General features: G+C 50.1%; 4 protein-coding genes across 17 annotated transcripts; 2 read left to right on the forward strand and 2 right to left on the reverse strand.

Moving 5' to 3' along the window:
* Positions 1-22,587: 22,587 nt before the first annotated feature.
* Positions 22,588-29,839, forward strand: LOC119111975 (ES1 protein homolog, mitochondrial). 4 transcript variants are annotated; one of them, XM_037235886.1, is made up of 5 exons: positions 22,588-22,646; positions 24,143-24,265; positions 25,627-25,767; positions 26,373-26,518; positions 27,786-29,838. In XM_037235886.1, the coding sequence occupies exons 2-5, from the start codon at positions 24,161-24,163 to the stop codon at positions 28,153-28,155; spliced, it is 762 nt and encodes a 253-aa protein (XP_037091781.1). In that variant the 5' UTR covers positions 22,588-22,646; positions 24,143-24,160; the 3' UTR covers positions 28,156-29,838. The 4 variants fall into 4 exon arrangements, with proteins under 4 accessions (XP_037091781.1, XP_037091780.1, XP_037091778.1 ...); XM_037235885.1 differs by lacking the exon at positions 22,588-22,646 and adding an exon at positions 22,684-22,717; XM_037235883.1 differs by lacking the exon at positions 22,588-22,646 and adding an exon at positions 22,735-23,153 and having other exon boundaries at positions 27,786-29,839.
* Positions 29,840-52,317: 22,478 nt separating this feature from the next.
* On the reverse strand, positions 52,318-53,351 carry mRpL16 (mitochondrial ribosomal protein L16). Its single transcript, XM_037237625.1, has one exon. It carries the CDS (start codon positions 53,156-53,158, stop codon positions 52,415-52,417), a length of 744 nt encoding a protein of 247 aa, XP_037093520.1. The 5' UTR covers positions 53,159-53,351; the 3' UTR covers positions 52,318-52,414.
* Positions 53,352-53,579: 228 nt separating this feature from the next.
* LOC119113262 (ATPase ASNA1 homolog) lies at positions 53,580-68,638 on the forward strand. Of its 9 annotated transcripts, none has more exons than XM_037237615.1 (8): positions 53,580-53,713; positions 55,536-55,673; positions 57,609-57,756; positions 58,393-58,544; positions 59,370-59,520; positions 63,831-63,938; positions 64,829-65,029; positions 67,988-68,638. In XM_037237615.1, the coding sequence occupies exons 2-8, from the start codon at positions 55,561-55,563 to the stop codon at positions 68,105-68,107; spliced, it is 993 nt and encodes a 330-aa protein (XP_037093510.1). In that variant the 5' UTR covers positions 53,580-53,713; positions 55,536-55,560; the 3' UTR covers positions 68,108-68,638. The 9 variants fall into 9 exon arrangements, with proteins under 9 accessions (XP_037093510.1, XP_037093514.1, XP_037093516.1 ...); XM_037237619.1 differs by having other exon boundaries at positions 57,668-57,756; XM_037237621.1 differs by lacking the exon at positions 53,580-53,713 and adding an exon at positions 53,914-53,935 and having other exon boundaries at positions 57,668-57,756.
* On the reverse strand, positions 68,178-100,323 carry LOC119113261 (peroxidase). Of its 3 annotated transcripts, none has more exons than XM_037237612.1 (14): positions 100,246-100,323; positions 95,361-95,454; positions 92,265-92,420; positions 76,554-76,614; positions 76,022-76,243; positions 75,052-75,437; positions 74,459-74,573; positions 73,191-73,666; positions 72,372-72,519; positions 71,220-71,366; positions 70,654-70,840; positions 69,832-70,030; positions 69,263-69,368; positions 68,178-68,939 (listed from the first exon to the last, which is right to left on the reverse strand). In XM_037237612.1, the coding sequence occupies exons 1-14, from the start codon at positions 100,261-100,263 to the stop codon at positions 68,864-68,866; spliced, it is 2,391 nt and encodes a 796-aa protein (XP_037093507.1). In that variant the 5' UTR covers positions 100,264-100,323; the 3' UTR covers positions 68,178-68,863. The 3 variants fall into 3 exon arrangements, with proteins under 3 accessions (XP_037093507.1, XP_037093506.1, XP_037093509.1); XM_037237611.1 differs by having other exon boundaries at positions 95,034-95,454; XM_037237614.1 differs by lacking the exon at positions 92,265-92,420.
* Between the last annotated feature and the right edge of the window lie 29,942 nt (positions 100,324-130,265).

A 130,265-nucleotide genomic window follows, 5' to 3' on the forward strand; every position in this document is an offset into this window, starting at 1 on the left:
CTCTCTCTCTCTCTCTCTCTCTCTCTCTCTGGGTCCGTCGAGAGACGTGGTTTGATGAGGTGCGCTTGGCACGAACGTTTCAGACGAGCCACTTAAATAAAGGAAGGTGTAGTTAGACCGGCAGAGTGGGCGACAGAAACGAGACGTTGCAAAATCCCAAAATTGTATACTGTTGGCGTGCTTTCGTGGCAAGCCATACATCCGTCTTTGTCTCGCACCTCCAGCTCAATTAGGGGTCATACAGACGCTATCTCTTAAAGACGTTACGTTTAAGACAGAGTTACCATGGGAGAAGGGAAGAGGTTGCCAAGGATCACTGTGCGCGATAGTGGGGGAGGGATGGCTGAAAACGGCCGCAAATGAGTAACGTAAGTTGTGGACGGCCCGGAAACACATAAAAACCATCTGACCCGGAGAACACACCGTGGCCAACCTGGATGAATGGGCAAGAGTGTGGTGCTGGACGATAGCGCCGTCGTCTGTGGGGCGGCTGTCAGACCGACTGGGGACAGGATGCGAGACGGCGTACCGGTGGTCATAAATCTATCAAAGCGAACCGGCTGGGCGGCGTATCTGTGACAATTAACCCTGCCACCGGCTAAGGTCGGCAGCGAGGAATGGGCTAACTTGCGGTGTAGCGCACGAGCTGGGGAGCTGTTGGGAATCCATAGGTTTGGCGGATGAAGGGTGTCTGATGATTGCATTGCAACGCTGACTGTTAACAGAGGCTGGTCACGCATCAGCTCGCAAATGGAAACAATGTGTCGACGGGTGGGTTTGGGGCAGACGCGAACTGGAGTTAACATGCGTCGAACAAAATAGGTTGAGTTTGCGAAACTTTTAGGTATACATACTTAAATCCTCGCCCGCCATATTGGGTGCTTCGGTCTTTCTAATGGGTGCATTCTCTTGGGTTTGCGGGGGCTCCAGCGTTTGTAATGGGGCCAAGGGTGGATCATTTCGGGCCTCCTGTCGACCAACAGGGCGTGATGTTGACTGTCCTGGGCCTCTTACAGGTCAGATGTTTTCTCCTACGTGCCTTAACCCTCGCCCTGGTACGAGGGGATCATACAGCCCCCCTAAGGTCTTTGAGGATGCCTCTCCGGCACGTTGAGCGACTGCGTCCAAGTTTTCAGTAACCTGTGAGGCATCCATTTGTATGTCGTAACACCAAAATCGTGTTCCTAGCTTTCTGGTTTCGGAGCAGTGGTGGTCTGGGGCCGAACAACTGCACGGCGATATACGGCCGACGCGTGCGACGGGCAGCAACCAACGATGCCGTGGAACGCGCGCGGCGGACCGACATTGTCGCATTGACGTAGCGATATGCCATAACGGTATGCTCAAAACACAAAAATACACCATTGTACTCAAAATGGCACAAGAAACACGTCTGTCAAAGGTTTGTGGCGCCGCAAAGAACTTCATGTATGTATATTGCTGCAAAGCTGAAAAGGTGTAATTCTCTGGAAAGTACGACCTTGGACCTGTCATTATGGGCTCAATTGTTGAACTAACAGCTTAGAAACTAGTACCAGTCGCGAGATGCCATTGACATCAAACCAATTATGTTTTCTGCCAATTCTGATTGCAAACGCTAGGGAATTCGCACACCTCGCCCATCAGTCCGCGCTAGAATGAATCAGGGCGAGGATTACGGGCCATTCTTTTGATTTGATGAAAATCCATACAAGATTCGAGAACAATGTGAACACGCGCATGGTCCGCCGATGACGTCAGTAACAATTCTCTCGTATTAGGCCCACTTGCCGAGGGTATATTTTCAGCATAGTCGCTCCAGTACCCGGGTCGGAATTGCTAGCAGAACACATTTTACACATGCCAGTTCAAGACCCTGAACAAACCGGCTGTCCGAAGAAGCGTTAGCCGTGTAAAATCTTCCGTGTCAGGAATGCATGGAAGCAACCGCGGTACCAGCAGCTCTCTATTGTTTGTTTGTATTATCATTGTAATCTAAATTAGCAATTATACGCTTTCACGTTAACAAGGGCTGGATGCCACAATTACAGCGGAGCGGAAGATGACCTGCTGTTAAGGAACCATCCTGGCCGATTGTTGTTATTGGTGGTAACCCATGGTGATGTTTGAGGCTCAGCCCTGGTAGAATTTAGTCCGGTGGCATTTCAAAGCATCTGAATCCCCTCGCCAGATCAGATGGGGTGGGTGATAGCCTTCCTGTTTACGTTTGCTCTCCCCAACCCTCCGCTGCGCCAGGCGGGGGAGCTGCACAGGCCGCCGCGCCCGGAACGGTCGCGTCGGTTACCGTGCGTTGGCCAAACGATATGAACAGCATGACTGCCCGCATGCACCAGGAACCTTTTTGAGGTCAAAGTTTTGTTTGTTGCCCGGTCAGCTCCTGTCGAATTGAAGCACTAAGACCTAACATTCGCCTTTTTTCTCAATTGCAGACTGATTCACAACAAATTTTGGGGAAACGCGGCCATTGGTTCTTTAAAGATTGATCAATTTTGCTACCCTAGATATTTGATGTGATGTCTAGCAATCGTGCGAGAAGATAAACACGTCTTATGTGTTCATGATGCAGTTGAGCACCAAACGTTTGAGAAGATAAACACATTGTGTGTTTATATTCGTACCACTACATCTCGACATATTTCCATTATATCTCAGCCTGTAGTACTTCAATTTGATTCGGTATCTGTTGTTTTTTCTTTGATATCAAATGAGTTGGGAATAAAAATTCCGGAGATTAGAACTTAAATAATGGTGTCGTTTCATAGACAGCACACCAAGCAAAAGTAAAAAGTTTAATAATAACACTTTTCAGTTTTTTAAAGGAAAAGTTTCGGAGCTATGCAAATCGCGCTACCAGATTCGTGTGTTGGGTTGTGTTTTATGTCAGAGCCAACGACTGCTACATTGGCGAGACGCACTGATAAAAATCACTTTATGAGTCGTAGTTCCAAAGACCTAACATCGGTTTTGCTTTTGGAAGCCTAATTTTCTGTGATCGCTCGCTGAATTTTGGAGCTAATACAAAATTTGACCATGGTTGTAACGGTCGGTGCAAGTTGTTTATTCCCTGAAATAATTTTCCTGAAATACGCGACTAAAAAATCTCATACGTCGCAGTCCCATGGACTTATTTAGATGTTAAAAACTTCAGATGAAGTATTTTGAATACGTGTTCCTATAATAGACCGGTTGGTTTTAAAAACATTTCAAGCTTCCAAGAGTATAGAAAGGAAAACGAAAAAGGGATTTCCTTTCGTAATGTGACAATTTTGTCCAACTTTGACTGCGTTCATTTTCGCGCATGAATGTCTAAAATTGGCCTGTTTGTGGTACCCTGCTCATTCTACCCAAGCTAGTTTGAAACGTCGACGTGCCAATTGATTTTCACAACCGATTTCCTTCGGGCCGTCAAAATTTGTGGCAAATAATTTACAAGTGGAAATCAACGCATTTTTAAAGCTGCATGGTACAATTTGATATCAAATAAAAAGGTATTATTAAGCTCATAACTCGGCTCCCTTACAAGATGGAATGACGCAAATGCTTTCTATTCAAAGGACGATACAAAGCGCTATCTTTTGTAGGAAACATGACTAGAAGTGTTTGATGACTTGCTTTATAATATTCAAGCAACATATTAACACGTTAAACATATCTCCAAGAGCTCTGACTAATGTCAAAATGCGGAATCTATCACACCAAAGAATGTGAGTGTATTTTCGTGCTTTACGTCTTGTCACACAATGTCATGTCCACGACATGGTGAGTAAATTTCCAGAAATATTACTCTGATCGTCTAATTCGGTCTCCAGCCAACACTGAGATAAAATTTGTTGCTTGGTCCGTGGGTCAATTTCCGATTCATTTTTCGGAGATAGATTGCGCAAGAAACGGCACATAATTCCACACTGAACGTGCATAAGTGACCGGGGTCGTAAAATATTTTGTTTTAAATAACCGCTAGCGATAACTATATTGTACGTGAATGTTTTGTTTTGTGGGCACTGTCGATGTCTGATTTTGGGAACTAACACAAGGGTGGTGACTTTATCTCTGTCGGCGGTGAATTTATTCTCGCCCGGAAAGTCGATGCGGTAGATTCTTCCTCAATTCCAAATGTCCCTTCGTGTTACTTTCCGTTAAGCTATGGTCGTGAAATTTACCAAGGTACCAGTTCGATCCATTGTGATTACAAGGTTTAGGGGACGGAAATCAGTAAGACGATTTGATGTCTTATCTCCGTTCATGCGTATATAAGTTACTGTCGGTACGTAGTGATGAACCTTAATTTAAGTTGGTGCGGGAAGAATGCTGGTCAACGGGTCTTCCCGTGGTAAAACATAGATAATGCGAGACGTCAAAAGGAGTCTGGAAATTTTAAAATTTTGAAATAATTCAGTTTTGGATCGAGCAACAGCCAAAAGCTGACTTTTGTGTAGCGCTGTTGGAAAACGTTTCCTTCGTGTTTTACATACGTATCAAAGCCAAGAGGCTTATAACCGGCGCTCCGATACGCACATTATTGGTTGCAATGTACTCGGCCCAGTGTAACGAGGGCGGCGTTTCATGTTGTCATAATATTGGAGGCGGGTGACCGATCCTTGATAATTACAAGCGCCAGACATGCACTGTGATCTAATTTCGGGAAGCTGGAACACCGCAGGGTGATAAAGTTGGCTTGTCTTGAACAATAATCTTATAGGTCTACATACAGGCGCAGACAGGGAGGGGTGGCAGAAGGCATAAAGGGCACGTGACCCCTTCGGTTCCTCGGGATCCAGAGGTTTCCTCGGGATTGACAATCAATAGCCCGATTACAGGGCTCGAAAGGCCGAAGGGCTGGCCGGAGATCTCCAGTCCGAAGGACCGGAGCCCTCTGATGTCAATCAAAAGGTCTCTGGCGGTGAAAGGGGCCCATCTGAGAAAAGACTTACACTTCGGTCAAGATCACCACCAATCGGCCCTTTGTCGGACTAAGGCCCCTTTTCCAAGTATGGACAAGGTGCCCACGAATGCCATTCAGAGGACCTCGCAAGTCGCATTGGTCGGGGTCCTCTTGTCGGACGTGATGTCCTCTGATCACAGTGCATCCATAAAAGGAAATTTTGTGCTGCTCGAGCCGGCCAGAGACCCATTTTGTACCCCTCACAGCCCACCACAGGCCTTCTCCGTTGGTTCGGACCCTCTGAAAACGACAGAAGATTGATAGCAGTGAAAGGGTGCATAATGAGCCAACGAGACAGTTTAAGGGCTCCGATTCTCACAAGAGGCCTCAGTAACAACTGGGATCCCTCCCCTCCCCCCCCCCCCCCCGCTTCTACTAGTGGCTCGTTGAGTGGAACTGGGTCCCCTGTGCAAATTATTTGATCCTCTGCGCCCGTATGTGATCTTGTTTGTATCAGTGAGAGCCACCGTGTCGATCCGGCTGCAGCTGCCCCCGGTGAGAAGACAGCCTGCGTCGGGGAGGGGACCGGCATACAATACATTTCCCGAGGGCCTCGGAATGGATCAAGGGGCCCCGATTCCCACGTCGCGAGATGGCAGCTAGTGAATACCTTGCGCTGGGATGGAAAGGTTCTTTAGCCACTGACCGGAAAATGTAATACCCCTCCCCTGGTGTCCTACCATCTACTAGTGTCGTGCAGTGTGCTATGCATTAGTATATCTACAATCCTAGTGTACTACCCACGTCCCCCTCCGTCCCGCATATCCGAGGGTCTCTTAACACGCGCCCGGGTGGCCGGCTAGATACCCTTTGCTCGGGTGGGGGGGGGGAGGGGGTCAATTTGACCCTCCTGAGATCTCGGGAACTAAGAAAGCTAGAGACACTAAATTTATGGGGTGTGTTGACCGTGAACTTACTTAGGTTAGGGTTTCAGGTTCCTAGGTTATGGCCTTCGAGTAAAAAAAATCAAAGTCAAGGTTCAGGCTGATCTCCAAAGTCCCCCCCCCCAAAAAAACGCAGATAACCGTTTCTAAGCAAAAGGTCACATTCTCATTTAGGGTTAGTGCCCGTATTTGATCTTTTTAAGGTCAAGATGACTAAACTCATACAAGATTGCTTTGAGTTTTGCATTTGACTAAGCGACAAAGATTACGCTAGGCGGTATGCTCCTAAAACAAAATGTTGACTTAAGTCATTTTAGGTCAATGACCTATTCCGACCTCTAAGAAGTTCATGGTAGATGTAGAATGCGGTTCTTGCTATCAATAAACTCGAAATGAGCAGCAGACTATCCCATACAGCAAACCCTGGAGTAATAAAACAGGTTGGTTTTGACCTTGGTGTGACCCTTATACCTGACCGTAGGTCAATGTAATTTGCTCATTCAACTGTTGTGTTGCCTATGAAAGCATCTCAGATATGTATGGTTTCGTCTAACACTCCGTTGTTGGACCAGGCTGAAGGAATCCCTAGAAATTGCCTTCGCTGAAACCAATACCTGACATTGACCTGCCATAGGTCAGCGACCTTACAAGGTAAATCTAAATGTTTTATGTCAAACGATTCGCTGTTCAATTGTCTACAGCCATGCAAAATTTGGCGCGGCTACGCCGCGCCATTCGGAAACCATTCTGGAAAACCTTCGGGGGGGGGGGTCAGTTTGACCCCCCACCCGGGCGCGTGTTAAGTTTGTAAAATATATTGATGTCTTCTAGGAGCGCGAACACCGGCGGAAGCAGATTATATGATGAGGGAAATTAGGTGAATTCCGCCAAACCTTTGGGGATTTTCATCAGGAGCCTTTATTGCGCTGTGTCCTCCCTTTTCAACTTACCCAGGCTCTCCTCTATAGCACATCATTCTCCAACGCTTCTCTTGTTCTCCTACTCTTCCTAAGAGCATTCCTTCCTCTTTATAGTTTCACGCAGCCCCAAACTCCGTAGTGCTCTCTCAAATTTCCCGAAAACTCCACATCTGTTTCCATTGTGAAGTTTTCGATGTCACCTCCTTTCAGAAATAACGTAGATACACATCAAAGCGCAATGCACCATGCGTCACAGCATTTATTAGTAACTCAATGGTTCACATAGAATGTCGCATAGTCCATGCCTGCAACGCAGTACACTTAAACGACCACACACAAGTTGCATTTCTGAGCTGACTGTGCACGGTCCACCACATTTTTTTGAACAGGAAACATGCCAACAAACTTGACTTGGCGGAGGAGATCGCCATGCCATGCTAAAGCTCCCAGCATCGCACCTGAGACAAATAGGCGGTTTCATAACATATCTGATGCTCTGTGACGCTTTTTGATGCACAGCATCGGAGCCAGCACCATCACAATGACTTGGTTACAGAGCATCAACGCTGGATACCCAGTGGTGTGCACCAGTTTAAGATCAATTAGTTTTTCGAAGGAGGCGGCACCTGCTACATGTTGTCCCGTTTTGCGTGTGAGCAGCCCGAACCAGACTTTGGAATTTGCAGACCGTAAGAATTCTAAGATTTGTCAAGAAGTGATGTGACGGTGTTTAAGCAGCCATTAATTGTGATACCACGAAGGTGACGATGACGCGCTGAAGACGGTGGAGCTACGTCGGAGCTGGTGACATGGCGCTGTTACTGACGACACCGCGCCGGATCTGTGTGCACGACGACAGAGCCGGCCACCACGGAGCCCGTGAACGGAGGAGCCCGTGCACTTGAAAAACATTCAAATGCATATGAAATTCTGTGAGTGAAAACAGGGACCGTAACAGAACGGCACGCTCGGCAGACAAAGCCATGGTAAACTTGAATTCACTTTTAGCTGAACCTGGGAAATTACTTCCACTGTCCACACCACGAATCATTTCACACCTCCAGATGATTTATAAACGGATGGATTAGCCCGTCCATGACATACGTTGGAAAATCTTTTGATAACCCGCATTTTTTCACTTTGCGCGCCTTGACAATATTGGGCTTTAAAAAAATGTTGCAGCTTATACCGTTGTGACAAACACAAGATTCTCGAACATGGTCTGTCTTGTCCTCCAGCCAGGCCGTTCACACCACACGAAGCTCACCAACCTTAGGTTACCATTAGACGTCACATGAGGCGAAATTCGCGTTGAGATAAAACGCCTCGGTACACCCGTTTGAGATAAATAGGGCGGAAAATAGAAGCAATAAATACCTCAAACATACTCGTCCAAATCCATAACACGTGACCTGAGAAGCGGAACAATTGCATTAGATGAACTGAACTGACCAGGCATGACCGTAGCCTGAACTGCTATGACCTTTCCTAGACTGAACTGACATGAACTTAGCCTGAATTGACATGACTTCACAATTCAGTACCGAAAAAGCATAATAAAAGATTACAGAATGTAGTTCCTAATTTCATGGCATGATCCTAAAGAACAAGGATACGTTTGTTCGTTTCACCTGGTTACGCAAGTCTGCGGTCAATATTGCTGGTATGCTTGTTCTGATATTGGTTTGCAAATACCAGTTTCAGTTTATATGAAGTCACTGAAGATTTCAACCATTTTTAAGGTAATCTGCACTGTCTGTAACACCGTCAAGCATGTCATATATGTCACATCAGTACCTGGGTGCAGTTGCACGGGATAACCACTGTTTGAATTTTTCAATTAGACGATTTGATTCTTAGATATCAAACACACGGCGTAGTGTTGGCACCGGAACGTTAGGGGCTCCGTATTTCCGACATAAATTTCAAACGAACCACCTGGTATGACCGCACTTTTTCCTAGTGTGCGTTTCAGACCATGTGACATTTTTTTATAGTTAAAACACAAATTAATGAAGCGTCCTTTTCACTCATCACGCTAGTGACAACGCTGAAAAATCGATTGTAGGTAAAGGTCACCGTCATGCATGCTCTGACGTCAGATACATAGCAGGGACGTTCTCCTGACGCAAAAGCTAGATACCGGAAGCAACGGGACGGGATGGGACAAGCGAAACCGCAGAGCACACGGTAGTGCATGACAGATGGCACTGTAGGACAGAAGACTTGGGCGGGGGGGGGGGGGAGGCGCAAAAATCCGAGGATTGAGTACAGAGGACAGAAAGCGGAGGACAGTGGACAAGACGGCCAGAATGAAACACAGAAAGCAGATAAACACAAAACCCGCCCGCCCTGGCCAGCGCACACTTATATGTTCTGTTCAAGAAAAAACAGGACAGGACAGGACAGGACAGGACAAGACAGAACAGGACAGGAAAGACCCGGACATGACAGGCTCGGCGTTGTGGGAGTTTTTCACCTGCACCCAATGATGGGGTCTCCCCGAAAGATGTTGGAAATAAGCAGGCTATGGCCACGGTAGACACGGCGTCGGAGCCATATGCATATAATTAGAACGCCTAGCTGCCTCCTCTTATATAAAGAACTAAAATTGCTTAGACAATACAGAGGATGGTGTCATATGGGTTCGGAAAGCTTTACCAGAGGAGTAAAAATAGTGAACATCGCCAGATGTGACCTGTGATGTCGTTTTCGTCACTTGGCTTTTACAGCGCACTCAGATGCTGAGGCTATGTGGCGTCGCCTGCCTCCCATCCTGGCAGGAAGGGTGGACATCGCGAATAATCAAACCCCGTACCTCTGGTTTCCTAGACGCGCAGCCTACACTATCGGTACCCATGCGATATGGCATGCCAGATCAAAACGGGGAAGGCTGTTGTTGCATTACCCACCCAGCGATATTAGGAAACTTTCATAGCTTCAACACTATTAAATGTCACAAAGGAACACGTTCAAAAAGCAGATCTGTTCACAAAAACCCTAGTTCGACCTAGATTGACCTTAGGTGAACACAAGTGACAAAAGAAACCAGAACGACATCAATGCGCAACAGTGATGTTGATATGCGATTCAAGGATCAAAGGTCATCGCCATCGTCACTAGCTCGACATCCCCACCAGGACATAAACACTGCCATCTGGTTTGTTGGCTATTCATCCCCTCAAAAAATACAGTTTACATTGGTGGCCGAAGGTACTACCAGTTAAGACTGGAAGGATAATCTGACCAAGGACCTCTCATCTGCGTTAACATAGGCAAAACCGACCCTTCGTCTGTTTGAAACCCGGTAGTCCAAACCTGGAGATTTCAAATCGAGGTGCAATTGTGTGAATGAAGTGCGTTTCTGAGACAAATGGTCGCAGTGGTGCAGCTACCGTGCAGATGATAGCTGGAGAGCATCATGGCTTGTGCGGAGATCGTGGCCGGATAAATATGTGAAAAGATGGACCCCGTCAGATTATTCACCAAGCGGCATCGAATGGTAATTTTTCTGTTAGTAAATGTGTCGTGCCTATCAGTCTCACAAGCTCGGAGCATACAGTTGCCTGCAAACTTTGATTTTGGTTTTGGGCATTTTTCCGGCATTTGCTCTGACCCAAGGCTACCATCTTCTGGACAGGATAGACCATCGGTGGAACTTATCTGCAAACAAACTTTTTTATAAGTTGGGGCACTTATTGTGACCTCTGACCTGACACAAGGACATTACCTTCTGGACAGAATGGCTATCGACTATGGCGCATCAATTGGTACAGGCCTCGTGCCGATCGGTCGTAAACGCTCGGAACATGGGGGCGTCTACAAACAATATTGGAGACATCAAACGTTTTTTTGATGACGTTTGACCTGACCAACTGTCACCATGTTTAGAAAAGGAGAGGATTCCAACCATGGTGCATCAACAAGTAAAAGTTTTGTACTGATTTGTTCCAGACGACTGGACCATAGGAATGTTTTTCAGGTCAATTTTTCCACTTTTTGCATTATTGGTAACCTTTGACCTATCCCAGGGTCACCATGTCCTGAAAACGACAATCCTATCGACCAAGCGGCATCAAATTGTAAAGGTTCTGTAATGACCGGTGCCATGGATTCGGAGGATGGGTTGTGAACAGGTTTTGGCGGCTGTTTCCTCTCTCTCGTTCTTGGAGACTCACGCAAACAACTGGGTGCACTAACCGCAACAAGCTAGGAGTGAACACACACACACACACACCACACAACACACACACACACACACACACAGAGAGCAGAGAGAAGAGAGAGAGAGAGAAGAGAGAAGAGAGAGAGAGAGAGAGAGAGAGGGAGCGCGCGCGCGCCGCGCGCGCGCGCGCGCGCGCGCGCGCGGCGCGCCGCGCGCGCGGCGCCTGCGCGCGCGCGCGCGCGCGCGCGCTCTCTCCTCCTCTCCTCCTTCTCTCTCTCTCTCTCTCTCTCTCTTCTCTCGCTCTTCTCTTCTCTATCTCCTCTCTCTCATCTCTCGCTCTCTCTTCTCGTCTTCTCTCTCTATCTATCTTTCTATCTCATCTATATATCTATTCGATTACCTCTATTATCTAAGATCTATATCTATATCTATCTATATATACTAGAGATATATATATATATCTATATATACCTATATCTATCTAGATATAATAGATATATAGATAATATATCTATATCTATATCTATATCTATATCTATATCTATATCTATATCTATATATATCTATATCTATATCTATATATATATATATATATATATGATTATATATATGACTCTACTGAATTCTAGTTGAAATTTCACAGATGATACACCACACATTTTAAATGCAATCGCCATGACAAAATAATGGCAGTTTGACTGACATGTTTACCATAACTAGGTAACCATGTACTAAAATGCAAGATTTCACACATATATGAACATGCTAGCCAGAACTGCACTCAACTCAAGCTGGATTGGGGATCTGCTTGTGAGTCAATCATCTTGGGTTAAGTTATAGGCTGTGTCTGTTCATTTGGAAAAATGCTAGCTTGGGTTATGACTTGAGTCATGTTTGTCAAACATTTCGTGAGCTGAGTCATGAGCTAATTATCTCCCACAAAGTTGTATCAGTGAGTCATATGGCTGAAGTCAAATTGGCAGCACAAGGAAATATGGTGCACCATAGGCAAATTCACATACCATTTCAGTGTCAAAATTAACAGTGCTGCATAAGTTATAAAACCTTTTTCCAGCATCAGCACAGAATTATTATCACAACTTCTAAACAGAAAAGCCCATGTCAGTCATATTGAAGTTTGCCAAATCTCAGCCAGAAACCGGAGGATAGATATGTCGGTTTTTTTAATTTGGTACCTGCACGGCCGCCGGAGGGAAGAGCTACGCTGGCTGCGGGGTTTCGAGTACTGTCGTGCTGGGGAAATGCTGTGAGGCATCAGCTGACATTGTGACGTCACTGAAAACGGTTTTGCATCGATCGGGATCGGGGTTCTTTTGGGTCGGCTGAAGGCCACAAGGCTTTTGCTAGTGATATGATGTCAGTGTTATTCGGCTGGGTATGTGACGTCACTGTTCGTGAGTTTTTAAGGCTCTTTTGGGTCCACTAAATGCCGTGAGGCATCAGCTGGCGATGTGTCGTCACCGGTATTCGATTAAACATCAGACGCGACCTGCCTCGTTCCATCTTTACTTTTCGTGCCTGTCTGCTGCAAGCATTTGCGTGCCGCATAAAGGTTTGACCGAATCACCTCTCATACGGCCTCCTTTGGACCGACGAAAGGTCACACGGCATTAACTGACGATGTGACGTCACTGGTATTCGAATAAACTTTAGGCGCGACAGGCCATGTTCCACCGTTACATTTGGTACCTGTCCATTGCAAGCATTGCCGTGCTGAAGGAAGGCTCTGCCGAGTTACCTGAGTGTGTAACGTCACTGACCATTAATTTGTATACTCTTGTGAACCCACTTTAGGCCACAAGACATCAGCTGACGATATGATGCCACAGGGTTTCGACTAGACGTCACGCGCAACAGGCCATGCTCCATCTTTACTTTTCGTACCTGTCTACTGCAAGCATTCGAGTGCTACGTCAACGCGATGCTGAATCATCTCAGTGCGTGACGTCACTGGTCATGAGTTTATACTGGCTCACTTGGGCCGCCCAAAGCCACAAAGCATCATATCCCGTAGAGTATCACGGGAAGATATCACATCACTGGTATTTGGCTTAACATTAAGCGCAACAGGTCATGTTCCATGTTTACCTTTCGTACCTCTCTCTTGGAGGTATTGGCGTGCTGAATGAAGGCTCTGTCAAATCTCCTGAGTGTGTTACGTCACTGGTCAGGGGCTTTTTACGGGATATTTTGTACCCCTTATACGGTATAATGTATCAGCTAACGATATGACGTCACTGGTATTCGAGTTAACATCACGCGCAACAGGTCATGTTCTATCTTTGTCTTTCGTACCTGTCTACCGCAGCACTCGCGTGCTATACCAACGCGACGCCGAATCATCTCAGTGTGGTATGTCACTGGTCATGAGTTTGTACGGATTATCTTGGGCCGCCCAATATCACAAAACATCATATCCCGTGAGGCACCACGGGATGATATGACGTCACTGGTATTCGACTTTACATCAGGCGCAACGGGCCATGTTCCATCTTTACCTTTCGTACCTGTCTATCACAAGCATTGTCGTGCTGAATGAAGGCTCTGCTGAGTCTCCTGAGTGTGTAACGTCACTGGTCGAGTTTTTACAGGCTCATTTCAAGCCCCTATACGGTATAATGCATCAGCTGACGATATGACGTCACTGGTGTCTGACTTAACATAGGCGCAACAGGCCATGTTTTATCTTTACCTTTCGTACCTGTCTATTACAAGTATTCGTCAGGTGATGCTAGATGCCCTTCATTCAGCCCGAGTAAACCCGTGTAAACTCATAACCAGGTGCATCGCACGCCCAGGCGATTGGGCAGAGCCTTTATGTGGCGCGAATGCTTGCAGTAGATAGGTGCGAAAGGTACAAATGAAACATGGCTTATTGCACCTGATGCTTAATTGAAAACCAGTGATGTCATATCGCTATCTGATGCCTAATGGCCTTAGGTCGGCCCAAAAAGGCCCGTAAAAACTTATGACCAGTGACGTCACACATTCAGTGGATTACCAGTGACGACATACCGTTGGCTGATGCCTTTTGGCTTTCACTCAGCCAAAAAAAAACCTGTAAAAACTCATGACCACACACTCAGGTCATCCGGCAGAGCCAGCATTCAGCTCGCCAATTGTTTAACAGGCGGGAAAGGCAACGATGGAACATGACCTGCTGCGCCTAATGTTAAGTCGAACACCAGTGACGTAATATCGTCAGCTGTTGTATTATGCCATATAGGGGTTGAAAAAGCCGATAAAAACTCTTAACCAGTGACGTTACACACTCAGGAAATTCGACAGTCTTCATTCAGCACGCTAATGCTTGTAAAAGACAGGTAGGAAAGGTAAAGATGTTACATGGAATGTTGTGCTTGATGTTGAGTGGAATAGCAGTGACGCCATACCATCCCGCGATGCTTCACGGGATATGATGCTTTGTCACATTGGGCGGTCCAAGTGCACCTGTATAAACTCATGACCGGTGACGTCACACACTCAGATGGTTCAGCATCGCCTTGATATAGCACGCGAATGCCTGCAGTAGATAGGTACGAAAGGTAAAGACAAAGCATGGGCGGTTGCGCATGATGTCTAGTCGAAAACCAACGACGTCGTATGGTCAGTTGATGTGGTATGGCCTGTAGTGGGTTTGAAACAGTCCATAAAAATTAATGGTAAGTGACGTTACGTAATGCGATAGGTAATTCGGCAGAGCCTTTACTACATTTATCATTATTTATCATCAGCCTTTACTACATTTATATCATCTACATTACACACTTAGGTAATTCGGCAGAGCATTCTTTCAGCATGCAAATGCTTGCAATGGCCAGGTACCAAAGGTAAAGGTGGAGCATGGCCTGTCGCGCCCGAGGTTTATTCGGATACCAGTGACGTCACACCGTAAGTTAATGCTGTATGACCTTCTGTCGGCCCAAAAGATGCCGTAAAATCGCATGACCATTGACATCACACACAGTTGAATGCCAGTGACGTCACATCGTTAGCTTATGCTTTATGGCCTTCAGTTGGCCCCCCCAAAAATCCATAAAAACTCATGACCAGTGACGTCACACATACACAGGTCATTCGGCAGAGCCTCCCTTCAACACGCCAATGCTTGCAGAAGACAGGTACGAAAGGTAGAGATGGGACAAGGGCTGTTGCGCCTGATGTTTAATGATTACCGGTGACGACATATCGTCAGGTGATGCCTTACGGCGAACATTTGACCCGAAAGAGCCCTAAAACGTCACGACCAGTGACGTCACATACCCTGTCGAATACCAGTGACATCATGTCGCCAGCAAATGCCTTATGGTCTTCTGTCGGCCCTAAAGAACCCTAGCCAACGCAAAACCATTTTCAGTGACGTCACAATGTCAGCTGATGCCTCGCAGCATCTCACCAGCGCGACAGTACACGAACCCTGCAGCCAGCGTAGCTCTTCCCCCGGTCGGCCGTACAGGTACCAAAGTAAAAAAAAGCTGATATACGCAGATGTACATGTATATATTTGCAGGTATATACATATATATATATATATATATATGCTTCATAAATAAATGTATATACATATATACATTTATTTATGACGCATACATATGCATACAAACGAGCCAGAGCTTGGCATTTGATTCTGCAATCTGCGTGAGTTAGGCATCAAGAGCTCCAATGTAAATATAGTTTGAACTTAGTCAAATGAAAAATGGAACAGCTGAGCTGAGCAGTCACGAGCTGAGTCAGATTCCACAATCTGTGAGCCAGTCCGGAGTTGGTTCAAGACATTCGAGTCAAACCCAAGTCTGATGATAATCACATCTCGATATTAGTATCCCATTCCTTGCACTACTCGGATGACCGTGGCTTTCCAATGCCCTGTATTCCAGGATATATCATGATCATACTCAGCCGGTAGGTAACACTCTTCTGTAAATTACGCGCGAGAGCTTCCCCAGGCACGCTTCCCAACCACTTCCACCATCCCCCCACTGACCACCAACCGACCGACCTCGCCGCGCTCTGTGAGCAACTCACATTCAAATGGGAATTTATATCCCAAAGTGGTGAAGGTTTTCTACTCCCAGCGAAAGAAAAGAAATTCACGACGTCCGCCTCCACACAGCCTGATTTCCTCTGGTCACCCTTGGGTTACCGAGCAGCTCCGTTTAGTATCTATACATCCCCGCAGGGGCACCGGCTTCGGTCGGTGAAGGGGACTAGCGCCCCCTCGGGTCCCAGCTCCGGTAACGGGTGGACAGCGCAAGCTGTTCCTCTCAGGGCGTAGCGACCCTGGCGGTACGTGAGCTCCTGCTCCCTGTCCCGCCCGCTCCTTCCACTTTACCCGCACTCCCGCATCCGGCCCTATCACCACTCCTCATCCTCGTTTTATCGGGGTCGCCGTGCCCGGGTTGATCGGATCCTGGTGGCTGAGGGGCGCGTCGTGCGGGTCAGTCACGGCGCGTCCCAACACTCCACTTTGGCCAGAATATCCGGGGGCGTGGGGGGCCCGTGGGGCCCCACACGGGTCTAGCGGCTTGTTGCTCGCGTTGCGGTTAGGTGCTCCTTGCGGGTCTCCGCTCGGGGCGCCTGGCCGCGCGCAGCGGCTTAAGGGGTCAAGGTGCGGCGGCGCTGAACCATGGTCAGGACGGGGAGGGGTCTCCCCGGTTACACCTGGCCGTGCGGAAGGCGTCGTCCGCCCCGTATAGCACCGAGGTAGCCCTGGCGGCACCACCACCAACTGGTGAGTGGGCCATCCCCCAGTTGGGCTCCGAGGTGGGTGGGGAGCCCCGGTGCCGAAAGAAAAACCCTTTCTGCATGGCATCTTCTACCTCAAAAAACACCCGTCCTCCGAAAGGGGGTCGGACCACGATAACCCAAGGATGCAGAAAAGACTGCTATCCCCGGACCACGGATCCTCGTCTTCCACAGTGAAGAAGTTAGGTTGGCGTCCCTCTCACCGTTTCAGAGAAGAAATGGCTGCGACAAATTTGGAAAAATTATAAGATGTGACAAGCTCCGGGATGGAAAAATAGAAGTTGAATTTGCTAGTGATCTGGAGGCGAATCGGGCTATGCAAGCAATTGAATTTTCGTACAGTGTTCGGGATGGGGCCGGTAAATTGGAAAAAACAGTGTCAATGTCAGCGACACCACACAACACCAAAAATTCGGCCAGGGGCGTGGTGAACTGTTTTGATCTACGTGACGTTGACGAGGAAGAGATCGTGGAGGAGCTCTCGGAGTTTGGAGTGACCGCCGTTCAACGGATCCTCGTCAGAAGGGGAGGAGAGTTGGTGCCCACCAACAACCTCATACTCACGTTCAGTCGCCCTGACTTGCCGTCCGAGATACGTGTGGGATACGCACGCGTCAAGGTGCGCCTCTTCATCCCGAACCCCATGCGATGTTTCAACTGCCAGCGATTTGGTCATACCAAACAGTGCTGCCGCAACAAGCCTGCCTGTGGGAAATGCGCTTCCTCCGAACACGCAGTGGAACTTTGCGACTCAGAGAGAGTGCATTGTGTGAATTGTGACAAGGACCAGGCTCCGCACGCGACTTACGACCGCACGTGCCCAGCGTACGTGAAGGAAAAAGAAATTATATCCATTAAAACCACACGCAACATCTCTTTTCGCGAGGCCAGAACATTGTACGAGGAGAGCCACCCAAGAACATCGTACGCCGAAAAAGCTAAGACCTCCAACGCACGTCTAACCTCCACTGATCAAATGACCGCTGCTCAGTTTGTAGCGCTCCTGAAGTCGTTTGGTCTCTCGGTTGTGTCGACGAACCAGGCGCTGGACTCAAATCTGGCAGCCCTGGCTCCCCCTCCCTCGCTGGAGCGGTCGAAGGAGACCGTGCTGACAACCTCTTCGCCCCCTGGCCGGTCGGCACCCTCCGCGTTGCCGACTCCCACGGCACCGCCGTCTCCTGCCGGAGAGGAGGGTTGGACGGTGGTCCGGCGTGGCCGTGGCCCGCGGGCTCCACCGGCCTCCACATCGGTTTCCTCGCCACCTTCGTCCGCCTCCGCTTCTTGTGCTCCGCTGCCTTCGTCACCTCCGACACCATCAGCGAACACGTGTGGGCTGGCGATAGAAACGTTGGAGCGGCACGAGGCGGACAGGCGCGCCCGTGATGCCAAGCGGGCGCGCCTGGCCGAACAAGAACGGGCAAAGGCGGCGAACCGTACGTCTGGGGTGGGTAAGGAGTCCATCCCTCGCAGCGGTGCTCCATCGCCCAGAAAACCAGTTGAGCCTCCCGCTGGTCCTCAGACGTCTGGCAGGGCCCCATCCATGGGTCCTCCCCCTCCACCACCCAGGATTGGGCACGCTGGCACAAAGCGCCCCCCGGCCGGTCCTCCGTCTCCATCCGACGGAGGAAGCCCAAGGATTCGGCCCAGAGTGGAGCACCGCTCTGCGGAATCGAGCCGTACCTCCCAGACCGAGGTGTCCGGTCCTGCAACGGGCGCAGCCCAGTTCTTTTGAACCGTGTCGCGTCTTAAAGTGTGACTTTGACCCCCTTTTAGTGCACCCCATTGCAGGCTTGCTGACTGTGATATTCTGCGCGCTGTGCTGGTGAGCCAGGTGTGTAATGGCTACCCTCACCTCTTAGCTTTGTGACAAGTATCTTACAGTGGAACTGCAGGGGCGTGAGAACTAGTGTACACGATCTCAGAGTCATTCTGAATGAGCGCTGTCCCGCCATCGCCTGCCTGCAGGGGACCAAACTGGCACCTGGCTCTCATTTTAGTATCCCGAGCTACACCGTAATGCGTCGGGATACGCCAGCTGATCCAATTGCACATGGCGGAGTTCTTTTGGCTGTGCACCACAGTGTCTTTGTCCAGCGCGTCGTCTTACACTCTGACCTGCAAGCTGTTGCAGCTAAGATACTTTTCGGGCGTCGTGCAATAACCGTCTGCTCGCTGTACTTACCTCCTGGTATTCCATTTCCGACGGCAGAAATGAAATTTCTGGTGACCGAGCTTCCCCCGCCTCTTCGATTGCTGGGTGACTTTAATGCTCACCACACATCTTGGGGCTGCGCCCAGACCAACACCCGCGGCAGGCATTGCGAAATTTTTTTACGTGATGAATCACTCTGTCTTTTAAACACCGGGACCCGAACTCACATGACGCTGCCGTCAGGCCAGACATCGGCGCTGGACTTGAGTCTTTCAAGCCCCCAACTGGCGGTACACCTGACATGGTCCGTTGACAACGACTCCTTTGGCAGCGATCATTACCCCATCTGGCTGCGCTACCAGAACGGAGCAGCTCTCGGTTCCAGGCCACAACGGTGGAATCTTAAAAAGGCTGACTGGGATGAATTTCAGGCACGGGTGGAAACCAGGTTGGCTTCGGTTTGGGCGGATGTGCCTGCATCGATAGAAGAACTCACCTCCACAATCTTACGATCGGCACAAGAAAGCATTCCACGTACATCTGGTGTCCCACGTCGTCCCCCTGTTCCGTGGTGGATGGACCAGTGCCGCGATGCTATACGTGCGCGTAAAAAAAGCCCTGCGAGACTTCGATCGACACAGCACTACGGACAACTTAATCGCTTTTCGACGAGCTCGGGCGGCAGCCCGACGTACTGTCTTGGAAGCCAAGCGTACGTCTTGGCGTTTATATGTGGGCCAGCTAAATTGCCAAACGCCGACTTCGGTGGTTTGGGCGCGGGTGAAGCGTTTAGCAGGCCAACAGTCCTCAGTGCCGCACACCGTACCTCATATGAATGGCCAGGACATACTGGACCCCTCTAAGGTGGCGAACGAAATGGCTCGTGCGTTCGCGGAGCGTTGTGGGCGGACAACTGCCGCTCCTGATTTCATACGCCATCGTGCTCGTTGCGAAGCAGCCCAGATAAACTTTCATACAGCCGAAGAGTTTTCATATAACAAACCTTTCACAATGTTTGAACTGATGTCTGCCATTAGCTCTCTGCGCAGCGTGGCGGAAGGCCCGGATTTAATTCATAATGATATGCTCCGGCGACTTCCACCAACACCGACACAAGCTATGTTGGTGGCATTCAACCAGTTGTGGGAGACGGGGGAGTTCCCCACTTCTTGGCGGGAGTCGCTTATAGTTCCGTTGCTGAAACCTGGCAAGAATGGGAAGAATCCATCTGACTACCGTCCAATTGCGCTGACCTCGTGTATGTGCAAACTCCTGGAGCGGATGGTTCAGACACGATTGTCTTGGTTTTTAGAAAGCAACAATATCTTCTCGAACGAACAGTGTGGTTGCAGGAAAAACCGTAGCACCGTTGATCATCTTTTAGCCTTGGACTCAACTGTGCGCATGTCTTTTAGGGAAAGGCGACATGTTGGAGCTGTGTTCTTCGATATTGAAAGGGCTTACGACACCACCTGGCGATATGGCATCTTACGGAAGCTGTTCCAGTATGGCATACGCGGAGCTATGCTTACCTTTCTTGCGAACTTTCTTGCTGACCGTTTCTTCCGCGTCCGTGTCGGTTCCGTATGCTCGAAAAGATACACACAAGAGAACGGCATACCCCAGGGCAGTGTACTAAATGTTGCGTTGTTTGCCGTCATGATAAATGATGTTGGGGACAGTCTTCCCCAGGCGATTGGTCGCTCGCTTTTTGTTGATGACCTCGCCATCTGGTGCAGCTCTGCCACAGCAGCGTCCATGTCGCGTCAGTTGCAGTTGGCTGTGGCTCGCTTGGAAAGATGGAGCATGCTCAACGGGTTACGGTTTTCCACCTCGAAGACAGTTTCCGTACACTTTTGTCGACGCCGGCGTCAGTGTCCCGACATGGTGCTTAAGCTTTATGGACAGTCGATCCCCTGCAATACGGCGGCACGGTTTTATGGATTACATTTTGATAAGCGTTTGACCTACAGGGAGCATCTTACCACTCTGCGTGACAAGTGTTTTAAGGCACTGAACATACTGAAATGTGTGGCACGAACATCGTACGGAGCAGATCGGAAAACACTTTTGTTGTTACACCGTTCACTGATACGCTCCAAGCTACACTATGCGTGTGTTGTACATGATGGCGCCTCTGAGTCCGTAAAACGCATCTTGAATGCGGTCCATCATGCTGCGTTGAGAATCATTACTGGTGCATTTCGTACGTCTCCGACAGCCAGCTTGCTTGTGGAAGCCAACGAACCTTCGCTGGCTACCCGAAGACAGTTGTTGGGAATGCGGTACGCTTGTAAGCTCGCGCAATTCCCGAACCACCCAACACATGACGCCGTGTTCTCACACCATACATCCCATGTTTTTCAGTCCGGACAAGCAACACGTGTGGCGCCTTTCTGTGTGCGTGTTCGTAACGTTCTTCATGAAAGCGGCTTAAGTTTTCGGGGTGTGGCACGCCCACGTAGCCTGCCGACCGCTCCGTGGGTGATGGTATCGCCAACTGTCGACGTCTCATTGTCAGAGGTTCGGAAGCAAAATATGATTCCGTACTTTGCCAGATCAACAGCTCTGTAGCATATCGAAACATATCAGGGGTTCACAATTACGTATACAGACGGCTCGAAAACGGATACGGGTGTTGGTTCCGCTTTTGTGTGTGGTCCCGATACGCGATCATTTACACTGCCAGTCCATGCGTCCGTGTATACTGCAGAGCTTGCGGCCATCACTAAGGCGCTTTGTTTTATAGAGGTGGGCGAAGACAGTCTGCACGCGATTTTATCGGATTCCCTAAGTGCTCTTTCGGCATTAAGGTGTTTTAATCCGGTAAATCCCCTTATACAGGATATCTTACTGCGTCTCGACTCTCTGTACCGGGCTGGCAAGACCGTAGTACTTTGCTGGATCCCGAGCCACGTTGGCATTGCGGGAAATGAGCTGGCTGACTCCGCCGCAAAGCGTGCTACTCGTCGTCCCTGTCGCAGAGTGTTTCCGATACCCGCTACAGACCTGTGCTCGGCCATCTCTGCCTTTTTGCGCGAGGAATGGCAGAGCGCATGGGATGTGATGGGCACTAGCAAACTGAAGAGCATTAAACCGATTGTTCAGGAATGGCAGTCACCCTATCGAAAGTCCAGACGGGAGGAAGTAACCCTGAGTCGCTTGCGGATCGGCCATACTTATGCTACACATCGACACTTACTATGTCACGACGAACTACCACGATGTCGCCACTGCAACACCACGCTCACAGTGGAACATGTGCTCGTATGCTGCCCCACACTACGCGTCGAGCGTCTGAGGTACTTTGGCCCGGCGGCGCCGTCCCTGGCGCTCTCCGATTTACTATGTGACAGGTCACCATATATCGAACATACCCTCAGGTTTGTATCGCATGTTAAGTTCTGCACTTTATATACGCCTGCCTGAATAGTTTATACCGCGTGTAGGAAGTTTTTAGGCTGCCAAAAATTTCGTATCAATGACGCGTTCCTGATACAACTCAGCCGTTTATATTTCTGAATAATACATATTTTCTAGTCATTTCATAGTCACACTCCGACGCTAGTCATTCGGCTGTTATGGGCGCAAAATGACCGCAGTAGTCGGCGCGCCCTAAAACTCCAATCAACAACAGTATCCATACATACTTACACCGTCACTTTTAGGACAACTCAGTACTAAATACCGTTTCCCCTCTTAGCAAGAAATGCACTAAATATTCTCGAGGATGTATTGGGAATGGGCTACCATTTAGTCATCAAGAAAGGGGCTAAGTACTTTCCGAGATTGATGCACCGAGTCAAACACTGCGCAGGTGAGACAAACTCTGAAATAAGGCATCTCGAGAAAAGCCTACGAAGTGCGCCGGCGTTGGATTAAGTCGGTGTGGGTAAGCCCGTAGTTCGTGCATTATGAGCACCATGAGTGTCGTCCTTGTGTCACACCTGTTCGTTTGTCAAGTCTTTTTTAATTGCGTCTTACATGGATCGTTGCTGAATTTCTCGAATTCGGACGAGGAATCAGGAACGAACGAGTGCTGGGACTTGGCAGATAAAATTTTGGAACTGTGTTATTGAGGACATTTTGTCATACTTGAACGTTCAACATCAGAAAACTTCGGTTGATCATAGCTGACAGACATTCTGATAATAGTCTTGCTATTTAAGTTGCCAATTAGCTCTTGAAATGTCTAAATTTTCAAAACAACACTCCTCCCATACAAATCAAAATGGAGATGACAAAGGCATTTAAAGTTTGGCATCGCAATCACAAGTTCATACTCTTTCAAGGGAGCATGTGGTTTGGGACAAAAACAAAGAAGGTCAGATGGCAGTAGGCCAACCCTGGCCAAGGTGGCCATGCCGCATTTTGTGGTGTACAGCAAGCTTTGCTTAGCAAGTACTGTACACCCAAAGCCACTTGTGTGTGCCATGTTGTATGGATTTTTCAAGAAAAATTGTATGACCATGACTTTTTAGCATGCATAATGGTATTTAACCTCTTAATTTCTAAATGGCATGAATCCACAAGTGACTCCAGCATGTTTAACACTTCTGTTATGTGCACAAGTCTACTTGAGTCCAAAATGCATTAAATATTATCTGTAATATATGCATATTTGGATCTGCATGTATGTGAACTCAGGTTTTGGAAGTGGAATGTGTGGAATGAATGGTTTCAGCTTTATACTTTCTGGTGATGGGGAAAATGACTGCTGCTGCTCAAGTACCTAAATGATGGCTTTTGTAGTTGCAGCAATGTTTAAGGTTCAGCATCATTATGATCATCTACTTGCAGCTGATCAACTCCAACATACAATGTTGTTCATGTTCCAGTGACTATCTTTGTTGTTAAGTGCACATCAGGTTTCCAGGGTTTTCCATTTTTCAGTTACCTCATTCTTGGCTCCCAGCAGTCCAAAGCCAATCAAGAAGTCCTTTGTCAGTGTTTGTGATCAAACTTGTTTTGAATGCTAACATGTTGATTTTGTTTAATTGGTTTGCATGTATATTTATTTTATTTGGTTTGTTTGTTATGTTAATCACTGTGTTATCTGAAAACAACTGTTTTAAGTCATTGTTCTACTTTTTGGGATTCACCTTTGGTCAATGGCCACAGCCTCTGAATTCCTGCTGTTGATTGGAAGCATTTTTAACAATGAAGATCCTTGTGCATAGTCAGTGGGAAGGCAAACTTGCATGCTCTCTGAATTAGGCAGGTAGCAAAATGTGATGCACTTAGGCAACTGGGGTTTTGACGAACATTTCTAGGTCAAAAAGTATGAATTTTTTAGAGTGTCCTGTGCTGCAGAGACTACTGGCAGCAGGCATGGCTCTGCGGCTTGCCTCGGCCGTTCTTGCTCGCCGATCGGCAGGGCATGGCGTGCGCCTATTCTGCGTCTCCTCGCAGAAGGCTGCTCCCACCATCGCTATGGTATGTCACCCTATGGTTCATGCCTATGTTGCATTGCGTCACGCTCCAGTCTCAGTTGGATGTTTCACCTCCAGGTTCAGAAAACCTTTTTTGCCATGGCAGAATGTCATCACAGTGATTATCTTTTCATCAGCCATTACAGGTCTGCACCTTATTAATGCATCCTGTAAAACATGACCGTAGCATACTTTTCTAAGCTGTCATGCAAGTTCATGAGCCTTCAAATGTTTTCTTGACAGTATCCATTCATCACATTTTTGTCATATGAAGTGAATTAAAATTCAAATGCACTGCCTTATGTTCATGGATGGACTTATTGTAAGGAATCATTATGGAGATGACACAGAGATAGTGTTCACCAGTATATTGGTATGTCTATGCATATTGCAACAATACCACCAATGGATCCATGACGACGTGTTATGGCATCACTTTTAAGTACACATCAACACCAATTCATTTATGTATGTCATTATTGGGCGAGCTGGCAGACTTGTCATGCACGTGTGATGTGGAACTTTCTCACCTACCCTTTGATATTGTCAGAAGCATTCTAGTGTGCATCAAATGTGTTATACATGCCAGAGGAGGTTCACTCATTTTGAGAGGGCGCACCCGGCTCACCGCGAGGCTGGATGATGTATGTTTTGCAGTGAGTGATGATGCCCATCTCGTAGTGCTCATCAGATTTACAAAAATTGTCACCTACCATAATGACTTACAAAGTGTGCCATGCAAAGGAATTATATATGAATGATCATGCATGCAAAACAAATATGATAGAATGAATGACGTAAGCAAAAAAATGAGACGCGACGAATTGCGCATGCAAAGCTGTGCATGTAGGAAATTTTGCACTTCTGAGGTTCTGCAGATGAAGGTGTAGGAAAGAAACCCTTATAAATGGGGAAATGCAATACAACGGTCTGTTCTTCATAGGCGCCTACCGCCGCCAGTAGAATGCGTGTCATATATAAGTCCGCAGGTCGTTACCCTCCAGGCCCCTGTCGTTACGCGTCTGGAAATAGCCTGTCGATATGTGTTGCTATGCCGGTGCACTGTTGCGATGTGTTGAATGTTGCAACGAGCTCTCTCGTTGCACTGTTCCACTCCCCTTTTGTGTCTGGAGTGGGATGCCACCATTTCTGATTCAGTTACATGTTTTAAGGAAACGTTGGCTGTGATTTAGTCAAATTAAGTGGGGCGTCGCGGAGGAAATGGTGCGCCACTCCGTTAGCTTAGCACAGGCCACTCTGCGCCGACGTTGTGTGGCACGATTTGTGCGATAGTAATTGTCCGAGGGTGGTCATGTCCCTTGTGCGTGCGCGGACCGAGACCGACCGTCCGGCTGTTGGCCACAGGTGCTGGCAGGCAGCGGAGTGTATGACGGCTCCGAGGTGCACGAGGCCTCGGCCTGCCTGGTCCACTTGTCCAGAGCTGGTGCCACCGTCCACTGCTATGCGCCCGACATCAAGCAGATGCACGTCATCGACCACACTAAGGTAATTAGTAAACGGTCTGGAGAATGCAGGACCTGCTGAACCTGGCTGTAAAGGCCAAAGCTGTTCAGTTTTGGGGGACGGTCATTCTTCAGCTTGATTGTGGTTACAGCAGAGCCACGCGCAGTGCAGTGTAGCTACAAGAACTACCATTGCTAGTTCACGTTTTTATTTGCCCCTAACTTGCGTTTTATATTGCGTGCTGGTGATCTTGGCGGTAACAAATTGAATTGTGCGTGCTGTCTCGTTGACCAGCTATTTTGGTGTGCACTCGCGTGGTTCTTCAAGGAGCTAGCACGGTCTTGATGTGGTGGTGCACTGAAGATACACGATACAGGCACACATAAGTGGCCATTCACCTTCCTTGCCCCCCCCCCCCTCACAAAATAAATCAGGCAACTGCGCAATTTTGGCGGCACAATTTCACAAATTCAGCACAGTGCACAATTTTGGCATAATTGCACAAAGACAGCGGATACGGCTGGTGCATAGTGATCGGGTATTGTCTTAAAGTGTAGTCGTATTCGAGTTGGCGAGTAGAGCAGCGATGTCTGACAATGTCTTACCACAATATTACTGCCGTGGACACGATTGTGCGTGCGCCTCAGGGGGAGCCGGCAGAGGGCGAGTCCCGCGGGGTGCTGCAGGAGTCGGCCCGGATCGCCCGGGGGCAGATCCAGAACCTCAGCGAGCTGGACGTCAGCAAGGCGGACGCAGTCGTCGTCCCCGGCGGATTCGGCGCCGCCAAAAACCTGTAATTATGTTCAAACTGGTCGTGGCGTGAATCATATTACTTTGTTGACAGCAGGCCTTGAATTATATGAAAGCAGAAAACAAATTACAATTTTGAGTGTTATTCCCAGCTCATTCAGTATGTTTCTGTAGAATCTCAAGGTCATTGCGGTTTGTCATTGAATGTCATTGAATGGAGTGTTCATGGATATTGTGTTCTTGCGCTGATAGGAAGTCACCCAACCGACCGAGAAATGGGATTCACTAAATGCATGTGAAGCTGGCGCGCACAATGTCAGTTCGTTTGGAAGGGAATACTTTAAAGAAACACGTCGCGATGGCCTGTGTTCTGTAAACCCTTCATGACTACAACCAGATGTGTGCTTAGATTCCAAGAGTGGATCCAGGTCCCCTTAGATTTCCATGTTTATAGGATCCTGGGGTCTAATTCGGGCTCCAGGCACATGTCTGCCCACAATCCCTGCGTAAGATATGTGCCAAGATAGGCAAAAGCACGGATAATTGAACTTGGCATCAGATCATTGCCTACACAATTTCACTAATGAGTTATTAGCACGCTGTGATCTTTAGAAACTAAGAGATTTCGTCCATCCGCCGACTACGACGATGTTGGCGTTTGCTGCGTGCCGCCGAGGCTTCCGTGGCGTCAGTGTCCCTCACTAGGGATTCCGTCTGCCGCTGATGCTTCCGTGGCGTCAGTGCCACTCACTGGGGATTCCGTCATTTCCGTCATGCTTAAGCGCGGGAGGGATCCTCGAGACATGCTGTTGGCAAGCCGCGGCGGAAGAGCCACGCAGCGAGTGTTGTATTGGAGTTGCCGTTTTTAAGAGGCTGAGCACGCCTATGGCAGGCTGTGAGGAAGGCGAGGACGAAATGCATGCCTTTGATAAGTTAATTTGTACATGCGGGTAACATACACGCGCGGTAGCCGCTGAACTGTAGGCTTACGATATTGGAATAGCGCCGGCACTGTTTGAAGCTGGAGTGCGCCTGGTCCGGTCGGGACACATCATTATGAAATGGCAGACGACGTCGACAAGGACCTCACCTTTCCGCGAATGCGAAACGTGGCGATGAATTAGGGACATCATTGCAGCGAAACCGGGCAGTTAGAACACCCCACAATCGGTTAAAAACGCAATTAAAGAAAAAACACGACATTGCCTGTCCGTAATTACCAAGTGCGCCGTTCTCCGAATGTGCGTTTAGTGTGCGCCGTACATTGCGACCACCTCCACTGACCTCGCACCGTCATCCGCTGTCCGCAGTTCGTCGTTCGGCACGGAGGGCGCCGCGATGACAGTGCTCCCCGAGATGGAGCGCGTGCTGCGTGAGTTCCACGCGGCTGGCCGGCCGCTGGCGCTGTGCTGCATCGCGCCGGTGCTAGCGGCGCGCCTGTTGCCGGGGGCGCGGCTCACACTGGGCGGACGCGGCCAGCAGTGGCCGTACGCGGGCGCGCTGGACGTGGCCGCCGGCTGGGGCGCCGCCGTCCAGGAGTGCGGCGTCGGCGAGGCGTGCGTCGACGCCGACAACCGGCTGGTTACCACGCCCGCCTTCATGTACGACACTCGCCAGTTCCACCTGGTCTTCGACGGCGTAGGCAAGATGATCGATGAGCTGATGAAGATGCTAAATTAGAGCTGGATGGGGTGGCCAGGGGGGGCGGCCGCGGTGCGGGAGGTCGAGCGCGCTGGCGACAGGCGGGAAGACACTTTGACGCCGTGTTGCGCGGCCGCGGCGCTGTTCAGAGCTGTGTCACTGCGGCCGTGTCCCCCGGGTGACTGCCAGAACCGTGATCATCGGTGCAGTGCCGACGTGCTGCCGTCATAGATGGGCTCATCGAGTTTTATGATTTGGCTACTATTGTGCTCTACCTGGCTGTGTGTGTGTGTGTGCGTGTGTGTGTGTGTGTGTGTGTGTGTGTGTGTGTGTGTGTGTGTGTGTGTGTGTGTGTGTGTGTGCGTGCGTGCGTGCGTGCGTGCGTGCGTGCGTGTGTGTGTGTGTTTGTAAATACTTGGTTTACGGATACATAAAAATGCAATACACCTGGGATGTGGGGACATTTTGGTTTGTGGGCACATGCTGTGTTCCCTCAAACTGGTTGAAAAAAAGATCGTACTGGAGGTTCCTTTTGCCACGTTAGCTCGAGCGCCGGTCGATAAGTTTTACGGGCACGCGATTTTTATGTGCCCACATCCCACCACTATTACCTTTGGAGTATGCATACTCGAAGTATGGTAGTGGGCGGAGCCAATTGTGGCTGGCAAGTTTGTGGGTGTTGAAGGTACCCACATACCAGGAGTGACACATAAACGCAAATATTCATCAGCTGAGTGTATACTGATGTTAAACAGCGGAAAATCCACGTAGCGAATTGGTTTGTGTAACAGATTTAATTCAAAAGCAACGTCAGGGTTCGTGGTTCGGGCCTATGGCAGGGCGATACCCTTGATGATATCGGGCCCATGATCCGTCCATTGTTCTGGACTATGCTGACATTCTTGTGAACGTGGATGACCGTATTAAACACTGCGATGTCTAGATATATAGTAATATGAGGCCCATGCCTTTTCTGTAACCCTCATCATTTCGTAGCCCCTGATAACGCCTAGCCCGTAATTATCATGCCTCCGACCGTGTCGAAGGCCCCTGACCGTGACACATCTTGGCATTTGGAGTCCCCGACTTCAGCAAGTCCCTGGCCTTGGCGATGTCAATGTTGGGGGCCTATGACCGTTTCTGGGCCCCGTCCATATAGCCCCTGACACTGCTAATGTGGTGGCCGTGAGGGTCAATGTTGGGCCATTGGCCATGTCGAACCTCTGACTGCGTCAGGCGGCGCAGTGACAGTGATGACCAGTGTCGGTGTCGGAGCCCAGATCGTGTTGGGCCGCTGAACACGTCTTCCCGGTAGAATCGGACCCTTCGTCATGTCGCAACCCTGATTATGGTGGAGGTCTATGGCTGTGACAGGGTTCTTGGCCGTGCTAGGTCCTGACCGTTACGGGGCATGACTGTGTGAGAACTCCTGGCCTTGCTGACCTCTCAACGTGGCGGGGCTCCTGACCGTTAACACTTAAACCTTTTCAGAGCCCCTGTCCACGTTGGGCACGTGGATGTATCAGGCCCGCTAAGTGTATAGAGCCTCTGAACGTGCCTGGGCTTCTGCCTGAGCCATGGCACTGACAACGGTGGTCTGGGTCGAGCCCTGTAGCAGTATCGAGGCTCCTGATAATGTTGGGCCGATGGCTACTTCAGTCCCTGATGGCGCTGGGCAGTAGCAGTTTCACAATCCTTGGCCGTATCTGGCTTTTTAGGCTGCAAGGCATTTGCCATGTCGGGTGTGTTTCGTCTCCTATATCATGGCAGTCACTACCCGCACTTGCCATCCTCGGCTCGCGGAAGTTTCCGGATATGGCGCGGAAGACGAATGTGCCAACAATGACAGTCTGTTGCATGAGAACTCGATACAGCGTTAGATGGCGGGAAGGCAACAATAGGTAATCGCGCAGGTGTCTTTAAATCCATATCAAGGCCGGGCAGTCTGCAAGAAGATGTCGAGGCGTCGGCAACCGCACTGTCTGCACAGCACAGCTGCTTTTGAAGGCAGTGCTGCCGACGTCAGTGTGACAGTGATCGTGCGAGTTAACAGTGGCAGGGGAAGTATATACATCAAGCGTTCCAGAAATCATACAGACGAGGGTAAGATGTCTTTTGCTTTTGCGATGTGCTTGAAGTCCGTGGGAGTTCCATGGGACGGACAATCGTTGTAGTGCAGTTGTGCTTCCAGTTCGAAATCGAATTTTGATATTTATACTATGACCTTGTCTGGATACAAATATGTGTTTAACGTTGCCCGCAAAACGATGGCATTTCAGCAAGTTGGCATTTTTGGCGTGATGTCTTGCCTGGTAAGGATGTGGTGCATGCCGTCCTTGAAGGAAACATTAAGATTTTTAGCTGACGAACCACTGTGATCGTCGGTACGAAGCTATCTTCTTCATTATTCATCCCAAAGATAACCATTTTTGGTAGATTAACTGTATTTCGTAAGTGTATATGGCCTTAACGAGGTAGGGTATGAGAACGCCTTTGGCATTGCTTTTTGTCACAACCAGATGATACTGTTTCTGAATGGGCAATCCGGCGGGCTTTTTTTGCCTTAAAAGGTTTCGTGGATATAAATGCAACTAAGAAAGCTAAAGACACTAAATTTACAGGGTGTGCTGACCAGCACGTGAACTCACTTAGGTAAAATTTTCAGGCTCCTGGATCATGACCTTCGGGTCAAAAAAGGTCAAATAATGTCAAGTTTCAGGTTGGTCTCCAGAGTGCCTCAGAACCTAGCTAACCGTTTTTAAGCAAGAGGTCACATTTTCATTTAAGGTCAGTGACCTTTTTTGACCTTTTGATGGTAAAGGTGACTAAAATCATACAAAATTGCTTTGAGTTTTGTATTTGACTAAGCGACAAATATTACGCTAGGTAGTATGTTCGTAAAACAAAATGTTGACCCGTGTCATTTTAGATCATTGGCCTATTCTGACCTCTAAGAAGTCTATGGGAGATGTATAATGCGGTTCCTGCTATCAATAAACTCGAAATGAGCAACAGAAACTATCCCATAAAGCGAGCCCTAGAGTAACAAAACAGGTTGGTTTTGACCTTGGTGTGACCTTCATACCTGACCGTCGGTCAATGTGATTTGCTCAATCAACTGTTGTGTGTTCTAAGACAACATGTCAGAGATGTACGCCTTCGTCTAACATTCCGTTGTTGGATCAGATTGAGGGATTCTCTAGAAATTGGCTTGGCTGAAACCATGGACTGACTGATCTGCCATAGGTCAGTGACTTTACAAGGTACATCTAATTTTTTATGCCGAACGATCCGCTATTCAATTGTCTGCATCTTTGCAAAATTTGGCGCGGCGTGGCCGCGGCATCCGGAAACCACTCTGGAAAAACCTTCGGAGGGTCAATTTGACCCCCACCCGAACGCGTGTTAAGGGAACGTTCCGCATTGCGTGTTCGCACATGCATACTCCTCGTGATATTCCAGCATATTACGAGGCTCCGGGCGAAGAGATAGCCAAAAAAAGCCGGAAACAGCACTTACAAAAACTAACAACCTGCTGGCATGGTGTGTGCCGCAGACCACATTGAGACGAGTTTACGTCCAAGCTGTCTGCTGGGTCTGTTTACATGACCAAATTCAAGGAGATTGACTCACAACGGAACAGCCAGGTTGCAGCAAGAATGTGTGAACTAACATTGTTTCCACAACATTTTTTCTATTTAAAATGTTACATCACACACAGGGCATCCAATCAAGCTCTTACAACCTAGCACCGATGGCTCAGGTCTCCGTATGGTGGAGAGTGCGAGGAGTTTTATGCTAAGGAAATAAAATGAACAGATCAGGCGTCAAGCGATTGCATGAACTAAATTGCCGGCGCGCTTAGATTCACAACGGTGCGCTGGACTTTCTAGACCGACGGAACTAAGAAAATTTGCCAACATTTTGATCTCGGTTCTACAGGGACATTGACTGACATTCCATAGTGCACCCGACAAAGCTACATCGATTGCTGAGATAATGCCTTCCGTATGGCAGAAAGTGAGGACAGTTGTGTGCTGAGGCAGTAAACAGAAGAAATTGGGTGTCAAACGATTGTAGTTATGGTACATTGGACTCTTTCTTGAATGATCGAACTGAGAACCTTGGCCAAAATTCAGATCTGGGTCCTACAGAAAGATTTAACGTATTGAACGTACAGAGCAGTACTGAGGGCCTGGTGAATGTAGATTGAAGATTGAAGTAGGTCAAGAATTGTATCAACATGGCCAACCCATGCTGGTCTTGCAAACGCTGGGCATTTGATCAGAGCTGATTCGTAATACAAACAATGTAACTTAGTTTTGACATATACGCTCCCAAAGCTTAGCAACGAAAACTTCTAAGCCCGGCGTTGCAGCCCACCATGCTGCTCGGCGTCGGCCCGGTGGGCAAAACAAAGAGGTGGCCAATGGGCGGGCGAAAATTTGGTGGTTCAAGTGGAAAGGCCTAAAATTGTTAAAACGATACGCCACCGTTTACGGTAAGGGTTTATTTTGAAATATTTTCGGAAGTACCATTTCACGACGCTGATTCTCGTGCGCATGGCCCCCGTCCCCTGGTGTTGCTTGAATTGGCCAAGCACCGTTCCGTTATACCAAGACCAACCCCGACCGATGCTGTTCTCCAGAGATTGCGAGCGGTCAGGCTCAAAACTTTTTGGAGTATTTTGTTTCCCTAGTCGATTCTTGAAAAGGGTGAACGTTCTTAGGCAAACAACACTTGTCCTGGGAACGGGCCCTTTGAGTAGAACACTTGGTAGCACATTGGTACTTGGTAGCACACTCGTTCCCGATCAAAGCCTAAGGGGCCCTTCCATCCTAGTGCAGGGCGCCTTCATGCTGTCATTCTGGTGACACGGTGGGGTCCCCTGGTCGATTCGGAGGCCCTTAGAAGGATACGTCATATCATAATGGTGCCCTCCCTGACTCCGATGGCCCACTGACCCGCCCGGTTGCCTCGGAGCGAGACAGGAGCCCTCACTGTCGCAACAAGATCACCTATCGCGGTAGGAGGTCCAATAATTGGCACATAGACTACAGTTCGACTTAAAGGGCACATGGCTGCATTTTGGTTGTAGGGCCCACCATTTGGTGTTAGGGCCCTGACAGACACAGGACCATTCAGCTGTCCTAATGGGAGTTCTCATCATAACAAGTGAATTGTCATCTGCCCTTCCATTTACAGTTCATGTCACGGCCCTACGGGCTTGAATCCTTTGTGAGATCTTTTTCCAGCTCTTCTGTCTATCGTGCCCTGCGACCGGGCTCTTGATCAACAATTTTGGTGACCCCCCAGGATCCTTTTCGGGCCTCATCGAACACTGCCCTCCGCTGATTTGGGCCCCTCGCTAACATAGGACTCTATGTTATGAACTATGGCCCCTGACGAACACACGGGCCCCGGGCGGTGTAAATCGTTGGGCCCCGGCTTTGCCGCAGCGTGGAAAATGGGTCCTCAGGTCCTATATACCCCTTATCGATTCAGCAGATCAGAATGGCTCTCGAGTACTTCCTACGGCCGGCCTTTCAGATCCTCAAATCGGGCCCCTAATCGTCATTCCCGAGGAAACCTAGGCGGAAGGTGGCTTGTGCTCATTGTGCTCCACCTGCGCCATATTTTGAGAGCCGGTAAAAGCGGCAAAACTCGTCATGGTAAACAGGGTGCACAAACTTTACGTCTCGTGGGCCTAATAATCTATGTCATTTTTTATCTTAAGCACCGCTAACTGGTCAGACATTGCAGTGGGTCCCTGTGCATTCACCGTCAGCTTCAGCCGTGACGACCAACTTTGGGCGCTAGGCGTGTTGTGCATGGTGGTGCACCGCTGGAATCAACGTATAGTCCATCTTTGTACGTAATACCAGGAGCATGTCGCCAGCTTTCGCCATGTCGACATTTTTCGCGATGTTCGCTACTACGCCTTCACTTATTTCCCAACATTTACTTTCGTCAGTTGTTTTCCCGGCGCTCACATTCGTTCAGTATGTGGCTATTTAACGCATACAAATTCGCGTTCATTCAGGTTTTCAAAACTTTTGTTTCCGTAAACCATAACCAGCTACGTGAATACCTATGCTGACCGTTTTCCAAGTCACGCCTTCGTTCAGCAACTTTTAACCCGCGATGTGCGCATGGATCTAAATACAGTGTGTTCTTGTTTGCAGGGATGCTCTCAAGCATGTGGCCCGACGTTGAAAGGAGACTGGTCCTGCAGTGTTAAAGATCCTAAAGTGAATCATCCGCTGAAAAATTTGCTGGGGCTAGTGCAATCTGCACTCATTGCCGGATGTGATATCGGCTCGGGGCGGACCATTCGTCACTAACGGTGATCACAGTTGACCATGCTATCTTTTACTATACCATTGGCAAAACTCTATAGAGCGTAGGATATTCTCGCAGTGACTCGTCTGTGGATCGAAGACAAGGTGAACATTTATGAGGAAACCATAGCATTCGCCCTAAAACTGCAACCGTGATAAATGAGCCCTGTCAAACGAGACGGGCGTGATGTGCATTCAACGATTCTGTACGTGCCCCACATGCTAAGAAGTAGAATACAAATATTTGTTTTAATGTATCGTTTTTATGTTGTGCAGAGGTGGATTGGGTTGATTTTGGCGCGCAGGGGTTTTTCGTCTATGGATTAACGAAAAGGTGAAAATTCATGAAGAACCCATAGCACTCGCCCGGAACCGTACCTGTGATAAATGAGCCCTCAGTCAAACAAGACGTCATGACTGTGCGTTCAACGATTCTGTACGTGCACCATATACTGAGATGCAAAGTACAAACCTTGTTTTTGCAAGGTTGCGTTGTTGACATTTCCAATAATGCACAAATTTTCATGCAAATTTGCAACCGAACGGTTTGTTCCTGTTACGCAAAACGCGACCCAGATGATGGTCAAATGATTGGTTTGTGTGTCATTGGGATTTAACGACGCACTCAGCTGCTGAGGCTATATGGCGTCGCCTGTCTCTCAACCTGGCAGGAAGGGCGGGCACCGCGGGGAATCGAACCCCATACCTCTGGTTTCCCAGACGCGCAGTGGTTAACGCAGACGCGTTAACCACTACACGACCGGCACCCTCAAATGATTGGTTTCCCCACTCAATTATTAGCCCGTGATCATTTGCATGTTTCGGTTGTTTTACCTTTGCTTGATACACTTGGGTCCGTATCATATTATCCAAAGTACAGAATGTCCAAAGGTACAGAATGTCCACAGTACAGAATGTCCACAGTACAGAATGTCCAAGGTACAGAATGTCCAAATTTCATAATGTTCAAGGTACACAATGTCCAAGGTGAGAAATAACTTCCGAAATGGCGCAGAGTGGAAGGGGCCCGTCTCATAATTCCCACTGTACAGAATGTTCAAGGTACAGAATGTCCAAAGTACAGAATGACCAATGTACGTATTTTCCAAGGTACAGAATGTCCAATGTACGTATCGTGCAAGGTTCAGAATGTCCAAAGACCAAAGCTTCCAAACTAATTCCTACAGCGGCCGCCAGTGTATGAATAATCGCCCTTATTGGCAGGCAGCGTTGCCCCGCCCAGCGCCAGCCGCGCGCATACAGTCGACACCATTACGAAGACCACGTGCGTGAGCTTGGCCGGCCGGATTACTAGCTTAGTAATATATCCATGTCCGCTCCACGGCGCAATGGAGCCGGCTGAAGGCACCGCGCCGAGCACTAGTCGCCCATTGTCAAAGTTGAGCCCGGTAAGGTTTGCCTGCATTTTGGGCTGCTAAAAAGCATTGAAAGCAGGCGGAATATGACATGGAATTATAGCCGCGCTATGCCCGAAAAAAGAATTGTCGAAACCGACACCAGCAGTGGGCAATTCTGGAAACCGATCTTAACTGCTCGATTGTCGGTATAATGCAGACATCATAAGTTCGGGTTAATAAGCTCAGACAAGTTCAAATAACAAATCAATTCGAGTTAATAATCGCTTCCTTCATCATACACCACCATTGTGGTAACTATGGGATGGGTTTCAGCAATAGCAAGCTAGCATCACAAATTTTTCGTGGTCAGTAGTGAACATCATTGAATGAGGGTGAATATTCTTCGATGTGGTTTTATAGAAACACCCCATATACAGCACGTGCGGAAAGCTGATCGAAACACAGACGGTTAAGCTTGAAGTAATAGGTGACCAATACCAAGAATTAGGTCAAGGTGTTCAAGACAATGACTAAAGCGCCATTTCTAGATGTACTTCACATGAAAAACGCTGCTCATGTGATACCCCGAAATGATACATGCTTACTTGCCTCGAACAAAGTTGACGATTGCGCGCAACAATTTAAATATATGAATACTTGTCTCCTGGCGTTAAAATGTATTCTTTACAGCTAGTGTTTCTTGTGCAATGCTGCATCTATCAAACAACGCACGCGATGCGATTACTTAATTCGTCATTAGGTATACTTAACGTGTTTGCCCTTCATGTTTTCCTCGCAACGATGTGGTGCGCCACTGAGATGTCCAATGAACCGGTCTGAAATCTTACGCCTCGATTATCCCACCTGAGCTGTCCCTGTGCTTAAGTTCCTGGAGATTTGATGTCCTACCCCATTTTTCGTTTCATTTTAAATCCTTTGGTGCAGACATGAGGAGCTTTTACCCCCAACTGAACACTAGGCTTTCCTGGAGCGGTCAACTAGAATGAAATTAGGATGAGGACTGCTGGTCATGCTACCCTACGGTCGTGCATATTGTTTCCGTGTGGTCCCGTATTTACTGTTACATATATAGATATAAAATGTATTTATGTATATATGTATGTATACACATTTACATTTATGCATAAAATAAACAATTCAAACATTGGAACCCATTGTATGCTGCGCAGTAGGGTGTGTCATCGAGGGGGTGAATCTCTTGGAATCAGCTGAGACAAAGTTTTTCCTTGGCACACAGGCTAATGATAAACTTTTAGGTCTGTCTCACCGTACCGATGTTGATATTCGTGAGGCGAAAGCAGTTTTTCTTTGATAGGACAAGAAAGCTGCATTCGGTACTAGCGCCACCTATTTTACGCACTGGGATCATCATCCAACAAGCCCCAAAGCTGTCACTTTCCACACTATTAGTACTTGGCAGATTAAGTATGAAATGGTATGAAGAGCACCAGCAAAACATTGCCAAACAGCTTTTGAGATACCTTTTTAGTAAAGAACATTAATTTTTGGTAAAACCCAAAGCTGTACGGCTATGAGAATGCCCCAGCAGACCGGCTAAGGCTTAAGTTTGTTATTGCTAACGCATCATTGTGATGTTGATTTGCAATTTGTGCTTTTTGTGTGGGAGATATGGACTTGTTAGCTTAGCTTTGCCGATACTGAAACATTTCATTTGAACAATTACTTACATGAGCGTGCCGAAAGCTACACGGTCGCGCACAAAGCATTTTGTGACAGGTCACCGGGCTCTACTGTCCCACCACCAGCTGCCAACTACGAGAAAGCCTTGAGGTACATCAGGTAACTGAGCGAATCGAAGAGTAATCTCACTAACACCATCTCCAAGACCGCGACGATATAAATCCGAGTACTGTGGACCAACGAAGCGATCCCTATTCATGATATAAAATGCGCGACAAAATAGATCGACAGGGATTGATATCATCCCAACAGAGCTATCGCAGGAAATAAAAGAGAGTGACACAGAAACGCCGCCGCGGCGAAATTCAACAAGTTTCTTGATGTCACGAAGTGCCAGTGCAAGCCCCAGTGGAGCTTTCCATGCCCAGTTGCTTGCGCAGCGTATCAGGAGGTTGCCATGAAGGACCAGTGCAGGCACCAGAAGTTTACCCTGGGGTCATATGATCGGGATACGGCTGTGACTAGGGAGGCCCGCGAGGTGCCGAGGATGGCCAGACAACTCCAGGTGCGTCGTGGCTCGGCCGCCAGTGAGACGGTGTCTGCTGCTGAACTTGAGTCGCCTTCCCCGCCGGCTGCTGAGCCCGTGCCGCCTATTGAGCCAGCGATGGCTGCTATTGCTGACCCCGAGCTTGCTCCGGGACCAAGTGATCTCAGCACTGGCGGGTCAGCTGAGAGCACGGATTCATGTATTCATTCACGGCTCCGTACATGGTGGAAGCTGGCGACGACGCCGATTGTTCGTTCCGGTTGGGACCACTGCCACTGTAGATTATAACGTTAGCGGTTTGACTAACACCGCTCTGGCGGTTGACAGTTACGGTGGCTCGAAACGGGTCGCTGCTGCTATCATCGCCCCTCAACAAGACAGCAGAGATGGACTGGCTACTTGAAATCCAATATGGTAGATCTTAAGAAGATCTGCTGCGCAAGAGACAGAGCGAGAAAAGAGGTGGCTCGTCAAAATGTTGGAGCAATCCACGAGTCAGGTTTGACCATCCTCTACTCCGACGGCCGCGAAGGCAGGAGCTACATGAGCCACACGGAGCCAGACGAATGCCTCCGAAAAACATGGTTGTCGTCGCTGAGCCAGACAGCCGGTACGTGACTCATTTTACGTCCGAGTTCGGGCGCGGGTTGCACTTGTTCAACGAGCTACACTCCGTGAGGCCGCGGTGCGACGGTCACATCAATGTGCTCGGCTGCGATGGCACAGCCGTCAACACCGAAACGATAGGCGACGTGTTCCGGCTGTTTGAGCTGGCCACCGAATCACCCGTACACTGGTTCACCTGCCAGCTGCGTGGCAGCGAGCTGAACCTCCTTCAGCTGCTGCTGAGTTTGGACGGCACGACCACGGGATCGAAATTTTTGCTGGACCAATGGGCAAGACCTGTGCCGGAGAGGTCTGGGAAAGGGGACGTTGTGGCATTCAAGCCTAGGTCGGGACGCGTGCCAAACTTGTCGGTTGACCTCATTCAGCAGCTGAGCATCAACCAGCAGCTGCTGTGCCTTTTGGCCTCCGGCGTTCAGAACTGCTTTGTCCAAAACGTGGCGGCCCAGCGGCGAATCGGACCATCGAACCATGTCAGGTAAATATGAAAACACACTATCTTCGAGTTTATGGCAATTAGTGTTTTAAGTCCATCAAGTATCAATCGGTATTTCATGTGCTCACTGCTGAGCATTTACTTATTATCATACTTGTGACGTCGTATGTCGCACCATTTGCTTACTGGTTCATGCTAACTAGCATATTTGTTGATATGTATTCTGTCACATTTAAGGACTGGATATCGGCATAGTTACATACACTAAATAGGCGCAATAAGTTTTGTATGATCTAATGCTCAGTTTGTAGTGAATTGTTCCAATATATTTGCTTTTGTTTTCAGATAGTAGACACTCTTCGCTGGTCTCCTCCTAGTTCACTAGCGAGACTTCCAGCAGCGCTCTCAAGGACCTCGCCCGGTGCGTGGTCGGTCACTGTGTCGGTACGCTCCGCCATCCGGCAAAACAGCGGCTGCGGCTCTGGCTTACGCGACTTGTTCCGGAGCATCGCGCTCCTCCGCGACCTGACGCAGCACACATAGGCCATGGTGCAGCCAGTCCTCCAGCGTAACGTGTACTGGGTCCGTCCGGAACAGCTGCTGCTGGGCATGGTGTGGGATGAGAACCGCATGGTCCGCGAACAAGCGGTTCCGATCGTCGCGCCGCTCGTGAGCAGCAAACCGAGGGTCTTCTTCATCCCAGGGTCTTCGTCATCTCAGCGATAAACTTCGAGGCCGTGAGGTACACCGAACTGATTCCCTGGCACGGACCAGTCACACAGCCACTGACCAGTCACACTGCGAAACCTCAGCGACTGCGTGCTACGGAACAAAGTGCAGGCACCGCTGGCCATCTTGCCCTATCTGGTCCACACTAGGAGTGCGACGCAGCGCCGCACTGCCGAGGACGTCTGTGGCTGGAGCTGGAGCTTCGGCAATATGTGGGGCCCAACTGCGAAGGTATTTCTGCTACCGTGCGATCTCTGCCAACACGAGTTTTGCGTTTCCAGTCTGTGAGCAGTTGCTGTCTGGGCCGGTGCATCGACTACGCAGGCTTGGCAAGGAGCAAAATGTGCATGGGGCCACTCTACTGCCCCCTCCCCCCTCCCCCCTCTACGTCCGTGGTACAGGCTGCAGAACTTACCGTATGTGTTAAGTTGTACACCAGACAATATATTCTGAGTCATATCCTACTCATAGTTTTGTTTGCATCACGTGAGTTGTCTTAGAGAAGTGAAAGTCTGAAGCAATACTAACCAGCATACTCGTACGAATTCGTACTCAACAGCACATAAAGTTTCCGCCAAAAGGCAATCAATCGGACAATGTCTGATCCGCATAGTAGACTTTAGACCGGGACAGTCTCGTACGACGGCTTAAGGAGCGCTCAGCAGCATATTTTGTGTCACTTGCCGCCCACGGCTTGGTGTTACCTGCGACCACAGACGCCGCCCAGCATTGGGTGACTGCAACGCCGGGTGTCGGTTTACGTGGATATTTCGATCGACTCGCGCTTCACGAATTTAAGTTTTTGGGAAGAGCCTTTGTTATGCCTTGTACTTTTGGGCCCCAGCGCCAAAGACTTTCTTTGTCTCACTTGGTTTTGTTACTGATGACACACCCTACTGCGCAGCCCTCAGAAAACGAGGGCTAAAAAGAGCAAAAAAGGCTCAAAGCTAGTACCACTTTGGCTGAAATGCTGGGGATAGAATGTATACATCCCTTTTATCTTAAAACCTAATGGCAGAATTCGTTTGGAGGGGACCCCATACTCTAGGGAGCACCACAATTTTGCGTGCTCCCCCCCCCCCCTTCACGACATACTGGACCCGCCCATGTTTGCAGTCATTCCGCTGTGCAGTGGTAGCGCGGTATATTCCTGTTCTCACATTACGTCATCTATGAAACGTGCTCCACATATGAAGAATACATTTATTTCACCTTTTTACGGCTTCTTTTTGGACGTAATGAGGAATTACATCGAGGTGGCGCAATACAGGGCGCACCGGACACTCGTTTTTACGGGTGTATATGGTCATGGAAAACAAGGAGCACTTCCCATTTAATTCAGTTTCAAACACAGCATGCTCACACGACTGAAGGCCAGAAGAAACGCGCAACGCTGTCAACATTTGAGATTTCATGGCCGCTTGTTGTTTAGTCATGGGCGTGCCGACGCGAAGTGTAGTGTAATCGGGGCACTATGGGGTTGAAGCGTATTGCTGTGGTTTAGGTCCCATCTAGCGGGACTACAAATAATGTGTCGAGGAAGCAATCAACTTTATTGAGCGCTCTGTTGCGTTATGACAGACATGTTGGGATAGCGTTTTTAATTTTAGCAAGGAAATTTAACCAGTCAGTCTCCTAGGCTCCGTCGTAACAAAGTTCGTCAATATATCTGATGTACCACCTTGATTTAAGCCTTATTTCGAAAGACAGGTGAATGAAAACAACTTCTACAGCTAGGGGAGGTGCATGGCTATTGCATATAGTTATACGTTCAATTCGTGCACTGAATTTGTGAAGAGCACCAGGCTATTGTCAAACCTGTGAGATGGCTCTTGGAAACAGTCAGGAAGCACTCAGTGCGAAACCGAGTAATGGTAAGCTTTCAAGTTTTCCTCGATTATGCTCACTATACGGACCCTATTCATTCTGTAAACGGAGTATTCCTGCGAGTTGTTGCATTCTTTGTTACGTTTAGTGTTTTCGCGTGTAGTGATAGTATCTAAACTATGATCCTGCTAGACTTTATTATCTACGCCAGGTCTGGATTCATCTTTTCTTCCAGTTATGACATATAAGATCATGACCGCACATGCGACACGCCGATGACACTTCCGCGTTTTGGTTCATGGAACTAGCTCATGCCAAGCTTATTTGCCGAAATCGAAAGAAAAAGGTCTGTCATAAGAACTTCATCAAACTTGCCATATCTGCCTCAATCAAAGGCATAGGAACGTTTCAAAAGGCGGGGGCCAGCCTCAGGGTGTACTTCAGCAACGTTTTCTGGAAAGCGAGCCCGATGGCCGGCGGGAGGGGGTAGAGATGGGGGTTGTTATCGCTCTTTATTCAAATGTCACGGCTGCTTTGCCAGATCTGCATCTAGAGATGTTTCTCACTGTTGCACAATCTTGCCTATTTGACTCATCTACCATTTGGCAAACCAGGCTATCCAGCTTCCCGAGATTATTCGTCCATTTCAACATTGTCCCTCTTGGGAAGTGAAATCGCTCGAGCGGGTAGGCATTTTGGGTCAATGAGGAGGCATCTGCCTACACATTGTAAATGCCAAAATACGGCCTGGACATAGGCTGGTGAGAATTTTGAAAGTAGACCGATGGCTCACACTGCTTTTCAGAACCAACCCACATGATAAGGCCCATCTGTCATATCCTCCTTATCTGGGCCTTGCTCCTGTCCGCCGTCGGTGGTCACTGCCCTGGCCCGGACGTCTCCCGTACGACTGACTGCGAGCTGATCGTACGGCTACTTTGTCGCATACTTTTGGATCAGCGCTTCTACTACATGGTGTATGAAATATGTGTTGGACACCCGCAACAGTATTTTTTCCGAATTATCTTCCCCTATACCACACCATCGCAGAAAAATGCCCTCCGGGAAGCTGTCTGCCTTAGGTATGGATTGGCCCAACGGACACTTCATTGTTAATCACGCAACGTACGCAACTTGATCTGCTTTTGTGTGTAGGGGGGGGGGGGGGTAGCCAGGGCCTTGCCAAAGGGAACACGTGATTGACAAAAGCCCATCATATGGTGATCTCCCCCAAAATCCCCGGATATAGCTTACTGGTTAACAAGGGACCCGGTTTTCATCGTTTTATTTTTATTTTTATCCTGCAACCCGAAGAGAAACCAAGAGCTACGGTGAGCTCAATTCTGTTTGTACTTTGAGGCCAATAAACTGCAGAAATCAGGTGTTGAACGACTGCATGGAATAAATCACCTGCACTCGTATTTTACAGTGGTTTAGTTGACTCTTTCTAAGCCGATAGAATTCAGACTCCTTGTCAGAATTTTCATCTCAGTTCCACAGACTTTTAGGACATCGAGGACATCGACAACTTCCTAGGTATATGAAACTAAGCATAGCCACTTCTCAGCCCGGCGGGATCTCATGACTTGTTAATCAGTGCCTCCTACTGGACTGGTGGGACTTTTGGTAGCAGAGACGCCGCCGTGGCTCAATCAGTTAGTGGGTGCTGCCCATCCCACATGTGACGGTGTGGGTAGATTTGAGTCTCCCTGTTATTCGCCCTCAGCGCTCCACATTCGCTATTTGCCCCATTTCCTTTAAGGGTCTCATCCGGGGGAGTAGAAGGTTATTCCGAAGTATTCTGAGCGTGAGCAATCCGAGTGTGGGTATTCCACGTATAGATCTTCCGGACATTAAGCCTCCCGAGCATAGCTTTCTGACCGCCATCTTTCCCAGCTCGGGAGACGAGCTCATCAATGCTGCTTCGTTGCTTTATGTATGCTTCGTTGCTGCGTCAACAGCGAAACCGCTTCGTTGCTTTATGAGGTACTGGCTCGGAGGAATGAATGGACAGCCATAGAGCACAGCAACCATGTTTTGACAACTTGGAAGTATTTTTATGCGTTTTGCCCCGCATTCAGGGTTACTAGTTCACGACTTGACCGGTGTCACGTTTGCGCACTGAAACTAGACTCAAACACAGTTTGACATTTACGCACTCCCCTACTCTGGATTTTTCTTGTCGACATTGATTTACATGAATATTAATGCATGGTCCAGTTAAATAAGGACTCACACGTCACCATGCCTCGGTGCCCGCTTCAAAAGGACCAGGCCTGGAATCCCCCCCTCGCTCTGAAAGGAAACCCCATGTTGTTCAGAAAGTCGTCTGGAAAAGCCTTTCCTCAAATTATCTCTCCTGGCGCCGCCCCTGACAGACCCAATAAATTGATGTGGGGAATCCACATCGATGAAAAGCCTCCACCAATCTGTTGATGCACCAGTGAATTGTTCTAAATGGTATCATGTGCGGTATCCTGACCACAAATGGCTTTTTATTGAATCATATCCTATGGTTTGTAATGTAGCGTGCTTTGTAACATGTTACACATTTGACCTAGAAGCCCGTGACAAATGATCAGAAACAGGCCACTAACCCGATAGAAACCATAAATTATTGATACCTATACTTTCCCTTTCTTGCAAGGTTTACTCCTTTTGACAATGTAGGCTAATTGTGGTGAAAACGATGATGATTGCAGCGATCACTTAGAATAAACAGCAGTTGCAACAAGAGGTTCTAGTTGCATCAAGCTATGACCAAACAGCGAGCACGTCCCCGGTCAGACACAGAGCAAGTTCCACGCCGGCTAAGGGCAACGCTGCGACGCTTTCACAGCAGCTCCGCGCGTGTCTAACGCCCCACTCCACGGTACTCGTCTCGTACTCAGCGATCACTTGCAAGCCGAGCGTTGCCTCACCGACCAACAGCATCCGACACCATCTCTGCACCGGCGTGGGAAATGCCTATTCGCGAACCTAATGCCTATTCGTGTTGCTGTGCGAACCCCCGGCAGCATGCTTGCAGTGTTCGCACTGGCGTCGACGGCATGCACGCGGCCGACGCTGGGCGGAGTAACGCTGCTTACCAATAAGGGCGACTATTCACACCCTGGCGGCCGCTCCAAGAACTATTTTGGAAGCTCCGGTTCTTGGATATTCTGTACCTTGGGCAATACGTGCATTGGACGTTCTGTACTTCGGACATTCAATACCTTGGGCATTCTGTACATTGGGCATTATGAAACGAGTCCCTTCCACTCCGCGCCATTTTGGAACATCTTGGACATTGTGTACCTTGGACGCATTGACCTATGAAAGACTAGATAAACTTCTCGACTTAACAAAACGTGCCGCCCGGCGACGCTGCAGAAAAGCAAGCGCTTTTCTGCGGCGCTTGGCAACTGTTGGAACTGCTGTACGCGGGCGTTTCGCGGTGCCGTATGGAGCGAAAGTGATGAGAAGCTGCTATGCGATCGGGTGTAGTAAGAGGCAGGGTGATCGGCCAAGACATGGAGACAGCCTGTCATTCCACAAGTATTTTCGAGCCTGGTCGTGCATAAACTGGTGGTTTTGTTGTATGCAGGTCTGCGCCATGACTGTCAACCTGCGCATTTGCTGGTAATAGAGGTGGAGATAGAAACTTATCTCCTTAATTGTTGTGCTCAGATACGCTGCGTGCTCTCCTGCTATCATCTAGGCATTTTATCTTAACTGAATCCAGTTGCATCCACCTGTAGGATAACAAATATGCATTTTGGAAAGTAGGAAGATGGAATGAAGAACACCTAAGAACAAGAAGGAAAACATCTTTCAAGGATGGGCAATATCAATGTTGATCACTTCTGAAAGTCTGTTGTGTGCTATTCAACACTGATGGGGTGCTGGTACGGCGTTGATATTGCATTTGCTTCCTTTGAAGTGGAAAATAGCGCAACCGTGCTATTTGCATGGTTAATAGAGCTCAGGAGACAAGATTAAGCTGGCCAAGGCAAGATGTTAACTTGACAGTGAGAACCACTCCTTGTCATTTGATTTTAGGATAATGACAGAGTCAAATGAGTGTCCTGAAACAATGGATGTTTTAGCTCTTTGCACTCCAAGGAATCTTTGTAATGGTTAAAACTGTACCAAATGCAATGTTTTGTAATCCATTCAAGCTCAGCTAACAGCTGAATTTGTGTATACTTTGTAGAGCCCAGAATTTATGCTTTGTTTTAAATCCTCATAGTACAAAATTGTGCACAAAACACCTAAAAAAATCCTTATTGCTGGCTTGGGCCTTGCACACTGCGTGCCGCACCACAGATTTAATGAATTGACCGATTGTCAGGCATGTGACAAAATGGTTTTTATTGTCATCGTATTGTATATAGAGCTAAATGAACGTGCTAGAGGTGTTTACAAATGTCCTGTGCAGCTGCTGACAACAAAATTGTATGACTTTCGTACTAGATTCTGTTGATTGAGGCTGTTCTGGGAAGTGAGAGGCCCACACCGGTGATACCCAAATTTCAACTTTCCAGACACTGTCTGAGTGCGCAAATTCACATGGAACTTATCAAGTTGCCTTACCATTGTCTGAAGGGAATATACAATGAAATTCCAGCTTGCAGCCCACTTACAACCACAAATTCGCTTTGGAGCACGAAGACAAAACCAGGCATAACCCCATCTAAGGGACATGTTCTGTGTCATGCAATATGAATGGCACCTAACTACCACTCCGACTCCTAAGACATCTGCAAATTGTGATGGTGCCATGGTGACAATTGTGTCAAAAACAAATGTGGGAAATTGTGGTATGGTGACAATTGTAATGCATGATATTAAATTTTTTACATAATGCAGGGCAGAGCTCAGATCATTAACATGACATGGTCATAATGTGCATCGCAGCTCTGCTGGGTGTAATGCTTGCAAAATGTGGACCAGATTTAATCAGACTGGGGTGAAAAATGCTGTCGAAAGTGCATGAGGTGCATTTTGAAGATGCATTTTTTGTTTCTGTTCCAGCTACCCTCATCATGACCTGAAGCTAATGAAGAAGTGGATCACTGTCACAAGACGTCAGGGAGAAAAGCAAAGGACATGGAAGCCCTCTCAGAGTGCACTTCTATGCAGTGACCACTTCATGGAGGCTGATTTTGAGCCATACCGTGAGTGCAGAATGCTGCGTGAGGGAACCATCCCATCATGGTTCATGTTTCCCGAGCAAACAAAACCAGTGGCACGCAAAAGTCCCCAAAAGCGTGTTGGCCCATACACAACTCCACCCAAGCCAAAGCATGTCAGGCGCCTGCTTCTCGAGCAGCCACACCAGCCCGCTCCAGATGAGGCACAGGTGCAGCCTGCCCCGGAGGAGGTGCCGCTGCAGCCTGCTCCGGAGGAGGTACTGCTACGGCCTGCCTCAAAGCTGCAACAGCTTCAGCCTGCACCAGAGCAGCATCCGCTACAGCACACTCCAGTGAAGCTCCAACCTCACCCAGGTGGCCCAGAGCATAGCTATAGCGCAAGTGCAACAACTCGGCACATTTCCAGTCCACTGAAAAAAAAATGGCTGCAAAGGTTCGAAAATTGCGCTACGAGCAGAAGAAGCTGCGACAGACGCTTCAGACGCGCGACAGGCGGCTCAAGTGCCTCAAAAGGACTCTGGATGCCATCAAAGAAAGCCGGATCGTCGATGCCGAGCTTCTCGAGGTGATCCGATCTCGATTTGAAAACCCAATGGTGTCAGCGCTTCTCACCGACGAAGTTGTCAATGGTGGCAGGAAGAAGCGAAGTGGCCAGAGGTATTCAGAAGAAATCAAGAAGCTCTGTCTCATTTTCCACTACTATTCCCCGAGAGCATATAGATTCCTCTCAAAGAACTTCTCTCTGCCGGGTGCAACATCGCTACGAGAGTGGACGAGAAGCGTCAGCTGTGAGGTGGGCGTCCTCCACGAGGCGCCACAGACGCTGTGCTGTGAAGTGACAGCCAAGAAAATCGACCCCAACTGCTGCTTGATGGTTGATGAGATGGCCATCCGGAAGGCGAAGGTGTACTCGCAACCCAAAGACAAGTTCGTTGGTCATGTTGATCTGGGTGCAGGGGACGTGGAGGACACGAGACTGGCAACAAATGCCCTAGTGTCCATGGCCATTGGTATCAAAGGTGTGTGGCGCCATCCTGTCACCTACTTTCTCACAGACCACATTTCAAGTGAGACTCAGACAGAGCTGGCCACGACTGTCCTGTATGCTTTGAGCGATGCAGGATACCTGTGCTGGTGACCGCAATACCTGTGCTAGTGACGGCAAGTAGATTTACTAGTTACATAGTGTTGCGGCTGTAAAGTGCGTGGGCATGCAAGTCCTGTGCATTAGCATTGTTAGTAGTACGGTGTAATACTCTGAACAACATATATACTATGCGTAGTTTTGGGGCTGTAATGTGTGTCGACGTGTAAGTCCTGTGCATTAACGTTGTCAATAATATAGTGTACATATTCTGAATAACATGATATACTATGCGCATACATCGATGCCTACACAGCTCACAGGAGTACCGAGCCGACGGTGCTGGACATAGCTTATATTCTTGTAACGTACCAAATCGAGACATGAGCTCTGGTCTTATCTGAGTGTGGATGGGGACAGACCTATTCTCTCACGCAGGTGAACAACATGCATGCAGTGCATACAAAGGGATAACCATAGCCTGAACTCCAGCAACCCACCGGGGCAGTTGCTTCGCCCATAAACAAAGACATAAGAATGTCCTCCGTCTTCCAACAGGCTGATGCAAATGATGACATTGGCGTAAGTCGAAGTGCCGCCTGCGAAAAGATTCGTGCTTTCCAACGATTTTGGGTCGTCGATCCGACCTGGGAGAACCCAACTGTCAAGTACATTTAAAGCTGGACAAAGTCGGCTAACATTCATGACAGTTATCTTGCTCGGATTTACTTCTGACTATCTCAAGCCGAAGCCACAAGCCAGGAGAGGGTGATACGATTGGCCCAGCCCTTCTGCCCGCTGGAATGTTGCAAAGGACCACATCCGGATAAGGGTTAAGAACAACTGTTTCCAGCGTTATCGTTATGGCATCTTTTCTCTCTTAGAAGGACCATCTGTTTTCCTCTGAGACCAGATATTACCCTGCCTCCCCACACTTCTGCTACGACGCAAATTTGCAAAATCAGTATGCCTGGATCAGTCTGTCGAGCCGCTACCCATGTCCTTGGAGCAACCTTTCCTGTGCCGTATTGCGCAAAATTGATGTCTTAAACAGCCCCAGAATTTTCAAGGCCCTCCCTCCCATTATTTCCCAATCACACGCCTCCGGAGGTCGGCCATTCGCCATAGAATCATCATTGCGAAGCTAGCTATTGCCCTACTCCGCGTGGTGGCGCTAGTGTCGCAAGACGGGAACAACCGGCCGGTCGCCGCGCCAATGGGAGTAGGCTGTCTGGACTTGTATAGGTCAATGCTTGGATATTATGAACTTTGGACATTCTGTACCTTGGACATTGTGCTTTGGACATTCTATACCTTTGGACATTTTGTACCTTGGACATTCTGTGCTTTGGATATTTTGTACCTTTGGACATTCTGTAAATTGGACAATATGAACGCCTCCCCGCCTTAGAAAATATATTGCATGGGTATTAGATAAGCGGTTACTTCCCGCGCAGTATTTCTTTTGAGCCAGGCTGCGGAACATACTTCTCCAAAGCACTGCCAAAAAAATTGGTTTGGAAATCGTCATTGACTCCATGCTCGTGTACACTTACAACGTTCCAGGAATCTATTTTGTCTATGAAAAGAGCTCTTCTTTCCTGAGATACAATCGACAGATCCTTTTCCTGAGGTACACGAGATAGACTCTATAGACTGATGAATTTGGAGCTCATGTGAAAATGGCACGTTGAATAAATGGACAGCTTACTTTCTTGAATGACAGAAACAGACGCAGCACCCCGTTGGATCATTAATGTCGGGCGCCTAATCTTGCAAAAAAGCGAAGTGAAGTTGGAGGATATTGGAAATAAACGTGAAATATGGTGATCGAGAAATTCACATCTTTACCAACAAACAACCTACATATTCCATATAAAAAGTTTTTGCGTCACAAAATCCCAGTCCAATCACTGGTGTACGCACACAATGTAAATGCCATGGTTTCAGGGGACCTGCCAACTATGGGCATGAGTAATGTACCCGTCAACCAAATTTTTACACTATCTCGAAATCTTTGTTGTTTTAGTACATGCTGTCCAGGTTACGAGATAGTTCCAAGACTAAGCCTGAGTTATGCCTTAGTCAGTTATCAGGTTGAGTTTCAGAGTTCAACTCTTTTAATTATAGGCCTGGTTTGGTCTTGTGCCCGCAAACGAGGTCCAACACACATGTCCCCGCCAAACAAACATACATGTGCGTGTGCGTGTGCGTGTGCGTGTGCGTGTGCGTGTGCGTGTGTGTGTGTGTGTGTGTGTGTGTGTGTGTGTGTGTGTGTGTGTGTGTGTGTGTGTGTGTGTGTGTGTGGGCGTGTGTGTGTGTGTGTGTGTGTGTGTGTGTGCGGGTGCGGGTGCGGGTGCGGATGCGGATGTGGGTGCGGGTGCGGGTGCGGATGCGGATGTGGGTGCGTGTGCGTGTGCGTGTGCGTGTGTGTGTGATAGAAAAAAGGTCACTGTGCAGATGGCGTACAACCGCGAATCCTACGAAGTGCGCGTCGTTCTACAATGACGGCCTATGCGCGCATGTGATCCATTTTTGGATAGTTGTAATGCGGTATCAATGAAACCGAACCATGTGTCGGTTTTGAGGCACAAACCAGGACTAGAAGCTCCACAACAGGTCAGGATGGAGATGCAGCGCAATGACAACTAGGATAGCGCGATCGTATATCTCAACCTAGCGATGCCACCGTTCAGGGACACTGCCGACAAGCCACCGACCGATTTGGCCCGCTGTATCATGATATACTTGCTGAGTCATCGACGTCGGATGGATGCCGAACCACGAGAAATTGGGAAAGGGATGGGTCCACTACTGTGATCCTCAAAAGTGGTTAGATCACTGGTACTATGCGTCGTGTCAGGGTGCGTTATAGACTTTTTGTTTCAGATGGGGTAACGTGATACGTCTTTGATGGTGATGATAATTTGAGCTCTAGGGGTGGACTGCGATGGTCATTTTGCGCCCATAACTGATGAGCGCCTATCGCGGCGAGTGGTTTACTAGCAATCCTTCATCAGCTATAAATAATAATAAAAATAGTTGGCTTGCATCCACGTGAGAGTCGTTGTCAAGCATACCAGAATAGGTAAGATATGGAGGATTTCAACTGAAATGAAAAAATTGTTCTTTGATGAACACGGGCATGCGCAAGCAGCATGGCCAACTGTGACTGATACATTACAACGGGGGGGGGGGGGGGGGGGGAGGGGCGGCGGTATGGACGGCGTCCAACATATAACAGGTAGCAATGCGTCTGTTCTGTTAATTTGCACAGCCTATTCTTCTGGTCGCAACTTAGGCGAACTCGACGGTCATGGCCATAGACCTGGCTGTGGCTCTGCAATCTTTAGCTCATTGTTTGTCGTGCCATTCCAGCAGCGTCACCATGTTATTGTCCCGCACCCTTGAATGGTGCGGCAGCGACTGCAGATATTGGTGATTGAGGGGCCAGGCGGAACGGGATTGGAAACCGGACCCCACGTGGGAGCCGAAGACGCTAGCCGCTTGGGTTTTATGCCTCCACAAGTCAGACTTAAGCTGGATGGACTTCGTAGTTAGCTGTGTCAGGGTCAAGTCAGAACAGCAGGTGGCTCGTTCTCGGACTGCTGCCGACTGAACCGGTCGGCAATGCTTGCTTTAAATCGGTTTTTGCTGTACCTGACTACGCAATCGTGTTTTACTACTGCTTGAAAACTATATAGAACAGACCGATGTCTCTTTCATCCACCTTCCATTCTTTATGTTGAATGTGTTCTTTTTTTGCTTTTACCCTTGTTCAGCTTCAGGTAAAAATAAATGTTTTGAGTCGCAAATCATGGATTGTAGCCAAATGCTCCAAGCAGAGGCATGGTAACTGAAATGCCCCAAAATGGTGCAAACATTATATGCAAAGTATCCTCCACATAAGGGCAGTACAAGGCCCAGTCAGTTTCCCATGCACTACACAAAACATAAATGAGTGGTACATCCCCCACCAAGTTAACAAATACTCTGCATATGTGGCATTACTGATTCACATTTTATGATCACTTGACACCTTCAGAACTACCCCAAAAGCATTTACTGCCCACATTATCCAAATCCCATTGAACGTCACAGCAGATGAGTATTTGACACTTTCAGGGTGTGAGCCTTTCCCTTCTCCAATATCAGAACTATTGGAAGTAGATGCAAGCTAGGCCAAATGACTCACTCAAGTGCAGTGTAATGAACAGTAATTGCACCTAAAGCACCACTTCTAACATGGGACCTAACATTTCTCAGTCTTTGCAGGGCACCATCACATCACATCACACCAACCAATCTTTCACCAACTTAGCAGACTAAAAAATGACTTGTTTTAATAGGTTCATGCATTAGAACTAAGCCTAAGGCTTTGATGTGCTGTTTAATTCTAAATCTCATGACTGCCCAACAAATGGTGGTAACACCACTCATCTTTCATCAAACCAAAAATAAAGCTTTTATTTATTCCAGGCATTCCCAATCAGCTGACAAAACAAGCTAGAAACTTGGGATGTCTAGCACAACATGCTGATATCTGGCACAACTGTCACTGATATTTGCCAAACCAAATCTTGTCATACTTGGAACACCACCTGTGACATCCTGTCATGTTGTTCTGGACCAGATACTCATATGTGTATGGGTTGTTGTTGTTTGCCTCTTGCCATCTTTCAAGTTCTTGCTTTTTCTGCAGAATTTCATGGCTAACCACTTCTGCTTTGAATGGCAGCTTTCCAGCCACCTCCTGCAGGGCTGGCTTGCACTCTTCAAAATCGCAGGCACCAGCCAGCTCTACTATCACTCGTCCTGCTCGGACCGGGGACACATAGTGGTCAATTGCACCCTTCCCACCACCCATCCGTTTTCCCTGGCCTCGTTTTGTCACAGGCTTCCATACAGCATCAACTCGCCACACTGCGAACATCCTCTTCACATCTATGCGTCTACCAAGAGTCATACGGATCATTTCCATGTGGCCATGCTTCAGCTTTCCTCCTGTCAGTGCTATGATCCCATACTGCTTGTGCAGAAGCTGGTTGTGTACAGTTTCTGGACCTCTCATGTCAATCAGCCTCTTTTGTGATTTCGGGATCCGCATACCAGGAGGAAATTGTGGTACTTTGGGTAGCATCCATAGTTTGGGTCTCTCAGGTATCTTCATGTCACTGTAATCTGCAGGAGGCTTGAAGTACTTCAATCCAGCCACCGGAACACTCCGTACAAAAAGGCTTGCAACATGGTCTGCGTTGCTTAAAACCCCTGAGCATCGCAATATCCTCCTCACGTCCATCCCGCAATCACCTCTTACGAACCGCTGCAACCTGGCAGCAACACGCCTATTAGGGCAGTACCCAAAGGCAAAGCAATGCTCAATGACGCTACGACCCAGGGCTGTAGCCGCCGTCCCACACTAGCAACGCTGCATGCTGTAAGCAATCCAAAATTGAGCCGTAATTGAACCCACATCCAGGGTAGCAGAATATCGCAGGTCTTTGGCACATTGAGCTACCAACTTCAGCGTGGCCGTGGCTCCGTCACTTTGGCGTCAAATGAATATTATTTTAGTAACGTAAAATTGACCTTCCACACATTTCGTATCCTTGTATTGTTAAGTTTAAATTTTTACCGATCAATAGTTTGCAGTCCAATTTGCATTCAATGTTCTTCATGCGTCATCACTGGCAAGAAATGCGAAAAAGAGAGGATGTCTTTTCGACGTCAGTGGGGCGCCTTCATTAGGCAGTTTTGGCACGTGAATGTAAACAAAGTTTGCCCGTTTTGTCGGTGGTGGCAGGTGCTGTGAGCGGAGTGCTGGGGCATTGTAACGGACGAAGTTCTGGTTTTGGTGAGATTGTTGTGTGGTTATCTCTCATGACACTTAGTATTCAGTATAATGCATCTTTGTGAGATGATTTTTACTCATTTGATTGCGTCCTTGGCAAATAAAAGTTGCACAGGCGGTTGTGGCACGTTGAAGTAGACGTACTTTGCCGTCAACATACTAGCATTGTGTGCAAGTTTGACAATTATTTCAGTATTCATGTCCAGTGGATACATGGAATTGATGGTAGACTTTGTTAGGAGTAGAAGCTTTCTGTTGATTTTTTGGAGAGTAATAGGGAGCCTGTGGTAATTAAATGGTATTTTGTCCTCAAAGCTAAAAAGATGTTACACCACCATACAAAAATTGTTTGTGCTGTGTAGCAACTGATCTTGCATTGACCTAGTACTACACATGGTAGGTCTGAAGCATTTGTTTTTGCAAAGGATGCATTTTAAAGCCAAAGTGGCAGCATTTTAGGTGTAAGTATACATTGGTACCTAATGTTAGAAATTAGCATTGTCCATCATTTGCCATGTTTCAAGCAAAACATACTGTAGATAATAAAACAGGTAGATTCATGCTCCTACCTTCAAGTTTTAATAATTTGATACCGAGCTCCTTAGTGCTGCACACAGTCCACCACCTCTACATCCCCTCCCCTACCCCAGCGCCATTCCTGTGTTGTTGTCACATGGTCACAATATTACTGCATATCAAGAACCATTACAAATATATGGGGCCATAGTAACAATAATAATGCAATTAAATATGTTTCTATTGTGTGTAGATATGTTCATAAAACAGACAGGCCAGAATAGTCTGTAACATAGCCTAACCTAACGTAACGTAACCTAACCTAACCTAACCTAGCCTGACCTAATCTTACATTACCTAATCTTACATTACCTAACCTGATTTAATGTAACCTAACCTAACCAAACTGAATCTCCCCACCCTATCCCCTTCAGCTCAGTGCCCCATTGGCATCCATGTTCCATGCCATGTACCATATAAAGAAATTGTGTTTAGCTGTCATATTCTCATTTTGCTTTTCATTCCCCACTCAAAGACATCATATTTGCCCCCCCCCATGTCAACCAATCTACAAGCGGTGTGAAAGACTGCTTGAATATGTGAGAAACATATTTAATTGCGTTCTTGTTACCTTGGCCCCATACATTTTTAGAGTTCTTGATGCTTAGTTATGGTCACATTTGCCGCGTGTTTGCAATGCTCGAATGTTCGCTATCATGGTTATTTAAGTTCCAAAGTAAGAGTTTAGATGACCTGTTTTATTGACCATTGACCATTATTTATTATATGACCATTATATGATATATGACCATTATTTACCATATGTTCTGCAGTACACATGATGATTGATGTACAATGCCCTTTTTAACATGAGGTAGTAATGTATAGCATGACCACATTTTGACAGTGCCTGGCATAAAGTCCTGAAATAAGTAGCGTTTGCTACCATAGGCTGCCACGTGCTCCCACGTGCTGCTGCCAAATTTATTCAGGAAGTATTTCATGCAAGGCTTATACAAAGTAATTTGGATTAAGCAACAAATGATGCATCACAATTTTCTGGAAGCTGCATTTCCATTTGTGTAATAAGGGTCTGCTTTGCAAGACACTTTAAAAAATGAAATAAGCATATGCAGTTGTTTTGAGTTTTGAAGAATGATTTTGATATACCTAAGCATTTTGAGAACCTAGGTGATCAGTTTAGATCAAGTGGGTAATTCACTTAAGTCATGTCTCTGTGCTTTTTTCTACAGTGTGACTTTGGAATTTGGAATGTCTCATTCAAGTGGCCTGCATTGTTTTTTTGCAGGGACTGGATCCATCATATTGAAGCTATGGAGGATGAATTTGAACCACTTGATCCAACACTGAAGAATGTGGTTGATCAGACATCCCTCAAATGGATATTTGTGGGTGGAAAGGGAGGTGTTGGCAAAACAACTACAAGGTACTATTGCATGTATAACAACCCTTGTACTGTCGAGGGAGAGGGAGAGGGAGCGGGAGCGGGAGGGGGAGCGGGAGAGGGAGAGGGAGCGGGAGAGTGAGCGGGAGGAGAGGGAGAGGAGAGGGAGCGGGAGAGGGAGAGGGGAAGGGGAGGGAGAGGGGAAGGGGGAGGGAGAGGGGAGGGAGAGGGGAAGGGGGAGGGAGAGGGGAATGGGGAGGGAGAGGGAGGGAGAGGGAGGAGGGAGGGAGAGGGAGGGAGAGGGAGGGAGAGGGGGAGGGAGAGGAGAGGAGAGAGAGAGGAGAGAGAGAGAGAGAGAGAGAGAGAGAGAGAGAGAGAGGAGAGAGAGAGAGAGAGAGAGAGAGAGAGAGAGAGATATATATATATATATATATATATATATATATATATATATATATATATATATATATATATGTATATAGGGATAAATAATCATTGGACAAGCTTGGCTCTGTGATGTTAAACAGAATCACATTAAAGAGTCTCTTTGTCATGTAAAAGGGCAAAAAATCTTAGTAAGACACAAGTTTGTTGCAAAATATAATTGATCATTAAGATTCAAATGCAGCCCATAAACCCATAGATGACAGGTTACAGAGAGCCCCCTCAGGTACCTATGAGCCCCCTCCCCCCTCCCTACATCTTGTTTGGATGTTCTTATGCAGTGTGGGAGTGTACTGACACTGCTGTAGATCTCAAAATGAATGACAGAAATTCAAAAACTTTCTTTTTCCTCCTGAGAAGATTCTGGTTAGGGTCGCAATGAGTCATGCAACCAGCAGATTTGATATAGATTGCAGCACATTCATCTACTTTTTCCTTGGGGCCCTGCACCCATTTATTGGTGTGCTGTGTACAGTCAAATCATTACCAGCATTGGTGGCAAGTAAAACTCCACCTGAAGCTCAGCAGCAAAATTTTAATGTGGATAGTGGATGGGTCAAACTTCCATGTATTTGACCATTAGATTGTTCAGATGAGTCATTTTTAAAATGATCAGTCAATAGTGACATAAGTTGATTGCTTGTTTCTTTGGCCTGTTGCTTGTAAAAAAGTTTTTCTGCTTGAATGAGCATCAGCTTCACCTCACTTGAACTCAATCAGCAGACTTTTGATGCACATATTCTATGGGACTTAAACTTTCATGCATTGACCATTAGGCTGCCAAAGATAGCTGATTTTCAAAAAAGGTTAACCAATAGGGACAGAAGTGAAATGTATTATTGTTTGCCTGTAGATTGTCAGCTGGAATGATCATCTTTGGCCTTTTTATCACCTTGCGGTACCAGTTGCACCTGTAACCCACCACTGTTGCCTTAAAAGTCATTTACATTTGCAGTGTATCTGTCACACCAAAGTAACTGTACATCATTTAAGCATAGCTGCATGCTCAGTTACCTTATTATAGCTGATCTTGCGGCCTAGTGACTGGAATGGTCTGCCAACAAAACAGTGCTAGTGGACCTGGCCATGTTTGGGAATGTAACATACTATGTACCATTATGCTATGATATATGTGTATATGTATGCATATATATATATATATATATATATATATATATATATATATATACATATATATACATTTTTCTATTTTGGTGCCTCATATATGCTCCTTTTATCTGGTAAGATGTAATTTTGTCTGGATGCTCCCAACAATCGCAACCTATGACATCTGTTTTTGTTTAAACTGGAATGGTTTACCAACAGAACAGTGCCAGTGGACCTGGTCATGTTCAGGAGCATACTTGACTATTTTGGTGTCTTGTATATGTCCCTTTCACCTGGTAAGATGTCACTTCATCTGAATGATTCCAATGATCCCAACTTAGGCCACCTGTTTTAGCTCAAACTTCCAAATAATGACCAATTGTGTTTAACAGTCAGCATTGCAACTATGTTGTGACACTGCTTCAGCTGTAGCCTGGCCGTCCAGCTGGCTAAAGTCCGTGAGAGTGTCCTCATCATCTCAACAGATCCTGCCCACAACATATCAGATGCTTTTAATCAAAAGTTTACAAAAGTACCAACCAAAGTCAATGGATTCAACAACCTTTCTGCCATGGTAAGTGATGTCAGTGAGCAGTGGAATGTACCTGTGTGCAATAGGCATGCCTTTTTGTGTTACCAGTTATTCCATTGCTGCTTTGATTGAATAATCTTGCTCTGTCCATACTATTCTTTCCTAAATTTAGCCATAAGATATATTTTGGATGACTTTTCTGACAGGATTATGATTGGCTCATGCATAATTTTGATGGACTCATGCATAATTGTGATGGACTCATGCATAGGTGTGATTGGCTGATGTATACACAATATGTTTAATGCAAACTTATTTGTAAATGGCTGTGAGATATGTCATGGTGAATGAATGAAATGGTGGTAATAAGATGTCACTCCATCTGAAGGATCCCAATGATCCCAACTTAGGCCACCTGTTTTGGCTCAAACTTCCAAATAACGACCATATAGCCCAAACATTGTGAACTACACTTAACAAACACAGTGAAACATGCTGGATGCACTGAGGCTTGTTGTAGAATTAATGAAATGTTGGTAATAATATAGCCCAAAAATTGTGAACTGCACTTGATGGACACAATCATACATGTTAGATGCACTGGGGGTTGTAGCATTGTGCGCTGCATGTTGCAAAATCCATCAGACACTTGTTTCATTGTGTGTGTGTCTCGCACAGGAGATCGACCCCAACGCCGGCTTCCACGAGCTGCCGGAGGAGTACTTTGAGGGCGAGTCGGAGGCGATGCGCGCCGGCAAGTCGGTCATGCAGGAGCTTCTCTCCGCCTTTCCGGGCATCGACGAAGCCATGAGCTACACCGAGGTCATGAAGTGAGTCAGCTCTGGGCTCATCCTCTGCCCTCGAAGCCAAATGGACGCCACTGGTTGTGACATGTGGTGGATTTTGATGTCAGTGGTCCTTCCCTCTTAATTCAATCTGGATAATTTTTGGATTGGGAAAACCTGACTCAAAGTGCAAGTAATGTAACCTTAGGTTTTGGCTCCTCTAGAAAAGTCTAGAAAAGTTCTTTAAGCATGAGTGCCGCATGCTTCTGCCCAGCATGGGACTGAATCAAATAAGAATTTTGGATCAGCCAGGAGACTTTTTGTCAACATAGTTTGCCTGTTTTTAGTTATCCTTGCCTGTTTTGCCCCGAGCTTGTGTCGCTGTCTAGGCCTGGCTATAGCACCAGGGTAGGTCCGCCGGCGGTGTTGGCGAGGGCGCTGGTCTGCCGATGCTGTGACGCCGCCTGGCGTTGTCTAGGTCTGGCTATAGCACCAGGGTAGGTTTGCCTGTGGTGTTGGCGAGAGCGCTGGTCTGCCGGTGCTGTGACGCCGCCTGGCGTTGTGTCGGCCGGGTTATAGCACCAGGGTAGGTCTGCCGTTGGTGTTGGCGAGAGTGCCGGTCTGTCGGTGCTGTGACGCCGCCTGGCGTTGTCTAGGCCGGGTTCTAGCACCAGGGTAGGTCTGCCGGCGGTGTTGGCGAGAGTGCTGGTCTGCCGGTGCTGTGACGCCGCCTAGCGTTGTCTAGGCCTGGCTATTGCACCAGGGTAGGTCTGCCGGTGGTGTTGGCGAGAGCGCCGGTCTGTCGGTGCTGTGACGCCGCCTGGCGGTGCTCTCGCGCACTGGCTGACACCGGCGTCCGCTCGTCACCAGGCTGGTGAAGAACATGAACTTCTCGGTGGTGGTGTTCGACACGGCGCCGACCGGCCACACGCTGCGCCTGCTCAGCTTCCCGCAGGTGGTCGAGAAGGGCCTCGGCAAGCTGCTCCGCCTGAAGAATCAGATCAGCCCCTTCGTCACCCAGGTGGGCAAGGCTGCCTGTGGACAGGGGCTGGGCGGCAGCGAGGGACGGCGCTCACTGGTGGCGGCGCTTGATTCCGAAATGGCACGCCGAGACGTGAGAGCGGACTTAAGCGAATGTGCGCGAATTCATGCGCAATCTCCCACGCGAGCTTTTGTGCAAACGTCTGTCTTTGCTGATGTGTAGATGGACGAATATGAATGACAGTAGGTCGCTTTGGTACAGAACGCCCGTTGAATGTTCTGAAAGTGGGGAGGAGGGTAGAATAATTCGAAGTACCAAAAGAATCGTTTCCCGATACAAAGACTTCGAATATTGGAACGCATTCTTCAGATTGGTTCCCTATCTGTCCGCTAGAGGTTTTCTATACCAACTAAAATAATTATCATGAGAGAACTTTTCCGTAGGACCAATTATTTTATAAAAAACTCACTTGTGACTGTGAATTTCTCCTCAGATTTGATCCATTGGTCTGTTGGCTCAATCAGATGACCTTCGTGACCGGTTTTTGATCAGACACCCTGTCTATATGTGACAAATTGGAAATGCAATCTGTGAAGCAGCTTGTGGTAAATTGAGCTCAAGTTGATAACTAACTAAAGGGCGTTCCAGGAAAAGCGGACTGATTTCTGACATTTGTTTGTTTTTTAACCAGGGTGATGCAGCGATGGAAAAATCAGTCGATGTTATTTTGCATTTGACCACTGGGCCCTCCACGTCCGTATATGACTCCCGTGTCGCCGGAGGCACCTTGCCGTCTAATCCTTTGCTGCGTAAATGGCGGTATGGGACGCTGTGTCTCTGAAGTTCAGTAATTCCTTTACACTTTTTGGGTCCTGAGTTGGTTTAAAGGCTCTTTGAGCACATTTGTGACTTGAAATGCCTCCACGAAAAAAATATATGTGGATCTAAGATGGAGGTAACAATCGGGCGAGTGGCCGAACTCGTTGATGGACTTGTGCTGGGTCAAACCCGCCTTTGAGCCGCTTTCTCGTCTCCTTCGCGGTATGCGCTGTCGTATCATCTTGCTGAAGCCATGGGCGTGGCATTACTTCACGGCAGATTTTCTTCAAAACCACCTACAACTTGTTAGGGATGGCTAGTTACCGTTTAGCTATTGCGGCCATCGCAGTCTTGATGGTGCGCCGGACGGTACACTTCGCACTGTGCGGCGGTACTTGTTAGGGATCGCTAGTTACCGTTTAGCTATTGCGGCCATCGCAGTCTTGATGGTGCGCCGGACGGTACACTTCGCACTGTGCGGTGGTACTTTGTGAACCTCATCAGGATCCTCGGTAGACCAAGAAAGACAGTTTTGCCCGATGATTTTACCGTTGAAACGAAAGTGTGCCTCGTTGGCAAATTTGGTCGGTGGACGGTGGGTTAGGCTCCCATGGTCGAAGAAACGAGGCGCCGTAGCGCATGCACGCGTTGTAATTGGTTAGTGAGAATTTCTGATGTGAGCTTACTTTGCATGTGAGCGGATTTGGGCTCTTATCTCTCCAGCCTCAGCGTGGTGGCCTTGCCACAGCCGACTAGCCCATTACGGTCCGGACCCACAAATGGATTGGTAGGGGCTCCGCAACAAGGCCTCTCTTGCCTCGCGGGGTCTCGGCCGCGATTCTTTTGGCCTGCTTCCTTGAGCTGACTTTATCATCGATGTTTCTAGGCTGCCATTCGCTATACAATTCTGCGCATTGTGCTTAATCGCGTTTCGAGAATAGTCGCGTGAGTCGTGTCACATTTTCCGATAAAAACCGCTGTTACATGAGAAAATCTGTCCGTTTTTTTCGGGATTTCCCGGAAGTTTGTGCTTTGGGTGACCCACTACGATGTGCAGCAAAGGCGCACGGTGTGCTTAGTTACCAAGCCTGGTACCGTGCTCCAGTGTAGAATATATATTGGCTCAGACGAGCTAAAATGTGCAGCATTGAGACGCGGTTATTTCAGCTCATTGCCTGTCATTGAGACCTTAAGACGCACTCAGCTGCTGAGGCAGTATGATGTCGTCTGCCTCTCACCTTGACAGAGGTCAGGCACCGCGGGCGCCGTATTTCAACAGTTATGTTGTATGCGCGCCGATAGGCATAATGTGTTTGAACTGCTCTCTTGTTCCCAAGTTGTTTAGAGTGAAAGGCTCCGACGCTCGAATCACGCTACGCATTTGCACGTTGAATTGGTCAACACTGTTGACGTATTCCACTAATTAAATGAGCAACATTTAAGCCAGCCCTCTGACCCGTTTGGTAATTTAAAGTTGGGCCGAATCAACGTGTGGCAGACATGACTTGGCTAGCGTCCTAGAGGCGGCCGTTGTGTCGGCTTTGGCGGTCATCTGGCAACTGGTTAAATGTGTCGGACTGACGTGAGGTGGCTGTGGCGTTATATGGCACGTTAACACGTGATAGCGGACCCTGCCCTCTGAAGCTACGCTTGCTTGTGGGGTTGCGGAGTCAAGTTATTTGCATCGGGGTGCTGATAGCCCGGTGACTGGGTTGTCTGTTCCGGAAACCAGAGGTACGAGGCTCGATTCCCTGCCCTTCCTGACATGGTGAGGGGTCGGTGACACCGTCTAGGTTCAACATCACAGTCCTCCGTAAAGTCCAAAGGACTTATAAAGGATATTTGCATCACACTGCAAAAAGGGCCTTATCCCAAATCCATCCCCGCAAAACGTTTGGTCAAGCTGTCTTGTCACATGAAGGGCGGTGACGATGTAATCGATGTTCCATTTTCGTGGAGCCGTCGTTCCGTCCCCGAATGGTGGTCAGCCCACATCGCGACGTGGCGGCCCATGTTGAACGTCACCCGGTCGGCGATGGTCTGGACGGGTCGTCCGGGTCAACCGTTCGCGAAGGACGAATTAGTCACGGCGGGAACTCCCGAGACTGGGTGATGGCATCATACGTGTGCTGGACGGCGCGGCGGACGGGAACCGCCAGCTCTGTCTTCTGTATCCAGGTCGGTGGCCAGTGGTGCCACCTAGTGGTTGGTGCCGCCGGGGGCTCAGTGCTCGTAACAGCCACATTTTGTGATCCATGCCCTCCAGCCGAAGGAGGGAGGGGGGGGGGGGGGCGACGGAGGGAGGGCTGCCATCCATCTGGAATATCTTTCAACACCTGAAACGTCGGTGCCAACGAGCCGATACAAACGTAAGAGTGGTCAATTGCCATCAAATAGATGATGCCAGAAACAAAGCTAATCGAGCCAGACGCTTTTCGTAACCCATAAAGACGTAAATCCTGGGTGCAATGGTGAGTCACATGGGCGCTCCGGTTGCATACATTGGTCAACAGTATCTCCCGATCATCCGTTTCTTCGTCCATCAGAATATGTTTGCCCCATGTAGCAACGATGCCGGGCTGCCACCGCTGGGGCCCTGTTTTGGCCCGTACTCTCAGTGTATTCACAAAAACCGTTTGCTTTGTGGATCGAATGGGAAGGTGGAATCGTGACGATGTTACAATGCTGTACAAAACGCCCGCCGAATGAAGCAGCTCGCATGTCGATGTCTGACATGTTATGCTGCACAATCTGTAGGGAATCTGCCGTCATGGGCTGCTCAGGCTGAAGGAAATGTCAGAGGTCATGCAAGGCTGGCTCGGGCCTCGCTCGTTACAAAACGTTCACCGTGTTACGTTGGACTCCATTGTCAGAGGTGCTTTGAACGCACGGATATCCAACAGCATTGAATTTGCTCACTGTCCATGATCGATTATGAGTAATGGTGATCTAAATATATCTGATATTTTGCTGATCGTTTGCCACAAGGGACTTTGGGGAAGAAGTTGTGTTCTTGGTCGAAAAGAGAGTATGCGCGAGAGATGATATCACTTCTTCCGCAACATTGGTTATACACTATATTTCTTTCCGGTAAGCTGATCATTTTTATTTGCATTTACTTTTTTTGGATGCATTTTGGGTTGACTTTTTTACCCAGAAATCCATTAAAAAATGTGAAAATGGTAATCGCAAGACCAACCGTGAGAATGAACGGACAGGAATGTCAGGAATGTCGGCGTCCCGGCGTATGAACGGCCAGGAATGTCGGCGTCCCGGCGTATGAACGGCCAGGAATGTCGGCGTCCCGGCGTATGAACGGCCAGGAATGTCGGCGTCCCGGCGTATGAACGGCCAGGAATGTCGGCGTCCCGGCGTATGAACGGCCAGGAATGTCGGCGTCCTCCAGTGTGCCGTAGCGCAGTCTGCTAGTGTTGCTCTCCCCGGCTTGATGGGGCGTCGCTTTGGCTGAAGTTGCCCGCCGCTGGTGTAGCTGGCCCGCCGTGACGCGCTCACCGGCCTCCGTTCGACAGATGGGCAACCTGCTGGGTCTGGCCGACTTTAACCCGGACGATATGTCGTCGCGGCTGGAGGGCATGCTGCCAGTCATCCAGCAGGTCAACGAGCAGTTTCGCAACCCGGTGAGTGCGGTGCTGGAGAAGGCGGGCCGGGGTGGGGCGGCGGCGATCAGCAGCCATCAGCAGGGTAGGGCCTCCGCCGCCGAGCAGGGTCGGGGTGGGGCGGCAGCGATCAGCGGCCATCAGCAGGGTAGGGCCTCCGCCGCTGACGCGCCGCTCTCGCTGTTGCCGGGCGGAGCGATTGACCAGGCGCGTCCGGCGCGTCCGTCAGCGATGACCGCTGTAATCCTCCTCAGGAATTTGGATCCGGGGATGCCGTTTAGGGTGCAGATTTGCGGGTCCAGTGTGGTAAGATAGGCGCCCGGTCTATATGCTGGCCCATGGCTGTCACCGGCTCTGGCACGAGCTCCTGAAATCGTCATGTTAGTTGCGCAAATCCGCCTGCCTCGTGATTGGGCAGGACAATACGTCGTTATCTCGCCTCATTTCTAATGCGGGGAGGTCACAGTGCTGGCAACGGTCGGCCCCCAGCTGTACACCTTGCATGACTGGGTTAAAGATTCGGCCCAGGCTGACTAGAGCCAGTCGTAAAAAGTTGCGGTGATACTGGTAGCATTATTCATGTACATGAATTATATATTTACGCAGAAATTACGGTGTTAAGGAAATATTCGTGGTTTACCTCTCAAGTGCTCGAAAACGCGCCTTGTCCAATCTGTTGCTTGCAATTGGTCATTTGTCCACGGACGGCCGGCCGCTGGACCAATGATCGGGTCTCCCTCTGGAGCCCACTGTAGTGGTGTCCACGAGCGGAACGGCTCGTTCCCCGGGCAGCTGCACCAAGGAGAGCTGAGCACGGCGAACGAGAACAAATAGCTACCGTGCACCGCCTCTGCGGCGGCGCGCCCCAGAGAGTTGCGCGGTGTGTGACAGCCGCCGGCGCCCGCCCCCAGGACCAGACGACGTTTGTGTGCGTGTGCATTGCCGAGTTCCTGTCCCTGTACGAGACGGAACGGCTGGTGCAGGAACTGACCCGCACCGGCATCGACACACACAACATCGTCGTCAACCAGCTGCTGATGCTGAAGCAGGGCGAGCGGCCGTGTCGAATGTGCGCCGCCCGCTGCCGGATACAGCAAAAGTACCTGGACCAGGTCAGCGGCCGCTGCACGCGCCCACACGCACCCCTCCCCCCCCACACCACACGCACGCACGCACGCACGCACGCACGCACGCACGCACGCACGCACGCACGGGTACACCCATATTCACAACCGCATGCAACCTAGACCGTACAAACAACGCACATACACACGCACACACCAGCGACTCTGGGAACACTGCGTGAAAAAACTCGCATTTGAAAAAGTGCCTCCCATAACGGTACGGCTTAGCATTTACCTGATATCAGATCGTTGCGGCAAACGCAGACATATGCCTGCAGTTCGCGCTGTACCCATGCAAAAACCAAAACCTGCGGAATTGGCATAAGATACGTATACATATATTTATATATAATACCATGTAAAAACAAACACCTGAAAAAACACATTAGCCAGAAGATGTCACAATTCAGCACCTGTTAAACTCTAAGGCGTCGTTTCGTTGTGGTTCCTCCGTACTAACTCAACCCTGCGAAGTAGGGTGTAGGGTGTACCAGCGTGTCGTGTTGCCGCGTGACTTCAGCTGACGCCTGACTGACGCTCCACAACTGTCCATGTACCAGATGTGGCTGCTGGGCGGGAGGACAACGCTTATGTAAACGAATGCATGGTGCGAATACTTCTGTGGTTGTTCGTGGCCAATGGCAGGCTATGAACGATGGCCCTCCAAATAAACGGATTCAGATTTGTTTTGCTGAGCTGAACTGAGCTGCCGGACGGTTACATGCGTCTGTAATCATCGACGGTTACATGCGTCATGGTGTAACTCGATCCGTCATCGTGAGACGAAGCTGCTTGCGTGCTTGGAGATACTGATCATACACTGTTTTGCGCGTCTCGTTAGAGGCAGTCAAAAGCTACATCAGCCATGAAGTACACCATCTAAAGGCAAATACACCTGTAATTTCACGTATTTATTTCAGTGCAAGATCTTCTGGCGGCCGCCATAAAAAGTGCGTTTTTGTTTCAGTTTTAACCCTGTTTATTTGCCGAGCTTTGCCGCAGTAGCGTTGTTAATTTCGTCGCCTTGTTTCTGTACTTGGATAACCAAGATCCTGGGTAACAGAGCATTCTGTTTTATTCCAACGCGTACGTATGTAACGGGTGAAAAGGGTGTCAATTACATTCACCGCTGATCTGTTCACTAAGGCTTTTACCAGATGTTGGTTGCCCTGGTACCATTTCGTGGCAATGACCTGAGGTCCCAAAATTGACCGTCTATGTCGGATCGGATAAATTTGATTGACCGTGTTTGAACGATTCCAATTTGTCATGACATGGCACGGTGCACCCAAGAGCTACATGAAACGGCGTGGCTAGGCTTCGCGCCCGCCGTGGACGGCTGGGTGACGACTTCCGTCGACGGACGTAGACGGGCGTGTTCGGATGTTGCCGGAGCCGGGCTGTAAAGCGATGTACAGTTGCGGCAAGTGTACTTATGAAGACGACAAGCCCGCATTTGCATGCCGCGCCAGACCGCACCGTCGGCGGGCGGATGCGGCCCACACTCGGAGCACCAGCTGTCGGCCGTCGGCTGCTGCTTGAGGCGCTCGGAACAGCTCTCGAAGCGCTCGGCGTGGGAGGCTGGTGACATGTTTCTCAACGTGAGGACATCGCACTCAGTGATCAAAATCACATCATCAGTCATGTTGAGCCATTCCAGCTGTACTGGCGGAGGCGATTCTCGGTCGCGGCTTTTGTGTGTTTTACGACACGAGAGCGAAAGGTTATCGCTTTGTCGACCTGAAAGTGAAGCAAAAGTTTACGGTGTACCTGTGTCGCAGTGCAGCTACCCCAGACATCCACACAGTACTGGGTGAAGGGTGGTGTAAGCGCCCCCGTCAGCAGTCGTTTGGTCTGTCTTGGCGAATGTTGCCGCATGTCAACTAGCGCGGTGATCATTCTGTGGCACCGCGGCGCCAGATCCGGCCTCAGATGCGTGTCCCAGGTAGAGCGTGGACGGACGGTGACGTCATCTTCACAGCTTGCGACAGTTTCATTTGGCTGTTGCTAGGCTTGACTTGACCCGGGGGCTCAGTTGGTTGAAGCGCCTGCTTTCTTATTCTGCTAGCCATGGCGTGGTGGGCTCGAGTCGCTTTAGGGGGCTCTCCATTTACCCCCGACTGGGTTGGGATATGACCGGTAGCAGCAGCCGCACTAAATGTCAGGTGACGTCGTCAGATGGTGTGCCGAGTCTTCCTGAGTATTACGGCATGCAAGCGTGTGGCGCAGATTCGGCCGTTATCACGAAATTTTACAATCGGATCGTGGGGTGATGGCTCACGCAACAAGCTCTTTTTGCGTGGGCGCTGATCCCACAAGCCCATCTAATCAAAAGGTTCCGACTGCATCTTAGAAAAAAACGTGGTTTGGCGCGTTGCCGGTGGTGTATTGTATGGGTCAGTTCTGTTTGAAAGGGATTACTGTCAACACTGTTTCAATTGGTTTAATTGTCTGTTGATGGTTAAAAAATGGTTAATTAACAGACTTTGCTTGGCGCTGCCTGCAAGCTGAAACTGAGCCATCCGGAAAGTCAAAGCAATGCTTGTTTGTGGAGCCAGCACGAAGAATATGTGTCATGAACAGACGGGATCACATCGCCCTGTGACGCGCCTGGTGTCAGATCGTTTGAAAAAGTGTTGAGGACGAGGTTGTGCTCAGAATGGGACCTTGCGCCACATTCCATTGCCGGTTCCATATGGCTTATAACCAGCCGTGGACGATAAGGACGCTGGACTGGATGCGGCCGAGGGCAGTTAATGTTGCCGTTATTGCAATTTTGGTTACACATGGATAGCCATTGGACTTTATTTTATCAGCATGGAGCTGGCGTGATGCCCGATATGACGGATGCACGATGACGGGAAACTTCCGCGACTGGCTGTGCCCTGCAGGACTCGCCGGGCGCCTCGCAGGACTGACATCGGCCCCACCCGCCCCTGGTTTCAGATAGCAGACTTGTACGAAGACTTCCACGTGACGAAGCTACCACTGCTGGACCACGAGGTGCGCGGCGTTCCGGCCGTGAGCGAGTTCTCGGCTCAGCTGCTGACGCCGTACCGGCCGTGACGGCAGCGCCCGGTCCGCGCCCGGCCCGGCCCCGCTCCGCTCCGCTCTCATCCGCACCGCACAGACCGTGTCATTCGTCAAATATATTGCAACACCGCGCGAGCGAAGGCCGTTTCTCGACATGCCGTGTCGTGCGCTGCTCTGGACCGCAGGCGCATGTCGGGCTCGCGCCGAGGATTTGCTGTTCTTTTGGGAGGATAACCAAAGGTTGTGCATCGTAATGTTGGAGGGAACAAAGTTGTCGTCGGGGCTATTTTGCGTGATATGAATTTAGGTATAACCGCGTTTCGATACTTCCAACGGATCGAGACGTTGATAGAGACAATAAATTACACAACCACGATACAATGCTAGGTTTGAAGTTTCTTCATGACATTCAGCTACTCTGGTCGCCATGTTGAGGTGCACCGCTTCAAAAACGGAGCGTTCTGCGCCAACCGGCTCCGATCATGTGCAGACGGGTAGTTGAGAGCCGCGCTGCTCGAGTGTTCGCAGCCGGTCCCTGGCCGCAATACACGTGACATCGCTTTACACCGCGCTCCTAGACGCGATCAACGCGTCGCCGGCGCTCGGCTTTGCGACAGGCGCGGTGCGACCGCTCACGCCGCCCTCTGCGGCGCACCCGGGCGCGCTTACCAGACGCCTTGGCCAATGACAGCAATAAAACGGACCAGCGCAGGAAGGAGGGGTTAGCCACTAGTCTACGGGGCGTCCGTCCGGGCGGACGGTCGACGCCCGCCGGCGGGCACGGCGGGGTTACACCAGCGGGTTGAGGAAGGCGGCGAATCCCACGCTGGGTATGGCGTAGCTGCTGCACGACGTCAGCTGATTACTGAAACACAGCGGAATGGCGTGAGTGGCGTCGGCTGCGACACTGCAATCTTACTAAGAAAGAATGCGTTCAGAACGAAGGCCGCCGTTCAGCGAACAACGAATTGCGACACGACTCACATGGTGACTCGCGCCGTTGAACGCAAAGGTGCAGGCTGCCACAGAAGAATAGTCTCACAGCACGGAAAACAAGCACTTCTCGTACCAAGGGCTCCTCTGCCCTGTGAGTGCCTGCATTCTCCTTTGACTCGTCCTGTGATCTCGTCAACAAGACTCGCGGCGGCAGACGGGCGCGCCGCATCGGCCGCCTCCCCGGGCACGTACTAAAAGTTGGGCGTGTAGAAGGCGAGCGGCTGCACCTCTCCAAGGCCAGGCACGTTGTCGCACATGATCCGCGCCCAGCTGGCCTTCCTGATCTCGAACAGTTGCGCTGCGGCGGCGACATGGCCCAGTCAAGGCTCGCCGGCACCAGCGGCCGGCACGTGGTCCGGCTCGAGACGTCCCCCCTGCCGTGGGTTTCCGCGGCTCGGGATTCCCGTGCCGCTCGAGCCGTAAGAGGATACATATGCAGCAGGCACAATCCGCCACATTGGCGATAGGGCGGCTGCCAGAATGTCGGTGCAGAGCCGCATAAACAATGCGCGGCGCACCGTCAGCAGACGTGACCTTGGCAGAGAGGCGCCGTGGACCGGTGAACGGGAGCGCAATCGGAGCCGGCCGTCTTACCGGTGCGACCGGCTCACAAGGTCCGCCGATGACCGGCGCGCCGCTGCACGACCGACCGGCCGTCAGCGTTGAAGCAGGGTGACCTAAACATAGCGAGAACGAGAGCGCGATGTGGCACTGCTGCCTCCAAGCGCCATGGGGAGGAGTGCCGGCTGCGCAGGCCGTACCTTCCGTGAACGAGTGCTGCTGTCCGCCGAGGTCGTAGAAGTAGCGGTCTCCCTTCTTGAGCCGAGCGAACTGGTCGCCGACGATGCAGAGGAAGGTGTGGCCGAGCAGGGCGCCAGGCACCGGGCGCTCCGCAATGCCGGCCACGAAAAGGTCAATGTCGTCCACGGACCGGTAGATGGAGCGCATCCGGTCCACCACCTGCAGGAGGGAGGGGGGGGGGGGGAGTTGACAGCCAGCGACGGACACACCACGCCGGCCAACCCGACCAGCCCGATTAGTTTGCTAATGGCTGCCATTGCCACAAGCTGCTACCTTGTTAAGCCGGTACTTGCTCCCAGCTGCTACCTCGTTAAGCCGCTGAAGTCGGTTGGCATGGTTTGTGTTATGATTCATAATTTATTTTCGCACCAGTGAAAACGGAAGCTTGACGGTTGGAATCCTTTGGCATTTCTGGTCAAAGTTCATGCAAATAAAATCCCAATCGGGCATTCTACAGACCTATATGAGTAATGACGAGGCCATCAGCACGGTTCTTATGTCACGGAGCACGGCCTTTGGCTCCCAAATTAATATTTTCGTTTATTCTATATTATCTCTAAGTGCTGCGAAACATGGTAGGTAATTTGAAAGGTCAAGGATTTCAGTAAAATGCTAATTTTAAAGCTCTATTTTCTAGTCCAACAACTCTAAATGACAGCCATAATGACGAGCGCGAGACGGTTCGTCAGCAAGACATCAGACATACGCGCCAGCACCGCGCCGTGTGCTGCAGCAGCGGCCGCGGCTCCTCGCCGCGCGCTAGCCACGGCCTGCACGCTCACCTCGTTGGGGATCTCGCCGTACAGGTCCTCGAAGCGAGAGGCGCGCTGCAGACCGCACTTCTGGCGCATCTCGTTGTAGGAGGGGATGCCGTGGTCGCGGCCGCGCTGCACGTTCAGCGCCACCAGGTCCATGCCCTGGGCGCCGCCCGGCGGCTGGAACAGGTGGTTCTTCACGTCTTCGATGACGCTGCGGGCAGGCGGACCGCGTGGCGTCAGTCGGTGCATTTGCACGGACACTTGGGTGGCGATCGGCGGATGCATACCTAACTGAGGAGCCCCTCAGTCACAGCAGACCTCTCGCCCAGCGACGGCATGCATACCTAACTGAGGAGCCTCTCAGTCACAGCAGACCTCTCGCCCAGCGACGACGGCGGGCCGTGTGCAGCGATTGAAACTCATTATTCACATACAGACACGAGTCAACACATGTGTGATGAGCGTTTCCACACAAGCACCGGTTTGCATGCGAATGTCACTTTCCATTACATCGGCCAGCAGCCACCACGCGAGTTACTGTAACGAGCGCGGCATACTGCGGAGACACTCGCTGACGGGACAGCACTGACTTCTCATCGAAGCGCTGCGAGCGCTGCAGGTAGAAGCCTCGCGTGACAGATTCCAGGATGTTGGGCCGCCGGCTGAGCAAGCTCGGGTTGTTGAGTACGTCGCGGAGCTGGATGGCGCCGCTCTGCGACCGGCTGTCGCGGAACAGCCTGTTGGCACGGACATCACGCGATGCTAGTACAGATACCGACCCGGGACTAGCTCCAAACAACCAACAGCTCGTGCGCAGTAAATACACGGCCGGTGGGTAGCTGAACCACTACCAAAAGGACGCAAGGACGGTGTCGTTACTTGTCCAGGGCAAGCTGCTGAGAACAGGCAACAGCTAACATCCGTTAACCCGCGAGTTATCTCGCCATCACCAGTCGCGAACACGCCGGGGCCGGCTGGCACAGAGCGGTTGGTCAGTAGAACAGGGAATGCGCCGCGCCCATACTGAAGCCGTTCCGCGAATTCCCGCTCCCAGAACTGGCCGTCAAACGGCTGCGCGATGAAGACATACACGAAAAACGACTCAGCTATCGCTGCGTCACGGAACAACCTGGCGGCACGATTCAGCATAATGCCACCCTATTAACGCATAATTACAAGCCGACGTTCCGCCCGCACGGGCCCGTTGCAACATCGGCTTGCCGAAGTGAAACGTGTCGTTATGCAGTCACGTGCATAATGAGGAAACTCAGCGTGGCCGGGCGAGCGGAACTGACTAACATGAGAGGGGGGGGGGGGGGGGAGCAGCCGGACCCGGGCCGGGGCGGCGACGGACCACTGCACACCGGCTGCGCCCCGTTTGGTCAGCTGGGCACGACGGCTGCCGCGTGCAATCCACTGCCGCGCTCCAAACTACCACAATGGTCGGAGATGGGAACAACGATCCGATCTGTTGATTCATTTCGCCTCACTTTAAACAACAAACCGTCCATGGGTCTCAATCGGCAATGCGGTCGGTGGGGTTCAGCGTGGTCATATAGCGTCCGCCTGGTACTGCGTTGACATACAGCTATGATGCCATTCAGTACAACGGCTCCAGACGAGAACGCTCCAGTCTCGTGAACCTAAGTGCCAGCGCACGGTCGGTCGTTTTGCCGCGGGAAAGTGTGACGCTCCACTTGGGCCGAGCATGAGACCAGGCACGGATGGTGTGCCTCACTCACTGGACCATGTCCTGGATGAGAGTGTGGCCGAACCGGAAAGCGGCCGTGCTGAACTCGTTGTTGATGGACGGGTTGATGTCGGGCCGGTAGTCGAAGGAGTAGCCGCTGCTCTTGGTCTTCAGGTCATACACCTCCATGAACTGGCGACCTGCCGGTGCACACGTGACAGCCATTCAACTGGTGTGGCGAATCCCGGTCGGCAGCGTGGTGAGCAATGCACTCAGGGGACAATTATGTAGCCCACCATCTCGAGGTCCTTAGCCATCCGGGATCCCTAACCGACCCAGAGTTTCTGAACTCTTCCTGTCCCGCAGATCAGGAGATCCCTTCGATGACCCCACGGGGCCTTTTGGGTCGGGTGGGCAGCGACGGTCGCTTCCTCCCAAGACCTCACCCGCGCCAATGCTGACAGCAACACGACAATTACTGTCTGGCGAGGGAGGGGGCAAGCTCTGCAGCGATTGCCTTTTCAGAGTAGCGCAAGGGTACGCTTATAGTGGCACAGTCGGCTAACAGGTATGCTAAACGAATCTGACAAAACAGACAGCTCTCCACGCACATACTTGGTAGCGAGTGAGACGCAATCGGGCACGGTGCTGTTACGACCACGTGCAGTGGTAAGCGCATGCGTCACAGCGAAGTACGCCGTCGCAGGTATCGAAATGCCAATCGCGCTCTGGAAAATTCAAGCTTAAATTAAATCAAAATGAGTAGAGCAGTCTGGGAGCCACAGTTAATGAGTAGAGCAATCTGGGAGCCAAACTAAAGCGTTGACCACAGCCGTTGACCAGCGCCGGGCCGCCGCGTCAGGCCACTGACCGAGAACGATGGGCAGCCACTCGTTGTAGTTGATGTGCTGCCACTCTGCGGTAACGATGCGACGCGCCTCCTGGTACAGCTGCTCGTCACTCAACTGGCGGCCGGCGCGACGCGACTGCTCGTCCAGCGCGCGCGCCACGCGGTTGTGCTCGCGCATCCAGATGGTGTGCATCACCGTCAACTGCAGGTTCTCGTTGACGCGCACGTCGCCGGCCTTGTAGCAGTCGGCGCCCGTCTCCTTGGCGAAGCACTCTTCCAGGTCGGTGGTCTCGAGCGGCAGCGTGCCCGGCTGCGACTGGCTCAGCAGGCCGCCACGGAAAGCGCGCAGCGCCGCTTGCTGCTCGGCGTCCGAGCCGTAGATGTGCGACGCGTCCATGTAGTGGGTCAGCGCGTTCATCTGCTCGGCGTAGCCGAAGTTGCAGTCGGGCCGCGGCGCCGGCAGCGAGCGCACGAAGTTGAGGCAGGTGCGGCCGAACCTGTGGCGGGACAGGGCCTGTCGGTGCGGCTCGGCAGCCGCCGGCTGCCCGGCTCATACTGCCGACCTGTGCTGCGCGTGCGCACTTAAAGAGTCGCACCACGCGCTATACTGCGGGGGCAGAGCTGTCGTAAGCGGTCGCAGGCGGTGCCAAATTATGAGGTGGGGGACAAAGCTAGTGTTCTGGGGTGAATCAGTGAACCGACAGCCTCGGGCCACTAGCAAGCCAAGAAAGGCCCCCTATCCCTCCTCCATCTCCATTAGCGGCACCTCTGGGTAAAAGACAGTACGCAGTGCGAAATAATTGAATTGCAGCGGTCGACAGCCGGGTCACACGCGCAAGGATCATACTGCGAGGTCACGCTGTGCCGGCGTACCGTGAAGGCATGCTGCAGAGATCTGGCCGCGTATGATACTGTGTGGGTTATACTGCGAGGATTATACTGTGTAGTGCGTAGTTCAACCACACGGCTTTTCACGTGCGGAATGCTGCAGAGCAATACTATGGACATTGTGGGAGGCCTTTTGCTGTTATACTGCACTGACCATGTCCGGTAAGAACAGGTGGACAGATGTGCCCGCACAGCGCTCGTCGCAATCGCAGGTGCGTTTCTCAGAAACATCCGACCGTACGCCCCGGCCCCGGGCGTGCAGCAATGGAATGCTGACAGACAACTGCGGACTCAGTATGAGACATAATATCTTAATGCAAACCCATGACGTCAAAGACGAGAGCAATCCCAGTTTTAGGCATCGTCGTCCACGACACACTGCGGGAGAAGTCACAACTCACTTGGAGAAGAAGGGGTCGAATTGAGAGACGGGGATGGGGAAGCACTGCGGGTGGCGCAGGTCCACGGGCAGGTCACGGCCGTGCTCGTCGCAACACTCGATGCCTGAACGGCCCTCTGAAACATGCACACAGTCGACGTGTGAGGTCACTTGACGGCGAGCGGGAATGCAAAGCGGCGCTGTCAAGGTCAAGCGCAACGACACGGCATTCGCCGCCTTAGCCTTGACCGTTTTGCGGAACAGTGTCATGATACCTCTCGTTCGTACATATACATAATACATCAAGATGTATGCAAGCGTTTAAATTGCAAAGCATAAATCCCGCTTAAACAAGGGCGTCGAAGTGTTATTCCGTGTATGCAGAACACTTCACTGCGTGAATGGGTGTTCAGGCTGGGCGGCACTTACGAAAGCTGTCTGTCTGCGTCACGTCAGCGGCAAAGCCAGAACTCATGTCATATAAAGTGGTGGGAGAAAGTTTCAGCATTATGGCGACGCACCATCAGCGTTCTTCACGGGTGAAGTGCACCGAAACACATGTATGAAGTCGGCCACATGACACATCCAACGTCACTGCTGCCGGCCTGCACTGACCGAGCCGGAAGATGGGCGAGATGGAGAGGTCGTGGTCCAGGAACTGGCCCCAGGTCATCACACTGATGGTGACGTCCGGATAGGGCGAGTTGGCGGTGCTGACCACGATGTTACTGACGTCCCGCGCCGACGGCAGCGCGCCGCCGTCGGACGCCACGCGCGGTGTGAAGATGCCGTTCTCGTACGCCGGCGCCAGGATACGCTGCAGCGCCGTGCGCGACATGCCCCAGGCGGCGTTGTTGATGTTGTTGCAACTGCCGTCAGCGCTGCGGTACGGCGTGCCGGCCGAGCAGCGCGGCGGACTTGGGCACGTCTGGTTGATAATAGTGTTGAGCACGCTGAACTGCTGCAGACCGAAGCCGCCCTGATCCGGAGTCAGGCCGAACCTGAGGCGCGGCCGCAGACTATTAGCAGACTGTTAGCCACCCGCCCAGCCTTCGCCCCGAACGCTCCCCTCGTGCGCTGCAGCAGCTCTGACGTCACGCATGGAGCCGATTAGTGAAACGCCGAACTTCGTTCAGACGTCCCGAGGTCAGATTTTATCGGCAGGTCGCGGCGGACTCAAACACTGCCACCTGGCAGGGGATTACCCTGACGATCGCACCCCATGCATGTATACTATCCGAGTGATGCATGTGCAGGACCCACATGTGACAGACGGTGACAAACCTGTCTGTCAGCAAATTTTGTATTCCGAAATCGCAGCCATTCCTTGGTGAAATACGGGCAGCAGGTCCGAGGTAGCCCGAAACTGTGCATACGTGACCTGTGTGCTGCTTGACTTCATCACTCAGCTAGAGCTACACCAGGTATTGCTAAAAGCCTGTGAAGTCGCCCGCTTGCGTTGACGGGCCTTATGTTTGACTAGAACGTTCAGAGTTAAGTGGCATGTGACACACGTCAACGGTGCCAGCGGCGTAACAGGCGCACGCAGCAGGCGGGTGGCGCGCGTCCTCCCGGGCCGACTCACTCGTTCAGCAGGCCGCTGCCAGCCTCCGAGTTGAAGAGCGCTTGGCTGCCGAGCTCCAACGCCTTCTGCGACGTCTTGAAGAAGTTGAAGTGGCCGGCATCGGGCGTGTTAGAGCGCACGACAATGTTGCGATCGAGCAGCATCCTGCCCATCTGGCGCTGCTGGTCCACAAACCTGATACCCTTGCGACAGGCGCCGTTCAGCTGGTTATTGTCAAAGAACCTGCAGCAGAGTAGCGAGCGTTTGCTTCAGTTGGTCTGGGTTAGTGAGCTGGTAGCAAGTGTAGATTGGAGGTTCTTTCCAGACTAATCATTGGCGCTTCCAGTGCCGCACATTCGCCAGATTGCATTACCTTCACTGTTCACAATGCCGCCGCATCAATCAATGATTTTTTTTGTTTGCTAAAACTCTTAAATGAGTGTGACATTTAATCGCAATTCGTGTGACAATTCAGCGGGGCAAAAGTAAGTGACAAACCGTTCATGAACGATAGAGAGGATGCGTCTTGCACAACGACAATGCTGCTGCTCACCTAATATCAACGTTCTTGAATGGCTTCGTGAACGGATTTCTGATGCGGTTTGCGGGTGATGCTGAAAACATGCATACAAAGTCACGATTACAGACACAGCAACGGAAGCAATGAATGTCAGCCAAGTGTGCACCGCTGACAGTAGACCACAACCAGCTACATCAGCTTCCCACACATTGCATCTCACACGCTGCGATTAGCAAACAGAAACCTCACTGCCTGCTGGATGGCAACCAATGTATCAATTTTAAGAGCCCCCTTCGAGCACTTCAGTCTATTACATGCTGCATGTTTACCTATCTGCCTGGGCTCCAAGATGTGTCCGAACGTGCGTCTAACAGTTCGTCGTTTTCATCGCCCAATTTACTAATTAAAGACCAAAGAATTCGCTCGGGTAACATGTGCAGGTAAAAGTGGGAAGAAAAGCAAAAGTGGGAAGAACGTTACCTTTAACGGTGTCACAAACCCCATCATAATCTTAAACTTACTTGAGGATTCTGATGCAAGCAACAGGAAACGCTTAATGGTCGCACAAACACTAAGTGTAGAGCGTGCAAAAATTGAAACAAGTCAGATTAAAGTAGGACCAATTTGGGATTAACAATTTAATTGACCATTAACGTTATTTGGAAGCAAAATTCCTTATGTTGAACACCCAAAGCTTACTTTGCGCCATATGCATGTAATTAAGATACAAATTTGGAAAAGGGGCTTATCTGTGAGTTAACAGGAATCGCACCATAAATCAAGTGTCACTGAATTTCGTTCCGTAGATCCGCTCCTCTCATCCTCAATCATTCGTGTCTGCCACCATACATCGCCGGAATAGATCTCTTCAAGAAATCAAACTCTATGTTATGCAACGTCGACTATCACTTCATGAGAAAAAAGTCCTCGGACGTGTCTAACCTAACCCTTCCCTTATCTTCATGAATGCATTGAGCGCTTGAAACACCTCTCATGTACTACACTCATTGGGCGCTTGAAACACCTCTCATGTACTACAGCCATTGGGCGCTTGAAACACCTTTCATGTACTACACCCATTGGGCGCTTGAAACACCTCTCATGTACTACACCCATATAACTGGTCTCAGGAAAGTTCATTTGGGCTGAACAAATATTACTCGGTGCCATCTTTGGCGAAAATCGGGTAGAGGGAATGTCCTAAACCGTAAAGGCACTTCTAAAATAGTATTTCAGGAGCTCCGGCCTACAGAATTGGGGAACGATTGAGGAACATCTTTGAGGCACAGAAAACGATAAGGAAATGTTAGACGCCCAGCTATACCAGATTATACTTTTAAACACTAGAATATGCAGGTGACCCATTAAAAATCCGACAAACGTAAAATGCAGTGCACCACGTATTCGTGTGGCGACGATCTTGTGAGCTCAGACAGATCGCATGTCCGTTACGGCGCATTTTTCAGCATCAGGACTGGCTGCACTATAGCTCCGCCGCTTAAGGTACTAACATTGTTACAAACTGGGCAATGGCTACTAAAAATTGTCGTAAACGGTACTCCGCTAACCAAGAAGGCATGCCAGTGTTCATAACAGAGCTGTGGCGTGATAACATTACGTCATCCGAGGCAAAGCTGTCTGATCGAGACCCACATATGGAAGAGTCGTTACCGATGACGACAGGAAAATGGCGGCTTGGCTGGGCCAACCCGCCACTTCAGGGGTGCATGCAGACTGTGCAGTGCGTCGCGCCGGACCATCAATGGCTTGTAACATCAGCCACTGTTGCCCAGCACGGGCCGATTGGAACTCAGCCAGTCGGCACCGAAGAGGTCACGACCGAACCGTTCTGAGGAGCGGTGAAGAAAGACGGTCGCGGCCCAGTTCTGGCAGTAAGAGACGACAGCGCCCTTGCCCAGGCGATGCAGTACAGGAGCGGCACTGTTCTGACAGAGGCGCACGTCGGCGTAGCCGCCAGGATCGCTGAGATACGGCCGTAGTAACTCTTGGGCATGTCTGAACAATATCTGTTTTGTCATTTAACAATAACCATTTAATTCTTTTTCATTTTGTCATCATAAAGCGTTGAAATGTTTGCATTTTTGACCCAGCAACCTTTCACCTGAGATTACGGTACTGTGGAGGCGGCCATAGCATCGGACGCGCCTTGTTGCGGCGTACGCCCCTGCCGTGACGGACGCAGCCCAGTCCTGGCAATGAGGAGGAAGGATGCACCCTCCTCGCTGTCTAACCTTGACAAGAGCCATGAGAGGAAAAGGCTGAATCCCCCCCGCCCCCATCTTCGTCGGATTCTTGTCGGCTTTTCCATGGCAGAGAAGCTAGCATAACGATTTCCATTTGCCTTTAAATGGAATCAAGCACGCCACTCGCAGACAAAATCTTAGGCTTGTTGAGCACAGAGAATTAGCAGGCTATTAAGCTGCGGGTTGAGCATCAGACAATGCGAAGAAATCGATATGCCAACACACATCATATGCAGACATTATTTCACATAGGAAGAAACGATCTAACATCACTTAAATTCCTACGAGGATTTTTTGCGACCTACAATCACCACGCAACTGAGGTTTTTCCAACTGTACGCCATCGAGAATCACAAAGAGGACGGACTTCGTCCTTCCCAGATCGAACTATCTCAGAGAACAACCGGTGCGCGTGTTTGATCATTAAGGTTTAACGAAACCCGCAGCATTTAAGAAGGCGTCGACACCTCCCACGCTGATTGCTGAGGGAACGACGAAACTCTGGGGCGGGTCAGGGTCGCCACCGCAAAGGGCAGCATCACCTTCACATGGCAGGATTGCCACCGCAGGGCGGGGTCACCATCCCAGAACACCAGGGGCCGTCGAGCGCACCACGGAGTTGTCCGATCGCTGGCTGTCGCCAGTCAGGATCGCACACCGACGCGGCCCGTCCTTCTTTGGCATTCGTAAACGGCAAGTTTGCAGGCAAAGCTGGGCTAAACCCAACCTGAGTGTAATTCCATCTAGCGGCCTTAGTTTAGATCTCTCAGTGGCGGCATGATGTCATGATCTACCGGAGTTACATCACTAAAGCCTTTTCCTAATGCTGCCGAAAACAGCTCAGGAAATACCGCTTAACCTACAAAGTAGAAATGTTGCGGCATATTTTCGTACCCGTGGTATATGGGCGATACAGTGCCGTTATGGTCCGTTGGTCCGTTCTGTACACACGGCTGCGGCCGGCGCTCTCGGCTCAAAAATTGCTTTAGAAGATTTGGTCTTATTCAATCGTTCAATACATGTATGTCGCCGTACCAGTTCCGCTGCGAATTTGGCGCCGTTTGCCGACGAAGACCAAACCTCAATGCAGCGGTGCAGGGTTCTGCCCCAGGGCCAACTCCCCGCTATAGGGCAGGATCCTACCCCACGACTAGCTCCCAACACAGGGAATGACCGAGCGTCAGTGCGGCATTGCAGGGTCTTGCCCCAAGATTAACTTCCCATTATAGTCCAGCGTCCTGCCCAAGGGCCAACTCCCCGCCTCAGGGCAGAGTCCTGCCCAAGGGGTAACTCTCCGCCTCAGGGCAGGGTCCTGCCCCGAGCCCCAGTGCAGCAGGGCGAGGTCCTGTCCTAGAGCTAACTCCCCGCCTCAGGGCAGGGTCCTGCCCTGAGCCCCAGTGCAGCAGGGCGAGGTCCTGTCTCAGGGCTAGCTCCCCGCCTCAGGGCAGGGTCCTGCCCTGAGCCCCAGTGCAGCAGGGCGAGGTCCTGTCTCAGGGCTAGCTCCCCGCCTCAGGGCAGGGTCCTGCCCCGAGCCCCAGTGCAGCAGGGCGAGGTCCCGTCCCGGGGCTAACTCCCAGCCACATGGAGGACCGAGTCTCAGTGCAGCAGGGCAGGGTCCTGCCCCAGGGCTAACTCTCTGTCACAGGGCAGGGTCACATGGCATCGCCACCGCTGCAGAGTAAGGTCACCCCCCCCCCCCTGTGGTAAGCCGTCCATGAGGGGGGGGGGTCTAAGTGGGAAGTGGCGGCGCATTATGCCCCCTCCCCTCCCCCTGCAGGTCGCTCACGTCTGGCGGAAGGTCAGCGTCGGAGGGGAGCATTGCTGGCGGCCGTCGCCACTGATCCCAGACGTCACGCGTGATTGGCTGAAGGTCATGGCGAGGAGGGGACGCCAGGGAGCCGACAGCGGTTCGGAGGTCCCGACGCCGGTTCAATGGCACTTTTGAATACCAGACGCGACTGGAAAAGCCCATTCTCTGTGACGACTCGCGAAGAGAATGACGGTGTTGCGTGACTCAGGATCACGCGATCCTTCACAGTCACGACTGAATGCCACCCCGCCACGGGCCACTACTCCGGGAAACTCCGACCAAATACCCGGCGGCGCCGAGCTCAGCCGAACACAGCTGCTCAGAAGAAAACAGCCTTCTCCATGCTGACGGTGCTTGGCGCGGCCAAGCGAGAATGAGTTGAGATGAATGAATGAGGGTATGACCTCGCCTGGAGGAGCCGTCTGTGGTGACGATGGCTGACCAGTGACGCCCTCCACGGCACACCACTCCGCGGACGCTCAGACCCGGCAGGCGAGGCCGGTATTCTACGCCCTCCACGGCACACCACTCCGCGGACGCTCAGACCCGGCAGGCGAGGCCGGTACGTTGCGTGGCAGCATCCTGGTCAACGGAGAACAGGACCTCAGGGGCAGGGGCGCGGCGGATGAGGCCGGGTCAGAGTCAGCTATGCTATGGGAATATGTCATGTGCCCAGATCAGTTGGAAGATAGGTTATATCCGAAGCAGTGACGAATGCGATCGGTCTAGCATTTGTGGGCGGTCGATACTCTTCAGTCACGGCACCGGTCAGCCCCCCCCCCCCCCCCCACACACACTTGTGCCGGGAAAAGATCACACGATGTCAGGGTGAAGAGTGGCTTTTTCAGAGGTGTTCAGACCAGAATACTGGACCTCAACCAGACTCAACCGGTGGGCCAAGCAAGGCCCGGCGCTGAGACCGGTCAGATTGACGGGGCCGACTTCGCGGCCGGTGACGGCGCGGACTCCTTGTCCGGTAACGGAAGGTATCCCTGGACCACCTGCCTGGGTCTGCAGCGGAGGGCATCACTGGACATTGGCCAGATTCAGTTAAGAAGCCCTCTTTAGGTCCCCTTACTCAATCTACCCTCCACCCATTGTGCTGGGCCCGATGGATAGACAGCCGTCTGTTACACATTCCTAATCAGTTCCACCCATTCGTCATTCAGCCGTATGCATTTTTCTATCACTTCAGGTCTAAAATATGGAAAAACTTCAAGAAAGAAAAAGCTGCAGCTGTTGCTGTCGAATATTACACGGAATGCGTATCCTGATCCCCTTCCTTGACCACAGGTAGCAGGAATTTCCATTTTCCTCGATGACAAAAAAGTAACGAATTTGGACGAACTGAGCTGCGCTGACGGCTCACAGGTGCACGGATGCGGTCTGGCGGTATTGTTAAGCTGCCTTTGCATGTCGGAAGAGGGCCGGACTTCTGGCTCTCTCTCGGACATGAAAGCGTGACGAGCAACAAATATGTCAAGCACCTTGAGTCGATGGTGAATGGTTCCAAGGTCTAGCGTTTTCGTCACGCCACTCAGCACCAGCAGTGGCTTACAGGAATGGCGGCACGCCTATGGATTACAATTATCCCTACCTCCTAGCGATAAATTGGCTGTGGATATGGCGTTTACAGTGCACCCTTGAAGCTCGCAGCTGGACGTCAATTATCCACGCGGCGCCTGACTCACTGGACACGCAGTGCCGAACAATTCCTGGTAGACGGAGCGTGCCGCCGTCCAGTGAACAAATGGGGCACAATGCAGTGTTCGGGTCTCTGTGCGCGCTGCGCAGTGTCCGTATCACGGTTTGGCAACATTCTCGATCGCGGAACGCCTGCCAGCCTATGATGAAATCGGCCTGCGTTCCGCGCTCAACACTCGTCTGTTACGTTTATGGCAGACGATGCTGAACGACGAGGTGCATTTGATCGACATCTCTCGTCGTCATAGCGAAGGCTTCACCCAGCGTGCTTTTTGGAGCGTGAGTTTGTTGGTAAGATAACTGGCTGAAATTAAGGATAATACGGAATTCTCTGTCATCGCCGGACCCCAGCCAAGCCGATTGCCAAGCCAAGTCACGCCAACAAAGGGTGACTCGACGGGCCGTGAAGCAGCGTGGTGTGAAGATGATCATCCGGCCATGGTGCCGTCGGGCGCACGCCAGACCAGATAACTCGCCTGGCTTGGAGCTCTCCACACGCCTCAGCCAACGGGAGCAGCCCCAGCCTCACCGGGCGCCTTACCACAGGTCGTGACGCAAGAGGTGACGGGGTCGCCGTACCCGACCGCGCCAGGGTCGGGCCGCCCCGCTACGTCAGCCGCCGCCGATCGGACGGCGCCATTGTCAGCGCCGCCCGCGGGCCGTCAGCTTCCTCCCGTCAGCTGGTCGGCCGCGTTGAGTAACGCCGCGTGATGGTCGTGACGCACGGCGCGCTTGGCACGGCAGCTGGAGATGGGGATGCCGCTGCTGCCGCTGCTGCTGCCGCTGCCGCTGCCGCTGTCGCCGCCGCGGGTGCCGCGGGCGCTGATCCCGCCGCCAGCCGACGACGGAGCGCACAATCGCCGCTGACTTGCAGAGACGCGGTGGGGAGGGCGGCTTGGCCGGTGGCCAAATCCCAGCTCCCCGACCATGCTTCTCGCGAAGTCCGATAGGTCGTGACAAGCGTCAAATGAGCGAGACGCAATATTGTAAGAACCGTCTCCATGAACCCTAGCCCACAGCGCGAAATGTCTACCACTCCATTCGGATTTTCCCGCGTAAGGCTGTTTCAAATTAGTGATTCAGGCTGCATACAAATAGATGATCTAAGGTAATATCTGCACATACAAATGATCGGTTGGGGTTCACTGTAATCCTCCATGGCTAAATTGCGCCTCCCCAACACATTTCGAATGTTTCCATTTCGAAACATCTGACGTAGTGCATCCGCTAGAAACGGCTCGTAGTCGGCGAGTAAGCCCTATCCCCTGATGACGCTGATTATCCGTCAAATGACTACGGTGACGTGAAATGATTGCTGGTGAACATTCTCGATACCTGCTGTGTCTTAAGTGGCAATGTGGCCAGCACGACTGCGTCTTGTGGGTTCCAGATGGCGGACATGCTGAATGACGGACGGAATAACGGACATGGCAAGACAGGACGGAACATGAACGGAACATGACGGAATGGAGCATGACATGGCAAGACAGGACGGAACAAGAACGGAACATGACGGAATGGAACATGACATGGCAAGACAGGACGGAACAAGAACGGAACATGACGGAATGGAACATGACATGACATGACAGGACGGAACATGAACGGAACATGACGGAATGTTGGACATGACGTGACATGACATGACGGAACATGACGGCCATCACGGCCATGACGGAATGTTGGACATTACGGAGCAATCAAGACGAATTCTGTATTACCATGCTTGCAAGCAGGCAAAAAAAATCCATCTGGGTAACGAGGGTTAAGACGAGTCATCCAACTTTGCATAGGGTGATTGTTTATCATCTCGGACGGCACAGAACGCACCACCAAGGATTATCAACTGACTTTCCTGGCAGAATGTAATGCATGCCCGCAAGTTCGTTCTATAACGCACCACTTATAGAAGAAAAAATTGTTTGCGATTCTGAGACCAAAAAGATCAATCTAACAAAAAATAAATGTCATTTATCAAACTGGCACATAGGGGGCCCGGCAACTAAATGAGTTGGTTCGGTTGCACAACGGACCCCGAGCAACCGGTAAGTTGCTAAACGCTATAAAACTCCCATGAAATGCATGGGAAAACATAATGTAACGGGTGGTCGCCGATTCCACGAGGGCTTATTGTATAAAATGCTGCGAAACTGCTCCGACGATTATTGCACGAACTACCTTCTCCAAAACCAAAACCTCACTGGAGGGACGGTCTTGACTGAATCCCTTGCTATAGTTGCCTGGAGCTCTCTCAGCGAGACGTTTCCAAAATAATTGGGAGGACACATTAGGTCAGCGTTACATCCGTGAGCTCTAGGATATGCCATATCTCCGTAAAAGTATGGGAGGAGGCACTCATATCACAAAACATCGAATTGTTTGTTCAATGCTCCTATTGGGCGGCGCGCGTGGAGGGCGGATGTGGTACAATGACCGACATGTCGTTAATAACGAGCTAATCACCTCGCCTGACGCCCAGCAACAGAAGGGTATGCGAGAGGCTGCGGATGGCGGTGAGTTCCGGATCTGGTTAGACGCCTCATGCGGGCGGGCACCCGCTCACGCCCCGGCAGCTGACTGTCGGTGGCGCCGTGCCTGACCAGCATCGCGGCGGCGGCGGCGTCACGAATCGCCGCCGTGTGACGTCGCGCTAATGGCGAGCGCTCGTGGGCGCGGGCGGGCGAGGCGATGGCGATCTGTGAGGCGCGTCACGACCTCTCGTTTGGCGGTGCCCTAAAACGCGCCGGCGGCGGGCGGGGACGCCGGCCGACGTCGGCGAAACTTGCGCAGGCGTGGCCGGGTCGAGGTCGCCTCACCGACCGTGCCGCAGCCCGCCGCAGCCGCCTGTCGCAACTCGTGTGGCGGCAGACGGCGCCGGCGGCAGTCGGTCTGGGCCGTGGCCGGAACTGCCGGCGCCGGCGCCGGCGCCGGCTGCGGCAGGTACGTGTTACACGGCCGGTGGCGGAGAGCGAGCCCCGGCCCGGACCGGGTCGCTCCCTCCGGACGCGTCTCTGGCGGCGGGTCCGTCGCGTCCGGGACAGGGTTCGGGAGCTCGCCACTGAGCGCGTGTCGCTCTGTTGGACAGGATGTCTGACAGACATCGACCGAACGCCAAGCCTAGCCAAAGCTCCGGTCAAGGGTGCGTAGCTAATAAAACGAGGGCGGGGCAAACCAAACTCATTGACAAATTTTGTGTTTAATTGATGCCAGAGGTGGACATTGTCAGCCGCAATTATGCCCATTGTAATTTCGGATATCATGTATGATGTTGGCCTATCCGTCATATGATCAAGCCCACGGGACGCCTGGAGCGGCGTGGAAGGAGAGAGGTGGTAACAGGTGTCGAACTCGTCAGGCGTAATGCAGGTGGTGCTTAAACTGAGTTGGTGAAGGCAGACACCTCCCGATCGACTATTGATTAAATCAACAGGACTGCACGCCTGTAGGTTTTTCATGGCCCAAGTCTTCAAGCTCAGGCTGTGGGGTTGTATATTCGAGATCTGTTAAGGAAAAGGCTACACTGGCCGCTTGCCGGTCGATTACTGGCGAGATTGTGGAATAAGCAGTTTTCAGTTCCGCCAGCCAGCTGCAGTCAGTACATTCGCAAACATCACCTGGCCGGCTTAACGTACTCATCGGTTCGGATTGATGAAAGCCATTATCAATCCTTAAACACGCCCAAAATGGATACATGGTTTTCGCATTCGAACGCGTGGCCGTTTGCAAACACTGATGCATGGGCTCGTCCATACGATTGTTCATTTTATTTGCTCTCAAGACACGTTTGGGAAATGCCGCTGCGAATTCGGGTAATCAAGTCTGGACCCAGTACCGACCCGTATTGTACAGGTTGTTTTTAATTATTTGAAAAATCTTCTGTTTCCACGCTACGCCTAAGCAGACGAAACCGTAGTTATATTGCGATGCTGTTGGAAACCCTTCCCTGGCCAGGCAGCTTGCATGCACATGACCGACTACTTCTACAACTGGGAAAACATTTAGTTTCTAAGAGGCGTGACGGTGGGTCCAGTTCCGCCAGGAGCTGTCCAATGCCGTCCAGCAGCTGCACCAAGATTTGGGCTAAGCCCTCTACGATCTTTGCCTTGATCCCAATCAAATGACCCTCTACATATCTCCATCCGAGCTGGTTAAACTGCCGCCTACTGTCTTTGCGCATGTCTTTCCAAGCTTGGCTATTTCAAATTATCTTTGGGAGAACGTTTACGTGTTTTCATCAAAAACTACCGAATATTCTGCCGCCTCCCTCGTTGTTTCCTACCCAGAAGATCAGTGTCATACACCGGTTCTCAGAAGGAAACGTTTGGCCGACAGCAAATCAGACGGTTGTGTAACTAACACTCGTGCAGCGCTAGCATGGTACAGGTTCGAAAACGGGAGCACAGGGGCTGAGGCTAACTCGCATGTAATCACATTCTAATTTATTGCATAGAAATATGGGTTAAGGGTGCACGTGCATGTATTCCATGTGAATGCAGCCACGAACGCTCACCATCTAACGCGACAGCGATATGTCGATCTGATATCAGAGCACTGATACTATTGCTCTGTTTGTGATGTGATCTCAGAACTTTGTTGGCGTGGCGCGCCAAGTGAGCCCCAATGCGGGGATGTGACCAGGCGGTGCTGGGACGTGTCTGTCGGGCGCCCCGCCCTCGGCCCACGCGCAGTGCAGGGCAGCGCTCAGCGAGACGGCGGCGGGCCGCCCACGCCCCGCGGCCCGCCTCGTTCCACGCGCGCGCAATATGCGTCACGAGTCGACGTCGCGCACGGAGCGAGAGAAGCCGTCACGACACGGCAGGGAACGTGCTCGGCCCGTGTGACATGCCCTTCCCCCCACTTCCTGACCCAGCCATCGGCGCGTGGCCTCGAGGCTGTGCCGAGAACGAAATCATCAAGCCACTAATGGCGGTATCTACGAGCTACGGGTGCTAAAGGGAGCTACGTGCCTCGGCAAGTTTTCAGGCGTGCAGCATATTTTGTGGGACACCGGATTGCGAAGTTTCGGCACAACGCCCCTGCACCCACGACCGGTGTGTGGTATCGTGGTGGTGTACGTGGGCACACAGATTCGTCATGCGACCCTTTGTCACGGCGCTGGCGCCCCAATCGCAGCCGTGACGCGTCGGGTGTAATGCGCGCGTCGGCAAGCACTCCGACTGCAAACCAGCATAAGCACGTGTAGGACACGCCCGTGAAAGCGAACCGACGATCACGTCGATGACAATTGCCTTGTTCCTTGAAAGACGCTTCAGGTCATGGTCCCGTCAAGGCCAGGCCTCCATGCACTGCACTATTACTGGGCCTTGCCGCAGTACACGCCCTCGTCAGAGGTCCGTGCGACCCCATCCGTCAGCACGGACCTTAGCGCCCAACCAGGGCCGCGCGCGCCGTCGCCGTACTCAAGGCGCTCCATGCATCAGCTCAAGGATAGGTGCCTCGCTGAGGAGATAAGGCACTCAAGAGGGTCGCGGCGGGAGTCCGGCGGCGCGGTCGTGTTACCAAGACCCGCCCACCATGGCTTTCTGACGATCGCAGGCCAATCCATCCGTAACCCAGCGTGAGCGACCCACCCGGCAGGCTTTTTAGCCCGCGCAGATGATGAAGCTTTATTTGCTCACCGAATCGGCTGCCCCGCATACGGAAGATTCTGACGCATAGTTCTTGCGAAACGGCACTCGAAACAAGATGTCAGCAGTGGCGCAGACGATAGGTGCCAAAATCACGAGGAGCCATGCAGCCTTCGAGTGGGAGTTGCTGGCAACACTACGAGCCCGGAAATCCCGGAGGTCAAAGGATTTTCTCGTCACATAATCCTAGACTATCGTTGGGAATTTCAGAAAGACACGTTGTGCGATAAGTTCCTTAGGTGGCCGGAACAAATACCATCCACCCTCCCTCCACTCCCTGCTCCAGCGAATGCGGCTCGCCTTGATGGGATGTTTGGGTAAGTACGTGCAATGTTATCAAGTCCGGGTATTATGTGTAAAGTTCGTGTGGATTCGATATGCCTTCCATGTCATAACGTCTGGGGTTGACTGCCGGATGGAAGTCATGAGTACCCTCATAGCACCAGGTGTACCCAGGAAAGTTTTGACAGGTGATTCGAATCCATATCGCAGTTAAAATAATTCGGTCCTTGTGTTCTCCCCACACACCTATACAAAAGACAACACGTGTCCTATAGAGGCCTATATTTCCCGTCTACCACAAGTTTGGTTCCGCTGCGACCACTGCTACAGGTAGTGCCAATGAGCTGCGATGATGACAAAGACCACTGCTACAGGTAGTGCCAATGAGCTGCGATGATGATAAAGACCACTGCTATAGGTAGTGCCAATGAGCTGCGATGATGATAAAGAGGTGCACAGCCCTCTATTCATCTCCACGTCGATGCAAATCGTCAGCCACATGACATGGTGGCGTCTCCCTCTTCTCATTTTCCCAGATCGATGGCGTAACGTCTGTATGCCTAGCCCGCTTTCAGCCCTGTCGCCTTTTGTCCACCCCGGGCTGTGAACCAGCCTAGGCTCAGATCACTCGCAACTGCGCACCAGCAGGGGAGGAGGCGGCGCAGTATTGCGACATCGCGGCGCGACAATGGCTTAACGTGATAAAAGCTTGATGCAGTGACTGGGCGATCAGTGCGCTGGCAGTCACCACGCAAAACAAATCAAGCAACGCAGACCGGCTGCGGCGGCGAACTAACTGGGCGATCAGTGGGCTGCCCAGTCACCATGCAAAACAAATCAAGCAACGCAGACCGGCTGCAGCGGCGTGCTAATTGGGGAGGACACCAGAAACGTGAAACATAATATAACGATGGTGTTGACCCCACCGATTTGGTTTATGGTGGCCCACGGTCTATCGTAGCAGGCCTTCATGGTTCGTTGCAACGGCGATGTTCAATGAGCTATTTAAGGGAGCTGTCCTAGACTGGCTTGTCTATAAACGTTTCAGTTGCGTCAAAAAGCGCATGCGTCTTGTCAGGTTTGTGTTTACGTTATTGTAAAGCGTGGTGCCGGGCGGTGTCTGGAGAGACCTGATTGAGCCCAGAATCGTAACTGTAATATTCCCCCAGGACCTGGAATCACACCCTGGTATATCCCCATTCGAATACTCCCATTCAGTTCGTGACGAAAGCGCTTACTTACTTATTTACTATAATCAGATTTTTTTACTACTAATTTTTTTAAACTACTATACTACTACTACTTTTAACTACTTTTAACCACTAATAATTGTTCAACTACTACAACTAATTTACTTACTTACTTACTATGAGGACAGGTTGAAAAGTCCAGATTTGCCAACAACAGCGATTTATCGGAAAAAGCTTTAACTGATAATACATTGAACAGCTTAAGTCATACGCAGGCAGTGCAATTTCAAGCACCACGAAGCATAGCTGTTTTTTAAAGATGTGCTTCATTATCTAAGTCCAAGCTGGCGTAGCCCTCTTTCCATACTGCCAAACGACGAAAATGAAAGCCCAAATTTACGCAAACCGTTTCAGCCGATGCAAGAGAATTCGTCCCAAGCTGGCTTAGCCTCCTTCTGATATTGCCAAACTGTTAAACTGGCAGAAGCTCAAATTTATGCAAAACTTTTCAACAGATGTAAGCGAATTCGCATACTAGTGCCGGCGTAATCATCCTTTCGCCTCCTCCACCTCGCTTGCATCCCTGATCAGCCATCGCCTCGGCGTTCCACAGAAACAGAACGTCCTACTGGCTGCGATATCAGGACGAGTCAAGTAGACCTGAGCTCACTGGCTATGGCTCACACCACTCTTTGTGCTTCCCTCAGAAGCGACTCGTGGTTTTCTTTTCCGTTTTGATTGACATGGTTTACTGGTTTAACTTTGTGCCAGTCAGGGGGTCGGTCATATGGTAAAACGGACTGTGGTCCCTATGAAGACCTTATCACATTCATTTACTGATGCTGATCCCGAATGATTCTCATTTCAGATGCATCGGTCAGTAAACATATTGCATTTTTCAACCTGATAGCTTCTGGTCAGATCACGATAGGTACGAACAGTACATGTGACGGGAGAGTGAAAGAACCCAGTTGGCGGTCCTCTGACTTTGACCTGACCCGTCATGGACCTGGCCTTTATTTACCCCCACCGTGCATTTTAGACGCGGAAGAAAACGGTGTTTCGTTCCGTATAGGTTTCAGAGATGTATGAATATGAACAGGGGTTTCACCAGCCGGGCACCGAGATCAGGTGATCGTGAGGACCAGAGATGCTTCTGCGTCACCTCTGATGTTATCAGTAGTGTAAAACGTGTCAACATGGTGCTGCCTGGACGAGAATGACCAGGGCTATCCAGCTCCATTGTCATCTTAAGTCATCTTTTCCGATCATGACGTCCTGTGCCACAGGCGGGTAAAGATCCCGGAGCCTGCGACTGGCGAGATGATGCAGACGTTGCCGAGCCATAGGAGGTGAAAAGGTCTAATGAAGGGAAGAGGCTGCTGCCTCTTTGACCCGGTAAATGCCATCAACATGCTTACGTTTTGATACTCTGCCCACAGCGGGCGTCTAAACGTTGGGAGTTACAAGCCCTTGAAAATTTCTGACACCGAAATTAAGCTTTTAAATCCAGTCTTACAACCCATAGCAGGTCGAAACCAAAGCATGGGCATCTTTACCGCATCCATTATCAAAAGAACACCTAACACCACGTAAGACAGAATGACGCAAATCGATATGCATTGTCATCGGCACAACTGATGTGGTTGTAAACCTGCTTGTACATCGATGGAGTCTGTGATTATCTGCCAGTTCGAAGCGGCGTCGGTCACGAGCATTTTAGGAACTATCGTTACGGATGGTCGAAGGACGCCAGCGCCCCAAGAGTTCCCTTCATTTGCCGTGACCTTGAACGGCCCTGCGTGTTGCCGTACCGAACGGATGTCCATCGACCTGCCCATCGGCAAGAGTCGAATGGGCGAATGAGCGATCTAGATGGGTTACCTGAATTAGAGCTATTTCAACCAGAACGGGGTTACATTTAAGCCATTTCAGGGTTGTGGGATGAAGGAGAATGGATAACGGTGGGACAGACGTACAGGCGCCTGGGGCGCCAACCGCCGACCTCAGCCCGCGGGGTGTGCGATCGTGGTGTGCGTGTTAGGGATCTAGAATGTGGTCGCGTGTAGCCTGTTTCTGGCGCACCGGGTGAAGAGCGCTAAGGCTTGTTACTCTGAACGATGCCACTCGTTGAACGGTGCGTGACTATCTCCATGTGAACAGCAGTACCGTCAGGATTTGCACCAGTTCAGTGAATACAACCGCTGTCAAGTGCAAGTTCCTCGGTGGGAACACGGATCTAAAGAATTCAAGAACGTGATTTCGTTGCGCTACATCACATACAACTACACCAGTTATACCCTTTTCACTGGCAGTGAGGTAGCACCCACAGGTTTGGATGGCAGCAGGTCAATGGCAACATTGTCCTTTCGTTTTAAAATCGTCCGACGTCATCATCAACTAGGAAAACAAGTCTGCAGCAGAAAACAGTGTTCAGAGGCGTAATTTTCCCATAATATTTTTCCACTTGTTTATGGTAATGCATTTCTGTGTCCCGTGTGAGAACCTTCAGAACAATGTCACCAGTGGCGGTTTGGGTGGCATTTCACTGGCGGTCTCTGGTCATCAATGGCGGCCAGCAGTCAGCCAGCCAGCCGCTGGCGGCATTTCGTTCAATTATAATCGATCCAGGGCATTACTTAGCATGATAATTGGGTTTTAATGACGCATCAGACGGCTCAGGTCACCAAGGGTCATCAAATATTTTACGTCGCTCTCCGTTGGAGCTATGAAAGTAGTCATTAACCCGTACCGAGCCTGTTAATACAGCAAGTATGGACGACGAAGATCCAGCAGCGGTCTGCATGTGCGCAGACATTGCTAGGTGCCAGTAGCGGCGTACGTACCGAAGATGGGGTCGCGTCGGCAGCAGAGGCCGGACGAGCCGTCGCCGAGGTCACAGACGGCGGCCGTCGTCTGTGGACTGGTGCCAGACACAACGCCAGAGCAGAAGATGAGCGGCGAGCACTCGCCGCTGCTGCACTGGGCGGCCGGGGCTGTCTCTGAAACCGGCCGCCGCTCTAGGGTATCCACCTCTACCGCTGGGACACGCCCCTGCTGCCGAGGCCTTCTACCTCTACAGGGGCTCCACAGCCCGGACGCGCCTCTACCGCCAGCCAAACGACTCTACAACTCACACAAGCCTCTACAACTGTGACATGTCCCTGCACGTTTCTGCAGCACAGACGAGAGATTGGGTCACACTGTCGCGACTAACGACGCGCTGAGGCCTCTACAGCAAAGACACGCTTTTACAGCCGAGGTACGCCTCCACAACTCAGACAAGCTCTTACAGTCGAGACAGGCAGGCGCGGTTGAGACGTGCCTGTGCGACTCGGACACGCTGAGGCACTCCTTAACAACCAGGATACACCTCTACGGGAGGGGGGCAGGCTCAACAGCCGACACACAGCTACAGCCCGGAGACGTCTGGCACGCCGGGAAAAACATTCACAGCTAAAGCACCTCCTCGCAGTTGGGGCCGACCTCCACAGCACGAACATGACTGCGAGGCTGAGAACGGCACCTGTAGGTTACACACGACAAACACAGACCTGGCTCCAAACCGCCGGTGGCCCAACTACGCATAGTTCAGCTGCCTTTGTCAGTCTGATAGCACAGGGATTTCGGCACGCGGTAAAACGAACGGGTTCATATTATAAGGGGGAGAAACAAGAGCTTCGAGAAATGAGCACTGCTCTACAGGTTGACATCAACACTGCAAAGAAGCGTGTTAAACCGCCGGTCCACGGCAAAAGAAACAAACGTGACCTTCACTGCTCATTGACAGCAGCCTTGGAGAAAGCCTAGTACCGCATCACTGGTCGACCCCACGACGAGCGGCCGACTTGGTGCTCACGTCCATGGAGCACAGCGAACTTCGGGGCAGCGGGCCCCGTACAACTGGTTCAAGCCAACACGGGGAAGAAGAAATAAATAGGCAGGTCAATCAGAGCTCATGCCACTAAACCGGCTGGCACCAACACAGCGAAAACAACACCGACAGTGGGCGTTTAAATTGTTAGAACATTCAGCGGGAGTTACACCAGCATCAATTGAAACGGAAACAGCAGAAGCTCACGGGAAACCTGTTGTATGCACGGCGGCATTCGACGAAGTGCGGTGTATGCAGCCGCTTATTCCGAAATGCTTTCTGCCAGTTATAAAAGACATTTGTGGCACCGATAGGAAGCTGCATTGCTAGAAATGCGATCAGGAGCCATTTCCATTTTCGGAAGATGGTGAATGGTGCCATTTCGGGCGCCTCGGATAATGTCTGTTCCTGAAAATGATTGGGGGTACAAAGATGGCGCAGAGCTGAAATATCATCAAAAATGGTTTTGATAACAACCCTAAATTCTATCGTAGAATCGGCAAAACAAATAACAGCATAAGCCGCCATTTACACGGTGCTTAAATGCCGGGGTGTAGTTCCCAAAGTTGTTAGGGGGGCTCTAGACCCCAACTTTGAAGAGAAAGCGTGCCAAATTCGAGAAGGAATCCGGTTCTGCCGTTTTTTTTTAGGTAAATTCAGCCATCTTTTCTGCTCAGCCCCCCCCCCCCCTCCGACTTATCGTGTAAACTACATTCCTACCAGGTACTGAAGAAAGCTGGAACGGTGGTTTGTACAGTGTGGGTTGCGAGCAGAGCTAGAAGGATGTCAGTATATATATACACAAGCATAAGCAATATATACAATATTCGTCATGGCATGCCCAGGTACAGAGAGGATAGAAAACGAAGGGACCGCTCGATTTTCAGCGCCAAGCTGTAACTGAGCTGTAATCAAGCTGTAACTGAGCTGCGATAACGCTGTAACTGAGCTGTGGTGTTTACATACATTTGATCAAATGCTGTGCGAAGCTACACGCTATTTCATGGCGTGTGTTGTTTGAACTACGTGCGTGCGTCTAGCAAATTTATTCCAAAATAGACGGTTTATTTAGAATTCCGTGAATTCATCAGTGGGTTGAAATAAATCATTCACAAACATGCCATACGTCTATTTCGCTGTCATCGACGACCGATAAATAATAAAGGTCAATTCATGTTGCTTATTAAAGATGCAATCTTCATCCGTTCTCCCCTGACAAGGCTTGAATCTCCAAAGTCAGAGGCGACCGGACAAACCCTCCCGCCCTGGGTATTTATCCGTTCAGCAGACGCGTTTGTGGAGACAGGTATCAAGATTGGAGAGGCGGTGCTTGTTATTTCCTTACAGACATAGCAATGTGATTATGTGATGAACATTGCACTGCTTTAGTCAGGGCCTTTTCCGGTTTATTCAGCGTTATGCTCGCTGTGTGTCCGAACGTCAGCATGACAGTAGGTTAATGAGGCGGTAACTGGCCGTCTGACAGCGCAGCTTCTGACGGCGTGGCAATTTTGGCGCGTCATTCAGCCATGTCTGGCACATGACCATGACCGCGTTAATCATGGACCATGTGGTTCAGTCACACAATTGTGGTTAAGCTTTCATAGTCGTGTTATACCACGCCCATCCTGCGAGTCAGTCTTACACCCAAGGGAAGATAAAATCCCCATTGAAATTGAGTAGCCTGCATCGTGGGGTGAAAATCGAGCGGGGGACAGGACAGAAGAAGAAGCAAACTTACTTGGTACACCATAACTATCCTGCGGAGCTGCTGGGAGGTAGGCCACCGACGGTTGGTGTGCTATCTGTACACCGTAGCTAACTGCCGGCTGCTGGTAGCTGCTGGGCGGCTGGTAGCTCGCCGGCTGCTGATAGCTCTCGGGCGGTGAATAGCTCTCAGGCTGCGAATAGCTCACAGGCGACTGATAAGCCCCGGGCTGCTGATAAGTCGTACGTGGCACATCGCCGAAGCCCTTCCATGCGTAGTCGAGGTACGGGTTAGAGTTGGTGCTAAAGCCGTACGCGGCTCCCAGGTTGTAGGTGCCGTGGGATACGGAATAGGGCGTACCTCGCCCGCTGGACAGGCCGCCAGCGTGTCCCGGGAAGACTATCTGTCGCTTTTGCCGCTCCAGCTCTGCCCCGGCCAGGCCGATGAGCACCACCTGTCGGCACACGCCCACTCAGGTCAGATCAACTCGGCCAGGTCAGGTCAAGGGAGACACAATCACGCACACGCGCACAGAAAAGGGCCGATGCTGGAGGACCTCGCTACACCACACTGCAGGACAGTTACTGGGCTGTACCAATGACTGCGAAGGGCTACTACGAGTTTCTGTCGCTGGGGTTGGCTTAGTTACCGCCGCCTCTATATCTGGAAACAATGCACTGACTGTGCCGACTCTGATGTGAGTAAGCGGTCTAACGTGCGTGAGTGACAGTATAACTGTTCTCATGGACGGTTTTTACTGAGAGAAGATAGACTGTGCTGAGCTAGGTTTGCATATAAAGTCTCGATAAAGGCCAGTTAAAACTTTCACAATGTACGTGTAAAACTTTCACGTGACGATGATTGTAAATCGGGACCAGATGATTGAAAATCTGAGGGGAGGGTACAAACTAAAAGGGTGCTTGCGATCGGTACCCACACAGTACATGAGAGTTATTTCTAGTTTGGGGCCATATGAAGTCAGATGGCGACAAAGTTCTAATTTTAGCTTTAATTGGTTTAATACGCGTTTGTAAGTCACGTTTATGCAGTACTATAAGACCTTGCCGACACTCTTACGCCTGCTGGACATCATGCTAATGGTCCAGAACGATCCAGTTGGGTTGCTCTCAGCGACATTACCAGGGTTCGGGCTAAGGGCACAAACATTAGGCTGAGAGGCGCAAAAATATACAAAGCTGGACAACATCCACTCCGCGGCCTCCCCCTCCTCTTCTGGCGACGCCTATATGGATCTTTTCGTAGGCCATTCACTTTTGGACCCCCGAACCACAGTTAACTGTTCGGTCGCGGAATGTGAGGTCCTGACCGGGACGAGCCAGGACGAGATGGGACGGGTGGAGACGAGCAGGGACAAGTCCGGAAAAATCGGGACGACCCGATGGTATGTCGGCGATTCCAAGTCCCACCAAATTATAAATATAGATTGATTTTATTGAGTGCGAAACTCCGACTTCAATGTGCATTGTCACTATTATTTGACCCACAGCACGGCGATACCGCATCTGGGCTGCCCGATGTCGGGCCCAGTCAGAAAAACTGGACGTGTGGAGCTCTCTGTTTGTATATATACTGATATATTTGGATATATATATATACATATATATATATATATATCCTGAATGAAAGCAACCATGACAATTTTTGACATATCTCTCGGCAAGAATATGTCCGATGGAAAAAGACAGAAGAACTGGTCTACAAGTATTTTTTCAAGCTCTACACGTCCAGTCAGAAAACTGCACTTGTGAAGCTCTCTGTTTGATTATATAAATATATATATATATATATATATATATATATATATATATATATCCTAAATGGAGACACTAACGACAAATTATAACATATCTCTCGGCAAAAATGCGTCCGATGGAAAAAGAAAGAGAAACATGACGTGGTCGCTAAAAAGTCGTTCTTTCTTTGACACAAAGTGGGATTTTAGATGTGAAGGATGCACAACATGATTTCAGACCGGGCCACATCTCGGCGACCCGACGTTGCGGCAATATGAGACCAACGTCGCTGGACAGAAGGGAGAAGGCGCGGTCGTGATGGCAGGATTGGTTGGATGCTGTGGGGCCGGCCACGTGGAGCATAATGAATCAGCTCGTTCAGTGGTGCTTCTAAGGGTGACGTCGGATCTCGTTGACTACAGCAGATGAAGACGTAAATGAATAGCACGGCGTAAGGCGAATGTACTGCTTGCAAATCACTCAGCACTCTCGTCACTGTACGGCCTACGACGATGCGCGAAGTGTCGCGGTACCGGTATTCGACGAGGAGTGCGCCAATGCCGCCATTCTTGGATATCGTTCGCATTCGGTCTCGGATTACAATCTCTGTGGCCTGCACCGAAAGAGGGAACAATGAAAACCGCATGGACGCGAAGTCCAGTGCTCAGGAGGAGAATTCATCCAAATAGTTCCGCTCTTCGGAATACTTTGCTGACGATCCCCAAAAACGCAACAAATCATACATTTACAGATGCTGTGGACAAAAATGATATCGCTGGCCAAGTCACTGCCATCCAATCTTCAGGCAATATGATTTGCAAATCAGATGCAGGCCGCCGCCCAGCTGCCTTATTTACATGATGGTGCCATTCGCGTCCGCTATCGCTTTGCTTGCTCCTTGCCACACGAGTCGTCTTGTTGGTTTTATGGATGCCTGAACTACCTGGTGACTTCGGACAAGCCATAAATCGATCACGTACATTGCTTCAATCCAAGATATATGCATAAAACAATGTGGAGTGCTGTGAGGTTATCATGAGTCTTACCGATCAGTGCTGCATCATTTGGAACGTCAGATGGTAAGCAACAGCGTTATGTTTGCACATGAATGTTGTGCAGGCCTATAGATCCGCGACATACGTGGGGGGAGGGGGAGCGTGGAAAATGGCATGACCTACCCTCAAGGTATGTCTTAAAAGCGTTTCTCATCGCGTTTGTTCAACTTCCTCTTCAAAGAAAGGTGGATGGAACTGAAAAGAAAACTACTCCCCTGGTATTGTGGCAATGACGCCTCAAACTGTAAAGACCAGCATAGACACACACATACACAGACACACATACACACATAAGAGACCAACAGGCGACTAGCATTCGCGATACAGCTCTGCCGATAGAATCTGTATTTTGTTATTGGTATAATTTGTGTGCGTGAACATTAGGGGTGCGGCCATGACTTTTGTAAAGGACGGGGTGGGGGCAGGAGCTAAGTGACTACGTGTCAAACCGATTTTTAGCTTTCTCTCGGGATCCATCTATGGTGAAAAAGGCGGGCCTGAGGATAAAAGGCGCACCTGCCCCCCTTGCATGGCTGTGCTCAAACTGAAGACCGCTTTAAGATGACATATAAACGAATGGAGGTAGATGACAATTAGGCAAAATAGGGCCCATGGTAGCAGTTACTTTTTCTACAAGGAAACCTTGAAAACATAGGCTCAGCAAAATGAAGGGTAAGGTTTGCCCCTCCCCCTAGACTTGCATCTTTTTCTGATACAGAGGACTCTTGGTCGAGATTAAATAAACGTGATAAGGTTTAAGACCTTCAAGTGTCGAGCTTCACCGAGACCCCTCCCCCCCCCCCCCCCCCATCCTCTCCCACCTCCGGTCCCGTCTGCGCCCCTGCTCAGCTGCCTGAAAGAAGCAGTGACCAGCAAAGTACAACATAGTATGCGTTGGCAGTTTGTATTGGGTGATGTATCCGCCTATAGCCGCCCACATTGGGTGATGTATCCGCCTATAGCCGCCCACAGCACGCTGGATGAACGCGTCTAAGGAAAATTCGAATTAAGGCCTGCACAACAGCAGCATGGTTTGAACCAAGGCCAGAATCAATGCGCCAAATCAAGAACCAATAGTGTGTTGGGCATTTACAACCATGAGGTTCTTTTGGATGATTGAAATATGCTCAGAATTTGCAGTATTGCCTGGTGCATTGTCTCCTTAAAAGATCCTGAATATGTCAGAGCTGGACAGTCTTGCATCACATGATGCACGCAAACCAATATGCTCGAGAGAAGGAAGTAGCCAGGAGATGAATAAAGGCACACGATAAAGTTCAGAGCCCGAGATATAAATGCAGTACCGGGAAAACTTAGCCCAGAACGGGTAGAGGTTTCCGGGATCGATACAATCTTTGGCGCAAGGCATGGACGTAAATCCAAAATACTTTGAAGGCTGAGTGGGTGATTGGTCAACCATTCCTCCAAAATGGTAAAAAAGACTTCCTGTCTGAACTCAGCCCGATTCGTTCATACAGCTCAAAGAGGCGACGTATGTCAGGGCTGGAGCCTCCAGCTGAATAGGAAACGACACCTTTGTCACGTGACATAAACGTCATCGGTCGTCAGCGGTGCGGAGGCAAAAATAAGGGTAAAACTGCGCCCACAGTTTCGCAGCAGCATTTGTTACGCCATTCAAACTGATTGGCCAGGCGCCGGCAAGCTAATGGTCGCCACCACACTCCAATTGAACTAGTGCTGTCTACGGCTTTAGCCAGATTATCGTGTTTAAAATTTAACAGCATGAATTACTAATTGCATTTGGTGTGTGAACAAGAAGCATCTTCTAGTGTCACGCGCTGCGCGCTTACTAGTCCCGGTTATTCATTGTACGAGTACCCAGCATTCATCACAAGTATACAGCATTGCAGCATTTTTTATATTCAGCATTCTACGAATGCTGGATATCAAGAAACAAAAACAAGTATATCGTGGATGATTACCTAACTTTATAAACACATCAGCAAATCTCCACTGTGAAGCCTTAAACTTCTGCGCTTAATATATGGAGCTTGGCATAAGTTTGTCTTTCATGAAACTTGACAAACCCATACTCCAGGCTTCAAACGGCATTTTTCTTCAAATATGCCAGTGTAATGCGCGCAAATCCACCAAATATATCCGTTTATACGGCGCAGCGTTCTGTCGATGCCACGTTCAGGATGTCTTCAGTTTTTTCTGTATGCAAGTGCATATCCCGTGCACGCTGCGCAGTGACTAGGTTCGGGCCGACACATTGCTGCAGGAGTGCCTTCATTCTTTTGCAATGGCTCTCTTTAGTTCAAGGATGGTTTGAGCTTACTTTTGTGGCCGACCTCCCCTGGCTGCAAGTACGTCGACTACGAGTACGCCCGCCTCCGCAGACCACATCGTCGTCCAGAACACTGCGCTGGACGACCGCCACACCCGCGCGAGGCACACGCTCGCAGCACTCACCAACAGCAGAAGCCTCATGTTGCGCTGAGGCCGGTGCGCTCCTAATCCACGTCCCACTCGCTCGCCGTAGCCGGCAAGAATGAATGCCAGCTGCCAGCCGGCCAACCTGCCGAACCCCGCTGCCGCCAGGGGAATTCCAGTCGCCCTCCGGCCATCCACCGCCCCGCACCGATACCGGTAGAGATGCAAGATTTTCGACAATCCTGGCGACGGCATCGTGCCACTGCCAAAGCAGGCGTACAGGTATCGGCGTTCATTCTGCCGAGGTTGGCTGCTACCGTCGCTGGCGCCAGTTTCTGATGCATGCAGCACAGGACAGAATCGCTTGCGATGGCCGAAGTCGCCGCGCTGCTAGCTCAGCAACGCCGCGGTCGGGTACGCCACAAGGATTTACGCCTTGGAGATCAGCCTGTGATCTGGGAGGGGGGCAAACTGGTGCAGTCGCGGCGTATCCTGGAGGGGAAGGGGTGTCAGCGGGGCTAGATGCGCCTGCACAGGCTTGGGAAGTGAATACAACTCATGTTTGGCTCTTTCATATTTCACAAGGCTTGGGGGTCCCGCGAAATTCCAGCACTCGAATTCCCCGGGGCCGCGTGTAGCTCTAGACCGAGCAAATGTGTCGACACTACCACTGCTCTTCGGGATAACTTTGTTTTCGCGGTTAGTCGTCCGGGAGATGATGTCAAAGGCTTTCAGAACATAATGAGGCTTTTGGGCTAAATGAAATGGGCCCCGGGACGAGCTGGGCCTAATGAGACGTTCAAAATACCCTGCGATAGCAAACGAGCCCCGCAACCTCTAAGATACCTTGCTCTCGGGAGGCCTAAAACGGTCAGAAGCCCAAGGAGCCCCACGACAGCAGTTGTTTGCAAGATGGCGAAGAGCCCTGGTGAGCCCCCGATGAACCCTAGCCGGACAGCGCCTGGGATATTAGGCCACTTGCGACCACTGCGGGGGCTATTTTTACCCCCTGCTGCCTTGGGAGCGATATAAATGTAATAAGGCACAATAGGGCCAATAATATATGCCAAAATAAGATAAATAAATATATGTAATAAGGCACGATAAGGCCAATAAGGCACAAAATCGAAGTACCGGGAGTCGGTTGACAGCTGTGGCCTAAGTGCTGACGTGATTTGCGCAAAAACGCCTTCGAAATTCTCGAACTTTTTGAAATACTTATGACTCGCCAGCAGCCGCAGTTAATTTTGCACAGCTTTGCAACTGGAACCAAACGAAAGAGCGTATTCTTGTGGGTCGTAACCAAACCCTGGGTGTTTACAGAAGTCAAGGCTCAAACTCATGTCAGGTCAGCAGTAGGTCGGAGGCCTTTAACTTTCGCAGTTCTATTGTATTTAGCATGGACTTAGTTTAGCAAAATAAGTTGGGGGAGGACTGTACAGTGAAAAATTACGAAACCTACCGGCAGCATGAGTCAATAACCAGGTTTCGGCTTTCGGTCGATCCACTTAATACGTTACACCCCTGATATTTATGGTTGCATCGCTAGCCGTACGATATATGCTGCACTGTGTTCTTTACTCCTCCCGGTCTTATAAATTAAAGCAGTCACTGCTTTAGAAATGCGAGCGTCATATTGACCCGTTTGGCAAAATGGGCAACAGCATATCAAAAGATAGAGATGCGACGATGTCATACAAATACTGACAAACAGCAATGAAATCAATATCATTTTTCACCTCCGCAAGGGCGTTGTCTCACAGCATAAGTAAGTGAACTGAGCAGGGAAAGTGGATTAACCTGCTCCCAAAAAATCGCTAAAACGGGTTTCTTTCCAGATATTGTCCACTTTCCTCTCACACTTGGAGGAAAATGGGGGTGGGGGGGGGGGGGGCTACGAGTCCGTCCCGATTCAATGAAAATTGTACCACTGTCTAGAGGCTACAAAACCGCAACACTGCAACCTATAGTAATGCCATTTTGCGGCACTATTGAGAACTGTTCTCCTAAAAAAAATGGTAACATAAACAGCCGTTTCTTAATGGATCTGCTGCGTTGTATGTTTAAAAAGGGCGATATTCCAGCGGGTCGAAACCTCTTAAATATCTTCTGCCCCCCCCCCCCATCCCCACCTCCGTGAGATGGGCTGGACATCGAAAATGGTCAGGCACTCAATAGAAGAAGACTTACCTGAGACGCGTAAGGTGCCACGAACACAGTCGCGCACGTCTCATTCAACGTGTGATGAAGTCAAGCTTTTTTGGCTTTTTGGAGTGTTATATGATACAAGCAAAATAAAAACAGAAGCAAGGTTGTCTTAGATATTTCATAGCAAAGAAGTGATGTGGTGGTCCAAAACCACTGAAAGCAGACAAGATGTATGACTAACATCATGCCAGTTGTGGATGATAGGTTTTGACCCTGGGTGAAGTTTTATATCTTTTTGGAACGCCTCAATAATGGTTCGTCATTATCTGCCCCAAATTACCAAACGGTCTAAAAAATACATCAAGAAGCGGTAACAGCTTTTATGTTCTTATGCAGAAAATCCGGTCTCCTGTAAGCTATCAAGAAGTCTGTGAAGTTCCTGTGACGTCTCTCACGTCTCGTAGACGACAAAAAAACCGAAAATGGTTTTCGAAAACTAAAAAGCGGGTGCGTGCAATCGAGTCTCAAAAGGTTATGAGATGGCTGCTTGAATCGGTAGAGCTAAATATAGCGTAAACAAACGTAAATGAATAAATGTTTATGAAGGCATTCAGGGCACCTGCAATTATAAGAAGGCGCTGAAGGGAAGGGGAGCATTAAAAAATACCCGGTGCCTACAATTCGGGTACGCTGACAGCGATCAGTTGCTCTGGGATCAAACGTGTTATCTTTTTTAGACAAGCCGTTGAAACAATAAAATTGCCGTGATGGCCAGAGAGTCACGCAAGTCCTCAGGATAGCCCGGTCATCTTGCCGCTCCCTTCCCCTCCCCACCCAACGACTGGAGTCGCTCCTGGCTTCAGAACTGCCTGCCCTGATTTCGTGTCAGCTCCTGGAAGTGTACTATAAGACGTTGCATCTCCAAAAGCCCGTTCATCCAAACGATCAGTTGGCAGCCTCTTAATTTTGCGCTCAGCGCTTTAGGATCCCTCTGAGCGCACTTACGCAGGGATGCCTCTCACAGACGCTTTGGGGCTCAGGCGCCGTTACCAGTTTGTATCTCAACATAAGGTTCATGGCGAAACATGACGACTTGTGTGACGACTCCACTTGACAAAACTGACGTAATATAGCTCAAATTCATCTCTCCCAGCCCCAGTCATTCCCGTACAGAGGCGCTCCCTGGTTTCAACCTATCGCGTCTGGATTTGTTTATAAAGATATGTGGCACGGGGAGACAAGAATGGTTAGAGCAAGGCATTCTTTGAAGATTCCCATGCTGTTTTGAATCATGAAGAAATGGAAGGTTTTCCATCAGAGGGAAATTACCAGCTGATTAGCTGATTGGTAGAAATGCATTGCCATGCAGCTTTCTCTGTTTGTTTTTGCGCTGCTTGGCTGCAGCCTTCGTGTTTATAATTGAGCCCCGTGACATTTATCATTCTCCCTACTGTCCTCTCGGCACCGGCGACGCCAGTTCCGACTGCTGTCTGATACAGTCATGGCATTCGTGTTGTTTTTCCCATCTTGCTTTTCCTCGCTTACGTTTTGGGCGTATGTCATCCCTGCTTGACTTTCAGCATTCTGAGAACGGAGCGGCAAAGCTGGTTTTCCTCCAAAATGAGTGGTTCGTTGAATCCCTCGTGCTATGCAAAATGATGCCATGATTGACACCGTGGGCCCATTTGTAGTCTTATTTGTTTCTGTATTGTTGCTTGACATACGAGGACCATCGCCTCGCGCGCCGTACGGGGAGAGTAGGGAGAGGTGTATCTGTTTTTACCCTGAGTTCCCTTCTGCTACAATTAGTGAGGATAGGACTTTGATTCGTATATATACCGACAGCTATAACCTTCAGCTCCATATGTAGCGGTGAAGTTTTGGAGATCACGTCTTCGTTTTTCGTTAAATGACTTTTCAATGCCTTCGTTCAAGATGAGACTGCTCGTTCCACCCGGTGGTAAATTGCATCGCATGGTGGAAGTTGTTTGTATGTTTGTCTTTTTATCATAGAGTGAGTTGTATCGCGAGCAAGCTGAATGCGTTATGCGTAGATCAAACGTGTTTGTCTGTGGTATTTCGTAATAGTCGTGATTGCGACATGACAATTTTTGCCCTTTTATCAATCCATGCTTGTTTTACGCCTACAGCCACCTCGGTCTCGGTTGCTCAGGTATAAATTTTATGTTTGTATTGATAATGTAAATGTTGGTTTGTTTGCTGGATGACAATAAGTCATGGAAATCATGTCAGTGACTCATTTACAGTAAGTCAGTCAATGGCATATTGTTGTACTCATTGTATCACTGATAAATTCCCATGCACAGCTGATACGCATGTGGCGCCAGACATCTTGGAGGAAAGTTCGCGCCACCCCGAACTCCTCGACCGGCAGACGTCAAACGTTTTGCAGCATACAAGACACATGTACCTCCCCACCACTCGGGCTGCATTTCGATCAATCTAGTTATGCCATAACCCTCAAGCACACAGCTACACTGATCGCTACAGTTTTCCACGATGTGCAAAGTACTTGTCGCGTGCATCCCAAGACGTGTGCACGTATGCGGCCGGAAGTACGTTGAAAGGTGGAAGGACCTGCCATGCTTCAGCTGGGTGGCTCAAGGCTGTCATCCGTCGCATATATTTGGAATTAATCACCCTGCTACCGCTTGGACCTGATGCAACTCATGCCACTCCTGTCCATTTACAGCAGTACGTAGCATCTCATGAGGCATTATGATTCATATTATTGTTATTAAGTATTTTTTTATTGGTGTCAGCACGCGTAGCATTAGCCTACCAAACACCATTATCTGAGCTCTCCCCAGATTTCGGCCTGTTACATTTGAGTTTTCGATGTCAAGGACGATTTTTTGTTATCGGACTGCGACACGCTTAACTTGGTTTTCATCTGTGAGCTCCCCCTCCCCCCCGACTTTAAAACCCTGCATGCGCCCCTGTTTGGCAATACATCAGGTTCGCGAAGAAGTATGAGAAACGTAAAACAAATTGTTTGTGCGTGAGGTTCGCGTTTATCGATGACATGTCATGTAACAGGTGTCATGCGAGTTAAATGCCTTTTTCTTAGAAGCTGCCACATATTGCAGTGCATTTTTGTGCCAATCCAAGTGTTATGGCATGAAAAACCTGCTAGTGATTGCAGACTGACCTAGCATATAAAGGTGCTGGAATGACAAGTACGAATGAGGTACCTAAAGGACGCTATATGGTATAGAAATAAACAGGAACTAGCAGTGATGTTTGCAGACAGGCACCTAGTGCATCACCATTCCAGGGACATGTTCTATTTGGTCCAGTATCATTTTTTGTTCATATGAATTACCCCTCACCCCCACCCCACCCCACCCCCATCCCCACCCAACAAATATGAGAGGGGCTCAGAGGAACAATTGGGGGCGGGCCCAAGCCAACATTGGGAGAGGGCTCGGAGCCCCGAAAGTATATGAAGTGATACTCCTGATGTCATACATGCTTCAATTTCTCGTATACAGGTCTGGGACGAGCGTTCATGGACCGTGAGAGTATATGAGGTGACACTCCTGATGTCACACATGCTTCAATTTCTCACACACAGATCTGGGACGAGCGCTCATGGACCGTGAGCGCTGTAGCTAAGGTCATCACTGGCCAGCATGTATTTATTTAGACTTTGTGACTTGGAAATGCAAGCGGATCGCATGGCGATCTGCTTGCATTTTTAAGTCTTTAAGTGGAATGTGGAATGTAACGTGCACCGTTTCATGCGTGACTTTCGACATGGGCGTTGGAGAGCACGAAAAGCAGGCCCGCAATTGCAACAAGTGTAACCTGAGCGAAGCCTTGAGATGCATTATTAGACTGGAGGGGCGTAGTCCTGGAATGGAGCGGCGCACAGATACCAGAAGAGAGCACCGCGAGTTTGAAAGCGTGACATTGAGGCGATGACGATGCAGCCTGGTACCGCTGCAGCAACAAGGATATGAAGGGGTGGCCAAGGGCACGGACTGGGTGGGGCAGGTGGAAGTGCGGGCCGGCGGTAGCGTTTGCTGGGCCGGCGCTCCACCGCTGGCCCCAGCGCCCTGCACACTACCACCGGCGGCCATCTGGCCGCTATGTGCGGCCTCCGGCGGAGCAGGCCTGCATGTGGCCTCTGCCTCGGCCGTCATCAGCAGTCTGCCGTCCCCGTGACACTGCCGGGGCGGGTCCAGCCTCGGCAGCAGCAGCGGCCTTCCGCTCCGGGCCGCTGCTGCCTGCCACTCAGCCATCGACCCAATGCCGTGTACGGGGTGAAACACTAGTTGCACCCTTAGTTTTCAACTGCGCGCTACTTGCAACCAAATTTAACTAGTGAAGCTCCAGTCTTCGTGAGCAAGTCAGCAAGGCAGAATAATTAAGGCACAATTACCAAAAAAGGAGACTTCATTACTTTAACTTTAACATGCAATGGCGATCGGCTAGAAAATGGCAATTGCCTTCATTTAATGAAATTCTGGGCACATGTACACAACATGCAGATTGGTGATAGGCAATGCATAGTAGGTCTATCGCAAACTCGAAATTGGACTCCGTTCCGTGTCCAAGCGTTGCCGTCGTTTTTACAAACGGGTCCATCATACTGCGGTCTGATGATATGTGTTGAATAAAGGCCATTTTGAATCTCACAGCGTGCATTTTCGCCTCGATACGTGAAATGTTCTTTAACACCTCATCACTCTGGCTCACCTTATGACCTCTTACATACTGTACCATATGTTCTTTGTGACCTTGGTTTGCATTTTCATTTGAACTCGCTCCGCTTTCCCTCTCTTTGAAAGCTGGAAACAATTCATTCTATGGAAATAACAGCACGAGGCAAAGTAACAGCTCAAAATGCAACCACCTCTTATTATGCAGTCCTAGCAATATGTCTCCGAAACTACAGTGTTAATTTCCACAAACGACCCCTTGTCTTTCTATATGCCCGCGGCACGGATGGAGCACCTATCAAATGCCCGAAAGACTGTTCCCACTGGTTCCACTTGCCATGCCTATCCAAGCTGGCACATGGGTTACGGGAGGGATATTCATTCCGGCAATGTATACCTTATACAGATTATCCTTGCCGGCAAATACGCAAATGATACAAATGATATACATAAGACATATGAAGGATTCTCACAAATCACTACGACAATACAACTAATCCTTTCTCCGCCAACGGAAATACCCTGATGCTTCCCCAGCGGTGTCTGCATCCTATCGAAGTACTTGAAGCAGCATACGAGCACACCCCCTCGCCATTACTAGTTCATGTACTTCCACATGCACCCAGGGTTCAAGTTCCAAAGTCGGGCAGCTCACTACACGGGAGCGCCGACGCATATGATCTGATTAGTTGTGTTCTGTGGCTTTTCTAGCGTGTGTGAGTCCAGCACCAGTATTCTGCAATTATGAATCCTTCACAGAACGTGATACATGTTACAGTTTTTAGTACCCTCAGTCATATCAAGGCACCACAGCACTTTAAATTGAGAAAATGGCCAGAGATGAAATGTCGCAGACTTAGCAGATTTTCGTGGCGACAAACCCCGTTTGTGAGTATTATATAATACCGTGCATGTATACCTAAATATATTTTTGCTCATGGTGAAGGATGAATATCGGTTCTAGTGGTGCACGTGAGGGCATGAAGTACGACTACTAGCAGTGGTGTCAAGTTATCATTGTATTTCATTCATCATTACATTGGTTTTCTGTGACGCTGAAAACAGTGATCTCAGCTACGTACCAAACATACCCATTCAGCTGTCCACCAAACTTGTCCCAAAATTACTGCTGTTGGATGCGACACATTGCTGCCGATGCGTAGTAAATGTTAAAGGAAAAGCTAAAGGGATGCTAAATGGAATGTTTTACATTTGAGATTATTGAGGCAGGCATCAGATATGATGAAACAAGCTCACTTATAACTATTGGTACACTTTTTAGGTGGAAAAGACTGCTCCAGACGGCATAATGCTCTGTTTAATAGATATGCTCCTCAATGCGTCATGGTTTGATTACGTCATCATACCTTGCAAAACATTCATTAAGAGCAAATGGACAGCCGTTATATGCGGCAATCGTGCTTACGAACACCAGATATGAACTCCTGGACAATTTTTATCCTTGGCCTAGATCGCCGCATGGCTTATAAAATGGCAGGATTTGAGTGACGATATCATGGCGTCTTCAATGCAAGGCAACTTGGAAAGATTCTCCCCGAAGTACTCACGCCATTTTCGCGGGAGTGTAGCTCAGAAACTAGATAGGCTTAGGTCTTCAGCATCACAGGGTTGTGGACAGGACCGAAAGGTCTTTAAGATAGCCGTTTCAGTTTAAAGTCCCATATGAATGTGGAGCAATTCCTCTAAGCCAGAATAATTTCCTAAGTACCAGCTTCCTGAATTATGTTCCGTGTCGCCCTGGCAAAAAATGCCGCGGGGATCCTGATGGGTCTGAAGGCCCACAAGCCCCGACCTCGATTTTGCACTTCTCAGTTAATGGCACTGCACATATTATAAATAATTATAAAGAAAAAATCACCCTGGGGTCATATAACTTCGCTGCACTATGGCGTCAGAATGTTTTCATGAAAACTTTAACGACCGTCGAACCGCAGTTCACTGATAACAAATACGGTACAAAGGCGTATCCCGGAGCTTGGTACGAAATCGACGACGGAATATAGTCCGCAGGGACGCATGACACTTATGAGCGGCCGATGACCGTTTCAAGGTGGAATGGGATAATGACCAATGCCGACTTTGCATTAGATTCCGTTCAGGTCACTTTTATGCCCAGTCTGATTCAGCCCACGAGGTTATGTTAACTTGGCCAGAAAAGTATCGATCAGTGCTTCAGAAAGTCACATGTTGTAAATTGTTTGTCAGGCATTATTGATAGTCAGGCCTGCGCCATCTTTGAATGATTCCAAGCGGCCAAACCGTAAATCGACGGATTTTTCTCTGACATCGGCTTATACACTGGATTGGTTTCGTGGTTCTTACCTTTTAGTACCATGTTTCATATTTAGTTTTTTTTTGACATATTTACGATATTTGCGACAGAATAGGGAGTCTTCTGCTAGACAATGCTATGGGACTATCGCCACCTCTTATCCCGATAATAAGTATCCCCGATTCTGTTTCGCCTGGACATCAATAACTCTGAATTATTTCAGCTGACCACCTTTATCCTGGACAATCTCCATCGCTGGTCAGCCGCCTGTGCTGTCCGGGAGACGCCCCGCGGCTACAGCTGCAAGCGGCAGCTGGTCACCCGCCTGTGCTGTCCGGGAGACGCCCCGCGGCTACAGCTGCGAGCGGCAGCTGGTCACCCGCCTGTGCTGTCCGGGAGACGCCCCGTGGCTACAGCTGCGAGCGGCAGCTGGTCACCCGCCTGTGCTGTCCGGGAGACGCCCCGCGGCTACAGCTGCGAGCGGCAGCTTCTTCGCTTGCGGTCCGCGTGGGACAGCTATGATCGGCGGCTCGCTAACCCTCCGTGAAAGGTCGTTTGCCAGGCGTGGCGGGCCGCTGAGCACCGCCTGTTCGTCTGTTGCCTAGCGCGCCGTCGGACTCGTTTCGACATACGTGCGGCAGGTGCGGAGATCTGGCTGCCGTCGCCCGCGTCGGGCCGTGGCAGTGACGGAGGCCGGTGTCCGCCGGGCAGATGTGTGAGCGTCACCCGCCGCGCTTGGCATCTGTTCGCCGATGGCTTCCGCACTTAATGCGCCGTGTTTCACGCTTCGTATGTTGGAATCGGTGGCGAGTGGTGAAATGTCTTGTAGTACATCATCTAAGCCACGTCTCAGTGGTTTCCAACATGGTCCGCGTGCATCCGAAAGGTGTTGGCAGCCCGGCGCCGTGAAATTGATGCATAGATGGACTGCTGTTCCACTGCATAGCGTAAAATCTGCTTCAAACCATCTTTTGGTTGGCATAAGTCATAGCCTGAAGAGATGTTTCGTCAGGTCAGTCTGCTACGCTGACTTAGGCCATGCGCACTTTCCTTGATGGCTCAGCGCCAAGGCCAATTCCACACTTTTCACGGGGGTTAAACGCTGAAGGCTACACCACTCTCCATAAGTATAGGCAGACATTAATATAACCACAGGAACGAATAATCCGATTGTTCTGCAACGCCGTGAGAACTTTTTAAAACGGCAGAAGTAAATGCTCTGTGACTGCAGACCATCTGCGAGCAAGCAATAAACTGTCAAATTGAACGCTAACACCGCGCCGGCGGTCTGTCCAGCTAAGGTCACGAACAGTAGGCTTCGGGAGCACGGTGATAATGATACCCGAAACACAGTACAGCCAGCCTAGCTAAACGCCCATCTGCAGACGGATGTGCTGGCGGTTGGTACCAAGGTCTGGTAAACGATTGAGCTTTGGAGTTTGAGCGAAAACTGAACATGTAATCTCAACACAGCTCGGGTATCCGGGACGAAAAGTGCTACGCTCACGACCGTGTTTCTGACAAGGGCGAGAACTCCCGGCCCCCAGCACCAAAGCAAGGCGCGGACTACAGGACACAGCACCATATCAAGGCGCGGACTCCCGGCCCCCAGCACCATATCAAGGCGCAGACTACAGGACCCAGCACCATATCAAGGCGCGGACTCCCCGCCTCCGGCACCATATCAAGGCGCGGACTCCGGGCCCCCAGCACCATGACAAGGACACGGACTCCCGGCCCCAAGCACCATAACAAGGACGCGGACTCCAGGATCCAGCACCATATCAGGGCGCGGACTACAGGACCCAGCACCATAACAGGGACGTAGACTCCTGCCCCCAAGCACCATAACAAGGACGCTGACTACGGGACCCCAGCACCATAACAAAGCGCGGGCTCCCGGCCCCCAGCACTGTAACAAGGGCGCGGACTCCCGGCCCCAACACCAAAGCAATGGCGCGGACTCAGGGCTCCCAGCACCACAAGGACGTGGATTCCTGGGCCCCAGCACTACAACAAGGACACGAGCTCCCGGCCCCTAGCACCAAAGCAAGGGCGCGGACTCCTGGCCCCTGCGCCACAAGGACGCGGATTCCCGGGCCCCAGCACTACAATAAGGACACGAGCTCCCGGCCCCTAGCACCAAAGCAAGGGCGCAGACTCCTGGCCCCTGCGCCACCAGGACACGGACTCACGGCCACCAGCACCACAAACAAAGTCATTCAACCGTCAGAGCGCGACTGGAGTGGTCAGCTCATAAATTTCAAAGTTTGTAAGAGAATGGGCTTTCCCACAGCTGGTTGTTTCATTCAAATGCATAACCATTGCACTCTCTCATCCTGCTTCATTCAGCATCTTCCTGTGTGGTAGGGCTCATCATTTACACTGCAGGTAATGTGCGAGCTTTCCTCTTAGTACGACTTCGGGAGCCTGAGCATGAGCAACCTAGGTGAGTTCGTTTTAGTTTCACTTGCCAGTGTTTGATCCAAGGCTTTACAGTAGGTGACGGGATGCATAAATAATCATATTCCAGTCGTTGAGGATTTATCGAGGCTGAAAGACTGTCGTTTTGTCTTAACTTTATCGCCGTTACGGGAAGCATAAAACATCCTGTCTTCTGGTAGGTCCAGTCCCTCTCCCGAACGTCGGTAAATTTGCGAAAAGACCAGCGCAGCCATCCATGTATTTCTCTGTGGCCGGGCCACTGGTAGGCCCCGAACCGCGGCGCGACCGCCGAGGGCAGGTGCAGTCAACCGGCGCGCAGACATCAAGCGGCCACGACGGCCGCGCGGCGTCACACATCACACGTCACACGTCACATGTCACACGCGACCGTAACTCGACAGAACCAGGCCCCGCCGATCTAGCGGCCGGCGATACACCGACGCGTGCCCGCGAGACGGCCACGCTGTCGAGAAATATCGGGCGCACCGACGCCCAAGGTGGAGCCGGCACAGCAACAATGCAGTGTGTGATATCAGAACACTGACAAACGACCGGACCCAAACCAGGTCAGAAAACAACTGACTCCAAGCATTTATGCCGCGCGCAGCTGGGTCAAGGAGGAGACGAGATGGGGGCCGGTAATAGGAGTATTTCAAATCGCTTCGGTAGCAAGATGTTTACCTCGTAAGAAGATCAGATGTCCCTACATTGAGCTGAGTGATGAGAAATCGAATTAAACTGTGAAACTTACACGAACTTAAAAATCCCATAATGCCCCACATTCTGGTCTTGACGGCACTGAGACATCTGTCTGTTTCGTTTTCGGTTTAATTTAAGCGCCAAAATACTCCCAATAACAAAAGACATGAACATCAACGCGTTACGCAAGAAGTACTGCGCTGTTGATAAACAAAGAGGTGCTGCGCTGTCGAGAAACAAAGAGGTGCTGTGCTGTCGAAAAAACAAAGAAGTGCTGCGCTGTCAAGAAACAAAGAGGTGCTGTGCTGTCGAAAAACAAAGAAGTGCTGCGCTGTCGAGAAACAAAGAGTGCTGTGCTGTCGAAAAACAAAGAGGTGCTGTGCTGTCGAAAAACAAAGAAGTGCTGCGCTGTCGAGAAACAAAGAAGTGCTGCGGGATGTCTTTACCGAACAAATAATCGATGCGTCAGTGATCTGATTTGTTTACGAAGATCAAGTTTTTTTTCTTTTCTTTTCGCCACTCACGTCATAACTTATCCACGGGTGCGTATGTACGAATGACGCGTAAAGGCCAATCCACATTATAAATTGCACGCCAATTTCTAAAAGATGCAGCAGCATATGTAAAGCGATCCATCAGGTCGAACAACTGGTCCCATCTAGAAGGGGACAAGATGAGGGCCACCCACACTCTCGGACAAGGTCGGACCGGACCGTACCTAGTAAGACGAAGCAGGTCAGAACAAAACTCGAACAGATCAGCCCGACCTGGACCTAACCGCAGCGAAGCAGACCGAAGTCAGGGACAGCCTGAACGTAACCGAATCATACCTTACAAGTGCCAAGGGGAACGCTCAAAGAAATCGGGCTGACGTCATGCACACTAGACCGGTTACGGCAGCACGGGAAAGTCCAGGAAAAGAGAGGAAAAAACTAGACTGCACTGGGCCAGGCCTGTTTGTCAAGCTTTCTCTGTAATCTTCCAAGAATATGGCACCTGATTGGGAAGAACTACGCCGGGCCAGTTAGCGCAGCGTGGTCTGTGCAGATCTGAAAAGCGCCATACCAGGCTAGAAAGTGCAATGCAAAACACGAGAAGAGAGAACAGGCCACGACGGGACAGCACAGAGCAAGGTGAGATCCGACCCGACCAGGCTGAATCGCGATCAGCTAGACTGACCGCGACTTGGTCTGAGCCCAACTGGACCGGACCAGACCGAAGACGGGATTAGGTGGAGTCACGATAGTGGAGGATCGGAAAGCAGCGGCCTGGCACTGGCTGAAGATAGAAACATGGTAGTCTGGGCAGGACAGGGAACGGACCGGACCCGACCGGAGCGGATTTTACTTCTATCGAAATATCTCCCCCCCCCTCACCTCCGCCTTTGGTAAGGCGGTTTAAAATTGTTGCACCATCAATACAGATCTACAGATACGGCCAGCCTGTTAGTGCCTCTGATATTTGTCCCTTGACAATTTCTTGTTTTTGATTTCCATTTCTTGTTTTGTCCGGATACCGCAGCAAAGTCTTGGCGTATACGTTTGTCTAACCATGTCCGACAAATCTGGAGTGAAGTGATAACAGTCCCGACTCACTCGATGACACTTGGCGCGTATGACTTAGCATGTTGGACCCTCCCTTAGCAAATCTGGCTACTCCCTTTGCTCTCCACTGAAGCGAAAATTGAATTATGTCAGTATGTCCTGTTCCACACACGTTCTATGCCGCTGAATACCCACCGAGGCGAAACATTTCTTCGAACTGCGCCCATGACTCGAGCGTCCCACAGAAGACCACGCCCCTGAATCGGGCGCCACGGGCGGCAGCGGTCGGCGCGTGGCGTGGCGGTGCGGCGGTGCCGACCGCGCCCGGTGCGGCGGCCGCCGGCCCCCGCAGCCCTCGCCCTGGTGACTCAGTCGCCGCCGGCTGCCGGATGTGGACCGACCGGCAGCCTTGGCTGCCGGCCTGGCTTGCAGGTCCACCGAGTGACGCACTGCACCCCGCTGCTGGCCGGGGAGGTCGGTCTACAAAACAATACCCCATCAGCACCATCAATCTTTCATGCGATCAGAGGCATCGGGCCTATAGCAACAGCACTTCAGGCGAAAACGCGTAGGAAGTTTTGGCACACGCGAGTGATTCATTTGACATCTTTATTTTTTCCGTTTTACGTCGTAGTAATTGCCTGGTAATTCCTTGTTTCACGCAACAGTAATTCTGCACCGTTCTGCCCTTACTATGTGTCGACTGGAACACGGTTTTCGGTTGTGGTACCTCCATCAGAGCAGCACTTAAGTCACAAGGTTACGGACAGAAAATCACTGAAGCGGCAATACTTTAATTGTCGGATATTTCAATGGCCGAAAGCCGAGTCATGCGATCAAGTTTTTCCTAGCTCCGGGGAAAAATGCAACTTTAAACTTATTGCGGGACCAAAAAAAACTTCAGGGCGTCGAGATTCGGTTATCGCAGAGTCGTGCTCATTAGCAATATCGTTCGCCAGTCGTAGACAAGATTTCCGTGCCGGATACCCCACGTATGGTCAAACAAAGAATGGCACACGAGGAAACAACTGTCCTCCGTTGCAGGCCTCAGTGGCACGTTAAGGACATGACAGGCGCCATAGTAATGGCTTCGAACGTTGGTCGTTAAAACTGAGTTGCTGCATGCCTGATGTGGGGATAGTGACTATATAAGCATGTGCTGTTGTGCGGACACAAGCAGGATTCGACCGAAGGCTGCTTTTTGACCGTTGTTGCACTACAGTTTTGGACAAAGTGAGAGCGTGGAGCATTGGCCGTCAACGTATGACCGCCATCGCACCCTCTGACTGCCACGGAACTGCGCTTATCCACCAAGGTTAGAGTTTCCATTACCGAGATGGAGTCTCTGGAAGCCCGACACCCGCCGCCTCAACAGTCAAATGTGAGTCTTTCCATGGCCAGACTGACCTAAAACCTGCTCTTTGGTGCCACTTACCGGCGTGCTGGGGCAAGACCTGCTGGTAACGACATTCAGCTTATGCTCGCACATAAAGCTGTACCTTTGTACCGACAGGACTCATGCTTCAGGATCCGATTCGTACGCATTAGCGCTCTGGGCCCATGGCGCAGCCGGGGTTCGAACCCGGGACCCCAGGAGGGAGCCGAAGGTGCTAACCATAAGGTCATTACGCCCCATCAGTTGAATGGCAACATCAAACGTCAAACGTAGGTTAGGAGCAGAGAGTTGCAGATAGCTAAGATTAGAAACACAGTTAGGGCGCCAGTAGCACGCGTGGTGTCGCTATGGTCGATTTAAGTGATGACACAAGATTATTACCATTATGCGGATTATACCAAATTATAAGCTAGTTAATTCACTCTCCTTTGGGAGATAGCAGAGATTATGGGTTGGATAGCAGTGATCATTGCGTTAAAATGTCCCCCTTCCATTTGGCAGGTGGAAGGGCGCTGACGTATGCCTGCCTCCCATACATTTACGGTTAAACGATGAAATACTGTCTGACTGTGGGCCTGCCTGGCTGGTGTCTGGCATATCACGAATGCGTTATTTGGTTTATGTGAAATACCGGGATGGCGGTATTTTGTGTGCTTAGCGGCAACATTTCACGGGCCTTTGCGTCTGTGTGGTCTTCGTGGCTCTATCTAGCTTGGCTTAAGCTAGCGCCAGTTGTACTTAAGGCCAATTTCGGAAAAGATGACGTCACGACTTCTTAGGGTCGGCTGGTGTCAATTGTTGGTGAATGGTTGGTGACGGCACGCCCACCTACGCTGCACAATTGGCTTCACATGTCAGTCTGCTCTGACTGCCAGGATCTTACGGAAAAGTCGTCCGAAAGCAGAAGGGCCGTTGATGAGAACGCTATTGTGCGTGGCAGTCTGGAAACGTCGACTGCCGATTTTGCGATTACGTTTGTCGGTTTTCTGCCCGGGTGGTACTGCTGTTGAGACATGTCGCCACGGCAGCGCGACGCCGACAGGAGCCGGTATTTCCCAGTTGGGTTACTCAAATTCCGTGATGCGAGAATCTAACGTTTCCCATGTTTTGTTAGCAGATGGTGAGGGGCAAAAATGTCGTTGCAACGTTGCAGACTGTGACACTTAATCAATCAGCCTGCATTGAAGTGCCACATCAATATTATAGCAATACGTTCGAAAATTTGCTTCCAGTTGATGAAGACTTCATGGTCGCACGGTGATTGGCTGCCAGTTCAAAAGCCCATGGGTAGCGTTGCTCTCATGACGGTTGAATCTGCAAAATTCACGATTAATTGATTAAGACTTGAATCTGCCCATATCGGTGACTAGGTAAATGGTCTTACTGGCGGTGATGTTTCATGCTCATAGTGGGCGAACGGTACCAAATCATTGCAAAGGAAAACAAAAGTGCCGTTTAAATTACAAGCCGGACAATAATACGTGGGGTGGTATCACAGCCACATACGGAGGATTACGAGCCGGACAATAAAACGTTGGGTGGCATCACAGTCACATACGGATAATTTCGAGCCGGACAATAATACCTGGGGTGGCATCACAGCCACATACGGATAATTACGAGCCGGACAATAATACGTGGGGTGGCATCACAATCCCATACGGAGAATTCAACCTCTCTAGTGGTCGAACACCTCGTGGCACGCGACATCGCATGATCAAGACGGGGCGAGTGTTCGCTGCAGGCTCAGTGCGGCCGGCTGAAGCCGAGCGTCGCCGGGTGTCCGGAGTTAAGAGTGGGACAGAACGTCACGAATTGGAGCTCCGTCGGGTGTCCGGAGTTAAGACTGGAACAGAGCGTCACGAATCGGAGCGACGGCGCTTGTCCAGAGTGATGTCCGGACCATAGCATCGCGAATCGGATCTCCGCCGGGTGTCCGGAGGTAAGTCTGGGACAGAGCATCGCGAATCGGAGCTCCGCCGGGTGTCCGGAGTTAAGTCTGGGATAGAGCATCGCGAATCGGAGCTCCGCCGAGTGTCCGGAGTTAAGTCTGGGATAGAGCATCGCGAATCGGAGCTCCGCCGAGTGTCCGGAGTTAAGTCTGGGAGAGAGCATCGCGAATCGGAGCTCCGCCGGGCTGCTGTCAGTGGGGAGGCAGGCGGCAGGAGGTGGCCGGAAGACGCCATAGGTGGCGATCAGGGTCGCAGCCACCGAGCGGGGAGGGGAGGCACATACGATGGTGATGAAGAGGTGAGTCATAGACTCGGTTTCGGTTTCATGCTCCGCGGCCCCCTTCCACCACGGCCAGGGACAACCCCTGCCGCAGCGGTTCCGGTGCAGAGGTATGTCCCACTGCCGTACTCGCAGGACGCGAAGCACCACGCGCGGGGCTCGCCTGAGGAGCCATGGAGCAGAGGCCGGCGGCGACGCAGCCACCTGCTCGCCAGCGCTCTCAGCACACTGCACAGAGTGTCGCTGTGGCGACAGCCTGTGAGGCGGCCTTGGCCACGGCCGCTGGTGACTGCCAGCAGAGATCTCTTGCGTCAGACCCAGACTGTGGTGTCTGAAGATGAAGGATCGTGCAGACGTCATATGATTGCCGTTCGTCCAGGAACTCGCCTAGGACGACGCAAGCAGCGAACGTCATTGAGGGGCGTTGATCAGCGGCGAGGCAGGCGGCAATGGCGATTATCACCGCATGGGGTGTATAATATGTGAGACAAGTTACATGACAGAGAAAAGAGACAGGTGCATCCCCATCCTCCACGATAATGCTGTCTCTAAAGGTTGACACTATTGATCAGATATGCATCTGATGTAATCAGATAGATCAGATGTGCAGCAGATATGCATTCGACCACATGGGTTGCCTTGGTCGTTTAGGAACTCTTCAAGACCGTCTTGACCGTCCCTCTTGAGAGACCGTCTTGCAGTCCTGTAAACTTCCGAGAGATACTTGATGATCATCTTAGCTGCATGTTGTTTTTCGAGATTCCTTCGGCATGCTATGGGTGCAGTTGGAATTCTGTTAGAATTTTCGACCATGAAAGTGACCCGCTGACTCGTCTCGTGCCTCCCGAGTAGCCTTGGGTATGCAGCCAGTTCTGACACATGCTGTTGGTGGTCACTTGGGGCCTTTCGACGGGCAGGTTCTGGTTATCGTGCATTGCGATACCGCCCTTCGCCTTAAATTGCTACGAACCTTTAGCCACAAGCACTAGAATTTTAATTCTGATTTTTCAAGTTAGTGTTGATCAGAGGAGTATTGTTGAAGTGAACAGACGAAGTGATGAAAAGATGGAGATTTTGACGGAATACCGTCCTTTGTACTGCTGAATATGAGACGAAGGGGTGGGAGCAATGTCTGACAAATTGGGGTGGAATTTACTTTAACATGTGGGTAGTCCCCTCTCTCTCAGTTGCTCCCCCTTCTCTTCTCCTTCGCTCCTTTCCTGCTCTGAAAGTGTGTCATGGACTTCATGAGGCTCCTCAGGTCTGTCTGGTGTAACTCCTACGCCATGTCAAGTTGAGACTTTCAACTCGGTTACACGCATCCTTGTTATACGCCACCAAAATTTCAAGACCTTCGTGCACCCAACAGTTGATAAAGGCTTCAAAAATGAGATATAGTTAGTTATGTGCAAGCAAAAGTTCATGCTTTTCCGTGAGCCGGTGGTCAATAATACTTACAGCGCAAGCATTATAAGACAGCGACACGATTTAGTATCAAATCTAAAATGCACAAAAACTGCGACAAACAGGGACAAAATTCATGGACTGTCTTCTTGTCTTCACGTATTTCTGCAACATTTTTGTTTCATCGCCATGCACTTATTCCTCATCTCGGGTCTGCGGTATTTTAACACACGCTCGGGTGGGGAATCAAATTGCCCCCCTTTCCGAAGTCTTTTCCAGAATGGTTTCCGAACGGCGCGGCGTAGCCGCGCCAAATTTTGCACAGGTTTAGACAGTCAAATGCCGGATCGTTTGACATAAACCATTTAGATGTACCTTGTAAGGTCGCCGACCTAAGGCAGGTCAAAGTCAGGTCATGGTTTCAGCTAAGGCAATTTCTAGGGAATCGTTCAATCTGATACAACGGTGGAGTGTTTGGCGGAGCCATACATCTCTGAGATGCTTTTTTAGGCACCGCAAATATTAGATGAGCAAATTACGTTGACTCAAGGTCAGGTATGAAGGTCAGACCAAGGTCAAAACCAGCCTGATTTATTACTCTAGAGCTCGTTGCATGAGATAGTTTCTTGTACTCATACCGAACTTACTGACAGCAGGAACCGCATTATACATCCTCCATTGACTTCTTAGACGTTTGAACAGGTCATTGACATAAGATGACCCGGGTCGACATTTTGTTTTAGGAGCCTACTTTCTGGCGTAGTTCTTGTCGCTTGGTCAAATTCAAAGCTCAGAGCAGTCTTGTTTGATTTTGGTCGCCATGACCGTGAAAGGTCAAACAAGGTCACTGACCTCAAATTGGTTTGTGACCTTTTGCTTAGAAACAGTTGCCTAGGTTCTGGGGGCACTTTGGAGACCGGCCTGGAATTTGACTTTGTTTGACCTTATTTCACCTTAAGGTCATGACCTAGGAAACTTAAAAATTTTGCCTAAATGAGTTCACGTACAGGTTAATACACCCTGCAAATTTGGTGTCTCTAGCTGTCTCAGTTCCCGATATCTTAGGGGGATGTCAAATTGACCCCCCCCCCACCCCACCCCCCCACCCCACCCGAGCGAAGGGTATCTAGCCGGCCACTCGGGCGCATGTTAAGATTTGGTTATATGGGACTAAATTTGCAAAGTCAAAATGGCAAATATGCACATGATGACGAAACGCAAACGCTTCCGTAGTGACATTTACCCTCTATTTTAGCATGCCTGATGACAAGCGATCGGTTTAGGTCTGGCTTATCATAGTTTTCGTGCATTTCAGATGCGGTACGGAATGAGGCACCTGTCGAAGAATCCGTGAAAAGGGTTTGTGCAAAAGTGTGCTAAAAGATCACACATTGCAAGGCAGGAAGTCGACTTTGATTCAATGAGGTCTTCACCTGCATGCACCTGAAGACTTAGATGCGTGGTGGCCCATTACGCCGATGGCGTCACCATTTCAGCGGCGGATCCATAAACTTCAGAACAAAGCTACCTTGGGCTTATAATACGTCATCGATCATGCGGCGCATGGATGTCGGTTGTTCCATACTTCTGTATATCCAGGTGAAGCTTAGCGCTAAGAATGTGAACGAACGTTGAGCATGGACGTCAAGTATGAAAGGATACAGTGAAGCGAAATGTCGGGCTGGGTAGGTTACATCGCTCAGGCTGGTGTACTTCTTCACATCGCATTGTTTAAACGCACTAAATTTGGCAGTCCTATCTAAATTTGACAACCCCATGTTTTTGCGCGTTCGTGCCGGCCGTACATCATTCAAGTTCGAATTGCCCGACCACAATAGCTGTTTCGAAAACCATGTACAAGATGATCCGTTGACCTTGCTCTCAGATTCCGGAGGGCGAGCGCTGAAGGAGTTCCTGCACAGACACAGAGGAAATGGTGGAGGTTAATGAATCGCGAGTGCCGGGAGTTTTCCCACATCAGTCGGAAGAAGGAGGTCTCACAGGCTCTCGCAGGGAAGCCAGCATGCTGGAGCCAAGCGGAGAGGACGTAGGATAGCTTGCAGGTCAAACAATTTCCTGTAAACTGTTATCGGACCAAACTGCATCGCACTTGGGTCATGTTACATTACTGGAAGTGGCCCTGAAAGCTACAGATCTTGTCGACCTTTTAAATTGTGAACTTAAATACTTGGTTCATCTTGAGAACTGCGTGTTTCATGACAATGTGCTGCCATCGCATGCATAATGACGAAAGGACCGTGAACGCAGCACATGCCATTGGAGGGCGATAAGCAGAGGTGATGCATGTCCTGACAGTGCGTGCCAGGACATAGGATGGCAGAATGTCTAGCATATATGATACATAGAAATGGTACATCTTGTACATTTGCACAACATATACACGGAATGTGGCCGTTAGCACCTGGTAAACTGCATCATATACTGGTAGAAGTCCATCAGTAGACTTGCCATGTGGTATACGATATCGAGTCATCAGCAGCAAGCTCAGACTGCACTGGCCACACCCTGTTATTCCATGAACTAAGCACGGCTTAGCACCGAAACGAACGATGCTGGATAGCACCTGTCAAATTGCATCAAATGTTGGCTGCGGTGTCCTGTTAAGCGTGAATGAGATCAATGATGTAGGACATTGTCCGTACCTTGTGCCTAACTTGCATATGTTATGTTTAAATATATATATATATATATATATATATATATATATATATATATATATATTAACCTGGTTTGACCTAATTGGTAAGTCCACCTAAGTTGCACTATGAATTACGAAGATTAGAAAGGGCAAATTACCAAACAATGTTTCAGAAGGTACATATTCTACGACAAAGGTACGCTTCAGACGCTTTTGCGCCTAGCACAGCCGACATGCATTCGAAAAGGTCATCACATCTTTGATATTGATACGCAATAACTTGAAACAATTTTAAATGCATCTATTTTCAGCGTTACTAAGGTAAAACGCACTCAGGTGTTATTCCGGAAAGCCCGCTGTGCCCCCTTCGTTCAGTGAGCACTGAACGAAAGGGCACGCTCGAACAAAGTGAGCACTGAATGTTGAGGGCCCTGAAAAAGGCCTTACGTCCCTCGTACCAAGGTTTCATTGTGTCGTTTGCACGTCTTTGACCAGTTGTGAGAACTCCAACAAACATGCCTATAAACAATAAGCAAGCAATGATCAGTAGTATACTTTAAACCAGGCTGGCTGTTGAGGCTTAAAGCTAGACAAAAGTAAGCAAGGTGAGCCGCCTCTGCCACCCCCTAGTTTAGTTAGGCACGCCGAACATCGCACCAATCGTCTGCTCAGGATACGGTGGAAATATAACTCATGTCAATGACGCTCGCCTGTTCGCGGCCGCCGACCGCTTGACCGCAGCATACTGCGCTGTATTGGCGGCGGCGAGGCAAGGGGTTTGATTTTCTGAGAATGGATTGGAAATGGCTCTCGGGCTCAGACATGAGCTCTCGGGCTCAGATATGAGCTCTCGGGCTCAGATATGAGCTCTTGGGCTCAGATATGCGCTTCTTCGCACCACCACGCGGTGCCTTTCCTTGGCGGTGCCGCAAATGCGTGTTCAGGCATTCTGGCTTACTTCATCACCTGCGCATGGTTTAAGCAATGCTTGATGAAAGGAGAAAACTGTATGATCACGCGCTGAAAAGTCCGTTCGTGCAGAGCCTCGTGGATGGTAGGGCGGTGTGATAGATCACGGGAAGTCGACGATGCGTCCCTTCCTCGAGTCATGTCGTCTCGCAGCTCTGGCACCCTGACGGATTCGTCACACAGTACGCTGATGCCCCCCTGGAATTGGTGACTAAACGGAGATAGACGCAAGCCACCACCGTGGTGCAACCCGACTTGTTCCTCGCCTCTGAGCGACTGGCTTGGCGCTAACATCGTGGTGCGACCCAACTCGTCTCTCGCCTCTGAGCGACTGGCTTGGCGCTAGCAGCCTGAAGGCCGACACTGAATGAACGCAAAACTGAGGTTATGATGTTTTACACTCCTTCAAGACCGTGCAAGACCGTGCCTTCCCGATATCATTGCTACGTTTGACAGTCGGCTCAGGTCTTGTTTTCCAAACACGGAACCTCGGTTTGATTTCACACCCGTGCGTTGCATGGGACAACCAAGTCACAGCAGTCACAAATAAGTGTTTTGGTCTTTTAATCGAACGGTTCCTCATTCGTCACCACCTACCACCTGTAGCCACTGTGACAACTGGCAGCTATAAACATATCCGTGCTCTCGCACCTAATGCCCAGCTGTGCATGGTAGCAGTCCGGAGAAAGGCAGACTAACATTCAAGCGGTCTCATTTCGTTGCCAAGAGTCATTGCGTGCAGACGTGGGCTGACGGTCGACGGTGTGATGATTTGGTGGAACAGCAAAATCCGTCAGAGTGACTGCCGGCTTCTTATCTCTCGTGTTGTGCATATCACGTAGGCATGAGTTCCTGCGCACAGTCATCGGAAGCGCGCGACGTAATCTTCTTGCCGCCGCGCTCGGCCGTGACGACGAGATGCCTGGAGGGAGAATACAACACAATAAACCTCAGACTGCTCGCTCTTTACAGCGTGAATGAAAATTCTAATTTTTCATACTTCCATGCCATGCAGTATAGTCAATTGCCGTCGACCTCTCAGGACGTCCCACAAAGCTTGAGTTTGACTAGAGCTGAATCAGCAGCTGGCGCTCGGATCGAACACTTTTATGCGTGGTAAGCTGAAGTGATTCAACAGGCAACATTGCTTTTTGGCATAGCAGAATGACATCTTTTGTAGCATAATTTGACCGAAATATGGGTAAATTACAAGTTACTAATGCTGCTCGTTTTGATACAGGCATGCTGCCAAAATTTCAACGCATCTTTATCTCCATTTTTCCGTTTTTTTTCCCGAGGAATAGGGCTATTACTACTCTCTCATTTATGTGCATAATGTTCCTCTGAAGTGCACTCATTACATCATATAATGTATAAGCTCACTTACACAACACTGAGTGAGAGCCAATTGACGGCCGTCATATCTGGAAATCGTACTCACGAACACCAGATGTGAACGCCTCGACAATTATCTTTTGCTTGGCTTTGATCGCCGCATCGCTAATGGAATGGCAGCATTTGAATGGCATTATCATGGTGTCATGGATTCCCAGATGATCTTGAAATAGCCTCCCTGAAATAGTCTGTACATCTTTGCGAGCACTCAGCTCAGCAACTAGAGGGGCTTACGTCTTAGGGACAGGGCTCTGAACTGCACCGAATGATCTTCAATATGAATATTTCAGTTAAAAAAATGCATGCAGATGTGAAACACTCCCTTCAAAAACAAGCACGCAAAGGCCTTTAATTGCAACGTTTTGGGCAACTGTAGGGCTGAGTCTTCATAAAACTGCCTGCGAAACTGAACGTAAGTGCTCTCTACTCTACGCCTTGTTCTATACCTGTTCTGCCGATAAGGTTTAAGGCATCTTACACTCAACTGCATTACCTCAAGATCAAAAGTGGGAGCAGACTGGAACGCAAGGCAAGAGCGAAACAAAGCATCTGCCATTTGCGCTCCTGATGATTTCACATGATCTTTATGTTACATTGCCATGGAGCACACGTTTTGCTACACCGTTTTTTAATTTTTCAACATTTCAATTAAGTATTATTAAATGAGAAATAATAAAATGATTTGATATGAGTCTTATTATCGCATATTACGGGATTGCATGCATGATCAAAGCAAGTATGTTCGCTTAACGCCTCGACTCGTTCCACTCAAGCCAAGGTTTGAGGGTCTAGCGATGAGAACAGAAAGGCCAAGCGCAATATCCTTATACCTAAGCATTTGCTAAGCGTTGAACATCAGTCATTGGGTAACATCTCAGACGCCGACTGTCCAACCGACATTGCTATCCTTTTGTTTGTTTGTGTACCTTGTTGCGTACTTTTTAGAGTGTATCAGTCTATATTATATAAATCCGAATCCATATACAACTGAGCGTTTCATGCAAAATAAGTGAGCAAACAAGCACATGTACACATGGATACTGTACTTCGCCATGCTGTACTCATACTATCTCTGATACTGATAACAAACTCTGTCATGTGTCGAATCACTTTGAGTCAGAAAGTACTTGACTCCATTCCCTTGCAAGCCGTTTGAGGTCACCAGTCGAGTGGTGGATTCACAGGGTGTGAGTCACAGCTCAGTCAACTTTAAAATGTGATAAATGCATCTTGGGTCAGCTCAGACATTTTGAACGCGATTTAAAACAATTCAGTCAAGAACAAACACGCTCTTACCCTCCTAAGTCACTCTTGCAAAATGGTATGCAGCAACACATTGTAGTTCATTGATTTGCCAATGCCCAAGAGCGTTTTGTGCATGGACGCACCTGGTTGTACGCCAGGTGCTTACTTCATTCGCGCGGGGATGTCAGTGCAATGGTGTGTGACACATCACAATACAATGCGACTGCAAATGGCAAGTGTGGGCGTCAGGGTGCGGGGCGCGAGCGCGCGGACGGGAGGCGGGGGGGAGGGGGAGGGGGAAGGCCGGGCTGTATGGGGCCGAGGTTACTGGGCCGTGCCTGATCAGGACGATGGGCCCGCTGTTTTTGGGCCGGGACGCCAGCTGGGGGTCACGTCGGCACAGCGACCCCCGCCCGGCACGGGGTGACCGATTGGCAGGTCTGGCGAAATCCGAAAGTAATGGGCGGGTGACAAGGCTTCCCCAGATAAGACCCAAGCAAGCTAGACAGAAGCAGGGCACGTGAGGGACCACATGACAAGGCCGCGCTCTCGGGAGGCGATGATAATACCGCAGGCCCTCAAAAGAACGTGATTCTCTTGACTGATGTGCTTCGAGTTGATTTGATGTAGACCGGTGTCTGAATAATTATCCTGCGCACTAGAGTGCTGAAAGAAGCCTGATTATCTGTGCCATTTCAGACTGGCGATGTCGATTTCCACCACTTTCCGCAAAACCATGCAGGCGTGCCATTATCCTCTCACGGCTATTCACCCAGGCAATATGACCGAGTCGTGTATTTGTGTCATGACTGGGCGACTGTCGATCGCTCGCACGTCGACCGATGAAGCCGGCAATGGCGTCACCCGCTGTCCGGTCACGTGCACGAATCGGTGCGTGTCTGCGGTGCCCAATAAGCGCGCACGCCCTTGTGAAACCTGATCCTAGCGGCGCGACCTGCGGTTGTGCACCGTGCAGCATGGCGCCGTCGGTCGCCCCGACTTCACTTGCCTAACGCCCGGTTTCTGTAGCCTATACAGCCGGAGAGCGATGATGGGTGAAAGCATTCTGCTGTTGGCCGCGGTATCATGGAATCCTGCCAGATTATGGCGCGACAGCATGGTAACTGGGCGCCAGCGCACATCATAACTGTGCACGAGTTTGACCGTGGCTTCTCGTGCTTCATTACAATCAGAGGTTGTAATTTCCCAGCTTTACGGAGTTCCACGTTGCAGCTTTGAGTGCTACATGAAAGAGTCACTTCAATGGGAGTTGGGCCATAAAAAGGTTACATAATTTTGTTCCTACTATCAACCGATTACAAACTGTGTTTCAACATCAACGTACCCTGAAAAGTCAACATGTCGCCACATCTTCTTTTTACCTTCTGCCGCATTGTTGTGGGGTAAAACCCTGTCACCATGAAATATTACTGGCTGGTATGCTCCTCTTGTGTGGTCCATGGTAATGCCAAGTCTGCAAATTGCTACAGCGTGAAGAGAAATATTCTGGCAAGATAAAGCAGAATATTTGGAGGTGTTTGGTAAGCGAGCGCTCGGTACGCATGCCACTGGACCTCTTGATGCAGTGAAACCGATGATGACGTCCGGTGCCCTTGGTGTGAGCGCTCAGTACACACTCCACTGCAAGGGCGGATCCGGAGGGGGGGGGGGCATGAGGTATCGGCTCCCCTTGGGCTCCGAAGGAGCCCACTGGCTCCGAGGGGGCTCATAGCCGGCCGAAGGGGTGCAGTTTTTTGACACAAAACGCTACAGAATTGGATATCTCTGGATTTTCAGGCCACTAAGAACAATTGCAAGCGAAATTATAAAGCCCACGAGGAGAAAACTTATTGAATGCTTAACAAGGCTGTGAATTTGGAATTTGGAGCCTCATTACACTGTCTAGGGACCCTATGCTCTTTCTGGGGATCTTCATGCGCTCTTGCAAGGTCAATCCGATTGTTAAGGAGCCTTCCACGTTACCCTTAATTTCTTTGCATTTGTCCGGAGGGCCCTGCCCTGTTGCTGAGCCCTTTTTTCTAGCGTGCCGGGGCACTTTTGTCAATCACGGGCCCTTCCACGGGTTCTCTCCATTCGCCAGAAAGGCGGTGTGGACTATAACTGGAGCCCTATATGTTAACCTGCCGGGATATTCTCGGTTGTCCGGAGGCCCTTATGTGGGTCTCGATTAACCTACCTACCAGCACACTCGCGATATTATCATGGGGCCCATACATTGGCATTGTGCGCTTCCAAGTCTCTGTCACTCTCTTAGGGCCCTATGCTTTTGGCGGGGGCCCATCTGATAGTCTGCTTGGGCGCACTCGGTCGTTTGGGGACCCTCCACACTGGGTCTTGGGTATTTCTTATCTGAATGGGGGGGGGGGGGCACCAAGCTCTAATGGGGGCTTCTCTGATAACTTGCTCAGGCACATTCGATCGTTCGGAGGCTCTCTACATTGGGTCTTGGGCACGTCCTATTTGAATGGGGGCCTTACGCACTCGTCTTGGGCCCCCTCTGTTCGCCCTCTTGGCCACACTGGACTGATTGGGGTACCCTGCACATTAGGTCTTGGTGTTTGAATGTAATGCCCCGCGCTCCTATCAGGGTCATCTGATAACCTGTCAGGGTACACTCCATCCTTCGGGAGCCCTCCGCACTGGGTTCGGGTACCCCTTATCTGAATGAATCACGTTAAGCTCTCGTCGGGGCCCCTTCTGTTAAGATGTTAGGGTCCATGGGATTGTTCGGTCGTTATTTGAAATGATTTTATTTGAAATATTTTAAAATGGTTGTTACTTGAACTTGTTATTTGGAATGAGGGCCCACCCACATTGGTGCTGGGTACTTCCTATCTGAATGGAGGAACCCTACGCAATTGTCGGAGACCCATCTGTTCGCTTCCCCGGCCATACTTGACTGTTCGGGGGCCCTGTGTATTGGGCCTTGGTGTTCAAATTTAGGGTCCTACACTCCTGTCGGGGCCATCGGTAATCTGCTCGGGTATACTCCATCTTTCGGGGACCTTCCGCACTGGGTTTTGGGTACTCGTCATTTGAATGGAGGGCCCTATGTTCTTGTCAGGTCCCTTCAGCTAAGCTGCTCAAGCACATTCCATCATTCAGAGGCCATTTACATAAGGTCTTGGATGCTTCCCATTTGAATGGAGGGCCTACGTTCTTAACCGGGGCTCTATATGTCAGCCCGCTATGGCACACACAATCATTCGGGGGCCCTCTACATTGTGTCTTGGGTACTTCCTATTTGAATGGAGGGCCCTATGCTCCTGACGGGAGCCCTACATGTTAACCTGCTCGGGCACGCGCGATCGTTCAGAGCCCCACATATTGTGTCGTGAGTATTTCTTACTTGAATGAATAACGCCATGTTCTTGGCGGGCCCCATCTGTTTAGCTGCTCGGGCCGTCGCTCGGACAAAACTGGACGTCTTTGGGCCTACACACAACCAAGAACAATTGTTAGCAAAAGTAAAGGGTCCATAAACAGACATAGTTAATTCTTCGCTGATTGAGAAGGTGATGCTTGTGGGAATTTTCGGGGCTCATTACGCTGGCCAGAAGCATTACGCTGTTCGTTGCCCTGGCCCTACATGTTCACTTCCCAGGTCAACTGATCGCTAAGGAGCTTTCTACGTCACCCCTGATCTCTTTGCGTCTTCTCGTAGGGCCCAACGCTGCTGTTGGGACACTATCTGCTTTCGTGCCTAAGCACTCTTGATCAATTGTGTTTTCCCCACGGATTCTTTCCATTCGCCCGAAAGGCTCTATAGGTTTTTCCGTGGCCCCAATATTCCAGGGTACACTCAGTTCCTGACGGGACCTTCATATTAGTCTCGCGTTCCTACCGCTTGCTCGGAGGGCATCGTGCCGTTGCTGGAGCTGTTAAAAGGTAAGGCACCGATACACTCGATATTCAGGAGCCCTCTACTTTGATCGAGGGCTCTTTCCCTTTGATCGTATTTTCGGAGGACTCTTCACCCCCCATTGAGGCTCTTTCTGTCAACCTGCCTGTGCACTCTTGATCGCACAGGGGTATATTAATTCACCGTCTTGGATAATTTCCCTTTGCTTAGAGGGCACTGTGCTCTGACCGGGGGCTAACATGTCAGCCTTCTGGGGCACTGACGATCGTTTGGGGGCCCACGACGTTGATACTGGGTTCTTTTTGCTTGTTCTAAGGGCCTTATATTTGTTGACGGGAGCCACTTTTTTGACCTCCTGCGGCACTCATAATTGCTCAGGTTCAGCCTTGGCGTCTTCGCCTCAGAGCAGCAGTCGAATATGCGCCAATGGATTTTTACGCGCAGTTGTCGAACGTAATCTTACGTGACGCCGACGTTGTATGTGTCATATCCATTGGCTGTTGAGTGTGTGACATTCAGTATGCTAGTGCATCACGTTCTTAACATATTTTGAATGTCAGGATATTGTGAACCCCTTTATAACAAATGAACGATTCTGCATAACTCATCCGCCATCAGCTGATAACATCGTTCAGGCGGCTAGCCGTGAATAAGCTAAGCACCTAGTCCATGCTTGGTTTTGATGGTCGTTAGCAGCCAACTCGAGTTTATTTTGCCTGTTGTTCCGAAACGCTTAGGCTCAAAATCACAGGACTTATATATATATATATATATATATATATATATATATATATATATATATATGTATATGGGATGGGTGTGGGGGTGGGGGTGTGGGAGGTGGGTGGGTGTCGGTGAGGGTGCGTGTGGGTGTGGATGTGTGTGGGTGTGGATGTGTGGGTGGGTGGATGCGTGTGTGTGTGTGTGTGTGTGTGTGTGTGTGTGTGTGTGTGTGTGTGTGTGTGTGTGTGTGTGTGTGTGTGTGTGTGTGTGTGTGTGTGTGTGTGTGTGTGTGTGTGTGTGTGTTGCATACTATATGCCATAAAATGTAATGACCGG

This window comes from Pollicipes pollicipes, unplaced genomic scaffold, assembly GCF_011947565.3.
Source record: "Pollicipes pollicipes isolate AB1234 unplaced genomic scaffold, Ppol_2.1 Scaffold_7261;HRSCAF=8764_pilon_pilon_pilon, whole genome shotgun sequence".
Lineage (NCBI taxonomy): Eukaryota > Metazoa > Arthropoda > Thecostraca > Pollicipedomorpha > Pollicipedidae > Pollicipes > Pollicipes pollicipes.

Bases quoted from the DNA above. Each gene is read 5' to 3' on its own strand.
- mRpL16 (XM_037237625.1), bottom strand. From the start codon at position 53,158: ATGGACGTGAGGAGGATATTGCGATGCTCAGGGGTTTTAAGCAACGCA.
- LOC119113262 (XM_037237615.1), top strand. From the start codon at position 55,561: ATGGAGGATGAATTTGAACCACTTGATCCAACACTGAAGAATGTGGTT. The intron at 55,674-57,608 runs GTACTATTGCAT...ACACTGCTTCAG, and splicing joins GTTGGCAAAACAACTACAAG to CTGTAGCCTGGCCGTCCAGC. The intron at 63,939-64,828 runs GTGAGTGCGGTG...GCCCGCCCCCAG, and splicing joins ACGAGCAGTTTCGCAACCCG to GACCAGACGACGTTTGTGTG.
- LOC119111975 (XM_037235883.1), top strand. From the start codon at position 23,061: ATGGAGATGACAAAGGCATTTAAAGTTTGGCATCGCAATCACAAGTTC. The intron at 24,266-25,626 runs GTATGTCACCCT...TGTTGGCCACAG, and splicing joins CTGCTCCCACCATCGCTATG to GTGCTGGCAGGCAGCGGAGT. The intron at 26,519-27,785 runs GTAATTATGTTC...CGCTGTCCGCAG, and splicing joins TTCGGCGCCGCCAAAAACCT to TTCGTCGTTCGGCACGGAGG.
- LOC119113261 (XM_037237611.1), bottom strand. The intron at 74,574-75,051 runs GTCAGTGCAGGC...TGCATGTTTCAG, and splicing joins CTCGCCCATCTTCCGGCTCG to AGGGCCGTTCAGGCATCGAG. The intron at 73,667-74,458 runs GTGAGTTGTGAC...GTCCCGCCACAG, and splicing joins TTCGACCCCTTCTTCTCCAA to GTTCGGCCGCACCTGCCTCA.